The sequence below is a fragment of the Gopherus flavomarginatus genome, chromosome 7, assembly GCF_025201925.1.
Source record: "Gopherus flavomarginatus isolate rGopFla2 chromosome 7, rGopFla2.mat.asm, whole genome shotgun sequence".
NCBI lineage: Eukaryota > Metazoa > Chordata > Testudines > Testudinidae > Gopherus > Gopherus flavomarginatus.
In genome coordinates, this window is record NC_066623.1 from 24,743,567 (window position 1) to 24,887,341 (window position 143,775).

At 38.3% G+C, this 143,775-nt stretch overlaps 1 protein-coding gene across 1 annotated transcript; it reads left to right on the forward strand.

Moving 5' to 3' along the window:
• The first annotated feature begins 3,497 nt into the window (after positions 1–3,497).
• GABRA1 (gamma-aminobutyric acid type A receptor subunit alpha1) lies at positions 3,498–56,913 on the forward strand. Its single transcript, XM_050962739.1, has 10 exons — positions 3,498–3,953; positions 6,069–6,157; positions 10,150–10,262; positions 19,422–19,489; positions 25,043–25,263; positions 27,486–27,568; positions 33,861–34,004; positions 41,929–42,081; positions 47,356–47,558; positions 54,123–56,913. The coding sequence occupies exons 2-10, from the start codon at positions 6,084–6,086 to the stop codon at positions 54,429–54,431; spliced, it is 1,368 nt and encodes a 455-aa protein (XP_050818696.1). The 5' UTR covers positions 3,498–3,953; positions 6,069–6,083; the 3' UTR covers positions 54,432–56,913.
• Positions 56,914–143,775: the final 86,862 nt, after the last annotated feature.

A 143,775-nucleotide genomic window follows, 5' to 3' on the forward strand; every position in this document is an offset into this window, starting at 1 on the left:
TCAGTGCAAGGGATTCAGAGCCACATATCTTCTTCAGATTTTAATGGAATGTATGGGACTAAAGCGCCTGCACTGTTTCAAAGTTTCAACTAAGGGTCCTTGTAACAGGGACCAGATTCACCACCGCTGGCATCTCCTGCTGGTTGCTCCAGGAATTAGCTCTTGTCAGCTGTGGAGTGCCCTCTGCGCATAGTGTCTCGCCTGTTGTCTGCTCTGCTGATTTGGGAACAGCCTTGCTCCCCGTTCAGCGGTGTCCGCTTCAGGACACTGCCATCCAGTGGCACCCACTACTCCATTCTCATCCCCTTCGGGGGGGGGGGTGAGGGTTAATGGCAGTCCTTTGGCTTGCACCTGCCTCAGTGGCCAACCACAATCCCAAAGTCTAGTCCCTCACCTCAGGGCAAGTTGCAGTCTGTCTCGGCCATACTCTTCCATGGCCAGGTGCAGTACAAGCGGGAGAAGGGGAGGACCCAGACCCACCCACTACTCTGGGTCCCAACCAAGGGATCCTCTAGTGGCAGCTTCTCTATGCCCTCCTTTTCTCCTCTGTTGTCCATCTATCTTCCCTGGGCCACTTCCCTTTTGCCCTCATGCACCTTCTAGACCCTTTTTAGCAGGAGCCACAGCCTTTCAGGTAACTGGGGCTGGAGCTCTCCTCTGCTCCCCAAAGACTGCCCAGTACTGCTCTGTCTGAGGTGCTACCTCCTTACCTCAGGAGCCAGTCCTTCTCCTCCTTTGTTAGGCAGTCTTTATACAGAGCCCAGGCTGGTCCTGACTGGCTGCCTCTTTCTTTGCCCTAATTGGCTCTCCACAGGCCTTTGCTGTTTGGCTGCTGGTCTGCTCGGCCTCTCTGGCCTTTTCCAGCCCTTTTTCTCATGGAGTGAGGCAACTGCCCCACTACAGTCCTATTTTAAATACTACTCAGCCAAAACTCTCTAACTCTTCACTGCAAAATTAAGGATTGCAGAATTAGACATAAATGCACAGGTGATTATATCAATCAATACCAGGAAAGGTTTGAAATGCAATGCATTTGGAAACTATGTTTTGCCATGAAATAAGATGTGAGTGGTTCCATACCAGCCATTGATATAATATCTCTGTTTAGTGCTGACTGTGACCCAGTGTGTCTCTCCATTTAACAATTCCTTGAATTTCTTTAGATAGTTTATGCACTGTGGCCAACCTTAAACCAAAATGAGATGAATTTAAATGGAAACATGGAGAAAAAAAGCCAAGAATGCAACAATGAATGCTGATCTTTACAAATTTTCTGTATCTAGATATCTTTTGGCTACTTCATGCAGATAATAATAAATGTGAGAACCCCTGGGCTAAACTAAATAGACTTTCTCAAACAAAATGCCTAATTCTGTTGGGTTTAGCTCAAACATTGATGCACTTAAGCTATAATAACTTCTTCTCCAACATTTTTACAGCACCTTAACACCTTGAAAGTCATTGCCAGCATCAGCTATGAATAGCATTGTTCTGAAATCCTTCATATTCTGTTGCAGAAACAAACAAATAAGGCAATATATAGTGGGGGGATATGTATTGTGTGAAGAATGTTATACAATGTGAGGCTTGAAAAAGTAGCTTTACAGAAAGCTTGGCGTTTATCCAGGGACTACTGTCACCAATAGTGGGAGCAGGATCATGTTCCATGATGAAGTGCAAAAATACCCTTGTGATCACATGAGAAAAGAACATGAGCAAAATTTGTCTTACATAAAATGTGTGACTGTGCATAATATTGCATAATATTTCCCTTGCATCTCCCCCTCCTCCTCTAATTTAAATCTAAGGGGTCATTTAACCCTTACACTAAATATGGGTAACCCTAGAGAAAGCCCATGGTAATTAATTGTGGTGGGCACACACGTGTAATATTACAGGAGGCTGGAGCCACTGAGATATGTAAAAAGCATGGTAGACAACTTCTAAAGCAGATGTGATTGGGTCATACTCTCTGAAAGTGTATTGAAATCTCATCGACTCTACTGTGTTCAACTTCCCCTGTTGGCTTCTCCACACAAGCAGCGCACACCCGCTGGTCTGCCCCAGTCTACTGATGTAGGAGGGGAAAGTTAATTATTTTAGATTTAAAGTGATGCTAACCTTTGGGATTACCCACAAAACAGATGGGCCACCGTGGGTTGTGATAATTTTTTTTATCTCTAATAAACTTCAGGTCTGAGAAGTTTTCTTTGCCTTCAGATGTCAGTTCTGAGGAAAAGTACTCCAGGACTGCTGGTGGCCAGCAATGCATTCATGCCCTATCAAAGCCCCCGCAGTGTCCAGAAAACCTGCAGCCACTGCTATGAGACTGCCATGCTCCAAGACTGAAAACCTCATTGATTTTAAAAAGGACCAAAAAGGTAGCTTTTCAGGTGACCCCATTTCCCAGGCGTGCAGCAGGTTGACCTAAGAAGATGGTAATGCTAGTTATTGAGCAGGGCACTAATCAGCCTTAGGACTTCTCCACACAGTTCACTGTATCGATGCTAAACACAGTGTTCAGTGAGGTCCTGAGCAAGACCACGGAGAGCTCCTAGTGCTTTGGGACTGAATAGACAGCTCCTACCACCTATTGAGACAGGTACCCTGTAAGCCCTCTCCTGCATCACACAGAGCCTGTACCTTGTTCCTAAGCAAACCCATTCCATTCATAAAATCTAAAGATGAGCCCCACGCTCCGTTCTGGGAGCAGGGGGATGTATATATAGACTCACGCGCACAATCTTTCCTGGGGTATTATTGTGCCTTATTGGTCCCCTGATTTTGTTATTATTTTGCTGGGCTGTAAGAGATGCATCCTAAAACAATGACACTGAAGAGAGTGGGGTGAGGCTTGGTGAGCAGGAGATATTTGTTCTAATATTCTCATCTTAGCAGCGTTTATGGTAAATGGCACAGTCTGGAAACAGAACGGGATCCAGATTTCTCCCCCCCTCATCTATGCACACACACACGAGTTTCCATACACGGCTACTCCCCCACCCCCAGGAACAGCCCTTAAATATGTTTCCCTCCATGTCGTCAACAGCAAAGACCACTTTAGACAAACATGTCACCTACCATTAAATGTGCATAAAGGGCTGGAACACCCCCCCCCCCAAGGCTTTAAACTGATATCCTACGGGCTTCATCTACAATGCATATTACTTCGGTTTAACTGGCAACGCAATGCATTTCTTTGTACGTATCTGTGCCTACATCTACCTGTGCCTGTATACATATATATGGACACATGAACACATTATGCTGCCTCCTCGATATTTCCTAGTTCGCCTTCATTCATATTTATGCGGCTATTAAATATTTGATCAAAAGTGGAATGCTAACGCAGAGCGGTTGTATTTTTAATGCACGCGCCTTAAAACAGGGTGTTTTGTAAATTGCAAGTGTCAAAAGATTCCAAGTGTAATCTCCCAGCCCCCAACCGTACACCCTCCCCCTGAAAATAATAATAATACTGCAGATTGTAGAAGGATTTGAGTCTGCAGCCAGAGAGAAAGGGATTAGGGCGAGAGCACTGGAAGTTAAATTGTGCTGCATATAAAAAAAATGGGCGGATTGGTCTCTAGATGAGAGCTTGGTACCACCTTCCTTTCTAAAATAAAATCTCTCTGGCATGAAGTCACAGCCTATTTCACATCCGGTTTACCCTGGGACGTATTACTACTGTCTTGGTAAAGAGAAAGCTTTTGTTGTGTAGCTGCGGTCTGAATATTGGGAAAAGAAATTTGGGTGTTAAATCTTTAACACCGAAGCATCGGCAGAATCCATGATGGCTGAGACCGAATGACTGAGAAGCAGAGCCGGGGAAAGCAGCACAGCCTCAGCCGCTCTAAAGGCTCCTTACCTTCAAGCAGCCCCGATTTCTTGAGCGATTTTCTCTGGCAGACTTTTTCAGTCATTCTGCTAACCTGTGCCCAGAGGGGCTCTAGGTAAGAGCTGCTTATTTATCGCTAACAGACCTTTGATCGCTCGGGTTTTTCTAGAATCACATCTATGTATATAGATGACCAATTTTTTCCCCCAGCAGGTGCATTTCAATCCCTTTCCCCCCATCTCCGTCCCCTCACCCCAGGTTGAGAATCCGCAGCGATCGGTGGGCATTTTTACAAGAATAGATCTGAAAATAGTCCCTTAGAAAAAATATTTGTCGGGGGTTGGGAGAGGATGACTTTCTCAGGGAGAGGTGGGGAAAATACAAAAGTTGAAATGCAGGAAAGAAAACATGTCTAGTTCTGAGCCTCAGAACAAGGCAAATCGCTCAGCATGGATCAAGAACAGCATTAAAATGCATCTTTTTCCAATGGACGATACTGAAATGATCAGAGATGTGTGAGTCTTTCTCCCATTTTGAATAGGAAAACTGAAGAACATTTAAAATAATATCTGGAGTGGGAGTGGGCAGGTGAGGTTGGGGGAACTGGAATTGCCTAATGCTTCTTTAAACTGTATGTTTGCATTGCTTTTTTTTAGGCTGATAGAAACTTTACTTCTCCAGCAATTATAATGTCTCGATGGTTTTATTTAAGGGAGGGGGGTTGTTGGGAGAGCCCATCTGATCAAAGAAGGTAGTTGAGATTGAGTCATTTTTGTTACACGAGGAGCCTTTTGCAAAAACAAAAGTTAATAGTAATAGGAGATGGTGGTTTTGAGACTACAGATGTTATCTTTATATTATAAGCGACATGATAATAGTGCAAATTAAATGATAAGCTCTATGGTTGTTTTCCTGTTACATCCAAATCACCTGTATCACATCCACCTAGATTAGCTCAAACCCACTGAATGTTTACCTTCTGATCATTTCATTATAAACACATTAATTGTATTTCATTGCTCATCTGATGCTCTGTAATGGTATTTTATTGATTTAGATTGTCCCTGAGAGAGTGCAATGAATTGAGGTAGATTTCTTTAAAGGTACAACAACAGGAAAATGTAGAGTTCTTCATTTTGTCAGACGTTTTAAATATTCCAATTCATTCCTCATTTTGACTCTTAGGGGAAAATAGAGGTTTTAGATTTTTTCTTTTTGAAAATTCATGAACACTGGAAAGTTACTGGATTCCAGCACACAAAAATATAGAGAGAGACCTACAGCAGCATCTAGCCAGTCATTTGAATGTTGAACATTGATTCCACAAATACCAGCGAAATTTGTTTTTAGGCTTAGTGGGGAAAAAAATGTAGGGTCTGCTTACTTTTTACTTTAATTACAATCTGTTTGGATTAAATCCTGGGATAATAAATAAATAAATAAATCAGGAGCCATTTGGAGAGGCAGGAAAAAAAGACTGTTTACGCGGAAACATTTCCTAGCATCAGCCAGTGAGAATGGCTAGAGATTTAGAAGACGGTATGTAGGCAATCAGCACATGGTTTGATTAATAAAGTGTGTCCTTTAGCCTGACAGAAGTATTAGTGTGCATACTTAGCAGCATATCGCAGAATGAGACTCCAGACATTACACTAGTTACACAATGATGCTTCAATAAACAAGAGACTAGAAACAGGAATGTCTCTGAAGAAAGTTGTTTCCATAATACCCAGGTAAAGCACTTATAACCAGGGATGCTCTGCTCCATTCAGTCACTAGCAGAGATCCTAAATAGCACATCTGCACTCAAGCAGGTTAAAAAAAAAAAAAGGCAAGAAACAAGCAATTGTATTTGGTTATTCACAATATCATGAAAAACCTCAACATTGTTAACACAGGAGGATACTGAACAGTGGCCTTTTAAACTTATCCTGGGGCTAAGCACTTTAATGCAGTAATCTATATTCTTTTTAAAGCTGAAAAGTAATATAAACAAGATTAAAAACCGATTGCAGTGTGTGTGTAAATAAACACTAATATTTCCAAGTCCAAAAAAGGAAGGCAAAGAGATGAATGGGTGGGACACCATTTTTGTTTTTACTCTGAATGACGTGCCATAGCACTGCGAGGTCATTAACTGACATCAAATTATTTAGCTAAAGTTACTTGAGTCCTGTTGTGTTTTCCAAAATGACGTTTTAATGCAAGTGTTGTTTATTTTCCTTTCCAGCTTTCAGAGCCCATCATGAAGAGCATTCTAGCACTTTGTGACTGTCTTTGGGCCTGGACCTTGCTTTTGAATACACTGTCTGGAAGAAGGTGGGGGGAAATATTTTAAACATTTTTGTTTGTTTGTTTGTTTGTTTTATAAAAATAGACACTTGGAACCTTTACTTTGTTATAAGGGCATAAGAAACAACTATCACATGGTCTAGACTCTATTAAGTATATTGGGGGAAGTTAATCCTTGTTCAAATCCCAGCTAAACCTCAATAATGAAGAGTGAAAGTAAACTCTAATTTGTTTGCTTAACATCTTTATGCTAAAATTAAGAAAGTCTTCAGCAGAAGCTATTTGAGGCATATTAAAGCTAACATATCAATTAAATACATAGAAAATAATACGTTGTCCCTTCTACTCAAAGATAAAGAGTATGAGAGTTTATTCTATATTTCAGTTGTGACTGTGAACCAAATAGAAAGGAAAGTGTAATGAAGGCATTTTATTTCGGTGTTCTGGGCCGAATCCTGCATTCACTGGAATCAGTGTCAAAACTCCCATTGGATTCTGGACTGGGTCCTAATTAATTAAAAAAAAAGTGTTGGTTCCTGCAAATCCTTACTCATGAAACTAGCCCTTGCTAAGGGGCAAAGAAGGCTTATATGCCTAAAAATTTGCAGGATCAGGCCCCACCACAGAATCTTGGGTTTGAAAGTCCATGCTGTTTAATCTATATGTTAAAAAAAAACAACTTTGTGTAGAGTTAGCATTAGTATTAGTACCATTCATGATCATACAATTATCTTATTTGATTGTTAAACCTATGGGCTAAACCTGAGTACACTTGAAAAGGAAAGTACAATCCAAACTTCACTGGAGGGGGGAACTCAAAGATATATTTTATTGTATTTTAAAACATTAAAATCCAATCTATTATCCTACCTAATGAATAACCATCATTAAAGGTATATTTTTCCCACTGTCAACGATAAGCCTTAGAAAATATTTTGTACACAGATTTCTATAATGTCTTCATTAATGTCTTTTATTCAGCAGCTTTAGAGAAATTTATCTCATGACCAACAAGAAAAGCTTAGATAGATGCAAGAGGATAAAAAGGTCTATTTTGCATGAGTGTTTCTTCTAAAAAATAGAGATGTAAACAGTGTATGTATACAGTTTAATATATGTATTGAACAAACAAGAAATATTTTTAAAAAAACACCCTTATTTAAAAATCTGTCTGAAAGGTGAGAATTTAAAGTATTCTTTGGGTATTTCATTTGTTTTTTCATTTGCTGGAGTATTTTGTGAAATTATGTTTCACTGGAAATATATTAATTGTGTATATTCTAAAGTAAGAATTAAAATTCTTTTGACTGCCTTTGAAAAATTATATGAGGTGTCACTATTATAATGACCTGTAGATGGAGTTAGTGTACAGTGTTTTATTGTACAGTGGTTTAATATGAAACCACCAGTCACATACAGTAACTTTGATATTTTCTTCAAAATATACATACTCCACATTAAATATATCTGTTTATGAAGTCATTTTATCCAAAGCAACTTCACTTGCCTTTAATACTAGATTTTTGTTAATTCCTTGGCAAGTATAGTATTCTAATTAAATAATTTTTCTCTTATGTGGAAAGATTGCAGGTTTTCAATCAGATGGTTCTGTTCACAGAAAATAAAAATCAATGTTGGATCTATTTTACCAAGAATGGTTTCCTGAGTTTGGATAATCTACAGTGGAAAAAAATCACTGTTACTTGGAATTTGTAATGTAATATCTGTTACACTTGTGTAAACTGCTCATTTTATACTGATATGTCAGTTAATTAAAACCAAAACACCACTCAACCCATTTGCTATTGGAAAAATAATGTGAAGAATAGATATGTGTATTTAAAATTCCACACCCAGAAACACAATTAATGACATAATTATGTTTTATCACATCCTCTCAGATTACATTGCCACTTGTCCATCACTCATTCCCCTCCTTTACCCCAGAGTACACATTTATTTATTCTCATCAGCCTTACAAAAGCAAACTTTCTTCTACCTTAATCATGATAGCCTTCTGCTCTCCTTGAGATATGTATGCACAGCAGTTTGTTTATTGACAATGAATGTTTATATAGAATTTAATCCAGAGAAGAATCCTGTACCACAGCTCTATGTAATGCATTTGGGAATGGATCCTTTAACATATAATGCATATGGGAAAAGAGTGTAATACACCAGCTTAATTTGTTAATTAAAATATAAGTAACATCTGAAAAGATGTCTGAACATATTTACATCTATCACATATAATTTAAATTATTAATTTAAAAAGGAACCCCATCATACTAGAAATATTTTATGTTTATGGTAGCTGTTTTTGGTAGCTGAAAGGAAACGTGCTAGACTCTACTAATAATTATTCAATGGGAAAGGTATTTGTCATTTTATTCAATTAATTAAAAACAGAGCTATAGATATCTTTGTTTACACATTCCTAGTAATGAAAGGAATTATATGACCTTCCAAACTACACATGAAATAAAATGGTGGTTAAAACCCTGTGAATACAGGTTCTGTTAGTTGTTTGAATCTGTAGTTTCCTTTATTGGAAACCTCTTTGGAAATTAACCTAACAGTGATTTTTCTGTCCCATGGAACAAGTAATGCAAACAAAGTAATTTTTATGCATGTGGGATCTACAGACAAGACTAAATTGATGCGGTTAAAGGAAATAATAGTTTTTTTTAATAATTTGATCTTTTACATAACCATTACTTCCTTATAAAGCAATCCAGGCTGGTTAGAACAACTAGGGCTGGCAGATGCTGACCCCCTTTATTAATGCCCATTAATGCTGAACAAGAGTGTAATAGTTTTCAGCAAGATGATATCACCCTACAAAAGGTGTTCTGCAGCTTCATCATATTGGTTACTTGATTCAGTAATAATGTATGTGATAAAATTATGTACCGGAAAGCAATATGGGTTAAAGGGCCAAATCCCTCTGACTGGACACATGCCTAATGTAAGTTTCCCATGGTAATGGATGGAGTAAGGATTACAAGATTTGGCTTCAAGGCAACCATAATAGGTGATTCAGGAGAATTAGCCATGGCCTGTATTTGGCAAGGACTTCAGGTAGTTAAGAGACTGATTCTGACCTCATTTACACTTGTTTAAAACCACAGTAACTCCACTGACTACAATATACTTCATCCTGATGTACACCAGTTTAAGTGAGTATACAATAATCAAGTTCAAAGACTTTGATTCTACCATCCTTATTCAGACAAAAGTTTCCACTGAGTTCAGTGGGACTTCTGTCAGAATTAGGACAGCAGCTCTAGGAACCTGGGAGGGAAGGTTTACAGAAAAAGGTTTCCTTGTCGACACATAGCTTGATTACGCACTTGCATGGAATAATTGTAATTATTCTTCTCATATAAATCTGCTAATGGAAAAAGGAAAGCAAAAATGTGCAAGCATAAGAAAGTGACAAATATGTATGTCTGTTAACGATTTCATCTTATTAGTAAATGTTTTGTTCTGGCTCTGATCCAATAATAAGCTCCGCACAGATGTCAGTTGGGCTGCACGCATGTTTATGAAGGATGCATCTCTGTGTTTTTTATTTTCTCTTTATTTTAGCAAATATTATTAGTATTGAAATTCCATTCAGTCTTTATTATGTGTTTCTTTTAATCTGAGCCCTTGATAACCATTATAAATCTAACACATTATCATTTGCTGATAAATACATATGTCATTGTGGAATATAAACTGAAAAATTATAGCCATTAATGAATAATGAAGTAAGCAATAAAGGACCCAAGTTTCACATGCTTTCTATTTGTAGTAATGAACTGGTGTTGACATAAACTTGTATTGCAAAGGTGTTCTTTAAAAAGAAAATGTTTAAGAGAAAGGACTTTGTCATGCACTACAATCTGGTATTATGGAAGATATTTTGTCTCCATAAATCAGTATAAGCAAGATTAAGCAGATTTTGGAATTATTGTTTTGTAAGGTTACTGGTAAATTGATGATTTATAATGTTAACTGCTCTCTAATTTCAGCTATGGACAAACTTCATTACAAGATGAAATTAAAGACAATACTACAGTGTTTACCAGAATACTGGATCGTCTACTGGATGGTTATGATAACCGCCTGAGACCAGGACTGGGAGGTGTGTGATATTGTCATTTTGAAGGTTGCCGCTTAGAGCAAAATTAAGTTTAAAGTGATTGTTTTTACATTCATATTTGTTTTGCATGTTTATACAACAGTTTTGTTATACAAGACATTTTAGTAACACATTCCTCTGTAAACACTCACACATACACACCTTTTAAATTATGACAGACTATGTGGTTCTCAGTTCAACAAAACATTAACTGAATTTTGCATGAATGAGAAACAAAAAATTTGGCCCAGGACTTGACTAACTTCAATACACTATATATCAGGCCCATAAAAGCCTGATCTCTTAAAGCAAACAAACAAACTCCCATTCATTTCAGTCATAACAGAATATGACCCTAAGGGCTAGATTCTGCCACCCGTATTCATACAAATGTCTCAGTAAAGTTTATAGGGTTTTGGCTAGGTAAGGGTATCAAGATTTGCCCCACCAGTCTTTGTCTCTGTAGTTCCATGATGCCTATTACGTTTTCAGTTTAATGATCCAAATCTAAAGAAAGGGAGAAGAGTTAAACTGCCATCCTTTCTTGTATAATAGTGCTGTTAAGACTCTACATGTTTCTTTAGCAGGAAATACACTGTACTTAGAATTCACAAACAAAATAGGAAATCTGCATTCAAATTGATACTTGGTCCTGTTCTGCTATAACACACTGATCCATCATTTGGTTTTATATGATGGCTTTTCAAGGAAAAGGTTCTACATGTACAGATATAAACTTGTTCTTTGCAATGATTTTGAACTGATGACCTTTGAGATGCCACAATTTATTTTCCTTTCCACTCTCTGGGAAAAAAATAAAATTAAATATATATATTTTCCCTCATCTATTAGTTTTCAATAGAGTTCCAAACAGAAGTATTTATTGTAAAGAACATTTTTCTATAAAAATAATGAATATATTATCCCCTAACCATGCAAAAAGAATCAGATATAAACAAGTATGTGCGTTCAGTTTGTGTCTGTTAATTCTTCCATTTTACCACAGTCCTTGAACACTGGGTCAAATTCATGCGTGGCCTAATTGACTTCAGGGATGATTATCTTTAAACTTCAAGAACCACAGAACGCAATGGATTGTTCTATATTAAGGATTTCAAATGTAATTTTGAAGCTAATAGGCAACAAAACAAGTAATCACTTTGTTCACCTGATGTACTAATATTTTGCCTGCTTTCATGTAAATCCTTGGATTAGTCGGGAAATAAATATTTCTTTATCCTTGACTAATGCCACTTTAGATTTCAGTCAACTGCTACAGTAAGTGCATATACCATAGAAAGCAATGAGAAAGGCAATATATTATAAAACCTGACATCATATGACCTCCCCCCGCTCAGTACAAATATTTATGCAAATTCTTACTTGATTTTTGCACCTACCCTGAGTTACTTTAAAATTTTCTAGGAGTATGAACAGAAATTGATAAAGGGAAAGAAAAAGGAAATACATTCTTTTTCTTTGTTGAAATTGTTAATGGGATAAGATAATCTTATAATAATGCATTTAAAATGCAATTTGTCAGAAGGTGAAACAACCAGATATTGCTAGTGAGTGAACCCTAGTTTATTTGTATGCATAGGTCTATATCCTCCAGTCCTGTTTGGAAACAATGCCAGTGACTACTGGACCTAATGGCATGAACCGCTAGGGATGATCATTCCAGTGTAACTGGGGTTCTTTCACTGGTGTGGAATCAGTATAGTATCTCCTATACCAGCTGCCTACCAATTCCTGGTCCCCAGCTACTATATTAGCTCCTCTGAGTCATTGACAGCTGGGTTGAGTTTGGACAGCCTTGAGTTTGCTCCAGCTTACACTGAGACCAGCCTGGCACAGAGCTGGCCAGAGCTGGCCTAGGATTCGGGGAGCACAAAACTAGCATAAAGCCTTCTTTGTTCACACTTCCCTCCCATCTTCTGAGTGCTGTTGTGTGTTTCTTATCTATAGCCAAGGATTTGGGCTATAGTATTTATTTATTCTGATGACGTAATATTTTTTAGTTGTGGGAATATCTCAACTTCTCTACTCAAACGTATTTCTGAGAATGACTGAAGAATCCTGAAGACTATAACAAAGAAAAAAAAACCATAAGAACATAAGAATGGCCATACTGGGTCAGACCAAAGGTCCATCTAGCCCAGTATCCTGTCTTCCGACAGTGGCCAACACCAGTGCCCCAGAGGGAATGAATAGAAAAGGTAATGATCAAGTGATCCATCCCCTGTTGCCCAGTCCCAGCTTCTGCTAAACAGAGTCTAGGGGCACCATCCATGCCCATCTTGGCTAATAGCCATTGATGGACATATCCTCCATGAATGTATCTAGTTCTTTTCTGAAACTTGTTAAAGTCTTGGCCTTCACAACATCCTCTGGCAAGGAGCTCCACAGCTGACTGTGCATTGTTTGAAAACATCTTCAAATAAGTCCAAAATATGCTATAATTGTGGGCAATAAGTTGTATGTTTCAAGCAAAAAGTAATACAGTAATACCTTTCACTGCACTGCATATTCATTGGGGAGCTGGGATAAAGACTGGAGCACTGGCAGGACGTGAGCAGCAGAGCTGCTGGATTTTGTACCAGTTAGAGTTTTTTTTCAGTATGTATGGCTTCATTCCTAAGTCCCACCTTGTGTTGGGAACTTTCCTTTATTAGATCTTCTTCCGGGATCTCCCTTTAATGGAAAACCTAAACAGCATATATGTTGATTTACTGTAGGATATGGAGATTATAATGACAACCTTGGTAAGGCCACATGTAAGGTAGAGTGTACAGCTTTGAGCATTTTGACATTTAAAAAAGGTTGATAATTTAGAAAGAATTAAAAATATTGGAGCTGATGACCCATGAAGTTAAATCACAGTAGCTGAAAATGCACATAATAGAAAAAAAATGGCAGTGTGGATATGATTTCTAAAAAGCAGCTCTATATTTTGCACCTGTAATTTCCAGGTTGTAAATAATTGTGGTACAGAATGAAGAGAGAGAATGTGGGTGAGTTAATATCTTTTATTGGACCTATTTCTGTTGGTGAGAGAGACAAGCTTTCAAGCCACATAGTCATTTAGATGTCTGCCTCTCTGACATCTACAGTAAATAGCAGCAGTTGTGTCCATCCATAAATGTGGACATAAAACTACATTTGCAGTTATTTGTGCCTGGAAAAAAACTGCAAACACAAAAGAAAGATCAGGAGAGACTATGTTCAAGATCAGCCTAGTGAATGTCTATAAGTATATGAGGGATAATAATTTATTGGAAGCAATGGGGCAAGGAAGCAATGGGGCATGGAGGAGTAACAGACTGGAAAAGGGAAAATCAACTTAGACATTAGGAAAAAATGTAAGAGGGAAATCAATAAGGTAATAGAATCATTTACTAAGGGAACTAGCTGAGCCCCATCACTAAACATGTTCAGAAGCAGACTAAATACAACAAATTGGTTCCTATGATCCTTTCACCTGTATGGTGGAAAACAGATCAAAGATACAGAGATAGCAATGGAAAGGAGGCAACATATGGAGTGGAAGTGGAGCCTTAACTGCCCAGTAACCCATTTGCCTAACCAACAAATTTTTGAGGTTCTGTGGTAATTTGACAAGATAAATGTCTGTGGGGATAGAGACAGGGACTAACTGCTATAAATGCCATAGGGAAACCTCAGATTTTCCAGGAGGAATGAATGCTCCATTAATTTCTGATCTGGGGCTAGTGAACATGGAGGCTGAGGGTGTGGGCAGCTGACAGCTTTGAACTGGGTGGAAGGCCACAGACTGGGAAGGGGAGTCTAGGTTGGTATGCAGAGGGCCAGGCACTCTTCACAGATGCCCTGATATCTATAGGGTGACACCACATTTACCTATAGGGTTTTAGGCTATTCCTTCCACACATGAGTGCATTCCTCCCCTGCCACCTGAGGGATTCACTGGGATCTGTGACCTTTCAGCCTGACACAATTGTAAAAGTAATATGTCCCCTTCGTAAGGTCTTCCATGGAAGAAGTATGGAAGAAGAAGAGTGGGTTTGACTGAAAGATCTAGCCTGATATTCCTTATGGATTCTGATCTTTGTAGTTATTGCTCAAACATATATTAGAGATCCCATGTGGGTTACTGTTACTCACATTCTATTCTATCATTACTTTAGTCTACACTTCATTATGTAGCAAAAAAATTTTGTGTTTGTTTCATTCAACAGGTAAAACTTATTTTGTTGATTACTGTTTTGAGGCTCTTATAAGAGTTATTGGTTCTAGATGATATGCTTGAGCTTCCTGAACATTAGGTGGGTATAATTACTGTAAAACCATATATGCGGACATGGATACTGCAAAGCACTCTGTGACTCTGAGAGCTCCACTATCCCAGGACACATTATTTTCACAATGTACATGATGTCTAGAGTATAAGCAATGACAATAAACTTTCCAAATACAGTTTGATACTAATGATATCAGTAAATATTCATGTTAGAGATCAGAGCAACCTATAGTAATTGCCTTTGGAATCAGATCTGAACTCACCCACAGTTTTGGTTTAGGCCATATCTGTGTGTGAAACACTGAGGTCCTTACCGTGGTCTCAGTCTATAGATGTAAAGGCCAGAAGCGACCAGTGTGATCATCTAGTCCAGTGGTGGGCAATCTGCTGCACGTGGGCCGCACATAGCCCATCAGGGTAATCTGCTGGTGGGCTGCCAGACAGTTTTTTCACACTTGCACAATCACTCGCAGCTCCCAGTACCTGTGGTTCACCGATCCCAGCCAATGGGAGCTGTGGGAAGCGATGACCAGCATATCCCTATGGCCTGCTCCGCTTCCTGCAGCTGCCTTGGCCGGGAACAGTGAACCGCGGCCACTGGGAGCTGTGGGCGGCCATGCAAATGTCAACAAACTGTCTAGTGGTCCACCAGCAGATTACCCTGACTGGCTGCATTCAGCCCACAGGACAGATGTTGCCCACCACTGATCTTGTCTGACCTCCTGGCAACAAAACCTCACACATCCTTTCCTGTAACAGATTTATAACCTCTGGCTGAGTTACTGAAGTCTTCAAACAATTATTTAAAGACTTCAAGTTACACAGAATCTACCATTTAATTTAGTTTAATCCAGTAAGTGACCCATGCTGGAGAGGAAGGCAAAAAAAACCCAGAGCCTCTGTCAGTCTGACCTGAGGGAAAATTCCTTCATGACCCCAAATATGGAGATTAGTTAGAACCTGAGCATGTTGGCTAGACCCACCAGCCAGACACCTGGGAAAGAATTCACTATAGTAGCTCAGAACCTCCTCATTTACTGTGCAATCTCTGGCCATTGGAGATATTTGCTACTAGTTATTTACTATTCTGACACTCTTACTCAAATTGAGAAGTCCAATTAAAATTATTTGGTGCCACTAAATGTGAATAAGGGTGGAAGAATCCAGCCCTCTGATCCTATTCATTTCTTACTCAGATAAACTGCCATTATCTATATCTTTCAATAAAAAAGCATGCTGAGAATTATTCTGATCCTTGTCTGTCCCCATGTCCTAAAAATACATCAATGGGTTTGATGATCTATCAATGATTTATATTTTAGTCTAAGTCATAACCTTCATTTCTCAGGGCAGGCAATGTGCCAAGGATTTGTTTGGATGCTGCAGAATGCATGTTAATTAATCTTCCACTTCTTGAGAATAATCTTGCAATCATTCATTCTCTAGTGAATTGCGAAGTTATATTGCTGTTAAAAATATCAAAGTTACATAATTCTCCAAGGAAGTGGGACATTTTCCATGTGTGTGTAGCACAGTTGGCTTATTTCCTGTTGTTTGCACAATGTTAATTTTTCATTTATTTCTCAGTTTATGATCCTAACATAAGCCCATAAAGTAATGAAATTCCTGATAAGCTAAAACGAAGCATTTTACTTCCATATCTGTTTGTGTTTGAGCCAGAAACTTATTTTACTCATTATTTTTAGCATTTACATTGGTTTCATCTCAATATCATTAGTAAAACAACTGCTTCAGCTGCAGTTATGTTATACTGGATGATGTTTGTTTATATCTTGTGGGCCACATCCTCAACTAGAGTACACTGGTTTACACCTGGTGAGATTCTGGTCCAATCTCTATTTACACGTGTTCTGCCATCAGACAGAGGCCCTTTTGAGTGTCATGATATCTAAGACCAGCACTGAAGTGGACAGCAAATAATGAATTGCAGTTGGTTTTAATAGTTTGCTGAGCAATAATCATCTGAGCCCTAATTCTCTGGTGTGTTAAATTTCCTTTGGACTGTTCTGTTGGTGCAAATGTACAGTAATTTTAATCCAATGAGTCAAATCCTTGAAGATTCCCTTTTTGTAATGGCATCCTCATATGGATTAGAGCTAGCATAACAGTTCCTTCACTACCACATCCCAATTCCTGGAAGTAGAGGTTTTGGTCAGGAGACTAGGGTATGTCATAATATCTTTACAGACATTTGGTCTGTGACTGCTAGAACAGTTTGTGGCCAGCTACTAAAGGTATTTTAATGCTGGGGACCTTTTCAGTAATGTTTTAATGCACCATGTGGAACCTGAATCTTCTTTTGCTGCCAGCTGTTTTACCTTCAGCTCATGAGTTTTTTTGTAAGAGGTAGAGTCTGGAAGTGGGAACATTCTCAATCTAAGTTGAATACCTCTTGTAATAACCATATGCTTCTTCCAGTGGTTGAGATTAAATTCCTTCTGTGAACTTCTTTGACATTAAGCCAAGAACCAGTTAGATGTCAAGGGAGTCCTTAAATTTATTTAAGACAATTAAATGCTTGCAGACCATGTTGATAAGGACACAAATCCATTACAAATGTCCATTAATGAGGACATTTCATCATCTAAAGGCTTTTGTCAATGGAGTCACTGTAGTATTTACATGTTACTCAGTCCTGATTATAAAAGTCTTAGAATTCAAAAGACAGGAGGAAATTCAGCTACAGCTGTAATATTATGCTTTGTGTGACTAAGAATAGCTCAAGGAAATTTCAGTCTTTAGCTTCTTTAAAGAAATGTTTGAGGTTGCCTTTTCTGCTATTTAAATTCTCCGATGACTTCCTAAAAAGCTGCAATAACATTGTTTGTTACATTAGCTGTGATAATGGATTACATCACAACTAATATTACCTTTTGATAATTAACCACTAAAAATGTGTGGATATTTTAAAATAAGATTTTAAATATTTAGAAGTTTTAGATATTTTCAATTAATATAAATAAAATTAATACGCACAACTAATGCTTTCTTGTCATAACTTTTGGTTTCATGTATATAGATTTTGTGCTTTGTTAATGCTACTGTTTTTATTGCTGAACATGAGTTTATTTTTGCTATTGTCCTCTCCCAGGTGCAATAAATTATGTTTATTAAAGAGTTAGTCCACTAAAGTCCAATAAAATGAAATCAGTTTGAACTTGAAGAGGGGTCTCTCACATCAGTAATTTTGCTATTATATTGTTTTACAACTTTGAAGGAATGTGTGTACAATGTAAAATGTATGTGATATCTTTATAATATGTTTCAACATGTCAATGAACAGGATGTGGGTGGTCACACCCAGTAGTTAGAGCAAGAGTCAGTGGTCAGGAATTGGTGCCAAGGGTTAGGATCAGGTTTCCTGGGTCCTAAGCTGGGGCAGGAACTACTGCAACCATGGGCAAATGCTTTGAGCAGCTGCTCAGCTGTTGCTGTTGCTGGGCTTAAGGGTCAGTCTGCTGACTCCTTCAATCAATCAGACTGTGTAGCCAATCAGGCAGCCTACTACAGGCCAGTTGCACTTGTTTGGTTGCCCAGAGATTGCTTCAGCTGCAGGCCCTGATTCCTGACACAAAGCCCTGTGACAATACCCTTTATCATGGACCTTTGATCATCTCTCTTGCACCATGTCTAATTAATCTATTTTCTCTGGGACTACTTCTAATATTCCAGACCTCTCAACAACTGACATTTTACAACTGTCATTTTATTTGAAATTTGAGAAATGTATTCTTCCTTCTTCCACATTTGGAAATTCCCCCCAAAACTCACTGGCCTGAGGTCTAGGATAGGCAATACTTAGAACTGAATATAGATTCATAGTTTTCAAGGCAGGAAGGGACCATTGTGATAATCTAATCTGACCTCCTATACCTCACAGTCCATAGAATTTCCCCAAAATAATTCCTAGAGCATATTTTTTAGAAAAACATCCACTCTTAATTTAAACATTGCCAGAGATGGAGACTCCACTACAGATAGACAGACACACACACACACACATACACAGAGTTTTAAGTAAATTGTAGAGGTTTCTAAGTTATTATTAATCTTTTGTCTCCCTTAAAGGCCTATATAACTGTTCTCATGACCCAAAGGGAATCTGGCAGTAGGGATGATGAATGGATTCAAACAGCACTGTCAATAACAACTTAAACAAAAATCTAAAACATTTATAAAATAGCTGTTTGCAATATGAGGCATATATAGAACACATGAAGATGTGGTATAATGGTTTAATTGGCATTTGTTTGGAATGGCTTGCATGGCTCACTCTTGTCTATTGCACTCATGAGTAATGCAGCCACCTCAAACCCCTGCAGAGAAAAATACCTTTGTTTTACGTAATACTGTATTTACTCTGTCTTTCTCTCTCTCTCTCTGTCTCTGTTTATTATATAAATATGTAACATACATGCATATACATAACAGACAAATAGAGGGTTAATTAATGTAGAACTTAATATGGACACATGAGATGAGTTTTGAATCCAACATTAGCTATTGAGTACTCTTTATACTGTTGAAACAAGCAGGTGTATTAGTCAAAGGTTCATTTAAAGAGTTAATTAACAGCAGAACTATGACCTGTCTGCAAAGAGATTTCAACATCTGGCATAAAAACTCATGTCTCAAAAAGCTGTATTGTGACAGCGCATTGAAAAAAAATACTGGAAATACTGAAATTACATAGATGTGAAATTACATCTATAAGCAATAAATTATCAAGCCCACATTGCAGACCAATTTTAGAATAGCTAATCAAAGCCAATACATTTTCTATTCGGGTGAGAATTTGTGATGGTTAGATCTAATGAAGGCTGTTGATAGACACTCACTGTCCTAATTTCCTGCTTCATCAGAGCGTGTAACTGAAGTGAAGACTGACATCTTCGTCACAAGCTTTGGGCCTGTTTCTGACCATGATATGGTAAGTACCATTCTATATTATTACAGTAATAATTTTTAGGGGGGTTCTATAGTAACATGATACCTCACTCTTTCATTTTTATATATATGTTGGTTTCAAAATAATGTCAGCTTTTACACTTAACCATTATTGTTAGCTATGACTGTATTTAAGTGCCCTTAAATTAGAGGCCTCTGTGACTTTAATAAGGGGTTATAACAGGCATTATATGTACACTATAGTATAGAATTCCTCTCATACTTAATCATTTTGAATGGCTCAGTACCCTTGAGAGGATGATCACTCTGTCCAAATTGGCACACCGCTGATCCAATTTTAAAAAAAGATCATTATTTTAAAGCATGATAAACACGTAAGCCTACAGTCTGAGGGCCATGCTGTAGAACTCATGTTTTTAAATTAAACACTGCTGATCAATTGGAGGTGAATTTCCTAGGTATTGGCTGGTCAAAGAAGATTAATGACGAGAATCTGAATCACTCCTTTATGGTGTGCATATGAAAGCATAATTGCTGCATAATCACAAGGGAGTCACATGTTCAGAAACCCTAGCAAAGCTGCTGTAGGTACTGGCCTTAAACTTAAAAAAAGATGTAAAAACAGGGGCAAGTTCCTTTACTATTTTGCGGATGTGAAGGGACACTATCGACAAGCCTGGTCTGATGTATGGCTACTAAACCTTGCTAGATCCTCACCATCTGTATAAAAATGAGAACTTGAAATATTCTAAGAAAGTAGGCTTTCATTTTTTCCCTATTTAAATTAATCATCCAGCTAATTGAAACACGAACAGAACTGCAAGAGAAAAATATAAGTGGAGGAACTAGCATATTAAAGTAACTGATTCCTTTGGGTATGTAAATTGCTGTGTGTATAAATTGGACCAGTCTCCAAAGTTATAGCTGCACTTACACAGCAGCTAACTGAGGTTCTAGCTGAAAAACATAGCATTCCATGATGGGATTATAGATAAAGTGTTTCTCCAAAAATTATTTATTTTTCATGTGCCACTTTTTTGGTACTTTGCCCAATGCCACCATTTGAATGTTGTTCGAAGTGGATGATACCATTTACACATTACAACTGATTTGAAAACTGCGACTGATATTACTTTTAGGATCATATTAAAGCAGGCAGGTGTGTCGGTGTGTTGGGCTGCACAAACTAGTTGACTGCCCCTTTAGATGCTCAGTCCTTTCCAATGAAAGGTAATTCAGAAGAACGGGTGGATCAAGTGACCCATGTTCTCAGTGCACATGCACTAAGATGGGAAGCAGCTGCTTTCCAGTGGAGAATAGGGCATACCTGCACAGAGGCTGATTGTACTGAGTGGATCACTCTAACACTGAAATAATCATTCAAAGAAGGTAATGCATTTGGTGAGTTTTGCCTTTCTTCTGCTTGCATATAAACTGCAAACAGATTGTGAAATTCTTACATTTATTTGTTATTTGAAATTATAAATAAATTACTTCAATGGCAATTTCTTGGACTGCAGTTTGTTTATATCCTACTATTATTCACAGTTTGCACTCTGCTGATAAATTAGATAAGTCACTTCAAGTTGCTTCTCTTCCCTGATTGGCTAATTGATATAACCAACCAACACAATGCAACCCGAGTATTTTTTTTAAATAGAAATATGGAATTTGAAATTAATCTTCAGTAAATAGCCTTTTAAACTAAAAATGTAGCAGTTTAGATTTTCAAAAGTGATTTAGGGTCCCTCCATATTTGAGTGCTCAATATGAGAGACACCTTAAAGGGGCCTGACTTTCAGAAGGTGACTGCCCAGTACGTTCTGAAAATTGGGATCCTTTAAAATGTCTCAAGTTCAGCAGCCCAAATCACTAGCCACTTTTGAAAATCTTAGCTGCTTTTTGCAACTTGGTTCAGATGTTCACAGGAAGCAAACATTAAAGGAGAATGAACATGGTTGAATCAAAAATCATTTTAAAATTTGAATTAATATTTATGAACATTTCCCCCAACTATTTGCATTGATAGACTATTGTCTGAAAATGGGTATCCAGTTTCATTGTGGAATTCCAGCAGTGCATGCCACCCTGGTGAGCAATACATCTGGAGACCTTCTCATAGCATAAGCTTAAGATCAAGACAGCTTGTAGGATTACTGATGTATCTAGGACTATGCCAGGGCTGGACTTTCTGTCTTACTTAGATTTGGTTGATTCAGGTGATTTAATTATTGAATGTAAGTTGAAGCTAATTTGACACTTGATACGTGTCTATCTTTATGGGACACTTGGCATTTGGGTAGAAATATAATACTAGAACATGAGGTTATCTATTTTCAAAATTAAGCATAGGTGTATATTAAAACAAAGAACTAATATATCAACATCAATATATCTGAATTTATGTTGCATGAGGAACCACTAGGTATGAAAAAATAGGATGGTTCCTAAAAATAATTTTATAAACATGCACCACATTCTTAATTTTCACTACACTAATCTTGAGCAAAGATATGCATTGATTTGTTAATAAAATGAAATGTTACAGTAGAGGCTTAGAGTTTATGAACCAGCATCACATAAGCAGGTGTATTTTAATGTTTAAGGAATTGTTGTTAGTTATGTCACGTATTGCTCATCTCCCTTTCAGGAATCCAGTAATATCTGTGTAGCCTGTTGGCACCGATCCTACTACTCTCTCTTAAAAACACCTAAAACTAAATTTCTGTACTAAGTAAAATAAACATGGAGGAAAAAAGAGAGATGGAACACATGGCATGTGGTGGCCATCACCCTAGTCATTTTCCTTCTATGATCTGTATCTCTTTCCCCAAACCTTCCATGGTTTTTAAAATGCAAAGCTCCTCAGCGCAGAAATTCTGTCTTCCTATATATTTCTATAGCAACTAGCACAATGGGGCCTTTGGGCACTCCTACAAGATACGTAAAATAATAATACTACAAACAAACAAAGAAACAAACAAACAATAATCAATAATAGCCAGAAAGAGACAGCAGATAGGGTTAGGGAAACACAGAAAATATTAAATCATTTCTTTTCTGGGCCTTACAGGCCTCCCCCAAAGCAACAACCCTAAAATATTTGACAATTATGTGATTTATTGTGTGGATACAAAGGGTTAATTTATTTTTCTCTGTTTACATTCCCACTAATGCAAATGTGACCAATCCTAGCTGTGAATGGTGTAGTCTGATTCTTGTCTGGCTTGTTTAACTGCATATTTACTAGAACTACAGCAAGGAGTTTTGGGAACTTGTTTTCCTGCTCTAAGTCATGTCCCATGCCCCAGAAATCACACCCATTCTGGTGAGAAGATCTGACCATTTGATGTTAAAAGTGGCTTTCTAATAGGTTTCATATGAGCAGAATAGCTTACCCTAATGAGGGTGAGCATAGCCATAGCATGTTCATTTTTAAATTTCAATGAATGCTCTGGGAAAAGTTTTTTTTAGGGTAGAGGAGCCTATAGTCAGGAAGGGCAGAGTACCTGACTAGACCCATAAACACTTCCTCTCTGCTTTTGTTCCTCTTCCATGAAATTATTTGGTCACACACCTGATCTCTCAACTTCAGATCCCCCGCACCAATATCCAGTGATTGATTGAGCTCCTTAGTCTCCTCCTTCCAAACTTTCACGTCATCCCACTGTCTTCCCTTTCTGCAGTATCAAATGTGGGTGAACAATTGCTTCTATGCTGCCAGGCTGTCATTTCCTGTGTTTATCGTTCACTACACTTCTGTGTAGGAGGAAGTTTTGGGTAGAGCTTGGAGACATGATGAAAGCCCAACAATCTCCTGTCACCTGCTGCCCATAAGCCACCGAGCCCCTCTCACCTCTGCTTTGGTACAAACATTGATGTGAAATCCTGACCCTATTGAAGTCAGTGGCAAAAGTCCCGTTGACTTAAGTGATTCCTCATTTGGGCCTTTTTCCAGCAGAGCCGTTTAGCATGTACTTAACTAGAAGCATGTGAGTAGTCCCATTGTAGCCAAATAATCCCGTCCCCAGTTGCGAAATGGAGTAGGAGTCACTAGGTGATTGAAAACAATAAAATACTAATGTGATTAGAATTAAGCACATGCTAAAATGGCTTGCTGGATCAGGACTTAAAGAAACATTTAGCCACATGTGACTAAACCATTTGATTGTGTGCAAGGAATTTGATTATGAATATCATACCAAGATAGCAGATGAAGCACAAAGACATACTGTAACTTTTCTAGTCTAAATAGCCTGTAATGCAGCTGATAGTTTACTGATTAGAAAACATCTCACAATGGTTTCTGCTCCATGAAATACTAACATTTGTTAAAAATAAATGGAGGATTTAAAGGTGGTCTGTTGTACTGGAGTCCGGTGTGGTGTGGAACCTAATTTCTTCCATTATTCTTTCCAGCGTGCCTGTCTTTCCTGACTGCATTCTTGGATAGATGTGTTGTTCTGTTACTTGTGTGTGTAATATATATATATACACATTTTCAGTGATGGCAGGGCCATTTTCCTTCATGGTTTGCCATTGGTTCTTTGTCAAATAGTCTAAGGGGAGCCTCAGTCTTCAGCCAAAAACAATGGATGATTGCACAGTGTCATTTTAAATTGCAGTGTTTTTTCAATAGCTTCATATTCATCACAGCATCATAGCAGTTACAGATGGAAGAGACACAATGTCACATAGCTTAGCCCCATGTCAGTACACAATTATTTCCTACAAATTATTTTATCATACTTCATCCAGTCTAATATTAAATCTTTTCTATCACTCTCTTTGGGAAACTATTCCATGATTTTATATATCTTACTGCCTGATATATTATGTATATATTACAACTGTTTTGTAATTTCATCCTATTACTTCTGGTTATACTGCTTTGTGCCATGATAAAAAACATATTTCATTCCTTAATGAGCAATGGTTACTGTCAAGGATGAATTCTCCTCTCATTTACACTGATGTAAATCAGGAGTAATACCTTATTTTCAAACTATTGTAAATGAGGAGAGAATTAGGCATTGTGTCCCTTCCCCCATCTCCTCTATCATTGCCTAGGAAAGCGACAAGTTTGGTCCAAATCTTCCTTTGACTTCTCTTTGTACAGTACAGTGATTCTGAGCACTGAGCTCTGGTACTCTATCCTCATAAATCATCCCTACCATAATTTTCAGTGATCTCTTGAACTCCTCACAACTTGGCTACATAGGGCTAGAACTGAAGGCAATATTCTAGCTGCAGTCTCACAAAGGTTTATTTTATAGCAAGAGACAAATACTTTCCAACTCTATTAAATAATGCTTCAGCATATGCAGTCAAAATATCATATCTATGGTAAACTCATATCTTACTTGTTGTTCATAATCCTTTCTAAATTTCTTCCTAAGCTTTTTTTGGTTGAAATGAGTACCAAAGCCATAACCATCTTAATAACAATCTTTAGACATGTTATATTGTTCTCATAATCTTGATCTTACAAAAATGCTAAAAGTTTACCTGTCACAAACTTGTATTGCAAAATATGACAATCTTGAGAGTTTTCCCGTTGTATTAATTGCTCTAGGAATATACAATAGATGTATTTTTCCGTCAAAGTTGGAGAGATGAGAGACTAAAATTCAAAGGACCCATGACAGTCCTCCGGCTAAATAATTTAATGGCCAGCAAGATTTGGACACCTGATACTTTTTTCCACAATGGAAAGAAATCAGTGGCTCACAACATGACGATGCCTAACAAACTACTACGAATTACAGAGGATGGGACACTGCTGTATACAATGAGGTAAGAATAAGAATACAGTATTTTTTCATTTCATTTTAAATTACTACTTTTTTATAGTACAATTTCCTCAAACAGAATGGAGAAATATTTCTTTAGGAAGATAACTGCATATTTGAATTTTAGGCTCATTAATTATTCTCACAATAGGCCATACAATAATTAACTTAAATTCAGGAGTTTACTATGTAATCTTTTTTTTCATGCCAAACCATGGTCATTTTTACACTCCCTACCTGTGCTTTAATGCTGTGATTTTGAAAGGCACCTAAGGGAATTAGACCTACAGCATCAACTGGCATTTAATGGACCTGAAATTGGAGTTTCTTTTGAGAATCCCAGCCTAAAACCACAATGAACCTGAAAGTTTGCTACTCACACTCTAGTGAGGTAGGCCTAAAATGTAAAGAAGTTTTTTTTTTTTTTGAGTGCTGTTGAAAACAGACGCTGAGGACTAGAAAAATGACGGCGTAGAGGTTTTTGCACACTCTCCTTGTTCCATGGGGAATATAGGACATTATAGTCTAAAAATGGACATTCATTGTTTTAGACATAACAGGAAAACCAAGTGGTCTGAAGAATTTGTGAAAATGTCAGGGAACACGTTGTTTCATTGATAGACATTACTCTTTTTATTAGAAATGTATCATTCTACTCGTGGAGAATTTGGATAATTATGAACTTGTTCTAAATGCTAGTCAGCAACGTAAATAACCAGTTCATTCCACACATTGTTATAGAACACAAAGATTAACAATTTTGGATTGAAAAGCCTTATAACAAACAATCAGAAAGGAATGTTTTTTTGTTTGCTTGTATTCCTATTTTTGGCATCTAGACAGTTGCCGGTCTACAGGTTTTGTCTTATTGGGATTCAAAGTATAAAATAATTCTTTAGACTAATCAAGCTGGTCCCCAGTGTTCTGAGAAATCCAAATCTCCATGCTCCTGGGAGCATGTCAAATATGTTTAATTTATTCTGAAACATATTTCAATACTTTCTAAGCTGGAGTCAGACCTTTTCATCTGGCAGTGATACAAGTTTAGGTCAATTTTTCTTGTCTCCCCAAAATCTTGGATGTTAGGGACCTAATACACAAGAACACCACTTTGCAGTGCATTGTCCAAATATGTCCTTTTAGCCATTATTATTTCTGTCTTCCTCACCTTTCACTTGTAAAAGTGAAGGCAAACAATCTCTATATGGTATTCTGTTATTACTGTCCTTTCCTTGCTGATATGTGGTGCTTGACTATTTCAGGAACAATATAAATCCTGTTGTCATAAGCCTTCTCTATTTTACCTGTCTTACTAAGCAATATTTTTCCATCCAAGCTAATCATCTTTATTTTTATCTATCAGGAGCTTAGCTTGAATTTATCCCAAGCTAATACAGCAACAAGGTTTTTGTTTTAAGTAAATTTCAATCCCCAAACCACATTAGAACCACCTCAATAAGGCCAGGATTTTACCCCAAGTGTTTATGTTGTTGAGAGATTACAGAAGTATATAATATGAAAGCAGCGGAAGTTTTGTCTAAGTAAGGAGTATGCAGTTTCATATAATTTCTTAATGTCTGAGTCCTATATATAAAATGAACGTCTGATTCTGTTGGGTTGTCATTATCACCAATACATCTCTTTAACAAATTGGCATTGGACATTCTAAAGAATTGTGACTAAAATGGGCAAAGTGCATCTACAAACCTACATTTCTATTTCATGTTCAGTGTAGCAGTCAACTGGGATTTAAGAAGTGAGTGTTCAAACTTTCTGTGTGGCCTCATAAATCATTTACTGTGGACTACCAAAGAAAATAATTTTGAAAACTTTATTTGGAAGTTTTCAAACCTACACTGCCAGTTCATTTTTCCTAGATTGTCAACTTTTCTGCAATGTTTGTACCAACCTATTGATTTAGATTAATTTCCAAACTGAGGCAGATGTCTAGAAAAAGAGGGCCAAATCTAATGCCCAAAGCAACGTCTAGAGCTGAGCAAAGATTTACTGGAAAAAAAAGTCACATTTTTAAAAAGTTGTTCCAAATCATCTTTTAGAACTTTGTGAAATATGACCATAATTCTTTGGATTTCTCTTGTTACTCACTTAGCTAATGTATTTTATAATTGTATTTATTAAATATTCCTTTATATAATTGTATATGTGATTTTGTTTGTTAATTGCATGAAGCTATAATCTTTTCTTTTGTTTATGAATCCATTGTAGACTGACTGTGAGAGCAGAATGTCCAATGCATTTAGAAGACTTTCCAATGGATGCACATGCTTGCCCACTGAAATTTGGAAGCTGTAAGTTTATTTTTAACTCAGGTTCCTCCTTTTAAGGCCAGCTTACAAATATTTCACATCAGATCAGACCAGAAGATTATTTAAAAACATAAATGCTTGTATTTTTTCAATCTTTCCAGTTTTTTTAAAAAATGAACATTTTCTACATGACTAAATATAATCCTACATCTTGTCTAGGGATTAGCCAAAGAGATAAATGGCTACACTCCAAAGATGTAGTTGCAGCATGGCATATAGAAACCCACTTTAAACTGGAATGCAACTTAATTTTAGTTTGAGAATAAGTAAGATCAGTGATATAGATCCATGGATGAATGAACTGATTCAAATAAAAGTGAACCTCTTTCCCCTCAATTTGCATATTTTTGAAATCAAATACAAATCAATTCTTTTCTAAAGTGTGCAAATATTCTTATCACTTTTTAAAAAACTGGAACTAAAGCAGATGTATAATGAAAAAAGGTGATCTTTCTTGCACTTCTGGAGATAAAAACCTTACAAATCTCATGGGAGAGTCCCATTTTTTCATGATTTCTAGCTCAGATTAGCAGACTTATGGGTTGAAAATTGAAACCCATTGATGACAATCGGATTTTTAAAAACAGCAAAGAATCCTGTGGCACCTTATAGACTAACAGACGTTTTGGAGCATGTATTCACCCACGAAAGCTCATGCTCCAAAACATCTGTTAGTCTATAAGGTGCCACAGGATTCTTTGCTGCTTTTACAGATCCAGACTAACATGGCTACCCCTCTGATAATCGGATTTTTGCTGCTGCCTTCAGTGAGACAAGGATTTCTCTGAAGAGGTTCAGTTTAGGTAAGCATCCTGCCTGAGACCAAATTCTTGACTCTTTTGAGAGTCATCCATCGCAAATATTCCCATTTTGCCGATATATTATTTTAAAATTATTTATTAAAGTACACGTATCAAAAAGCTGAATTGTGAGAAAGTGCTTGGATCAGAAGAAAATAACAGGAGGAGTTTATTTCATCCAGTTCAACATGAAAAAAGAAGACAAAATGAGTGAACATTTAATAGGATACAAATTGTTTCCTCAACGGCTATTTCTCTTTCCAGTAGAAATGGGTCATTTCACTGATAATGGATAATTATTCATTCAATTCATTCCTCACTGGATACCAGATAATGTGATAATTTACTTTGAAATGAATGGCCCTATAGTGATGGATTGATGTATTGCCTTTAGACAGCTACCAATCTTCTACACACAATTTTGTATAGTGCTGGGATTCAGAGAATAAAAGGCTTGAAAACTTTGAGTGCAGCTAGCCAGAATTTGGTACCTTTTGAATGTTGAACTTTCTTTCAGCTCTTCCAGGAAACATTTCTCACTATCTCTTGTGAAACAGAAGAAAATAAATAAAACCTCCAGCTATAATAGGGCACATGGCTACCAGTGTTCTGAGAAAACTGAAGTATCAGAGAACCTACCAAATATGTTACATTTGTTTTAAATGTTCTTTACAGACTGTCTATTCTAGTCTAGGCTCTCTCTGGCTGGCTGTTACACAAGTCCAGGTTAGGCTAGTCTTATATTACTAAGTGTCTGGATTTTCAGATGTACAAGGCAAGTTCTCACAAGCAAATGGGAAAGGAATTCTCTGTAGATACAAACAAAATAAGGATGGAAGCAGGATAGATAAAATGAATGCATGTACAAATATAAAATCCTTAATATAAAATTAAAACAAAACAAATAAAAATATCTTTAGATGTATTATTTATGGCTTTGATCATGTTTCGTCTGCCCTATACTCTTAAAATGTATTATTTTTATTATCATCAGTGTGTATGATTGCTCCTCAAATGAACTAAATAGGGAGTAGGGGTCGGATTCTGCAGTGATGTCAATGGGAATTTTACCAATGACTTCAATTAGAAGAGTGTCAAATCTTAGTACTGCTGTTCAGAGCTAGATATGATGTGAGTTGGTATGTTCCAAGCTTCCTTCACAAAACTCCATGACCAAAACACACATTAAACTTTAACAGCCCTGCTACTGCAGTCTTGGACTCTTGTGCAATATATCAAATATATTGACTATTTTGTAAAACGTACAACAAATGGCATCCCTTTTGAGGGAACAAAATGAATTTCCTCTGAGAAAGGGAGTAGTGCCTTCCTGGCATCATTCCGCTTCTGCTACTCTGAGGTTTCCTGGAGACTGGGCTTTTGTAGTTTTGGAGGCATGAATAAAGGTTATAGTTAATCTATGCAATATCATCTCAACATCAACCTTGCAGAGACTTTGTGAATAAGTTAACGGTGATCCAGTCTTCATTAAGATGCTTGGTGCAATAGAACCCCTGCTTTAAGGTGGTTTCCAGGTGTGGTGGCTAGAAAAAGCTATGTTACCAAGTTGCTGGCTTATGTAGTAGCTTGGAGTCATTGTGGGGGTACAGGTCCTCTACCCACAATTCCTTTATCTTCAGGGATCTGAAATCACTACCTGTTTCTTGAATCACCTGGGGGTGAGAGGGCAAATATTTTCTTCCTAAATGGCATGATAAGGAGAAAACATTGACAGTTTCCAGTATGCTACACAGTTAATTTCCCCAAAGAGGGTGATTTGGCCCTAAGATTGGAGCTGAGGTCTCAGAATTAGAACTGGTTAAGAATTTTTTGATGGAATGTTTTTCCCTAGGAAAATGCTGTTTTATGAACCTCCCCCGCCCCCGCAAATTAGCAAAAATGTATCAGTTTCTAAGGTTTAGGACAGATTTTTTGGGCAAAATGAGGGAAACCAAGATCTCAAAATAGCCAATCGCCTGGTAGTTAGGGCACCCACTTTGCGTATGAGTAACTCAGGTTCAAGTCCCTGCTTTGTTTGATACTACCCTAAATATTGGCTGTTCTGGGGTATAACATTCAGAAAAAAAAATGTAAAAGGTCTTTGGTTCATTCCACTATGGAACAAAAACAAACATCAAAACCTTTAAATTTTTCATGAAACAAAGTTCTGGTTTTCTGGCCAGCCATACTTTGAAGTTAAAGCCTAGTTTATTAGCCCATTGTCTCCTGAGTCTCAAATTTTCTTCTTTTATTTACCTTGCTGATACCCAAGCCTGGGTGGTTTAAACACATATACATAGAGCAGAATGCATTTGTGATGGAGTCTCATTTCCATTATTAGTATATTAGTTTCAGCAGTTTCTGAATTATCTAAGAGTATTGGAAATCTTTTGCCATGTTATCAGCTGAGCGATACAGTTTCCAGGTCATTTTTAATTGGAAAAGAAATGGGTTTTCATATTCACATGAAGTGGAAGATAGCTAAACATGGTCATAGTTTTCTGTGGTGAGGTGTACACTCAGGAAAAGTGAGGCCAGGCCTTACACTTACCCATAAGGTCGGAGGCATATTTCAGTACTCATGGACCACCAACACTGCATATTTTGACTAAATCACATAAAGTGTCTGAATGGGCCCAAGAGAATATTAGCCTGAATAAAGGCTTCTCATGGTCACAAAAGCCACTCCATAAACTAAAATCTTATTTTTATAGTTAATGGCTTGATACAGCAGTGGTTGCCCGGCAATGTCTGTATTGAATTGTGCTGGACAAAAGCTTTTTCATTTCTTCCATCATTATATACTTCTTTCTGGAACTGATTTCAGAAAGGTTTCACAGCATCGAGGGTGTCACATCTATTCCATGGATTCTGCCCATGTTGTCAAGGCCAGTAAATGCTCCAAAGCTAAAATAACTTACCAAAATATCATCCTAAGTGGGAGGAGGTTCTAGTTGACTAGGGCACTTTATTACAAATGCTTAAGAGGCTTCTGGAACAACAGAAAGACATATGTTGGCAAGAACAATATCAGAAAGGCAGATGTTCTCCTTACCTCTATGCATAAAATCCATTGTCAGTTCAGTTAAAATCTTCCATTCATACAAAACCAATGTCACTCAGGAAAGCAGAAGTGGTAATAAGGGCATAGGGCATATGTTGTCATTTGTCTAATACCTGCATCTCTACCTTGGGGGGAAAACGTCACAAGATGAATTTGACACCAAAGCTGACAATTCTCTTCTCCACACTGGTTAGGCCTCAGCTGAAGTACTGTGTCCAATTTTGGTCACAAATGTATAGAAAGGATGTAGAGAAACTGGAAAGGATCCAGAGGCGAGCGACAAAGATGATCAAAGGGATGGAATGCAAGCCATATGAGCAAAGGCTGAAGGAAGTGGGTATGTTTAGTTTAGAAAAGAGGAGATTAATGGGGGAAATGATAGCGGTCTTCAAATACTTGAAAGGCTGCCATAAAAAAAGATGTAGAAAAATTGTTCTCTTTTGCCACAGAGGGCAGAACAAGAGGCAATGGGTACAGACTAAAACACAGCAGATTTTGATTAAATCTTAGGAAAAACTTCTTAACTATAAGAACAGTACGACAATGAATCAGACTGCTTAGGGCATTTGGGGATATTTTAAAAAGGAGGCTGGATAGCCATCTGTCTTGGGTGGTTTAGATACAACAAATCCTGTCTCTTGGTGGGGGTTAGACTAGATGACCCTTATGGTCCTGTCTAACCCCATGGTTCTATGATTCTATGAATCTGTAATACTGTAGTTATATGAAAATATAAACTGATTTTCAGAACAGAGCACCCACAACTCTCAATGACTTCTAATGAAGTTTTGGGTTCGCAGCACTTTTGAAATTCAGGCCCTTGTCTTCTAACCTGTCTTCATACTCCAGAATCAGTAGAGTGATTGCAACTGAGGAATAATATTTCCACCCTTCCATTATGCTGATATAGATTAATGGAAAAATGTTTGCATGTATGAATTATTGCACAGTTACTAGGGTATGATTTTGCATTTTCCATTGTTTCCAATAAAGTTACCCCTTATTTACATTGTTACTTTGAAATAATGTACACTATTAAGGGCTGATCCAATTCCTGTGGAAGTCAGAGCACTGACAAATGGCAACGGACCCTTTTACTTTAATGGTGCAAGAGCAAACCCCATATAATTCCTTTTATCACCACTCTTTATCAACTCCATCTTCTCAGCTTCCAAGTACATTTTATGTACTGATACAGTAAACTATAAGCCCACAATTGAGGTCAGGTAAATAAGATGCCCAGGGTCTCCTAGCCATTTGCCACTCCCAAACTTGCACAGACATGCTCCCACACTAAGTGCTCTGAGTGAGGTCCATTAGATTGCAGAAAACTATACCAAGAAAAATGATGGATGAATCATTTACAACATGAAGAGAAAAAATAGTCACATATAGTTTGATTCTTGGTTAATGACCTCGTCATTACAGGACACAAATACTTGATTGGAACATGCAGTACCACTGATTTATTTATGTAACATACTATACTTAAACTGGATTGCAGTGAATGGGAAGAGAGTCTATAGTGAAATGCAAAGCTTGTTTTCTTTCTTTTTGTCAAGTATATAAATGTAAGTAAGTGTGAACAAGGATAAGCGCTTTCAGCACTCTTCAGTGATAGCAGGTATAGAAAAATATATTCAGCATAGTTTAGGGTCATCCAAGCCCAGACAGTCTCAGGGCTTGTCTATATGAGCAGTTAGTGCATGCCAAGCTGGAGTGTAAATCTATCCCACACTAGCCTGTCATCACTGCCTATGCTGACCTTACTGCCAAGCACTTAAAGTTCCTTAATGTGCTTTGATCTACTCTAATTTCAAAGTGGGGTAGATCAAAGCACTCTAGTGTTCTGAAGGGTTCACACAGACAGTTAGTGCATGTCATGCTAGTGCAAGATAGATTTACATCCCCAACGTGCTGCATACAAATTGATAATATAGTCTGGGCTTGGATGAATTTGTGGCCTCTGTGACACTTTAGTCTCATAAAACAGGGTAAGTGGGGAGTGGTGGTCTACAGATGGGGTGTCCATGCAGAGGGTAGAGTTCTAATCATGCTGATGAAGAGGAGACCATTGAGGCTTAGCTGGGGGAGGTTTATTTGGACCCAGTGACCCAACCCACAATGCATATAGGTATAGAGGGGCCTGACTGCTGTCTCTCATCATGGTCTGGAAGCTAGAAAAATGGAAGTGGTTCATGACATGCCCATGAATGGAGGAATGTAGATTTCATGCTCCATCCCCCCCCTTGATGTTTCCTGCACAAAGTCTGATTTACTCAGACTTTTCAATATCAGGAATGGGATGGGGAAGAGATGGATTTCTTCCTCTCTGATTTAAAAGACAGTACTCTGCCTTTGCAATATAATGTAAAAGGCTGGGAAATGAAATATTTTTCTTTCAAATTAGATGCCTATACCAGAGCGGAGGTTGTGTATGAATGGACAAGGGAACCAGCGAGGTCTGTGGTTGTGGCTGAAGATGGCTCTCGATTGAACCAATATGATCTTCTGGGGCAAACTGTTGACTCTGGAATTGTTCAGTCCAGTACAGGTGTGTAATAAAGCATTGTCCTGTTGGGGATGAGAAAAGTTTATACTGATAAGATGCTTTAACCTGCCAGAACAGAACTTAGAAAGTAAAAGATACAAATTGTAATGCAAAGTGATTGTAAATAGGAGGGCATTGACATCTAAAATGGCAGTGTGTTCTGGTACAATAAATATCTTCAGACTTGAACTGATGGTTAACATGTTTTATCAATAGGAAGTCTACAATAGTGACAAATAGCATCTAACCAGAAGACATATAGTAATGTACATCAAAAAGGAAGTACTCATCTCATTCTTATCATCTCTCTATCATCTCACTGTGATAATTTCCTGCTATGATTGAGGGGGAAATTACAAGTTGTTATAAGAAAGGACAATATCTTGCGAATACATATTTTTTTCAGTATAAATCACTCTATATGGAGCGTATATGCCAGATAAAGTGCACTATGCTATAGTGCCATATAAGGACAGAAAACAAACCTGTTTGTTGTTTTAAAAACATCATGAGAACTGAAGCACAGTTGTGGTTAGCATTAACAAGAGTTCAATAATTACAATAAAGTAGGCTTAAAATGAACTCCTAATATAAATAACAGAAAGACTAAATTTGAAATATAAGCACTCTACTAGGGTGTTGACATTTCATAATTCATCTCCCAAACAGATATTTTGGTGCAAAAATTTTGTTTTACAAGCCTAAATGCAGATGGAAAGTCCAAATGTGGGATGTAGAAGTCTTATTAAAAGGCACCAACTTTTATTTGTTCACCCATGAAATCTATGATAGAAGAAGAAAAGTTTTTTACTTAAGGAGTCTGATTCTGAGTCAGAAAATCTGGGTTCAAGTCCCAGCTCTGCCACAGATGTTATTGTATGGCTTTAGGGAAGTCATTCAATATTTTTCTGTGCTTCAGTTCTAAATTTATTATTGTATCTTCAAAGCTCTCAGATCCCCTAATTGAAGTTACTACGGATAAGTGCAAAGTATTTTTATTTTTGGTGCTATTCACAGACGATTACTTCTGATGTGTTAATTTCCAATGCAAAACTATTTGCTGTCAGGTATAAACAAACAGCACTGACTCACCATCACAGTATCATATGGCTATGATTTCTGGGCAGGATGAAAAATGTTGCTCTTCCACTGCTCAGCATTCATTTCAAATAGATTTAATTAATTTATTTTGGCTAGTTCTTAAAAGCAGTATTAAGCTGAAAGTTGGGTATCAAAAAGCTATATCACTGTTGACCGGATTGAATGGTCAATGGACCATAAAGAATTACTCCGTTAGGAGAAGTAACCACATTACATTGAAAGTGACAGACCATTGGCTCAATTACAGTAGTACATTTACACCTGAATAAATAGAAAGCTTTTTTTAGTGTTATTCACAAAAAGAGTCCACTGAGAGTGAGCCCTCTAATACAGCCTTCCCGAGATTACTCAGCTTAGTGAATTTACAAACAGACCTAGCGAGTCAACTACATTTCAGAACAAAAAAGGATCTGCTAGGGTACCTGCAGGTCCACTCTAGAAAACTAAAGAGAGAATTTAAAATTCTTGAGATCACTGCTCAAGAATGACTTTGTCAGTTCCATCAGGAATGATAACATAAGAACATAAGAACGGCCTTACCAGGTCAGACCAAAGGTCCATCCAGCCCAGTATCTGTCTACCAACAGTGGCCAATACCAGATGCCCCAGAGGGAGTGAAGCTAACAGGCAATGATCAAGTGATCTCTTTCCTGCCATCCGTCTCCATCCTCTGATGAACAGAGGCTAGGGACATCATTTTTTACCCTTCCTGGCTAATAGCCATTTATGGACTTAGTCACCATGAATTTATCCAGTTCCCTTTTAAACATTGTTATAGTCCCAGCCTTCACAACCTCCTCAGTTAAGGAGTTCCACAAGTTGACTGTGCGCTGTGTGAAGAAGAACTTCCTTTTATTTGTTTTAAACCTGCTACCTATTAATTTCATTTGGTGACCCCTAGTTCGTGTATTATGGGAATAAGTAAATAACTTTTCCTTATCCACTTTCTCAACATCGCTCATGATTTTATATACCTCTATCATATCCCCCCTTAGTCTCCTCTTTTCCAAGCTAAAGAGGCCTAGCCTCTTTAATCTTTCCTCATATGGGACCCTCTCCAAACCCATTTTAGTTGCCCTTTTCTGAACCTTTTCTAGTGCTAGAATATCTTTTTTGAGGTGAGGAGACCACATCTGTACACAGTATTCGAGATGTGGGCGTACCATGGATTTATATAAGGGCAATAATATATTTTCAGTCTTATTCTCAATCCCTTTTTTAATGATTCCTAACATCTTGTTTGCTTTTTTGACCGCCTCTGCACACTGTGTGGACATCTTCAGAGAACTATCCACAATGACACCAAGATCTTTTTCCTGACTAAATTAGCCCCCATCATATTGTATGTATAGTTGGGGTTATTTTTTCCAATGTGCATTACTTTACATTTATCCACATTAAATTTCATTTGCCATTTTGTTACCTAGTCACTTAGCTTTGTGAGATCTTTTTGAAGTTCTTCACAATGTGCTTTGGTCTTAACTATCTTGAGTTGTTTAGTATCATCTGCAAACTTTGCCACCTCACTGTTTACCCCATTCTCCAGATCATTTACGAATAAATTGAATAGGATTGGTCCTAGGACTGACCCTTGGGGAACACCACTAGTTACCCCTCTCCATTCTGAAAATTTACCATTAATTCCTACTCTTTGTTCCCTGTCTTTTAGCCAGTTCTCAGTCCATGAAAGGACCTTCCCTTTTATCCCATGACAGCTTAATTTACATAAGAGCCTTTGGTGAGGGACCTTGTCAAAGGCTTTCTGGAAATCGAAGTACACTATGTCCACTGGATCCCCCTTGTCCACATGTTTGTTGACCCCTTCAAAGAACTCTAATAGATTAGTAAGATACACTCTCGTTGAAGGGAATAGGATTTTATCTGAGTAGAAAATTATTAAAGATCTCTGGCTTTGAGCCTGTAGGCTCTGAGTGGGATTACTGTGTCATTCTGACAATATCAGAAAAGAACAAAGCCCCTTTGCAAGAGACCAGAGTTGTGACATAAGGAAGGTTAAAAAAAAATTCAAGAAGTACTGAGACAGAGATACTAAGGCTTCTTCTACAGGGAGAATTGCTCAAGTTACACCATCAAGGGCCAGAACTGGTGGAGCTGCATCTGTGCAAATCCTTAGTATAGAAGGGCAACACCAATTTAAACCATGATTTGTTCCAGTACAGCTTAATAGGCTTTTTCTGCCTATGCTAAGTGTTTGTTGCAGTGCCTCTCCACTGGCTGAAATCTCTGGTGCAGAAAAGCCTAACTGACTCAGTTTTATCCTTTACAAACTATTTTGAACAAAATCACTTTTTCCTCTGACCAGTGGAAGGTAAGAAGGTACATAAAGAGTCAGAAACTTGGAAAGAGACTTAAACCATGTAGTTAATACTAGATATAGTACATGATAATTCAATATGAAGGAAATACGTAACTTATAAATACTTAAGAAAGATAATAAATCTTTAAACAACTGAAGACAGATCTAAGAAATGTAATCCCACCACCATCATCATTCTTGGAGCATTCTCACAGGTAAACTGAATTATATTTTAGAGATATTCCGTATGTTTTTTTCCTACTTCCTCCTACACAAGCATAGGTGGCTAAACATATACCTGAACTTTGTACAATGGATACCTTCTGAAACAAAGACTTGTTACTGTACGGGCGCAGGAACACTACAAAAGACTAAAAACAGCTATTAAATCCTAAAAATAAGCTAGTTAAATAATCTTCTTTGCACCAAACTTGTACATACGACAGAATCCTCTATTGTTAATACCTGCTAAAGGAATACAGTTGTGGAAGAAACAGATCTATCATTCACAAAGATCTGTAAGTGGAAACGTTTCTCTATGGCACTTGCCCTAAGCAAAATACTACTGCAGCTCAAACATGGTTAATAATCAAATATTGTTTTTGCTTTCTACTCCACTTGGTTATGGGAACACCACCATCTCCCTGAAATATAAACTTGGGAGTTACTTTAGTAATTGTTCTTCTCAGTTATGGAAAGCCCAGTAAAATCCCTCTGCGTATTCCTGACTTTCAAAAGGTCCCAGTATCAAGGTGTAAAATAAGTTTAATAAGAAGTATACAAATCCTTCCCCACTTTTAAAGTTGTCTCAGATGAATGCTCTGTTAACACAGGCAAAAGGCTGAAGTCTCTTGGTGATACCTCCTGTATATAATCTCCATTTGCAGTTTCCAGAACCACTATTAGACAAAAGAAGAGCTTGGTTGCCTACGAGTTTCTGAGATCTTTTGAAGAAGCCACCAAAGTCTTGCAGAGTTTTTTGATGTGTACTCATGAGGTTTGGGTTTGCCAAAAATTCCATGTATAAACAGATGGCTGCCTTCTACATGTATCTCTCCTAGTTTCCGAGGTTTATTGGGAGTTGGGGCACTACAAACATTCTCCAAGGTATAGGATTTTTAATTGGACCAATCCACCTGATTCTCTCTCTTCTTTTCTGCCACTCTCATAGCCACTACTTTGTGCCCTCATTTTCAAATCGAGAGCAGGTGGTAGTTACTTCCATATTGTTTATAGAAAGGGGTTTGCATATGCCACCCCTAGTATGACTAAAATATCCTTTCAGTGTTCTGACTGTTGTCTGGTGGCAAGGGAAGAATCTGATCTAAGCATATACTATTACATTGATTAGCAAATGTTATGTATAAATAAAACCATTATTGCTGCTATTAGTATGTTTAATGAAAGGAGTCACTGAAACCTTTTCCATTTTTGATATGCATGTGAAACTATTGTCACTCCCCAATAATCATTGCATTTCTTTTTGATGTAGCAAGTCTTTAAAATGTCCTTTATTTTCTGTAAGATTTGGTGAAAAAAACCCCAAAACAGATGCTTAAAGGACACATACAAATCTCCATGTACATGGAAATTATTTTGGCACCTTGAAAATATTGTTTTGCAGTGAAAATCAGCAGTATATGTGCTCAATAACAGTTATATTCTTATTTCTTTGTGCTCCATGCATTTGCTGAGAGGACTCTTTTCTAAATGAGATTTTTATTTCTAATTAGTTATACTGTATAAATATTACAGAAGGCCAGAAACTGGAAGATTTCTACCTACAACTATAAAAAAATAAAAAAGTATGACTAATAATTTGTCACTAACTCAAACCACCTGTTCCTTGGTATTACAGCACACACCTAGCTTTATATTCTATTTTGGAATCCAGGGATCATTAAAAAAAGTAAACACAGAAAACAGGGTAATAACTCTGAAATAGCTGTTATTGACTGGCTGTCATGTTCCCCAGTAGAGCTATGTTGATTTATCCCAGCTAAATACCTAAACTTTGATTGCTAGAGATAAACCTCATAAATAAAGTTTGGGCTTGGATCTGGATCAAACCTTTCCTTGCACTTGGATTTAGGGTTTTGTCTTGGCCCATTTTTGAAAAAGGAGCCAGCAGCAAAATTCTGAACAAGACATGAATTCTCAGAGTCTGGAGGTATTCAGATGTGGTGGTCTGGTTGAAGCACAACTCTACTTAAGACTGTTTTAACCCTCATGTAATAAGTAAAATGAAAAACAAAAGGCCTGTTTATAAAATAGATATTATTTATCAAAAGGACTGCCAAGGTTCCACAGCAGAGTTTTAAAAATACATTAAAAATTAAATAAAACAATATGAATAGGTCATAGTGCACCATATGAACTGATAGTCTATCGGACGTCTTTTAAATCAATGGGATTTAAGCGCATGCTTGGACTAAAGCATGTGTTTAAATGCTTTTTCAGCATCGGGGGCTAAAACTGGTCAAATATATTTTTGATAACTTATAAATAGTCTTTTTCCTATAAAAATTTTGTCCTAAAGAGAAGCATATGGTTGAGTTATAAACTTCTGAAAACATAAAGTTATTGGGGAATGGCTGACAATGTCAGTGGACAGTAGTTGTAGTGGAGACCCTATACATTTCAGTGAAAGAAAGCCTGCAACATTCAAGAAGCTAGATGTACAGAGAATAGCAAATGAACAGCACACTTCCCACCGTTAAATCAACCTCTCTCAACGGGCTGCTGTCTTTTAATAATTAACTACAATCCATTGATAGTTTAGATGCATTCAGAGTTAATGAAAAGGATTTTATCTTGTAACTTAATAGCAGGCATTACTGTCAGTCTGTGTGGTCATCTGCAATATGTCACTTACAGTGTTGCCTTTGGCTAGCTCAAAGCAGCTACAGTATTTACCAAGCCGGCATTAATCCCAGTCTTTTTAATTTCCTTTATGCTTGAAATCTTGTTCTCATTTTTCACAGGTCAAAAAATACTTTGATAATTTAAGCAGCCAAATAAAGCTTCAGAGTACTATGATGTGTTAACTCTCTGTCCTTCTTAGCTTGTACTCCACAAGTAATTAATTAATGCTTACATACCATTTTAACTATTCTGTATCTGATTACATTGAAATAGCTTCCCCCTGTCATATTTTAGATTAATTCTTCTTTACTGACTTTACTAGCTATACTGGACACCCTTCAAAAAAAGGACACAGACAAAGAAGAAGATAAGTGGATGATTAAAAAGGAGGGTGAGGTCACACCAGTCATCTTACTTAGGTTTTACTTGAGTATAATGCTCCTGCCAGTCCTATTTTGGAGATGACTTTCTCTTCGTATATCCTTTCCTCTACCACTCATCTCATAATTTATTCTCTTTTTTTCCTCTCTGCCATTGTCTTTTAATGTATATTCAAATATCTTAGGAGTATTGTCACATCTTATTTATAAGCTTCCCTCAAGGTTATGTGTTGGGCAAGAATGTTCGCATGAATGTTCTCCTAGAATCTGAATTAGACAAAAAGGGCATTTGACATGCTTGGTGCATAAGCAGTCAATGTCTAGACACAGTTTTTCAATCCAATTTAGGATTTTCCTTTTCCAGTGCTGTTGCCAGTTGTTTATATTTTAAAGAGAATCACAGTAATTTCATGCGTCATCTCGTATTTAGGCAGAGGGTTTCATTCAGTTTCAAAGCCACATGTATCTTTTCTAAGCTAATATCTATTGTATTGGGAGTCAGTCTATACTGAACATAAAGTCACATAGGTTTTCAAATGTTTTGGGACTATTGCTTTTCAAAATATTGCATTTTCAATAATGTCTGTAAATAACAGAGTGAAATTGAGGTATTTTTGGTTGTATTCTGGCAACTGAGATTTATAAAACCCATTGTATGGTGACAAATTCCACAGGAATGCTGTTTCTCTATGTTTCTGCAACATCCAAAAAAGCTAGTTATGGACAGAATTCTGTCATAATTCATCCATCAGCCATTTACTTTAAGTGAGAGTGTTACTGTTGAAAGGTACTAAATTAATAGAATTAGAATGTTAGCCTTCTATCTTCAGAACAGATAGAGCATAGGTAATGGCAATGCAAACATAAATAAATTAGACTAATCCTTGTGTCCTAGGCCAGATCTGGATGAACCATGTCTAACCATCAGTCGCCAAGGTTAATTTTATCTTTGGACATTGTGTACAAGGATACTGGTTATGATAGTTTTCCGATTTATGATGACTAAGGTCCCCATTTCACAAAGGACAATGAAACAATTAACATTAAGTTTTATTCACTACCCAGCTGGGCTGAATTTGAGATGAAAGGCCCCTGCACCATCAATTCTTTATTAAAAAATTTCTTCAGACCTAAACCAAACTTTTTAATAACAGTGGACAGAAATGATGAAGAAATTGTTACTCATGCAAAAACTTGGGACACAGATTCTGATCTGTGCATACGGGAAAGGGTCTGACTGTCTTTTATTTTCATTGGTTTCTAGGGGAGTATGTTGTTATGACTACCCACTTCCATTTGAAGAGAAAGATCGGTTACTTTGTCATTCAGACATATCTACCATGCATCATGACAGTGATTCTGTCCCAGGTGTCCTTCTGGCTTAACAGAGAATCCGTTCCAGCAAGAACTGTATTTGGTAAGTGAAACGTAAAAAATCAAACCAAAACAACAACAAAAAAACTTGCCAGGGTCATATGCTACTTATAGAAAAGCACCAAATGACATTGGAGAACTGGATAAGAAATATGCTTTGCTTTGAAGATATTGCAACAGATGATTTTTTAAAGGTCCAAACTATTTAATTTATTAAAAAGAATGAATAGTAAAATGCTATATATCAAAAACAAAAATGAAAAATAATAACATCATGCTAATCTGGATTCAGATCTGAACACCTTGGCCTATCTTGATTTATACAAAAAATGAAAAGGAATATTCAAAGGGTTTAGCTTATGTGCATCTTAATATTACTAAATTAAATGTATATATCTAGGAACAAAGACTGTAGGCCATACTTAAAAGATGGGGGACCTCTATCCTGGAAAGCTGTAATTCTGAATAAGATTTGGAGGTCATGGTAGATAATCAGCTGAAAATGGATGTGATGTTGCTGCTCAAAGAGCTAATGTGATCCTGGAATGCATAAACAGGGGAATCTTGAGGAGGAGTAAAGAGGTTATTCTACTTCAGTATTTAACAGAGTTCCAACCACTGCTTTAATACTGTGTTCAGTTCTGGTGCTCACAATTCAAGAAGAATGTTGATAAACTGGAGAAAGTTCAAAGAAGAGCAATGAAAATGATAAAGGGATTAGAAAACATGCCTTATAGATGTAATTAAGTCACCCCTTCACCTTCTGTTTGTTAAACTGTATAGACTGAGCTTCTTGAGTCTATCAGTATAAGTAGCTACATGAGGAACATATTTTCAGTAAAGGGCTCTCCAGTGAATCAGAGAAAAAACACAATCCAATGGCTGGAAGTTGAAGCTAGACAAATACAGACTGGAGATAAGGTACAAATATTTAACATGTAGGGTAATTAACTATTGAAACAATTTGCCAAGGGCAATGGTGGATTCTCCATCACTGACAATTTTTAAACTGTTTTTCTAGCAGAAGTGCTCTAGGAATTATTTTGGGGGAAGTTCTATGGCCTATGTTATGCAGAAGTTCATACTAGATTATCATAATGGTCCCTTCTAGCCCTATCATCTATGAATTGTGTAATATGCAGACAAAGTTTAGATGCTAGCTGTCACACTAGGAGAAAGTGTGCATTGACTGTTTCTCAAAAAGCAAAATGGCTAACACAGCTTTCGGCTTGTATTTTCAAAGGGAGGTTAATCAAAGGGAGATGTTCACCAGACGTTCTTGCCCCAGTTGAAACTTCTAGCTTTAATAACTCTGTGGGTTGATCTCATCTGCAAGATCATCAAATACTGTTGTGGTCCAATGCTGCTATGGAAATCAGTGACAAAATTCCTATTGTCGTCTCTCTGAGTAGGATTCAGGCAGGGATGAATGCAAGGGACTCTAAGATAATATATCAGAGGGGTAGCCGTGTTAGTCTGGATCTGTAAAAGCAGCAAAGAATCCTGTGGCACCTTGTAGACTAACAGACATTTTGGAGCATGAGCTTTCGTGGGTGAATCTGAGGAAGTGGGTATTCACCCACGAAAGCTCATGCTCCAAAACCTCTGTTAGTCTATAAGGTGCCACAGGATTCTTTGCTGTTTTTAAGATAATATAGTTCACACCTGCTTTTGACTCCCTGGGGTTTTTGCTATTACATTCTAATACACATTTTTTTAATTAGAAAGAAACTGCTATAATATTCTCTAGAGCTTTTGTTTAACCTATTTCACATCCAAAATCAAGATAGACAGACAGACAAGATGGGTGAGGTAATATCTTTTATTGGACCAACTTTTGTTCATGCAAGAAATAAGCATTTGAGCTCCACAGAGCTCTTCTTCAGGTCTTCTCCAATATTGCAAACAAATAGATAGCTAGATCTAACAACAAGCATTTGATTAAAGAAAACAGAGTGAGAGTTCTCCAATATGCTCCAGTTCCTTTTGTGCTGCTCAAGCTATAACTGGCCAGTTGACAATGCCTCTGGCAGGAGTGAAAGGGCATAAATACAGCAGACCTTGTTTCTGCCCCAACAGCTCACCCTCAGCACAGTGCAAGAGCATGACAAAGAAGGAGCTCCAAAGGACAGGTATAGGTTAGTCGCAGGAGGAACTCTGCCTTTTAATGTTGGCAAAGGAAAACTGGAGATCTATAACCAAATTCAGAGGTCAGTCTAAGGGCCTGATCCTGAGAAGCACCTGCAATTCCTGCTGGATTATACCTATTTTCATCTACCTCTCAAAATATCCCCCTGTGAGTTGCTTTTCCTGCTTCAGCCCACTTTCACAATGTCTCTTCAGGTGAATCACACCAGCTTAGACATCCTTAGATTCAGAGAGAGAAATGCTCACATGGGGTATAAGCTCCATGTTGGTAAGTAGATATGAATGTAGAGAAGTCCCTAAACAAAGTATAGGAGCGTCTAATTGAATCTAATTTATATAAAAGGGGACCTACAAACTGCTGTGAAGTGCAACAGGTTCAAATCCTATACACTCACTACTGAAATTGGTATCAAAAGTCTAATCTTGAAAATTTTGTCACAGAGTAGATTGGGCCTCTTAAAAAGAGATACATTCAAAGATAGTTATGTATATATTTAAAAAAAGAAATGGAACTTCATTTCTTCCGTTTTGCTTTCTTTTTTTTACTGTTGGCAATACCAGATTGTTAGTTCATGATGCTGTAGTTATGGTTGGCCATAAATGGGGTACCAAATTACCCCATGTATCAAGCAAATAACTTACAATACCCTGTGTTATTCAGGCTGCTGTTTTTAAAGTCTTCCGACAGCCCTTCAAGAATGTAAACATTTTTAAAGTTTTCCGTTCAGAATACAATTATTTTGCTGACTACTTGTGTGTTTTTTACATATGTTTGAACCAAGTCTAGAATTCTGTTACTATTTTTTTTAATCTCCTAACTTCGCTGAAGAAAAAAGTTGTCTCTGAATACTTCACCTGGGCATATTCATACATGCTTCCAAACAGACAAGCACAGCATATATCGATTTATAGCCCTCTTTTAGCACTATAAATAAAAACACAAACTATAGCATAGCAGGATTTACTGTACAAGAGCAACAAAAAGTCATTAGTTATAAGTGGATAAAGACCTTATATATTCCCCTAAGGAACAAAAACCACATCATCATTAAGTACCCATAATTCAGGATATTGTCATTGATTTTTTTATTATCAGGCCCTTTTAGATCTCTGCATATTTTCATTAATGCTCAGTACAGTGGTTATAAACTGTAACAGTGATTTAATACATGAAATTGTCTGCAGTTGTCAAAGTAACTTGAGAACATGTGATTTGATGTAAATGTGTAGCTTGCACTTGCAAAAATCTGTAGGCAATGTGATAGCAATGTAATCCTCCTACTGTCAGTAAAAACTCCATGGATAGTTAAAGAAAAATTGTTCTTCCAGCAGGTATGAAGCTCTGCTACTAGAAATGCAAATTACATTGCCATGGGTCTTACTTAACCTCTTTACTGTTGCCAGAGCATCACTGTTTAATGGCAGAGAAACATGTACAAAATATCAGTTCAAATAAATGCAATATCATAACATGCAGCTCAGTCTATTTTGGGCTACATTGAAGAGGCATATTTTCCAAATATGTTTGCTAGTTCATTCAGCCCTGAACAGGTTAATCAGCAATAAGAATAATTAACATCCTTTGTTTTTATGGGAAACATCTTATAGCACTGTAGCAATCTTACACAAATAAGGTGGAAAGTATCCAACATGCGTGTGTATGCCTTGCTGAACTTTGCATAATTTTGAGTTGTTTTATCTGCAATTATGATATGTAATGAAAGAATTGACAAGATGGAAAAAGAGTTGCAACCATCCACATGTTTACTAAAATGCTAGGTGAGAACAGGAACTGGGTCAGAAATTAACTCTTCCTCTAATTCTTTTGCTGGAAGAGGAAATTATGTTGGTCTATTATGTTGGACAACAATAGGGCTGTGGTGACTTTCTTCTTCCTGTTTCATTCATGTTGGAGGGATGGTCATTAAGTCTGCTTTAAAAATAATAATTCTGCGATTTTATTCAATCACTGAATTTATTTACAATCTAAGAAAATAGTAAATCTAATCTCATGCTGTGGGACATAATGCACCCAGCTAAATTCCTTCCTGACCCTCAAAGTTAAACAGATTATGTTTCATTTTGTCTTCATCGGAGGCATTGCTGCATTGGCTACCATCACAGGCAGGATGCATGACTACATGGACCAATTACTTTTTGTATATAGTGTATATATTCTGAGATATAGTGTCCAAACTCTTGCCTAGATGAAAAACAGATATATCATGTAGTTTGTTAGATATTTAATATTACAGATGGTTCAGCAAAAGGAATGTGATATCAGTAACCCTGATAAACACATTTATCCCTCTTTCACTAAACTCACATTATTTTCCTATCCACTGTTGTCTGCTTGATTTCTAAGTGGTCCAACACTGAATAACTGACAACTACTTTATTGTGGTCAATGCCAACAATACTCCTTGGTCATCCACTCAGGGCTGTTTCTTTTGGAGCAGCAATATCTCCTAAAGCACAAACCTCCTTGTCTGGCTATGCTGAAAGAATGACGGGAGACATTAGATATGGGTTTAATCAGGCCTCAACCTTATCATCAGATGTCTGGGACTAACCTGGTGGATAAAATGTGCAGTGCAGGTGAAAACCCCCACAATTCACTCTGTGTGTGTGTGTGTGTGTGTGTGTGTGTGTGTGTGTGTGTGTGAGAGAGAGAGAGAGAGAGAGAGAGCTTTTTTCAGCCTCCCTTCCCCCCGCCCCACCTTTCCATTCATGTTCCTCCATCAGATCCACTGCCAGGATCCTCCAATTCCAGCCAATTCAGGCCCAGGCTGACCTTTTTAAACCCCTCATTCCTAGATTGTGAGTGATCCACCATTCTGACTGCTTTTCCAGCAGTTTTACGTCTCCCCTCCTCCCCAAAGCCATAAATCATGGCCCTTTCTCCGGGCCAGCCCTCCCGCTTAAAGTGCAGGGTGGTGACTTTCATATGTGAAAAGATCAAGATAAAGCACAATCCAGAAGGGTACTTCAAAGATTATTATTTCCACAGCAGAACCTGAAATTTGATATTTTCTGGTTAGGAAATATATTTCTAATAACAGAAGCTTGTGAAACTATTTTTCCTATTTTATTTGTGAATCCACATTGACAAGTAAAAGACAAAATACAGTAACTGATCTTAAGTGACGCTGACGTTTTTGCTTTACAGGAGTGACAACTGTTCTCACAATGACCACCTTGAGCATCAGTGCAAGAAATTCCCTTCCAAAGGTGGCCTATGCCACAGCTATGGATTGGTTTATAGCAGTTTGCTATGCATTTGTGTTTTCAGCACTCATCGAATTTGCAACAGTGAACTACTTCACAAAGAGAGGTTACGCATGGGATGGCAAAAGTGTTGTTCCTGAAAAGGTAACACCTTTACTAATAGATTTATGATATGTACATTAATATCTATTCATGGCTTTTGTGCTGGATTCAGTCTGTATGTTTTCCAATGGGACTTAGATAATCTACTGAAAAAGGCTCTTTACATGGATATTGGGTGTTTTCTCTTCAGGATCTGCTGGTCACACTGTGTGTTGATATCCCTTGTTGTATGCAAATTATTAGTATGGAGAGTGGTTACATTTTCATTTTTAAAGCACCACCAGGCTGTGCAGCATTGTGTGGCAAAGAGAGGAAGACATAATCCCTGTCCCATGTCTTAAATCTGAAAGATACAAGTTGGCTGAGGCTAAAGCTATGGCACGAAGGGAAAGCTCATAACTCAACACTCCCACCCCCTCCTTTCATGTCTTTATATGGCTCTCACCACTGTAGCACCTTCCAGTTATTTAACAGTCTCTCTTTATTTTTCCTTTCCTTTCCAGCCGGTAGTAGCAATAGATTGACTAGTTTATATGTTGTTGTTTGAGTGAGAGACTCAGTGGATGCGTGCAGTGTCTGTGAGCCTGATGCAAAGCTCACTGAAGGCAGTGGATTTCCTTGATTTCCTTTCCTTGATTTCCAAAGGCTATGAATCAGGACCAATTTGTAAATTTGTGTGCAGGAAGAAATAGATTATGAAACTTACTCCACAAGAAATAAAAATGACCATGGACTTCAGAAATTAATGCAAAATGCTTTTTTAAACTTAGTTTTCCCTCAGCAAAGTCCAGCCCCTTTGAAAGCTCTGTCTGACACATGGAAAAGCCTTCCCTTATTTAATGATTATTTAATTGCTTCATTAGAATGTAGCTTTCATGGCAGAGCATGTTTTTGAAGAATAAGGGAGGTGATGTCTGAAGTATCTAGGTCTAATAACATGGAGAACTTTAACTATACACTCTATTCAATGGGAAGCCAGTGCAAAGAGTTGGGTACTATGGTTGCTAAGTAGATAGACTACTGGGTTTTGTAGCAGTTGAAGCTCATTCAGGGTGTTTCTTCATTTCTTAATATAAGTTGCACCGAGCAAGCCTAGAAGTCATGATTCTGTGGATCACCTCATCTCTTTCTGAAAGTATGGGGTGCAATCTCTGCCAGTTATGGCTGAAGCAGACATTTTTGCTGCCATGACTCTTTGGGCTTCCCGTAGCTGTGGGGAGTCTAACAGCAACCCAAGGTTGCAGACAGACTTGAACTGGAGGCAGATGCCCTCAGTAATGGGGATGTAATAGAAGAGAAAAGTTCTTTGAAGCATTTGTCTCCTCTATTACATCCCCAATTTTGAGTCCATCTGAGTTATACCAGCTGAGGATATGGCGTAGTATGTATAAGTTTTCTATAAAAGATACACAGCATGGGTATTTTCTGCAGGCACTTGAATACTGTAGATGCTTAGTATGTAAGTTCAATAATACGATGGAGAAGACTGAGCATTGTGGGACCCAGCAGGTGAGGTCTTGCAGGGGGTGCATCTCAGACTTAAAGGTCAGATTGTCTGCCATCAGCAATAGCTGAACTACAGAAGGAATCTCAGACCAGAGTCCACAAGAGTGAAAGTTACCTATTAGCAAATACATCTCATCCTTTTCTGTGGAAATCGTAATCCATTCATGTGGCTTTATGAACCAATAAATAACAACAAGAACAAAGTGAAACCTTTCATTATTATTTCTTCAGGATTCTTCACTCCAAGTACCCCATATTAACAAAAGTGGGGAAAAAATATGTGTAGATGATGCAAGGTATGCATGGACCGTGTTTAGTAAATAATCCATTTCATGCAATGTACAATTATACAAAAACAAGGGCGATAGAAGTGATAGTGACAACTATAGAAGTACCTTCCTATTAAACGTTGTCAGAAAAGTTGTCATTTGTATTGTGCTCCCAAGCTGCAATCTCTAGGTGAAAGAATCTATCCTGAAAGTTGATGTGGTTTTCACTCAGAACACTCCACCATTGATCTGACATTTTTGGTTAAGCAACTGGAAGAGAAGTGTAGAGAAAAATGAATGCCACTCTACATAGCCTTCATCAGTCTGATAGGGCCTTTTTATGGTTCTAAAGAAAATGGATTGTCCCCCCATATTTTTGAAAGTTCATTCCATACATCAAGGTATGCTGGCAACTGCTGTGTATGAAAACAAAGGATAAAATGCTTTGACATTAACAACAGCATGAAATAGGTGTGTATCTTGGCTCCCATGCTCTTTAACATCTACTTTTCATTACTGCTTCTTCATCCATTTAAGGACAGCAATGATGGCATTTATCAACATTGCAAGATTTGGAGTGAAAACCAAGGTTCTAAAGTCTATGAATCTATGAATCTATGAATTCCTGTTTGCGGATAATGCGACCTTGGTTGCCCATAGTGAATCTTCCCTGCAAAATCTTTTGGGTAAATTTCATGAATCATGCAAGAGCTTCAGGTTGACAATTAGTTTCAAGAAGACTGTGATCATGTACCAAAGAGTTACCCTTTCTGGAGGGTAAATCTGTTGATGTTGTTGACAGCTTTTTGCTACTTGGGTTCTACCATCATCAGAAATGTTGACCTTCAGACTGAATTAATAGAATTGGAAAAGCAGCTAAGTATTTCAGGCTTACAGAACTGTACATGGAATCACAGCAAACTATCAACTAAGATTGAAGATGCAAATCTATAAAACTTGTGTGCTATCATCCCTGCTTTATGGTTCCGAAACCTGGACTACATATGCCAGGTATATCAGGAGACTTAATAGCTTCCACATGAGATGTCTGCATAAGATCCTGAAAATAAAGTGGGGAAACACATTACCAAACACAGAGATGCCGGAGTGCACAGGACTGACACACTTAGAAACCCCTGCCAAGAAGAGGAGGTTGCAATGGCTCATTCATGGCAGGTGAATGGTAGGAGACCATATCTCCAAGAATATTTTCAACATTGAGATTTGGGACAGAAAGCAGGGTCGCCCTTTATGGAAGTACTACGATGTGTGTAAACATATATGAAGTCGTTCAATATCAATGTGGAAAGATGGGAGGAGTGTGCAGGATCCCTTCCAATTTGGAGGGAGTATCTGAGTAGGTGCAGCTCAACATGATGTGGTTTTGATCCAGAGGATGGAAGCAAAGTGAGAAAGAAGAAAGTAGCATGCTGTAATCATGGATTCTAACTCAGACAGCACATGAATCTCTAGAATTTGTAACAAGCTATGTCACGCTTGAATTGGACTTGTCAGCCCTATGTGGATTCATCAGGCACCTAATTAGATCTCTTACATGTACACCATGATCCAGTTTGGATTGATGGTTGCCAATATATTTCATGCCTGGTTCTTGCCTATTCTACACATGATCTTTTCTCATGATACAAAGGAATATTAAATGAAATTGTAAGACAACAGATTTAATAGTGGTATTAGGAAATACTAATACTTTTTTTAATATCATGAGTAATTAACCTGGGTAATTCATTGCCACAACGTGATACTGAATTCAAAACAAGTATTAAGCAGATACGTGTATGTTGGGCCTGATTCAAAGGCTATTGAAATCAATGGAAAGGCTCCCACTAATTTAGATGGATTTGGGATGGGGCCCAATGTGAACATTCAGAATTATATTAGTTAGTATTTTAAAGACATATATAAACACTTATACTTCAGAGCAGAAGTCATGCACTAATGGAAAGGTTCTTGAAGACAGTTTAATCCATAATTGTCCACTGTGGGTTTGGGAGTTTTTTTGCAGCTCCCTCTGAAGCACTTGGTACTCTTTCCTCTCAGAGATAGGATAGTGGACCACTTATCTTTTTTGATATGGCAGTTCTTACATTCCTTAGGACCATGCAGTAGCTTCCATAAATTTGTTATCAAATATTGAAAAAGTTTTTTGAGAACAATAAAATCTCTTTAATTTACATACACATAATAGTAATTTCCCGATTCATCTTGTACATAACACTGATCCTATTTTAATCCAATTCATGCTTTCATACACATTGACTATTATCCCTTTTGTTTATTCAAACATATTTCTGATACATTTCCAGTGCTTACCACCAAGGCATCTACTGGAAAATATGTAACATGTCATTACATATGTTATTTAAGAAATCTGTTTTTAAATGGCTCTTACTACAAAATTTCCTTAAGTCCTCTCCTCTGCACTGAAGAGACACTTACTTCAAGTCTTGAGACGAGACAATGAGCACCAGAAGAAATATAGCTATTTTATATGAAATTTAAACATTAACTAAAGGATTTAGAATGAATTGTGCAAAATGTTCACATATGAGAACTGAAGATAGTGTTGCAAAACCAAAATCTTTGCAGCATTATTAGTAGAGCTGAATGAATATTGGGGGAGGGAGGAAGGGAGGGTGAGAATCCATGAACATTCATTCAAATTTGTAAAAGAATTTTGACTTGAGTGGTTGTGGTCATATTTGCTGTTTGTTTAGTACTGAAACTTCAGTAGAGTGAGTTTTTGGGAAAAACTAATATTAAGCTTCAGTTCTTGAAAATGCACAAAAAAAATTGAAATGTGTAGTTGAAGGCAATATTAATAGTTCATGCTATTTTGGTTAGTTGCGTAAGTTATACAAGCAGAGAATAGAAATAAAGCCATGTTACTTTTGTAACTAATAACTAACACAAGTAAACATTTACAAAGAACTGTATGCAAATGATTTGCGTAATTATTCGCTGAAGAATATTTCTAAATTAAGTCAAATAATGACTACGTTTCTCTTTGCAAAATATTTGCTCAGCTTTCCTTATTAATTATACTCGCAAGCTCATTATAGTAATTTAAGAGTAATTTAAAAATACACTTTAGTGGAGATCCAGTTGCACTGAAATTTTGAAATCTCTGTTCTGACTTTTTCATATGGCAATGATACTGGTATCCTAAGTAGTCAAGATTTATGAAATGATAACCCTAAATCATACATTCCATTTGATTTGGGACTAAATTAAACATTAAAAATCCCATAAAAAACAATATTCAAGAATTGTTTTAAAATATTAAAAATTGTATAGCTCTTGTATTCCCTAGAAGTTAAGGATCCTCTTATATTCTTTCATATTAACATACCAAAGATATCCTCTGTACACCGTGTACTGAATTAGCTGTCACGAATACTACGGAAAAGGCAAAGTCAAATCAGTCAAACTCGTGATGGACAGAAGTTCATAATCTAATATCACCCTGGGCTCTGATTAGATGTGATATGAGTGCTTCATAAACAGGATCAGGTTGACAATTAGTTTCAAGAAGTCTGTGATCATGTACCAAAGAGTTACCTTTTCTGGAGGGTAAATCTCTTGGTGTTGTCGACAGCTTTTGGCTACTTGGGTTCTACCATCATCAGAAATCATCAACAGGATCAGATTTTTGGCATCTGCCCCATTATCAGTTTCAGACACAGTTTAGAGCCCTTCTGAGCCATAGGAGTTGTTTCCATATAGTCAGGGATAGCTGAAACACAGTACAATAGTATTTCTCTCATGCTTCCTTTCCCTTCCATTCAACCTATGCTCTGACTTGTTCCTATATAGAAGCTATGGTGGGGAGTAGGACTGCCCACAACTTTATGCCAGCTGAGATTACCATATGCCAGATGAGTTCAAGCCAGTTAAAAGGCTTTAAGACAAATTTAAATGATCAGAGTGGCACATTGCCTGATCAAGGACCAGGATCACATCCAGCATGCTTAATATAACTCAGTCATTTCTATTGAGTTATTAGCACTTTTTTAAATATCAGCATTCTAGGATGTTCCATAAATTTCAGTGCAATATATGGATATTTTTAAAAAGATAGGGGATATACAATTTTATAGCTCCCACACATTCTGAATGAAACTCCAACCACTGCAACTCAGCTAGTCCAGTGGTAACCTGCAAAAGGCATCATTAAGGCTCCAGTATGTCCAAGCCCTTATACACATGCCTAAATTCCAAGTATTTTGCTGAATAGGGATCAATAAGCTGTTTGTTGTGTTCCTTTTAAATAAGCATTCTCTCTCAGCGTGAGGAAGATGAAAATGATATGTATGATAATTTGTGTTAGAACTCATAATATATTATTTATCATGGTATCTGAATGACAAATTTGGAAATAATTTTATAATGGTGGCATCCTTGGTATCTCTCAAACTGAATATATTTGTTCTAGTCACAAAGCTCATTTGATTCAGAAGACAATGGACTATGTTTAATTTGCTACTGTTTGATTAATATTGCCAATATTACAATACGCTGCTTTGCTTACTATTAAAAATAGCATATCCTAAAATGTATCCGTTATTCTAAATGCTTTTGGGAATTAATTGATTGATTTATTTCTAGGAAAAGTAATTAAACTGAGAGATTGTATCTTGTTCTTGAGTACAATGTTTTACGTAAATCACACATGCACACCTAACATCTGCTTAGTCCAGTTTGAAGTATAATTTCAATATGTAGCAATAACATTGTGTTATGGTACATTGTCACAATATTAAGTATTGAAAATGTGGACAAGAATAAAATTCATTTTTTCTTTCCCCAGCCAAAGAAATTGAAGGATCCCCTCATTAAGAAAAATAACACATACACAGCAACAGCAACAAGCTACACCCCTAATATTGCCAGAGACCCTGGGCTGGCTACCATTGCTAAAAGTGCAACAATAGAGCCCAAAGAAGTTAAACCAGAAACAAAACCACCAGAACCCAAGAAAACTTTTAACAGTGTCAGCAAAATTGATCGACTATCAAGAATAGCTTTCCCACTGCTTTTTGGAATCTTTAATTTAGTCTACTGGGCAACTTATTTAAACAGAGAACCCCAGCTGAAAGCCCCAACTCCACATCAATAACCCTGTTAACTCATGTAGTTTTGTTCAGTCTTTTGCACTGGGGATTGCTTTCAGTTTGACACATAGTAATTCCCATTTGCTTCATTGCCTCTGTCTTAAAGAAAATGAAGGTTTCCTTATTTTTTAAAAAAAGTATATATCTATATTTAAAAACAAGTAACCCTGTATACTAGGGCCATAACAATGTGATGTGTACACCTGGGAACCATGATTCTGAAGAAGGGAGAGGAAAAGTTCAGTAATGAAAATGAATTCAAAACCATTTGTAGATAGCTTATTACTGAATGTCCCAACAAAGATCCTGTACATGTATGTGAAATATTTTTATGCAAAATAATTGTGGGGGAAAATACTCTATGATGTTCATGTAGCACATACTGTAGTGTACTTACCATTTACAGAGCACTGTTTATGTTATATTTTTTTCAAGGCTGTAAGGCTTTCAATTTTGTCAAATTACATTATGATACATTATGTTTCCAGCTCTTCTCTCCCCTCCCTCCCCAATCCCTCGCGCCCCAATCCCCAATCACTGGTCTTATAATATGTAATGTTCTTTAAAGAAAAGGAAGTCCGAATACTCTAGGAACAGTTTATCACTGTATAGCACATATGATTCAATGGTAATGAATGCTTTAATCTGCTGTCTTGAGGCAGTCTTGTTCTAAGCATTAATTTGTCACTAGACTAGACAAGAAATCAGTTGCACAATTAAGTGCAGAATTCAAATGCCCTTTACCCCATGTGTAATCAAACCAGTACCTGGATGCTTTTACAGGTAGCTTTTATTTATCAATATGTTTCAGAAAGAAAAAAGGGTTTTGCAAGCTCTAGATATGTTGAATGTATTCTTTTATAAAATAGTACATTAAAAAGCTTTAGATTAAAATTTATGGATAGCAGAAAGACAAAATATAGTATTTAAATAATATATGTAAATATGCAGCATGAGATTGTACTTTTTTTACTTTTTTAAAGTTGTGTTCTTAAAATATTGTGTAGGGTTCATCTATCTTAGCTCTTAATATGTTGTTAAATGCTAAAGGAAACATATTTAGAGCCTGCATTAAAAAAGTCAGTGATACTGGAAAGACTACAAAAGGAAAGAAAGAGCTTGGAGTTAATTTCATTTGTAAAGTGGTTAAGTGTACAGTCGTTTGCAATTTGACAATGCCATCCAATGTATACTATTAGATAAATGACTGGTCTGCTCAGGTCATGCATAAATACTAACAAATGGAATATATTTAGTAGGTAAAACTGGTAAAATACTTGTTAAGACAGAAAAATCATCTGTATATTACTGCTATATTTGCTGATACATAACTGTTACAATAAGTGATGTAATATATGTAGCATTCAATACAAAATCATACACAAAAGAATGTACAGGAAAATAGATTTTATTGAATAAACTTACTACATTTCATTTTTACTGTAGCAATATATTTGTAGGAACAATATGTAAGGGCTTTAAATACAAGATGTCCATTTTGCAGGTATGGTATTCCCTTTAAAACAATTCTAGTTAGTTTCATTACTGCTGAGAACTTCTTAGAAATATCAATTTCAGGTAAGGAATTTTCAAAGAGATTGAGAGATTGATGGATTTTTGCAAGCGTTAATTCAGAATCCACAAAACATAGTATTGAGTGAATTTAAAAACAATGCCACATGAACAGTCAGCAAATTAGTTAATGAGACAGTCAAGTTTCATAGTTATGTTTCTGGCAATGTTTTATAAACTCTTCTCAATAAATCAAGAGGTTACCTCGCAATCTACAAACAAAAAAAATTGATGTTTTATTTAGAAAAGATTTTTTTTAAACAATGCTTCATTGTCTAACATTTAGTCCTGTCTAAACTTGATGAGCTAATCTGATTGGAGTTTATTAAAGGGGATGTTTCATCTTCTGGTTCATGTGTAGATATATGTATAGAAAAAATAAAATATGGCTCTTTAACTTCTGTGTTCTTGTTTATCTTGTTATTTTTGGCGTTAATCTAGTGTGTTCATTTAGGGTATTTTATCTTCCTAGCTATTCATAGCTACCTTTTGGTCTGCATTTTGCACATTAGATGTGAATATTACTTAATTAGTCTGCTTTTTGCTATGCAACGACTGCATTATATCACCTCTTAGTTTGTTAGTCTATGTGAATAGTATTATACTGTATAAATTTGATTGCACAGTTTATCAGATATAAAGTATTCTCTATGTAGCTTTTTTACAGTGCTTTGCTAAACCATGTAATAATAGTAAGTCTTCCTTGAAAATAATGATACACTCTTATAGAGGACAGTTCCTGTTTACTCCTGGGATAATTTTAAAAAGTTGAAATTGAATGTTTATTGCACCTCAGTGCAGTAATGTGGCAATAAAACTTAAATCTAGTAGAGGTTGTTTATGGCAGAAGCATGTATTTGCTTTACAGAGTTTAGCAAAAGCTCTTTATTTTATGTCAGACTGTAATTCTATTATAATAATAAAGATAAAAATGTTCAATAATGAAAGTGAATGTTTTACTTTCTTTTGGTTTTTTAGTTATTGCTTTTTACTTTATGTTGCATGAGAAACTGCTGTTCATCTCAGTTTCTGTGTATTTGGAAACAAATGACACTCTCATGTTTGTAAGTGTCTGCACAATGTTTTTCAAGGGACACAAGCAATATCAGAATAGTTTCTGAAATATGATTTGGTATATTTTTTAAATAGTGAAGTCTGCACAATGTTCATCCAACAAAGCAATAAAATGTCCTAGATGAACAAGTGATTTAGGTTTGCTAATATGGTGAAGGGTATGATACAGAGTCAAAATAGAATAGGACAGTGTCACAGTTAAATTTTTTAATAATTACTGTGGCAGAATATGGATAAACTAACCAGATAAATGATGGGGGAAACAAAACAAAACAAATGCAGGCGGTTTTAATACAGACCTCATGTTCTGGTAAAATAAAACAAAAACAAACAAAAAACAAACAAAAAATGCAGATCCAATGGAGACTTTGGGCCAGATCCTTAGGTGGTGTAAATTGATGTTCTTAATTTATTTTAACAGATTCTGTATAGGACATTCTCATTAATAGTTATATAGGCCAAGTCCTGAAAACTTTGCTGAAGTCCTCATTATTACATACATGAGAAAAACCCAGGTATAGGAAAAGAAATTGCATGGAGTTTGAAACCTCAGAGGTTTTCCTGAATTCCTCTTGCAGGGGAAGCAAAGTCTTCATGATTTGCTCATCTGTGGGCAAAGGGAGATAAATCCATGGATTCCCTGCTATCTATGTGGATCTCAAGGTATCTGCAGGAGGAAAAAGACATTGGCATGTTGTTCTGCCCCACATAGTGACTGCCTGCCCCTGGAAGGACTATTCTAACTGTGCTAGCCCCTGGATCCCCCCGTAAGGGGAGTCCTTAATATGGAGCAGAAAGCAGAGCAAGTTAATGTGGCCTCTGATCATATTCATTTACTCTTTCTCCAGTGTATTTACAGTTAGGGAAATCCAATTCAGCGCCCCATCCGAAGCGTATCTTCCCCAACTCCATGGAATTGGAATCCCAAGGAACCCGCACATAGGACTTCCTGCAGGATTGAAGCCATAATATTGGAATACCCCACACCCATGGGCACAGGCTGTCTTCCATGTGCAGATGAGGAGGGCAGCATGGGCCATCATTTTTTACTTTGTCTTTACTCAGACAATCTTAAGCAGGAGTCTGCCTGAGTTAGAATAGTGTGAAAATGCAGAACATCAGGGTTTTACTCCTAGAAAATCAAGGTGTGGTGCTCAATATTGAAGGGCTAAAGAACACCACCAGCAGCAAATAGATTCACAGAGTATCATAAAACATTCCTGGTACAACACCATGACATTCTTTGCTATGTTTGCTTTGTAACATTGCATCAGTGGGCCAAATTTTCTCAGCTATACCCCCGCAACCTCCTTCAAAGCTGCTGTAAGCATGTAATCTAGTAAAAAATGGCCCAACCTGAAAGTTGTTTGTGTCTCGTCTCCTACAGCTCTTTTCTTGGCAGGTTGGAAAGAGGACAAAAAGGTGTTCCTCCTCTTTGTCCCTTCTCCACCCCTCTTGGCTGGAGAGTGGGAGGATGACTGCTCCTGATGGCTCTGGTCCATTGACTCAGCCTTATTCCTTGTGCGTCAGATAGCATCAGGGCTATTCTGCTTGTTCCAACCATATTTGTGGATCACTTCAAGAAACAATGTGGAACCTCAAAAAGTTGCATGAAGCTACAGAACCACAGGATGAGAGCTACTGGAAAAAAATCTTCCTATGAACATCCCTTCCCTGAGGCTGGTTCCTTCTCTATCTCCTTCCACTCACTAACAATATGGTAAATAATATGAGCTTATGAAACACATTAGCAGCTAGAAAATCGGACACACATACTTCAGGGAGCAGAAGAATAAATAGAAAACTTCTTTCAGCTTGTCCTGTGGATCTGAATGGCTGTCCAAGTAAATTAGCATGACTGGGGAAAGTTAAACTTTCTCAGTAGATGAAAAAATATCTAAGTAGTGCACTAAAACAATAAAAACTTCAATATTTCTTCAGTCTTTCTATGGCAGATTAGAAGCAAAATCCTCCTGTTAGACATAAATATGACATGGCTAAAATAAAAATGTGTCTGCAGTCATGAATTCTGCAAGTGTAGAGTATTATCAGCCTGTCAAGCTGTTGCTGTCATGTTACATCTGATTACAACACTGTTGTATACTACAAGAGAGCTAAAAGCCTCCAAATGACAAGATTCTACAGATTCATTTTTGTCTAGCTACAGGCCCATCTAAACAGACAGAATTACTTCACTGATGTTGATAAACTCATTTGATTAAACTGCTTTAGGGCTTCTGAAAATGTTCTGAGTGGATTTTGCACTCACAGCACAGCTGCCTCTTGCACACATTTCACCAAAGAAGTAGAGTCATTTTACCTTAAAAATCTTCTGAAGACAGACAAAGGGCACAGGTTTTTAATGTGCTATCGAGATAAGAAAGACATGTTCAGTGAACTCTGGCTTTCTGAAGTCAAACAGATTTTGAACCTCATCCATACAAATAGAAATGGTGCATTTCCTGTTAGGTCCCCTCATATGTTAAGTATGCTTCAGAATTAACCAGAGGCTGTGCAGGTCCATCTGTGAAAGATCAAAATATCTGAGTTTGTCTACTCTAAAGGCAATTTTTGTTGATATTTGCCTAGAATATGCCTCTCTTGCATGCCTCATAGAGACTTAGATTTGATTGTATTGGTCATTCAGATCTAATGCAATCACTTACTTCTATCTCACTGAAAAAAAATGCAGCAGATGTATATTAGTGTAAAATTGCTAAAAAACAAAATGAAAAAAAACACCTCATCAAAACTTCTACTCTACTATTTCTCTGCTGTTAATTATCAGAGTACAGTACCTCCACACAAATGGGATGTTAGCTATCAGATGTTCTCTCAAGTGTAATAATACCTGTTAATGTAAGAAATTTACCACAGGGCTATGGTAAATTCCACCCCACAATGAAATAAATGAGAAACTGATATGGTGAAATAAAACCATGAAATAAAGCTCAGTGAACTATAATAGAGAGATCTTTATCTTCAGTCATAATATTTTTTTTAATTAAAATGTCCTATAAAAAGAGAGAACTGGATTTCAGCTGAGGTAAAAGACACATTTTAAAAAACTGCATATCTCTTCAGTCAGAAAAAAAAATAAGACCATAGTAAAATCTTTGCCTGTAGTTGGCTTATTTCTATTCTCTTACAGTAGTAACTAACAAAGCAAGATTGGTTAATGAAACTCTCTCAGAAAAAAATTATAGGCAAGCTCCTCAGCTGGTATAAATTCCATAAGTTAATTGATTTCAATGGCACTATGCTAATTTATACCAATTGAGGATCTGGCCGAGAGTATCAAAGCTTAATATTAAATGTCTCTTCCTGTAAAGAAACTTGCCTGGCCAGAAAACTGACAGGAAGGGACTATTGCCCAGAAACTCAACTAGAGCAAGCTCAGAGGGATTATGGCAGGAGAAGAAGAGATTGTGGTCTCAGCCTCCCAATGGTGCGTATCCTTGGAATTCAGAGAAAGGAGTCCTGGTCCCATGGACATAGAGATGACCACATGAAGGACAGACCCCACATTCTGCTACTCCATCGATTACCATGGATATCTCAAAATCACATGAAGATAGATGTGAAATTTGGTGGAATTGACTGAATTTTGCTTCTGAATTTGCTTGAAAAGGAAAGTCAAAGCAAAACAGCACAGAGCCATACAGAACTGAACTAAGCCAGACTAAGTCCTGTTAAGCCACAGTATCAGAAATACAGTAGATGCCATAAGTAAACACTGCAGTATGCTAAAGGTCAAGATTTCAATAGCATCCACTGTGCAGTATTTCTAAATACAATACTTCAAACAAAATGAAAGTCAGAATTTTCAGAAGTGAGTGCACGGAGTTTGGCACCTAGATCCATGCTTACGCACTTACTGCAAATGGGCTGCCTATTTTCAGAGTTATTGACCCCCACCTGTCTTCCCCAGTTCCAGCTGATATTGCCAGGGAATTCCATGAGTTCGTCCACTATGGATCTCCTATTAGTGTAAACTGGATGTTCTCTGTACATCAGAGCATTGCAATTCTGCAGGCAACACATCTTATGAGAGAAGACTACTTATCCTATGCCCTTTTGACTGAGAAAGCTGGGTTAGGCTGCAAATACTCTTCCTTCACTATATGTTTTAGAGTTTTAGAGGATGTTTTAGAGTTTCTTTTTCTTCTTCATGAAGTTCCCAAACAACAGTCTAAGAGTTGGTCTACACGGAGCAGTAATAAGCACTATGGGTGTGTGATTTTTAAAGTGCATTGTGTTGCACTTTAATTGTTTCATGTAGACCTTGCTAGTGTTAACTAAAAATTCCCCAGTGCATTTCAACTTAGTGCTGTTTGAAGCAGTACTACATTAAAGTGCAACAGGGACCTTTTAATTCCCCAAATCTGCAGTGTCTATACATACCAATTTATGTGCAACACTTTAGTGCACCTTTGAAATCACACCTCCACAGTGTGAATTACTGCTCTGTGTAGACAAGCCTTAAGACTTAAGATGTCTAATTAAAAACAAGATTTATTCAGAGAGAAAAATCAGATAAAAACAAGAGAAGCATTGTAGATAACATCTAATTTGATACTCTGAAAACTGACCTACATGTGATTCTTAGCTCTAGTCCCAAAGGATAAAAAAAAAAAACAACTTACAGCTACGATTTTCAGAACTTCCCCACATTGGCCTACTCTCTTCAAAGTCAATGGTAAAACCAGGGATTGGTAACCTTTGGTATGCAGCCTGCCAGGGTAAGCACCCTGGCAGGCCAGGGAGGTTTGTCTACCTGTTGTGTCTGCAGGTTCAGCCAATCGTGGCTCCCACTGGCTACAGTTTGCTGTTCCAGGCCAATGGGAGCTGCGGGAAGAGGAGGCCAGCACATCCATCAGCCCGTGCCACTTCCTGCAGCCCCCATTGGCCTTGAGTGGTGAACCACGGCCAGTGCAAGCTGCAATAGGCAAAACTTGTGGTCACGGCAGGTAAACAAACTACCCTGGCCTGCCAGGATGCTTACCCTGGTGAACTGCGTGCCAAAGGTTGCTGATCCCTGGGTAAAACTCACGTTGATTTTGATGGGAGCAAAGTTAGTCCAATCTTGAGTGCTCTTGAAAATCTCACCAATATTTCTAGAAAGTCCTTACTCTCCAATGACTTCCTGGCGATCCAGCCTGCCAGTTGCATATGAGGTTGTTTCAACAGCACTACAGGCTGTAAAAAGCAGAATAGGTCATATAGATCCAGAACATCCTGCTCTGGTGATTTTAGGAGCAATGGTAGATGCACAAGGCAGGGATTCCCATCCATGAACCCAGACAACACTGTTGATGGTAGGAAGCCTTGGCATAGGACAGTTGTCAGTGTGGTCCAGATATCAGTGGCAACATGCTCGTGGCACAGATATGACAAAAGTTTTAATGAATTCATACAATTTCAGAAATAGGAAGGTCATTCGGCAATGTGGCCCATTACAGAGGAACAGGTGCTGCGGTACATGCTATCACTGGCAACCTGTCAACTGGTGTCTTTCACAATCTTGAATCATCGTTAATCAGTTGTGTTCTCATTTCAGATACAGGACCGCTGGCTATACACATGAGGGTTTGGATCTGTGGGCACAGTATTGTGGTTTGAGTGCATAGACAGGTATCCAGATTGTGCCAGGGCTCCCAGCTGGGATTCGCTGGCGAAGCATTATTCAGTTGGCATGCACAGAGGGGCATGTTATGGGATCAACTGTTGCCGCCGTTGTATGCTGTGCGGGTGCATCAGCAGGCACTGCATATATTAGTGATACATCTGGGAGAAAATGATCTGGGAACACTTAAAGGTGTGGAGTTAATGATTTGAACTAGGATGGACCTGAAGCAGAACCTGGCAATTTTTCCGGGTGTTAACATTGTCTGGTCGAATATGCTTCAGTGCAGTGTCTAGTGGGGAGCCTTGAACCCTGCCAGGGTGGACAAAACCAGGAAGTATGATAACAGGGAAGTGGCCGAATTCTTGTTGCCCTTGAAGGGGACAGTAATTTCACATCCTGGCATATTCTTTGGGGCACCGTAGTTATTCTATGGGCCACCGTAAGAAGGATGGGGTGCACCTGTCAGACTTAGGTGCTGCCATATTTTTGGCAGATAGAAAAGAGAGTATTAGGAGATATCTGGGAACCTAGCTGGCTGTGGGGAAGAGGCAGGCAATCTAATGGCTGGTGCCTCCTTGTGGAGGTACTCCATAAATTAAGGCACAAAAGAACAGATAAATGGCTTAGAAAATGAATTATGGAGAGATGCTTGGTAATTGAGCAAGCTGAGGGCAGTTGGGGATTCCTCTGACTGGTAAAGCAGGGAGCCAACCCCCCATCATTATAGTCCACCTTAACCCTTCCTATGGAGGAGGGGATCAGTAAAGTCCCAGCAAGGAAATTGAAAAGAGGGGGGGGGGAGCTGGTGGAATCCTCCCGGAATTGGCTGCAATTGGATGTTCCCAGCAGTGGATCTGCTGGAGGGACATGAATGGAAAGGGATGTGTGTGGGGAAGGGGCTGAAAAAAGCACTTCCCCCCTTCCCTCCACAGTTGGTTGTGTGGGTTTCACCTGCACTGCACATTTTAGCTGCCGAGTTAGTCCCAGACATCTAATAATAAAACTGCGGCCTGATTAAACCCATATCTTATGTCTCCTGTCATTCTTTCGGCATAGCCAGACAATCACCTCCCTGCACTTTGATCAAGGGGGGGAGGGCACTTGTCTGGCTGGTCGGGAGAAGAGGGCAATGCTTTCTGGCTTGGGGAGAGATGGGGAGATGTAAAATTGCTGGAAAAGCAGTCAGTGTGGTGGATGACTCTCCAACTAGGAATGAGGGGTTTAAAAAGGTCCGCCTGGGCCTGAACCCTTCCCTCATCACTCGGAGCAGGCTATGCAGCTCCCATCCTCCCTCCCTATTTGGGTCAGAAATATGCCAGGTGATTAGCTATATCTGCTGTGGGCATTGCGCTAGCTGCCCCATTGAGGGGGGCTGGGAAGTTATTTTTCCCTTACCGCCATATTGGCCAGGTGCATTTGGGTTTTTTTTGCCTTCCTCACAGCCAGTTCAGATGGGCTTTGTTCATGCATAACATGACGGGGGGGTGGGGTGGGCAAGCCATATGTTGCAACTCCTTATTTAAGTGTATGGCGGATGTTCAGTGCAGGTACTCCATAAATTAAGGAGCAAAAGAACAGATAAATGGCTTGGAAAAGGAATTAAGGGGAGGTGCTTGGTAATTGAGCAAGCTGGGGGCAGTTGGGGACTCCTCTGGTTGGTACAGCAGGGAGCCAATCCCCCATCATTATAGTCCATCTTAACCCCTCCTATTGGGGGGTAGGGGTCGGTAAGGTCCCGGCAAGAGAATTGCTGGAGGGACCTGGATGAAAAGGGGGAGCTGGTGGAATCCCCCCGGAATTGGCTGCAATTGGAGGTTCCCAGCAGTGGATCTGCTGGAGGGACATGAATGCAAAGGTGTCGGGGGGAGAGGGCCTGAAAAAGCACACCCCTCCCCCCCCCGGTTAATTGTGGAGGTTCACCTGCAGTGCACATTTTATTTGCTGGGTTAGTCCCAGATATTGAATAATAAAGTTGCAGCCTGATTAAACTCATTTCTAATATCTCCTGTCATTCTTTTGGCATAGCCAGACAATGCAAAGTATAACAAGAAGTTGAAGGTGGAGCTGCCTTTTGCCAGCTTTAGGGGAGGCAGGTGTTTTCTGTGTATTAAGACTTATTAGGTTGTTTTGACAATGTGGTCTCACCTCTTTACTTCAGGCACCTCTGATGCATCAAGATTATTAACATTGAAGGGTTTACTGAATTCGCTATCTGACTGAGGTTACCATAGCATATCAACAATGCAGAGTGTAACCTCTTGGATGACAATCAAGTTTTTAAGGGGTGAATTTTTAATCCATTTTTTTCTTCAAATTAAACAAAGTTCAAACTCAGGGTTTCCACACTTAAAGGTTAGGGAATCACTAGGGCTGTTGATTAATCACAGTTAACTCACGTGATTAACTCAAAAAAAAACCTTGATTAAAAAAATAAATATTTTTAATGTTTTTCTACATTTTCAAATATATTGGTTTCAGTTACAACACAGAATACGAAGTTTACACTGCTCACTTTATATTATTATTTTTTATTACAAATATTTGCATTGTAAAAATGATAAACAAAATAAAGTATTTTTCAATTCACCTCAGACAAGTACTATAATGCACTCTCTTTATAGTGAAAGTGCAACTTACAAATGTAGATTTTTTTTGTTATATAAGTGCATTCAAAAACAAAACAAACTATGTAAAACTTTAGAGCCTACAAGTCCACTCAGTCCTATTACTTGTTCAGCCAATCGCCAAGACAAACAAGTTTATTTACATTTATGGGAAAGTATGCTGCCTACTTCTTATTTACAATGTCACCAGAAAGCGAGAAAATTCACATGGGTCTTTTGTAGCTGACATTGCAATGTATTTATGTGCCAGATATGCTAAACATTTGTATGCCTCTTCATACTTCGGCCACCATTCCAGGGGACATGCTTCCATGCTGATGATGCTGGTTAAAAAAAAAAAAAAGTGTGTTAATTAAATTTGTGACTGAACTCCTTGGGGAAGAATTTTATGTCCCCTCCCCTCATTTACCTGCATTCTGCCGTATGTTTCATTTTATAGCAGTCTTGGATGGTGACCCAGCACATGTTGTCTGCTTTAAGAACACTTTTGCTGCAGATTTGATAAAACGCAAAGAAGGTACCAATGTGAGATTTCTAAAGATAGCTATAGTACTCAACCCAAGGTTTAAGAATCTGAACTGCTTTCCAAAATCTGAGAGGGACGAGGTGTGGAGCATGCTTTCAGAAGTCTTAAAACAGTGTTTCTCAAACTGGAGCCGCTGCTTGTGTAGGGAAAGCCCCTGGCAGGGTAGGAGGGTTTGTTTACCTGCCCCCTCCACAGGTCCGGCCGATTGCGGCTCCTACTAGCCACCATTTGCCGCTCCGGGCCAATGGGAGCTGTTGGAAGTTGCAGCCAGTATGTCCCTTGGACTACACTGCTTCCAGCAGCTCCCATTAGCCTGGAGCAGTGAACCATGGCCAGTGGGAGCTGCAATCAGCCAGACCTGTGGATAGGGCAGGTAAACAAATTGGCCTGGCCTGCCAGGGGCTTTCCCTACACACGTGGAGCCCCAGTTTGAGAAACACTGTCTTAAAAGAGCAACACTTCAATGCAGAAACTACAGAATCCAAACCACCAAAAAAAAAAAGTCAACCTTCTGCTCGTGGCATCTGACTCAGATGATGATAATGAACATGCATTAGACTGCACTGCTGTGGATCATTATCAAGCAGAACCCATCATGAGCATGGATGCATGTCCTCTGGAATGATGGTTGAAGCATGAAGAGACATATGAATCTTTAGCACATCTGGCATGTAAATGTCTTGCAACGCTGGCTACTACAGAGCCATGTGAATGCTTGTTCTCACTTTGAAGTGACATAGGTCATCTAGTCCAGTTCCTTGAACCGAGGCAGAACTAAGTAGTATCTAGGCCATCACTGACAGGTGTTTGTTCCACAACCTCCCTAGGCAATTTTTTCTAGTGTTTAATTAGCATTACAATTCAAATGTCTCTTGTCCTTTTTTCAGCATAACCAGACAATGTCTCTTGCTACAGTTTAAACTCTTAATGTCTTGTCCTGTCATCAGTAGATAATAAGAATAATTTATCACCCTCCTCCTTTTAACAATCTTTTACATACTTGAGGACTTATCATGTCCAACCTTGGTCTCCTTTTCTCCAGACTAAATAAACACCATTTTTTCAATCTTTGCACATAGATCATGTTTTCCAGATCTTTAATAATTTTTGTTGCTCTCCTTTGGACTTTCTCCAATTTCCTGAAGAGTGGTGGCCAGAACTCACCACCATATTCCAGCTGAGGCCTTATCAGGGCTGAGTAGAGTAGAAGAATTACTTCTCGTGTCTTGCTTAAAACACATCTGCTAATACATCCCATAATGATGTTTGCTTTTTTTGCAACAGTGTTACATTGTTGACTCATACTTAGCCTCCTCTCCATCTGTATTTGTTTAGAGAAACTTTTTAAAAAAAATAGGAAATATCACTTAAAATGGGTCAGAGGGAGGGAAAGGGGACAAGGAGCGATAATGGATAAGTTTTGAAGTTGTGTTATGAAGGACACCAACAGGATCCATAAAATGTCACTGAGTAACACTTTTCCCAGTGGCTAATATCATATATATGCAAGCACTCATTAGATCCTTTCTACAATGAAATTCACACATGCTTCAGGAAAATGATCTAAGAAGAAATATTCTGTTTCATGCATCCAGTTTTAGGATCAGTGGGTGCACATTTATATCAGGGTGCATCCAGAGTAATGCTATACAGTTCCAGGTTTGCACAGATGTAAGCAAGAAAAGAATTTGGTCCATTTGTAGGAATAAGTATATGTGTTCTCTCTGGCTTGAACTGGAGGAGGAAGCATTAGAAATCTCAGAAAGAAACCTTGTTTTCATAAGACTATCAGCCCAATTTTGCAGAGCTAAAAGAAGATGTATATCACAGTTACCTTGACATAACAGATTATGCAGCCCCCTTGGATAGCACACTGGACGGAGACTCAGGAAACCTATGTTCTAGTCGTAGGTCTGCTGTGGGCCTGCTGTGAAATGAGAAAAATGATACTAACCTCCTTTGTAACCTGCTTTGAGATCTACCGATGAAAAGTATTTCACAAATACCTGATATTATCTTTATTTCTTGCTTAATATCTACAGTCCCCCATCAGGGATTCAGGCCACATTCTGTTAGGCACTAAGCAACTGAGAAAAAGAAAGACATAATACGTCTATAAACAGAAAAAATCATATCTGATGGCTGAAAAGCAATAATAAAGTTCTGTGTGACTGCATAAATTAGTAGTCTCAATGGTCAGGTGTGTCATATATCTGGCCACCAGCCAAACCAATGCAGACTGTAGTAAGTTGCAGGCACTATGACACAGATAGATTTTAAAGAGGAATTTAAAAGAAGATAACACAGTAGCTTAAAATTTTTTTAAGGGGAGTTCTTTATAGGCATAGTAAGGAGGCGTGGGAGAAAGCATGACAGTATTTGAGACTGGGGTCTCATGTAAGAAGTTTAGGTACTTTGAAATTAATAAGTGCATAGGCAATTCAAACTAATGGCAACTTCCTTTTTGTTCAGGAAGTTTCCATTAGTTCAGAAACCACAGCAGTTTTAGAATTTATCTGCACTTTAAGTAAACATCCCAATGTTGAAATGCATAATTAAAATGTTTTCAAACTGTAGTTTACTACACATGAACTGTCTCAGTTTGCTGCACTCATGCGGATATTCCTGAATCTGCCACTTCTGATGACCAAAAAGCTGCTGTCTACATTACGCATCCTCTGCTGCTCACGCCACTGGCCACTGTAATGCAATAGGTCAAGGAGCACACTTATAAAGACATGCTAAGATGCAGAAAATCAATTTTGGAGTCCAAAAGGCAAAACTACTGATGCAGGAAATTACTAAATACAACCAGTTGCCCTGTGGCACTGGAGTCTTCAGAAAAGGATACCATGAGGGAACTGCACAGCAAGTGTGAAGTAAAATCCTATCGCAATTCACAGAGAACAAGATTTCCCTTTCATTGGCTGTAATTATTGTCAGGAAATGATGGAGCATGGATATGTATAAACTACTTTTAAAAACAGAACTCTTTTTATGACTAGTACAATACAGAGAATGTGCTAAAGCTATTTAGTCTCAGATAGACATGCATTAGTCTTGGGATGCATTAGCCAAAGGCAAATTTGCTCCAATCCCTCAGCCAGAGACAAACACCTACAAGATCTTTGTCAAGCATTCTTAAAACTACAATACTCACTGGGGGGAGTGAGGAAACAGACTGAAAGAGGGTGACGATTACTCAGAAATCACCTACTATAGGATAGGTGAACAAGGAAAATAACAAAACATCACTGGCCATCATGTACAGCCCCCAGCTAAAACCTCTCCAGCACATTATCAATGCTCTACAACCTATCCTGCAAAACAATCCCTCACTCTCACAGACCTTAGGAGGCAGGCCAGTCCTCACTTACAGATAGTGAATATTTGCTTCCAACTGGGAGGCTATCAACTACACAGCACATCACAGAAACACTAACCCAGGAACTAATCCCTGTAGCAAACCTCATTGCCTACTCTTTCCCAACATTTATTCTAGCAACGCCATCAGAGGAGCCAACCACATCAGCCACACCATCAAGGATTCATTCACCTGCATGTCTACTAATGTTATATATGCCATCATGTGCCAGCAATGCCTCTCTGCCATGTACATTGGCCAAACCGGACAGTCCCTACATAAAAGAATAAATGGACACAAATCGGATATCAGGAATGGTAACATACAAAAGCTAGTAGGAGAACACTTCAGTCTTCCTGGACACTCTATAACAGTTTTAAAAGTAGCTATCCTTGAACAAAAAACCTTCAGAAACAGACTTCAAAGAGAAACAGGAGAACTAAAATTCATTTGCAAATTTAACACCATTAATTTGGGCTTGAATAGGGACTGGGAGTGGCTGGCTCATTACAAAAGCAGCTTTACCTCTCCTGGAATTGACACCTCCTCATCTATTATTGGGAGTGGACTACATCCACCTTCACCAAATTGGCCCTGTCAGCACTGGTTCTCCACTTGTGAGGTAACTCCCTTCTCTTCATGTGTCACTACATAATGCCTGCTTCTGTAATTTTCACTCCATGCATCTGAAGAAGTCAGGTTTTTTACCCATGAAAGCTTATGCCAAATAAATCTATTAGTCTTCAAGGTGTCACTGGATTCCATATCCTTTGGGTAATATCCTTAATTATGTGCTGCATATTTAAATAAAAGTGCAGGGGGTGGAGAGGAGGTATTTTGAAGTACAAGTCTAAATATAGCAAGATCATGCTAAGCCTTGTATTCAAATAATGAATATGCCTTGTAGATGTGGGATATATAGTTCACTTTTCTCCCCAATTAACAAATTGCTCTCCTCCTGATTTGCATTTACTTAAACATTGCCTTAGTGGTTGAAAACTGAAACAAAACCAAATCCTTACAGAGGAACAGCAGCTTTGAATAAGTCGGAGGGAGAGTCTAGCTGGGCCACAGTCCCTTGTAAATAACAGAGAAATCAGGGGAAAGTTTTGGGTTTGCAGCCAAACTAAAGAAGTAGAACTTAAAAGTACTGTGGCCTCCAGGGATCTTTTCCTAAATTCACCAGTGCAGTGCATCAGCTTCACCATCCCTGAGATGGTGAGACTACTTTTCTGTGGCCTGATCCACAGCTCATTGATGTCAATAGAAAGAATCGAATTGATCTCAGTAGGCTCCGGGCGCACTAGACTAGCTCAGCAACATAGGCCAGCACTGGCTTCCTTCCTATTCCCTTTGAACGCTCCTCCTGCTACTGTGTAAAGAACAGAGACACACTGGTCAGTGCTCAATAGTCACATTGTAATTGTCAATCTACTAGAGATGGTAGAGTACAAGTTTCTCTGAGGCTAAATCTTCTAAACTCAAATACTGAAAAAGTTGCTGTCTATTTTGACCCAGGAGGAGTTTGTGTGTTGAACTATCCCCAGTACTATCTGTGAAACAACATACCTAAACATAACTTATTATACAGCTATGTATAACAAAAGCATCGCAGACTCTGGGTACTGATACACCTTTCAATCACATTTCATCTACCCAGCTACCGTAAATCTATGACTTGCTGGGAATACATATGGTTGTGTAGACTGCAAACCCTTGCACCTGCAGGAGTGACTCAATAGTCTCTGCTGCGTCCATGTTCTTAAATGAACTGATGTAATGGAACATTCATTGAAAATACCTACATCTGAGTAAGGCTAAAATCTGTTCATTCTCTCCCCCACAGTTAAAAGGTGAAATTTTCAAAGGTACCTAAGGGAGTTAGGTGTTCAAGGTCGAAATCTTTAATGGGATTTGAACAAATATTTCAATTAAGTAACATAGGTTTGACTCTGTAATCTGCCTCACTACCTCCCGGTTACCTTTGTATTATTTTGCCTGATCTCTCCCTAAAACTTAATGACCCTGTCCTTTCCTTCTCCACACACAGACTTTCCTTTCCACATTATGTGGTGGCCTAATTGCAGCCTCTCAGTGCCTAATGCAAACTAGTGCAGTACGTTGTTCTACAGCTGCAATTCCATGCGTGTTCTTTCTGTGCATCAGCTGGTTCACAGAGTAGCAGCAGAGCTTGCAGTTACCTGTTTCTGTTTTGCTTTTACCGTGGCCAAGATTTATTAGGGACAAAGGCAAGACAGAGGCTTGAAACAAAGCTGAAATGACAGATTGCTTTGTGCCATAAGGGACTATTGGATTAAAAACGGCGAAGGGTTTGAGCATAAAGTTTGTGGCCCAAGGGAGGATGCATCAGATTTAGGGAGCAGCAGTCCAGGGACAGCTGTGCCCCAGAGCTCTGACTTGTAATGCCTCTGTATGGCCTAAATGACAGAACATGTTTAGCCATCCTGGATATATTAAAATAAGCAGGTAAAGCATAGAAAGGAATAGATAAGTGGCTATAGCTCCTCATCCTCTGTTGGCTACTTATCTCTATTCAACACTGCCTTTTGTTTTCACAGAAAGTGATTGTGAAAAGCAAAAGTGTTTCATTGTTTCCAACATTGCTCCATTGTGTAGGCTAGGCTGTGCATAGCTTTTGGTATGTAAACATACCCTAGAGGTGGTGAGTAACTGGCATGTCAGAGAGGGAAGCACAGCCATGACAGCAAAGAGGAGATACAGTATCAGCATTTGGTGCACTTGGAGGGGTGGGAAAGTGGCCGGTACTAGGGAGGTGGAAAAGTCTTGTTTGGGGAGAAGAGTGAGATACTGGCAGGGCTCCTGCTGCAGAGACTGGAAGGATGAATTGCCTCCAGTCCTTCAATAAAGAAACCTAAGGAGGCGTATGTTTATCTCAAAGCTTTAAGGCTTAGTCATCTATATTTTCATATGATATGGCCTTCATTTTCATTTAATGTTGAGGAGGGAGAATCTCCATGGTTGTGCAGTGATCGAAGATGCTGCCCCTTTTCTGGCAGATCACACCCCTTTTGGCATCTCTGTAATTGGGGCTAATACAGCTATATTACAAGCAGCATTTGGAAGCCTCCAGTCTGAAGGGAAAAAAAGCATGTGGAGAAGTCACATTTCTGCATTGTACCCATTGTGTCTGTTGCTTTAGCTAATATCTGCCCAGAGTAGATCTGATGGGAAGATGCAGCCCTTATTTAGGATAATCAGCTTTAGCCCTCTGGAGTTATGCCTCAGCAGTCAAAGCTAAAATTGACGTACCATTCCTAGGAAATTAGTTAAGAATAGAAGAGCAAAGATGTTAAACAAAGTAAAATTTTCAACCAGAAAAAAAATTGAGGGCTGCAGGGATAGCAGCTGACTCTATTCACATGACGTGGGTGATAATTTTTAGCAAAATATCATTGTGCGCAGTAGTCTGATGCTATTAAAGTGATAGTCACAGTTAATGAGGATTTATATAATGGGATTCAAAGTGGATTATAGTATCGTTTTACTACCTAGGCTTATAGGATGACAACAGCAGTTCAATGCAGAAAAAATGTAGGATCCTTTTAGCAAGACAACCAAAACCACTAACCCTCCCACCCCCAAAGAAAAAAACAGATATACTGGGGAGGATGGTGCTGCAGCATACTGACCAGACTAGGGATTTGGGAGTTACTGCTGGAAACCACAAACTTCACTCCAGGGTACTGCTGTCATGCAGAAAGAAAATGAAAATCAGAATCAGAGCTATGGAAAGACAGAACTGGAATATAAATTACAGAAAGGAGTGGCACTGTCTCCAATTTTATTCTCACCTGTTGCATTGGATCTGTATACAATAATCATATTCATGTCTTAAAAAAGATATAAAAGAGACAAAGGGAAGGCAAACATGATAAATATCTTCAAAACTGCAATTGACGAGGAATGAATGGGAGAGCTTTTTCCTGCAATAGGATGATGAAAAACCCTAATTGTACTGTATTCAGAATGAATTTTTCAAACTGAAAGTCACAGACCCAGAAAAACTTGCCTCATTAAAGAGAAACAGATATATATATTAAAAAAAAACAACAAGAAGGAGCAGGACATAGCTAGTCCATATGACAGCTTTAAGCAAATAAAAAAACTACTAAACACATCACCCAACAAGTAATCAAGTGTCATAAACAGATGGTTAAGGGTTAATGTCTTTTTTACCTGTAAAGGGTTAAGAAGCTCAGTGAACCTGGCTGACACCTGAACAAAGGACCAATGGGGGGACAAGATACTTTCAAATCTTGGTGGAGGGAAGTCTTTGTTTGAGCTGTTTGTTTTGTTCATTGTTCACTCTTGGGGGTAAGAGGGGCCAGAGTACACCAAGACTTTCCCAATCTTTCTGAATCAGTCTCTCAGGTTTCAAAATAGTAAGTAATAGCCAGGAAATGCAGATTAGTCTTATGTTTGTTTTCTTAACTTGTAAATGTGTCTTTTGCTGGAAGGATTTTTACCTCTGTTTGCTGTAACTTTGAATCTCAGGCTGCGGGAGCGGGGAGTCCCTCTAGTCTATATGAATCTGAGTACCCTGTAAAGCATTTTCCATCCTGATTTTACAGAGATAAATTTTACCTTTTCTTTCTTTAATTAAAAGTTTTCTTTTTAAGAACCTGATTGATTTTTCCTTGTTTTAGAATCCAAGGAATTGAGTCTAAACTCACCAGGGATTGGTGGGGGCAAAGGAGGGGGGAATGATTAATTCCTCCTTGTTTTAAGATCCAAGGAGTTTGGATCTGTGTGAAGTTTCCCAAGGCAACCCAGGGAGGGGAAAGTCTGGGGGGATAAGGAGGGGATGGTTAATTTCTCCTTGTTTTAAGACCCAAGGGGTTTGTGTCTTGGGTTCCTCAGGGAAGGTTTTGGAGGAACAGAAGTGTGCCAGACATAGACTTCTGGCTGGTGGCAGCGTTACCAGATCTAAGCTAGGAATTAAGCTTAGAAGGGTCCATGCAGGTCCCCCACATTTTTACTCTAAAGTTCAAAGTGGGGGAAAAAACCTTGACATCAAGGAAGGTAATTAAAGCAATTAATATTGTTTGTTGAATGCTTCTTAATCACCATGGAGTAATTCAGGTTAATAGTTAATAGTAACATGATTGGAAGTTAAGTTATTGCTTTTGAGATATTTTCTATTAAAGAGAATTGGTGTCTATTGAAGAAACCATATTGATAGCACTGGTAGCTGGAAACCATGGCTCAGGAAACAAATCTACAAGTTTCATCACCACATCTTTCTAATGCGCTTTAGTCTTGATGGAAATCTGGTCCTTTACCACTTCCACCCTGCTATAAGGATATATCTAGACTAGATTTGTGACTCTGTTTTAACTGGAGTTTATTGATTGCCAATACACTCATGATTAGCTAAAACCTTTGTAAATGTAAATCTAGACATTCCTCCATAAACACTTGTTCCAAACTAGACTAAACCATAAATGTTTGTGTCATGAAATAATATATTATTAATATTATAGTGCCTAAAGGATGCTGTCAAGAGTGGAGCCTTACTGTCCTAGAAACAATACAAATGTATAATGACACAGTTCCTGACTCAGAGGTCACAGTGTAAAAGACAAGACAGATGAAGAGTGAGAGGAGAAACTGAGGCACAGAGCTGAGGAATGATCTGCTTACGATGTCATAGCAGATCAATCAGAAATAGTCAGAAATGGAACCCACATCTCCTGAGTACAGCTGGGTGCAACTATTTGGATGAAACTTTTCTCACAAAAAACATATACATTTGGGTCAATCAAAACATTGAGTGAATTCATGTAAAATTCACCAAATTATTTTGGCTGAAAATATATTTCCTAAAAAGTCAAAGGTTTGTTTTGATATTTTTTAAATGTAACCTTTTGGTTTTTAATTCAAAATTATTTTTTCCTTTGAATTTTGCTGCTTTTTAAAAATTTAAAATAAGTAAAATCTTGAAAACAAAACATTTTGTTCAACTGAAAACATTTTTTCAACTTGTTCATTTCAACAAAAATTTTTAAAACAAATAATTTCAAGTTGACCTGAAACACTGTTTTTTTAAACTGTTTTTTGGTTCAGGCACTGAACTAAAAAAAAAAATCAGTTATTTGCACATCTCTACTTTGGACTCCTGTTCTAGTGCCTGCCCAATAGCCCAACTGGTCCATGAACTGGCGATGGTCCCGGACATCTCCCTGACACAGTTTAAGAAAGGCAGCAATCTGGTCTCTGGTATCAAGAAGTTTGAGGAACACTGCACTAGACTATGTTTCATCTCCATCATATTAAGAAATAATAGTTTATCACTTTTCCCCATGCTTTGCTTCTCTTCCTGTCCTCTTTGACACCAGAAGAGGGCTAGGTAATTGCCTGGTGCCTCACCCATTGGCTTTGGAGAGAGCAGTCTTGCAAATCTAGTTGTGCTGAAAGGGACTGCATATTACCTCTCTATAAAATTAATCTTCCCCTTCTTTATCCATACTATGAAATCTGAAATAAGTCCATAATAATGGAAGTGCTATGGCTCTTACTATAAATAGATTTAAGTGATCCCAGCTCATGTTTTGCTTTACTCGCAGATAAACCCTTCATGATGTCAGGATTATCAGAAAGGGCCTGCAAAGCCATGCTGACTTGCCATTATTCAAGCATTTGCCAGTGAACAAAATACCTTTAAACACTAAACCATATTCATAACACTTAGCTGATAAAAAATGGAAGTCATATCCAGAGGGGATTTTTCCTCTTCTTTTTTTGAACCTATTTATTTCAGTACATGGACTTTGCTAAAGAGGTAGATAAATAGTCCAGAAACTCATTCCCTTTTTTCCAATTTTTACTTTAAGGCCAAACTTCAGAAGCCAAGATTATTCGTGAGATAGTTTCTCCAACACGGTAAAGGCATTGGGTGAATTTCTTTTTTATTATTATTCTATTAATTTGAGTGACAGCTGTCAGTCAGTCAGTCCTTTCATAAGTAAAGCAGGGTTCTTATTAAAGAAGACTCTGCAGGACTTTATAGAAATGTGCATTTCAATCCATTGGTAGGCTAAAGTGACTGTATTCTTCCAGTGAAGGCTGCCCCACCAGGTGGCTTATGTTCTTCTGTTATTACTGAGATGCGTACATTAGGAACCTTAGCTACAGCTGTATGTTGACGCTACAGACAGGTTAGCTATTTTGGTTTATTGAATTGCATTCAAATAAATTGTCCTGTTGTCACTGACATCTTGGATATAATTCCCCAAAGAGTTTTTCCTAAAAGTGGCATTTCTGCTAACACCACATGTTCAGAGGGCTTGTCTATATGGGGAGTTAAGACTAACTCAAGCTGTAAAGTTAATGCACATAAGTTAAAGTGCATTAAATCCTCATGTGGACTCTATGACTCAAAAATAAAATGTCATTAGTTTGCTGAAGCTTAATCCTTGGGAAGATTAAGTTAAAGTGCACTAATGCCACTATTCTCCACATGAGAATGTCCACGTGGGTGGTGTGTGTGTGTGTGTGTGTGTGTGTGTGTGTGTGTGTGTGTGTGTGTGTGTGTGTGTGTGTGTGTGTGTGTGTGAATATGGTGATAATGTAGAACTGATAAATGAAATTGTTTTCAATTGTTAATGTAACTTCTGTTCACCATTCACTACACTTGCCTATACTGTAACTTCTGTTCCATATTGTAATTCAAACCCCATTTTAAAACACTCACTTCATTTTGTAAAAGCTTCCTCCAACCTTCATTTTTGCAAACCCTGCTGTAATCTTATTAGTTTAGTTTAGATGTGTGAATGAGGTACGTATGAATGATGGAATCAACCTCCAGCCCCAGCCTGTCCTGATGAGATAAAGTTCAAATACCAATGGCTGAAGACCTAGACAACAGCCCTAAACAAAGTAAGAAGCATCCACCCTAAAAAGAAAAGGACAACAGAACAACAGAAGGAAGATCAAAGCCAGGTCCAAGGCTGAAAGTCACGCCTGCAATTGATGGGTGATCAATCTAAACCCAGAGGCAGCGTGACACAGCAAGACCTATAGACTTTGAATCCAAAACTAAAAGCCTATAAAAAAGAAGGGTGAGATGAGAAACTCTGGGTAACATTCTGCTGCCAACATGGAAGAACATCGGTGCCTGCCCAACAGAGATCCAGCTCAGCCTTGTGCCCAGCTTTCCTGGCCAGTTAGCTGCCACAAGCTACGAACCCAAGTTGCAAAATCAAGCCATGAACTTAAGCTATCTTCAGGACTGGTAACTATGCAGCAGCTGCAGAACACCTGATGAATGTGGGTGTGTGTGTGTGAATGTATGTGTGTGTGTATAGGTATTAGGTATTATAATGTGAATGTGTGTGTGTGTGTATAGGTAATAGGTATAATGTGTGTGTATAAGAATTAAGATATTAGATATTAGTCATAAATTGTTATCATAATAAATGTGGCATCTTTGCCTTGTCCCCTTTAATAAGATCCTGCTCGTTTTTACTGGTCTAATATAATTGGTACAACAATAATACCTTATGAGTATTAACTTCACAGCTTGAGTTAATTCAGCTTTCCTGTTCCCTCCTCAGGCAGATCTCCTTCTGCCCATAAACCGGATACATGGCTATCTCTATGGCTGTTTCCCACCTGGGAAACCTGAGGATTCAAGTTCTGAAGTTCCTTCTGGAAGGGACTTGGCTAGACTTTTCAGAGGTGGAGCCAGAGTTATAGGAATGAATAGATCAGGGGACTGGCTGTTGGCATGATCTCTTTGTAAAGGTGTAGGCTGTATATGCATGTCTCTTTGAATCCCAGTGTGACACTATGTGCGTACACCAGCTTAATTCCCCCTGCTTGGCAGCAATACGTTAATTTCAACAGTCCAGGGCAAGAAGAAGCCAACGTACATAAACAGAATATCGTGTCCTCTTTTAATAAGGCTTCAGGATGGGAGCAATTCAAATAAACAGTTCATAAGGGCCTCAGAATGCTGGTTCAGCTCTCAAAGATAAAGTCCCCAAAAAAAGACTCTAGTTAGGCTGGTTTTCTAGGGCTTCAGTAAACAATAACCATATCCCAACTTTCTCTTTATATAGCCCAACCCCGGCATGGGTCAGGGCCTCCTGGACTACACCCCAGGTTGTCCCAGCTGTAGGCTACAGCCTATCCCTTAAAGGGGTGGTACATTCCTTCACAGCCCTACTAATCCAGATTTAAGGTCCATAATTAAGGTCTAGCATATAGCACTAAGTAAAATGATTTGCATTATGAGAGACTGTTGGCTACATTCTTCTCTACATTCATATGTTCAAGTTTATAGTTTTCTGGTCCAAAACATAGATAATTTAAAGGAAAAGAAGAAAAAACTTCTGTACTGTTATAGCATATGTGGCGAGTAAATGCTATAGGTTTTCATTATTACAATTGTGTAAGTTTGAAGAGCTATTTCTTTTTTAAATCTCTATTTTCAGTTGTTTACACTGAAACTTTCAGAAATATTTTCGGGGAGGGCAGAGGGATGAACATTTCCATTATACACATCAGACCAATAGTGAATATTTCTGAAGTTTTTCAAATGAATTAACTCAAATATTTCCTGAGTTATGGGAGGGTAGAAAGATACACTTTCTTAGATGTTAGTTATTTCATATGCTAATTTTTCAGGGCATTTTTCACTTTGTGGCTATTATTTATGGTAAATTATTTGGGTTAGAGAGGCAAAATTGTCTGGATTAAACTGTAGTGGTCATGTGTAAACTAAACGTTTCTGTAAGTACTACTTCCTTGTGCTAGATATATCTGTATAATCCTGTAGAGGCAATTACTGTGTTTCAGAGTCTATTGCTCTGGGGGCACATTTCTGTATTCCTCGTAGAGTATATCACAGTGATGACAGAAGCCACAGTCACAATTTCTGTGATTTTTTTTCTTGAGTTCAAGCAAGAAAATGAAACTTCAGTCAGCAAACATTTACAATTCCACCTTTAGCCAGGTAACTCTCATTTTTAGCCATTTTCTGCACAGCTCCTGCCTACGAGCATGAATTGACAGATAGCAAGATCAGAGACACTCTAGGCTGTATCTCTATGGTTAGAGGATTCTAAAACTGGAGTGAAAGGATATGATCTAACTGCGTTTAATGACAATCTTTCCATTGGCTTTAATGTGAGTTGGATCAGGCCTAAAGCCTGGAGCATAGTCCCCCAACTCACTTATGACTATTGACTGGGAGCAATCGGGCAATACTCCAGCCATGTCTCCCTGGCTTCCGGGGCTGGGCAGTAACTGGGGATCAACGTCCAGAGCAAAGGTCAGATTCCCTTCAGCCAGAGACAAGGAAGGAATCTTCACATAGGAATTGCTACACTACTGATTGACTAGCTATGTTCCTAAAGCTATTTCAATGCTGCAGCCTTATCAGTCTTGTATTCTGTTAATCAAGATATTTGCTGTCATTTATAAAACAATGAAATGAATATTCAAAATGCAAATTAAGACACTGCATAATTTGCATAGATACACAAGATTTAACTCTTCAGCCTTCTTCTTTAATAGGAATAAATCAGTCATCTCATCATGAGATAATGATTATGAAATTCATTCTGGTATTATTCCCCCATTATAGTTGCCGATCCCACCACTACATCTCATCTTTACCTTACCATATTACATATATCAAAGGGAGCAGAGGGTGCTCAGCAGTTTTCCTGATTGGGACCTAATGGTCTTTTTTGCTATATATTTGCCCTTCAAATAATAAGGAAACTTTTTGCTGATATGTCTCCACCATGGTGTGTACACAGCATGGTAAACACCTAGATACAGAATGTTGGTATTTCCATTTCTGGTTTTGGCCAGAACTAAGAAGTACTTAAGGTTGCGAAACCATTTTTATCCATTCACCGGGGTGGGGTGAATGGTTAAAAAACAAACAAAAAATTAACCAGTATTTAACCCTCTAGAGTGTTCAACAAACTCTTGATTTTATCCACATTGCATTGCTCTTCCCCAATGTGTGTTTTAATTCATTTGTGTGGTGAATCAGCAAGAATGGAGAGTGGATTAGAAAAATCTGAGAAATCTGAGAATGAATCCAAGTCAGTGTGGGGTTTGCTGCACATAAGAAATGGCAGAATAGTGGTCAAAGAAAGTCTCAGAAATAGAAAAAATGCTAGCTTTTACCTCTTCTATTTAAAAAGTCACAGCTGACAGCATGACTGCACGGTTTGGATGCTCTTCCCTTCTGACATCTTATTGCTCTTCAACATATCCTTGCTACTACCTGGCCCCTATATCTATTTAATGAAAAAAAGGCATCAGTGCATTGAGAAAATCTGTTTGTGTACTCAACAGTGCTTTAAAAACAGTAGCTTTATCAGATATCTTAAAGAAAGGAAATGTGACCCAGTGGAAGTGTGACCAGAATTTGAAATAGAAGGTCTGGCATCTATTCCCAGCTCTGCCACGTGCTCACTGTGTGACCTTGGGTAAGTCACTTCCCCATGCTATATCAAAGGTTTTAAGATTTGTAAAATTGAGATCACAATTCGTGCACAATTATTGTACCCATTATTGCTATGTAAACTAATAATTATTTTTTAAATTAAATTCTCCCAGAACTGAATGTAATTGGCTACAACTACTTTACTTCTGCACTCTGTATAATTCCTAGCAAATGTATTTCCTTCTTGACATCATAGGATCATTAAACCTTTGATCGGGATGCAGAAGCTTCTTTTAACGAAAAACCCATCCAACTATTTCTATTAAGAACTCCCAAAATAGTTATAAAGGAACTTATTAGTCTTCTTTTCTACCTGGTATCAATTTGAATCCTCTTCTACAATGCCTTGATGGCAGCTTTTCCATAGCTATTTAGTAAGTTGAGCATTATCACAGATACCACTCTAAGAAATATCCTTTTCAAAAAGAAGAAAAACTCCACACTGCCAATTGCACAATCCTGAAATGTTCATCAGCATATTGATTGTAAAATGTCTTGCCCTCTAAAGATAGGAACTCAAAGGTCAGAATGTGAAGTGAACCAGTGTAGAGTAATTTGTGATACAGCTACTTAGATTGCACATGGCCTGAGGAGAAATACAGACCTCATTGTTTGCATACTTTATCCCTCATTAGTACAAAATTCCATCTCAGAAATGTAAATAAAAACCAAACAAATATCAAAGGCATATAGACAATGATTGTAACTGATTAACTGGAAACCATAATAATAAAATAAAATACCCTAACTCAATAGTGGGCAGAGTTACATAACCAAGAGAGGCATCACTATGCAGTCAGAGACCTAAAATAGATTAATCCAACATCTCTGACATTTTCATACGTACATGAGAGGAAATCTATTGGCTTAAAGTGTAAAATTCATAATTTAACAATTATTCCCTAAGATGACTATGCATTAAAAATTTGTCATGACTTATGACCAAGGTTACTGCAGTATGTTAAAGAACTGAATAGTTAAGATGCTTCAGTGTATATACATAATAGCTTATATTTTAATAGACTACTTTGTGTCTCATTGGAGCTATGAAAAGAAGCTGTATGTCAACACCTGGCTCTTATTTCATAACACAATTACCCATAAGTCTACCTTCAGATATGAATCACAGTAATTCAATCCAGATAGATTAAGAGACTCCGAGACAGAAAGGATCATTGTAATCACCTAATCTGACCTCTTGCGTAAAACATAAAAATCCACAAAACAATTGCTAAAGCATCTAATCTCTGTTTATAAATGGCCAGTGATGGAGAATCCACCACGACCCTTGGTAAATTGTTCCAATGGTTAATTACCATCATGGTTAAAAATGTACTCCTTTTTTCTAGTTTGAATTTGTCTAGCTTCTACTTCCAGCCATTACATTGTGCTACACCTTTCTCCGGTAGAGCCCATTATCACGTATTTCTTCCCTCTAAGTATTTATACACTGTAATCAAGTCACCCCTTAGCCTTCTCTTTGTTAAGCTAAATGATAGAATTCCTTCAGTCTATCGCTGTAAGGTAGGTTTTCTAATCCTTTAATCATTCTTGCCACTCTTCTCTGAGCCCTCTATAATTTATTAACATATTTCTTGAACTGTAGACACTAGAACTGAACACAGTATTCCAGGAGAAGTTGCACCAGTGCCAGATACAAAGACAAAATAACCTCTCAACTCTGGCTCAAGACCCTGTTTATGCACCTAAGGATTGCACTATCCCTTTTGGCCAGAGCATTGCAATGGGAACTCATGTTTAGCTGATTATTCACCACAATCCCCAAAATTTTCAGAGTTACTGCACCCCAGACAGATTCCTCTTTCATGAAGTATGGCCTACATTCTTTGTTCCTAGATATATATATTTAAATTTAACCATATTAAAAAGCATATTATTTGCTTGTGCTCAGTGCGACTAGTGAACCAATTCACTCTGTATCAGTGACCTGTTCTCTTCATTATTTAATTATCTGCACACATCAGTGATGATTTTATTTTTTATTCCAGGTCATTAATAAAATTAGTAAGTAGCATAGGGTCAAGAAACTGCAGGACTCCATTAGAAACACTTGTGTTTAAACAGCACTGGAAAAAAACAAACACTAATGTGATAGAATGTGAGACATTTTTTACGAAGTTAGAAATGCATAAGAGTGGAAAATGAGTAACGCATTAAAGTGAAAGTTTTCTTTTTTTTTTTTTTTTTTTTTTTTTTTTTGCAGAGAATGTGTCTGATTCCCAGTTAACCGGCACTTTGGGTAACAATGAATGAAAAATTAGTATAAAATGCTACCATGTCAGAACTGATCATATTTTATGCTCACTTCCAACTTGTATAAATGCTTACACAAGATGCAGGGCAACAGCAAATAAGGACCAATGTGGACACAGCTAATTTCAACTCTGCAGCATCCTAAACTCTGCAGTTCAGTCACATTTTTAAAATGTAATTTTCCCATAGAAAACAAGCTCTGAGCTGCAGTAAGCAATATAAATATGAGATAATATGGCAGTGCTCTGATACTGTGGTCAAAGGGACCAAAACTATTTAGATAAGATGCTACAGTGTTTGTCAATTCAGAACAAAGTAAACAATATGAGTCTATATTTGCTAGCTGTGAGAGATAAATTATAGCTTGTGTTGGAGGGAGGGATAGCTCAGTGGTTTGAACATTAGCTTCTTAAACCCAGGGTTGTGAGTTCAGTCCTTCAGGGGGCCATTTAGGGAACTGGGGTAAAAATCTGTCTGGGGAGTAGTCCTGCTTTGAGCAGGGGGTTGGACTAGATAGCTTCCTGAGGGTCCCTTCCAACCTTGATATTCTATGATAAACATACATCATTAGTGAAAACACTGGAAAAAAAAAAGTCCAGCTGATTTAACATGCGTTTTGCATTTCGACATAAAATGTCCAACCCCACCCCAACTGAACAGATTCTCCCTTATTGAATTGTGATTATGCCTAATTTGACATTGTGGCAAATCTGCAAAGCAGCTATTTCATTGCTTTTCTCTCTCTACCATCAAAGGGTCTTAAGTCAGCAGAAGGATGAAGAAAAAGACAGAGTGATCTGTCTTGTGCAATGACATGAGGTGGGTAAAAACCTTTTAAAAATGATCTGTTCCAGGATGAGAGTTAGCTCTAGGGTGACCAGATGTCCATTTTAAAAGGAACAGTCCCATTTTGGGAGACTTTTTCTTATATAGGCACCTATTACCTCCCACCTCCTGTCCCATTTTTTCACAGTTGCTATCTGATAAACCTAGTTAGCTCTCATGGGATCCAGCAGCAATAGCAAGAAGCAGCCTGCCAGTTGGGTAATAAATAGACAGTCAAACAGGGGAGGAATCTCTTGCTGGCAAGAACTACAGCAGTAGCATCTGGATACAGGCCTGCAGAGAGCTTGTGAGGAAGCAGCAGAGATTGAGCAGCCAGAGTGGTTAAGTTTTAACAAAAGAAAACAACTCTATGACCTAGAGACCACAACCTCCCTTTTCCAGTGCACCAAGTATCCTCAGTCTCCTCTTTCAAATCAGGCCTTTCTTTCACTTTCCTTTCTAGCTCTTCTATTCCATCCACTTCTGAGCTCACTGCTTATCCTTTAGTGCTCCACCACTTTTTCATTTTAAAAAAGAACAGCATGAAATTAGCTTAAGGTGGGTCAAAGCAGCAACAAGTCAGAGGGAAAACAAATAATCTATCCAGGGATCAGTGAGAAAGATTAACTAATTCACTGAGATATGGATGACTGGATGGAGAGGGGGTAGTTGGAGGAAAAATTGTGTTTGGTGGGCAAACATTTTTCAGATAGGTTGTGGAGTTTTGGTGGATTTGGTCCCCATTTTGTTTTGGTATCTTAGTTTCTCTGACTTACTAACCTATCTATCTTCTCACACTTAAATGTGACACTTTTTTGCTGGCTGGGATTCAGATTTTATGAGGAATAGGCATAATGGAGATTATTTAATCTATTATTAGCAAATCCTAACTAAGATCCATCAAAGACTACAAATGAACCTGGATGTGATTATGGCATATTTATTGTTCTTTAAGGGAATCTTATTGCATGAGCTAAAATGGCCAACAGTTTCATTAGAAAATCAAAGTTGACATAAATGAGGGTAATATATGAGAAAGAACAGTAGTAATATTGTCAGTGGAATGACAAAGTCTCTTTTAAATTGTTCTGTGTCCCTCAACTAGATAAAGCCAAGAAGAAAGACTTGTAAATTGAGGAAGCATAAAGAAATGCTGATGTTTCCCCTGCTTAATACATAGTTAATTTGTCTCAAATTTTCTGGTTTCCAAAGGTTGACAATTATCAATAAAATGTCACTGCATCAGTAAAAGCCTATCATGTATCTTCTCTTTATATTTCACCTTTTAAATTGTTGCAAAACAGATTTCAGCATAGTAGCAATCATGAGAGCTACTGATCAGAACTGCCCTTTTCTGTAGGGGAAGAAGATTGGAGCAAAATTCTTTCCCCCCAATGCCATTGGTCAATAGTCTGTCACAATTTATTTTGTTTAAGCCTAATTATGCCCACCATGCCCATCTCTTTATTTTGAAGTTGTCACTCATGGCAGCCAAATATAGATACTGTATTGATCTTTCATTCAAGCACCTCATCAGTCTCAGCTTTGATAATTGTCTTTGTTTCCTTCTGGGAGTCAGGTTAATGCTGAACTGCAGTGAAGAATGAGAGCATCCAAAAAGAGGCTGCTCCAGCATTCATAAGTGTGCTATTTGAATGCTTGTGCAGATTTCTCTAAGGATTTGAACATTTTCTTTCAATGCCCTTCTGTGCTATTTTGTTTTAAACTTGTTACATATTGTTTAATCTACCTACATAGCTATTGTACTTCTAAAGCATCAATTACAATGGTGTCTAAGTGTCAAAAATTAAGAACTATTGAGCAGTCTCACATGGGTCTTTAAGAAAGGGCTGTAAGCAACAACTGAAGTAGAACTTCTAAATACTTCATTACTTGAAGAGTTAATAGTAGAACTGATGGAAAAGTTTTTGCAAAAACAAGATTTAGCTGAAAAACAGAAAATATTTTTTGGATTTATTATTCCAGTTTCTGTCAGCACTAGTTGATACGCACAGGAATCATCCCCACAGGACCCCGTCATTTTCATTCTTTATGTCTCTTAAGACACAATTCACAGAAACAAGACTTAGACCCCACTGTCTACAAACCAGCTAAAAAATGTTTTTTTATGAATTAACTTACCAAGGCTAAGGGATTCCAGTGGTGGAGCAGGAAACTGGGCAAACAAAGCAGCTATAAGATGGAGTTCTCTCTGTGAAAGGATGAGGGTATATAGCCACTGTGGCAGGAATTTTCTCCACATTCACTTGCATTTTCCACCATGTTGTCTCAGACATGTATGTTTTATGTTGAGGACACAATCAAATAGTCCCTCTGTCCTGATAAGGGTCTTGTTCTCCTCCTGCCTGACTTTCCTAGATTTCAGGTTTGCTTCTCCTCAACCTTTCATTCCCATGTGGAAAAAATCCCCAACTTTTCCTTTGCTCAAAAGATCTCTGAGGACCTTTCCCAATCTCACTTGGCTATTTTTAGAGAAGGGTGGCTTGCATTGCTGTGACCATGGGAATTAAAATCAGTACTCCAGGTTTGGGGGCCATTTGTACCTTAAAATAATGTTGTCTATGGAACTGTAAGTTACATGAATTCTGTGGCCCTACAGGGAAACTCTGTCAGATTTCACAAGTCAATAGTACAATCTGGGGGGTGTCACAAATATATAAGATGGATTGTTACTTTACATTACAAAAAAACCATTGGAAACTAGTATAGATTTTGCATATTTACTCAGGAGCTGAGTTGAAAGAAAATAGAAGGCTTTAAAAATAAATCCATGAACTTGGCTGTGGTTTCACTTAGATTGAACTGTATTTTCAGTTTAAATATCTTTGATTGCACAAACTGGTCAGTTCTGAGTGAAGAAAGTTCGGAGTGAAGAAAGTTCTTAGACTGCTTACTCATTATTTTTACTTTAAATGATTTGGATCCCAAATAAATGTTATCCGTGACTTCAGCTCTTGTGTGTTTGTTATAAAAGAAAACACAACAAATCAACAAAAATCAGATTTCAGCTAAAATTAATTCTGATTAAGTAAGAACAGGCTGGGTTTCACTCAAGAATGTCTACCGTGATCTTTCCCTGTCCAACAAAAATCCCCAGTTATGTAATTGATGATCCTGATTCAATCAGTTCAAACTGTAATTGTTCTATTTATAATCTGAAGTAGAATACATTAGGCAAAGCTGAGCACTCAGTGACCCCTTTCCAACTGCTGTTATTTCCTGCTGATGCAGGGTCTGCTTCTGCAGTTCTCATGCAAGCAGAACTCTGCTGAGTTCATGACCCTTTTCCAGCCTTATCTGTTGAAATAATATAGCTTAACTCTGATTTTTCAGTGAGAGGAATTTTCTGGAACCTTGACTTAGTTTCAGCACTAATAGGATAGGTTAACTTATTGTGCCTAATTTCAAACCCACTCAAGTATCCTTGTTTCCAAAGTTCATCTCAAGCTCTACAATTACCAGATCCACATTCTGCGATACAAATAGAAAGGGGGAAAGGGATGGGATAAACAAAGGTACACCCAATGATTTTAGTTTATTGTTAATTTATTATGTGATGTTATGAGTAAATAATATGCTATGTCATGTATAATAATTGAATGCTAAATAGATTAAAATTGTAGGATTATAGAAGTATAAGATTGATCAAAGGTTAGAAGGAATAATTATGTATTAGGTATCTAAGTAAGGAGGACTGAAACACAAGGCCTGCAGGCTAAGGCCTGTAAAACTTTAGCTTAGTCATACTAGGCCTTAGGCTTAAGAAATGCTTGACATAAATGAGTGATCAAAGAATGACCCTATGCCACAAAATTATGGGAAAAGATGTACCAATGGGTGATATTGCACAAAATTAACAGTAAGAGTAATTTTTTGTTTACAAGATACCGGGTAGTCACATTTTGCTAACACATTCCCTAACTAGAGGGTGCACTATGTGCATAAATGCTAATGAGGTATAATCAGAATCACATTATAAAAACAGGGTGTCCAGATTAGGAAAATTGAGCTCCCTATGGGAAACTTCAGCAGGAACCACCCCTCTAAGGATGATCAATTGGCAAGGCAGCCATCAGAGCTTAAGAATATCGTTAAGGACATGAGTATAGGATGTGAGTTACTATATGTGTAACTTGTGCATAGATCTTTATAGAATTTCTGTATGCTTAGGTAATCATGACGATAATTGTAACTTCAATAAAATTGATAAAACAGACTAGACCTTGTACTTGTAAATATATGTGTGGTCACTATCCTTGGTCTTTAAGTATACTTAGAGACTCGGTCTGAAGCAAGTAGCAGAGCTGACTTTCACTCTGTTAAGCTTGAAACTATAGCCACCAAAGCCAACCCCCTGGTGTTGTCATACAACATTACTAAATCCACTTTAAATAAAATAAAAGTCTACAAAGGAAAAAAGGGAACCTAGGTGAAAAAACAAATTGGAGAAGGGGAGATTGTAAGGACATCAGTGAGGGAACTGTAATGGAAAGAAAGAAAGATACAGTATACATCTTGCATACTGTGAGCTCACTTGTGCAAGTGTAGGTTCTTGAGGGACCCTAACATATAGCAAGTTACCCCTTTAGCTATGATACATATTTTAAAATTATCATTGATTTCTATTACAGAGAAAATGGTTCACAAACAAAGACTAAGCTCCAAATCTTTCTTCCACTGAAGTCAACTGCCAACGTCTCAATGTCTACCTTTGTTTAAACACAAGAGGGTAGGAAAATACAGTTGCTCCTCCAGTGCAGTGTTAAGTAACCCACAGGGGTTCCCTAGGAGCTCCGAGACCTGTATACCTTTCCCACTACTTTCTCTCCTGGTAGAGAGAATTATCCAAATTATCTGGACTGCTTAGGGATGCAAAACAGGGCTAGAGAAGGGGGTCAAAGGACTGAGCTTTTCTCAGAAAATATCCAGTTCTTTCAGTCAGGCTAGAAATACCATGAAAATGGTGTCTCTGGTGATATTTTGAGAATTCTCTCTCCAGCAGTGGCAACTTGTGATTTTTTTGACATTTGAGGCACAAATCAGAAAGTAGTTATTTTCACCCCTGCCCAGTATATCATTTAATAGCTACTAAAATCTTACCTTGTTTGTAACAAATAAGCAACAGATGTACCTGGAAGCTGAAGCCACTGCCACCAATGCTGTTGCAAGTTGGGCCAAGTGGTGGGTGGAGTATGAAGCGTGTCCAGAGTTTGGCAGTGGATCCTTGCATACAACCATGGGATCCACTCCACAGGGAAGGGGGTCAGAGAGGCGCAGAACGCAAGCCCCATTCCCACCCCTTGCAGCTCACACTTAAATGCTACAATCCTGCTATGATCTCGCCAAGCTGTTACCACAGCAATGCCCTTATTAAGTGGGGTAAATTGCCCTAGTAACATGGCAGCTTCTTGAGGCACTATTACTTATAACAAGAATTGACCCTCACACAGTACTACATTCTTTTAACTTTCTGGAATTGCTTTTAATTATGGGAGAGAGCTATGGCCACACAGGGGAAAAAAAAAAGACATATTCTTACTCCCAGAAGGTTTCATTCAGTTTTAGTTTAGGTTTTGGTGAAAAGTTTGACTCAGATCTTATTGACTCGGATCTTATTCAATACAATATAGGTTTTTCCATCACCATATTTTTTAAAAGGTGCACTTATTTGCTCTAAGAAGGTTTTTTTTTAAAGTCATTTAAGTGATCTGGAAATGGTCTATAGTATTTGTAGGATGAATTATGTTTGTTTGTTCTTCTGTTGGACTACTGTACCAGGAGATAGCCATGAATAATATATTCTTCATATGGCCAAATTAAATACTGTTTGTGAATTACATGTAGGGTGACCAGCTGTCCCAATTTTATAGGGACAGTCCCGATTTTTGGGTCTTTTTCTTATATAGACTTCTATTACCACCCCCGTCCCAATTTTTCACACTTTCTGTCTGGTCACCCTAATTACATCAAAGTTTGCCCATTCTCACGTTTAAAAAAATCATGAAGAAAAATAGTGGTAAACCTGCATAGATTGGATGAATGGTACCAGTAATGAGGAAAACTGAACATCCAGAAGTGTGTATCTAAAGGGTCAGTATACTCTTTATGCTGCTGTCAGGTTTATAGAGTATCAAACATGATATATATTTTGTAATAGAGATTTTGACTAACATAATCTATAAAAAAGATTCCCTGTCTACAGTATAAAGCCCTGATCAATTCAGTGCAAACAGCAGCAAGATGGTGTATCTGGTTAGAATTACTGACTCATTGTAGCCTGAATCATAGCGATCAATTTCCATGTAAGCTTATCTGATTGCATACAAATCTTAACACATTTCATTTACAATCAGTTAAAGAGTAACAGCGATTGTTCTGAAGCACTGGTTTTAGGCAATTAAACGTGTTGACATTATATTTTATGTAACTCCAGGTCAAACTATTTAATGTGAACCTGTAAGACAATTTGATAAAGGGATCCCAGAATGTTGACATATTATTCAAGTGTCATAATACACTTTTAAGTGAGGTTTGTACTTTCAATAAAATGCCTTTACTGTATTGAATCAGTTACAGTATTTCTTCTTTTATTGCATACTATTCCATTTCACACCAGCAAACATTTGTAATATTCCCCCAAATGATACCTGATCTTGCCCGACTCATAAGGCACTGTCTACCTTATAATCTTATGCAAGTTTAACTTCAACGTGGGCAGGATTTCCCCCCTTGTAAATGATTTCATGCATTGTTGTGTGTGTGCACTCACTTTTAAGATCCTTGCAGCAATGGAATAGGGAGAAGATTTAATAGATAAAATGATTTCCACATTGCTCAGATAATCTCTCTTCAAAGATTTTTACATCTTTGAATTTTAACTTTGAAGCTTTCAGATTCAGAGCAACAAACAATTTTTCTCTGAGATATTTCGACCATTTTGTTGGAGAACTTTTTGTCGGTCTTCTAATTGCAACGGTAAACTAATTATAAGCAATTAGAACACAGCTCACGATTCAGGGAGAAAGAGATTAAACATCCCGTAGAAAACATCAAACCATGCTAGAAGAAAGGGGTAAATATGTCTACATAGAAGTTCCATTCTTTCCATCTAGATTTATTAAACCCTACATTGTATAAAACATTTAGAATTAGTGAATACAACATTTTCCCATGAATATACATTCATACTGTAAATGAAATAACTTTCATCCTATTTTGTGTTTGCTTTTCATTGAAATTTTCACAAATGAGCTTAAGGGCATGAAAATTTACAGAAACAACAAAGTTTCAATGAATATTAACAAAAGTGGAAATTAAACTCATAAACATGAATATTTTTGCTAGAAACCTGGTTCTAAGAGAGCGTTCCTTATTAAACTAGAAACATATCACGTGAGCTGTGTGTGCAATCTTTTTGGCCAGATCCTTGGACGGAATAAGTCACTACATGTCCACTGACTTCAAAATTTCTATGCTGCTTTACACCAGCTGAATATATGGCCTATTATTATTAATTAGTTTTGCAGCAATAATATCTAAATGTCCCAGTCACTATAAACACGTAAATAGCCCCAGCCCCAAATAGCTTATAATGAATGAATAAATAAATAATAAAATAATGTGAAGAGAGAGGGAACATCTTTTAACATACACCCAATGGGCCAAATACACAGCTGGCAAAAAAAGGTGTAACTCTGCTTAGTTCAATGGAGCTATATCAATTTACACCAGCTAAGATTCAAAATCATTGTTTTTCTTTCTGTATGCTGAGTACTAGTGTCAGCTTCACACAAAGAAGAACAATAGAGTATAGTCATTGACTTTGGTTTGGCTGGGTTCTGTGTGTCCTTACATTTCATTTACAAGAAATATTGCTCTTTTAAATCCCTAAAACATTTTATTTAAAAAACAAACTTTTTCCAGGAGCTTTTAAAGAAAGAACATTGGAAAATAAATCAGAAGCCCTGCTGCAGGCACAAAGATCCCCTTTGTTCCTCATACCTTGATTGTGAGGCTGGTATCAAAAAATGAAAACAGTAGCGATGGGGCTGAGAACATCATCTGTCTTCATTAACCACCATCTCCAATGTCATGGACTCAGAGACAGCCTGAAGGAAAACAAAGTGCCCCCCACAACAAAACAAACAGTTGATCATGTTTTGAAAGAAACAAATCAAGCACTCAACAAATGGCAGCCAGCAACTAGTGGGAAAAGTCCAATCCTCACTTCATACAGCTGTTGTTTTAAGGACTATTCAGTCTGTAATGGGAAATTTTAACAATTCGGACTGAAAAAGCGAGCAGCCGTAGGCAATAACAGCCCTATTTTCTATCATCATACATTGTACTATGTTACTAGTCATTGTTAATGTGGAAAGGCATGACCCTATTATTCTATCACAGAGAAAGAAAGTTTTGCCATAGTGTGAGCAAATCAGGTAGCTCGGTCCCTATCTGTTTAATAAGAAATTCAAGGTCATGACTGACCACTCTCCAATAGTTTGGTTGCACAGAACCAAAGGCTCCAACTCCAAGCTGTTATGCTGGAGCAAGACGCTTCACGAATATGGCATGGAAGTTGTATGTAGGAAGGGGAAAGAAAACATAGTGGCAGATTCCCTGTATAAGGAAGAGGGTTCTGACCTGCTGCCTTTGGGTCAGCCAGTGGCTAGCCATCCTGCATCTTCACTAGAGGAGAGGAGTGAACCTAAGAGCACCCCATTGTTGGAGAGGAAGAGGGTCCCTGGTATTTAGCAGTGAGCCTTAGCTGGTCTGACGAGCTCAGTGTACCCCAATTCACTGTTGTCACAATGGGTATCTAAAAGGTGTTATGCAATGTATCAGATGAAAACTAGTAACTTACTGGTCATTAACATTATTGTGTTGTGTACATATGGGTGATATATGCAAAATTATAAATATGTACTAGAAATATGTTCTCTGAATGTGTTTGGCAGGGAAGGATTGAGGCACCACACCCTATGCAAAGGAATGTGGTCCCGTTTGCTGGAATGTCAATTGAGCAAGGAGTGACAATAGAAGTTTCTTTCACATGCAGGCACCTGTAGAACATAATCAATTTAGTTCTTAATATTGTCTTGAAAAGAACAAATAGATGGAATGTCTTAAGTTTCTCATTATAAAAGGCATTTTTTCCAGACCTCAGTGTTCAGATCAATCACTTAAGATAAATAAAGTTAAGGGATGAAGGATAGCTTAGTGGTTTGAGCATTGGCCTACTAAACCCAGTGTTGTGAGTTTCAATTCTTGAGAGGGCCACTTAGGGATCTGGGGCAAAAATCAGTACTTGGTCCTGCTAGTGAAGGCAGGGGGCTGGACTCAATGACCTTTTGAGGACCCTTCCAGTTCTAGGAGATAGGTATATCTCCAATTATTATTATAAAAAATAAACAAACTAAAGACTGACCATTGTTCAAATGCCTTACAATGCATTTTTGTTGTGGAGTTGGTTCTAAATAATGAATATGATTACTATTTCACTTTGCTTTATTTTGTGTTTTTTTTCATCTATGCCTGGCAAGAAAAGTACACCCTTTTCTCTCCCATGTGAACCTTGCCACAATTATCTATACCTTTTCCACCTCAAGATTAGATTGTTTACACCTTGAGACCTTCCGGAAGCTGAAACTAGTGTATAATAGTAAAATAGTACTGCAATCCACTTGTTAATTGGAGTCAAATATTGGGGACCCATTGGATCAGAGCTCTGTGCTGACTTTGAATAAGCTTCTGGGTAGAATTGAAGTTATTGATTTTAACCTATAAATCTCTAAATGGTCTGAGATATGGTTACCTGAGAGATCCCAATTGAGATTAGCAGAGGCAGTTGGAGCTCCCTTAATATTAATAAGAGTGAGTGGCTGGATAAGTGTTCCCAGAGAGGTGCCTTTGAATTTGAACTCTCTCTTTCCTAGGTTCACTAGAGCTCAGATTTGTTAATTTTCCAGGCACACTGCAAAGCTCATCTTTTTACCCTCCTCTCCAAAGCTGTGGAAAAGGGACTGGGCTCAGATGTATGTAATTATGGACAATCCTTTGATTTCTGCTTTTTAATTGATGAGCTAGGCACCCAGAGCACTGGATGGGCATGTAGGAATCCATTTTATAAATCTGAAGAATAAGTAAATAACTATCTAAATAATCTTAAAAAGGTGGGGGAATCAACTGCATTATACGACGCTTGTTTTTCCATAGATAATGCATTGAATAAATTTCACATGACTGTGTGTTGGTTTTGAAAAACAATCACTTTTGTAGTCTTAGCTGTTTGCAGAATCAACCCAACCACTTTCTGGACTTCCAAAAAAATTTAACAGCCTCTACAGCACTGCTTAGTAACTGATCAATATGACAGTTTGTACTGGCATTAGGTGCTTTAAGATACACCATTCTCCAGCAACGTCCACATTTCTGAAGTGACTCAAAACACTGAAAAAGTACCAGTTTGATTTTTTTGTGTGTGATACCTTGTGTTTAGTACACACAATAGGGGCAGGATAACCCCAATTAAGCTAATGAAATAGAAGAAGGTATCTGATCAAAACACAAGAAGCTTTAGGGTTTTTCTTTTACATTGCAGTAGATTATATTGTCTAATGCTATGACAAACTGAACAGATGATATTCTAAAATAAAAATCATTTTTTGGATCGCATGCCCACAATCCATCAGATTAAAACTGCAAACTGTCAGTGATAAGAAAAAGGATAAATGGACACAAATCAGATATTAGGAATGGCAATATACAGAAACCTGTAGGAGAACACTTCAGCCTCCCTGGCCACACTATAGCAGACCTTAAGGTGGCCATCCTGCAGCAAAAAAGCTTCAGGACCAGACTTCAAAGAGAAACTGCTGAGCTTCAGTTCATCTGCAAATTTGACAGCATCAGCTCAGGATTAAACAAAGACTGTGAATGGCTTGCCAACTACAAAACCAGTTTCTCCTCCCTTGGTTTTCACACCTCAACTGCTAGAACAGGGCCTCATCCTCCGTGATTGAACTACCTCATTATCTCTAGCTTGCCTGCATATATATACACCTGCCCCTGGAAATTTCCACTACATGTATCTGATGAAGTAGGTATTCACCCACGAAAGCTCATGCTCCAAAACCTCTGTTAGTCTATAAGGTGCCACAGGATTCTTTGCTGCTGCAACTGTCAGCGTGTTGTTCCTTAAGTAGTTGTCGGTGCAGCTTGCCAAGGATTCCAAAAATATATTTTATATGTGCAGTTTTTGTCCGCTTTCTGAGTATTGTGTTTCAAGTGCTAATGCTGATGGCCTAGGGGAAGAGTGAATGGCTAGAATTTGACCATTGCAGCTCATCCTCTTAGAGGGAGGCACTTTGTCCAAATCACAAATAATTTACAAAACAGAAGCATCTGCTGTAGTCATGAATGAGTTGTTAGCTGGCTTCAATATTGGGAACAGATCAACTTTTCTGCCTTTAGCAAAGAAGCATAAAGTTGAGTACTGCACACACAAAAAATGGGGTCAGGGAAAGTAATTAAGATGAATAATGTCAGAATCATGACATTTAGAATTTAAATAAACCCTAATGTTCAGCCAAGTTTCATGTATAACCTTGACTTGAATATTTTCAACTTAACATTGTCCCAGTTATTGATTACCGTTTTTTTTCTCTTTTCTTTCAAATACTTGTGTAAATTACAAGACACTAATTATTGCAGAACTAATGGACAGATGGGGAGGGTTCTTAGCCACGATTCTGAGGTGCTCACATCTTGAGATTAGTTTGACTCGCCTCGTATTTTCCAGCCTCAAATACTTTTTGTTCTTTCTCCAGACCTGTTAAAAACTGGCAGCACCAGACCTAAGATTCTTTGTTTCAACCAAGCTGTTCTCAGTATAAGACAGGAGACAGGGCAGGTTTTGAACAATCTTTGCAACTACCTGATCCTAACACTGTAGATAGATAGATAGTAAAAAAAAAAAAAAAAAAAGAAGAGTGACTGTTAGAACTAGGATTAGAATGTGGAAGTTCCTAGTCCTATGCTCAAACCTCTGAACCAAACCTTTATCTGAGTATAAGAATGCACTGAGGGTAGATAAAGTATTTTGCTAATCAATGTTCCATGAGTCTTTGGGCTATATTCCAAACCATGCTACCTATAAACAAAACTTCTAGTACGAATGGAGATGAGGAACTTTCACATGTGAAGGAATAATATTTATGTAGATTGCCAACCCCTGTTTTTCTTTTTTTTTTCATATTTGTTCACAGTAACCACACCCAATCTCGCTGATACCAATTTCCCGTTCATGGCATGCATCTTCTTTAAAGCTATTTGTTAAAACAAACAAAACAAACATAAACCCTACCTAAATAAATGCACAATGGTCTTGGGGGTCTCATTTTACCTGCTTATTTAGTGCATGAAGAATGGGAGCAGCCCAGATTTAAATGGATCATTGAAACTTCATTCCTTTCTGGATTATTGTAGTGTATAGGAATTGGGTAATAATCCTTTAAATAGTTTGGGAACTCTCTAGCAGGCCTCCCTGTCTTCTATTGCAGAAGTTATCAGAACCCTATCTCAGAAGTACTCCAGCAGGGTACATGGTATATTTATTAAGTACGTTTGTACATACTTAGTATGTTGTTTTTATATGGAATCCAACTGTAGCAGTGTGGGTTTCTCCAGATTATTAACGTTGTGTACACAGCAAAAACACCATAATTCTATAGAAGTAATTTTATAATATCAGTTGTGTAAGAAAAAAATAAGCACACATATTTCTGGAACTCAGGGCCACAGTCCTGATGCATTTTCGTTGCTTCTAGCTTTATTTCTATCACCTTCCAGTTAAAAAAAAACCCAGCCTAAATAAAGGTAATATTTATAAAATAATTATGTGGTGACATTTTGACCTTAAATACTGTTTATTAACATGCAAGGAGATGATTATACAGCAAGTACCTTGTGTTGACACTGCTAATGGGAATTAGAGATGCTTGCTCATCTCAGTTCATTTCCTGATGGATTGAATCCTGCATGGAAATGGAAAACTAAAACCAAGCACTGAAGCCAATATATTAGTAGAACCTGTGACGTTATCTAATTAAAATATGACAATATAAATCAGTGGTGGGCAACCTGTGGCCCATCAGGGTAATCCACTGGTGGACCACGAGACAATTTGTTTACACTGACTGTCACAGGCACGGCTTCCCACAGCTCCCAGTGGCTGCGGTTCGCTGGTCCAGGTCAATGGGAGCTGTGGGAAGCAGCATGGGCCGCAGGAACATGCTGGCCAGCACTTCTCGCAGCTCCCATTGGCCGGGAATGGCGAACTGTGGCCACTGGTAGCTACGGGTGGCCGTGCCTGCGGACAGTCAGTGCAAACAAACTATCTCGTGGCCTGCCAGTGGATTACCCTGACAGGCTGTGTGCGACGCGCAGGCAGCAGGTTGCCCACCACTGATATCGATCATTGTTACAACCACTATTATATATTTGCAACAAATCTTGTACAAAATGTGGCATGTAAATATCTATGAAAAGGTTATGATTTGCTGATTGTGATTATGCTATCTGTATGCATGTATCATTTTTGTTTTTGATGTTATGAGTACTGGCTCTATATCTGGATTTCAAATGTTTGCCTCTGGGGTAACTAATAAGGTACTTAGCCAAAAAATCTTGGAGGGGCGATTCAAATTGAGTGGCCCATCAAAAGGGCACTGAACTCACAGTGGGGCATGGGAGATGCCCATCTACACTGAGTGATCTGTCCTGCAAATGTGCTGTCTGGAATATAGATAATGGCTTCCTGCAATGACTGTTCGAAATTGGGCATGAATATGTGACATGCCCACGTGACTCCAAACACTATCTGGTCACCTGTAACTCTCCACTACCTGTGCTGAGGTTTTTGTTTGAAACAACAGGTTTCCCTCCATACAGCAGAGGATATAAATGGCCCTGGAAACACCTCCATTTTGTCTCTATCCTGCTCCAAACACTATCCAGCCCAAGACTCTGGACTATGACCCATACTAATAGGAACATTCTAACCAAGGAACTGAGGACCTTCCAATGATTTGGAAGCAACCAGAGACTTATTAAGCCAGCAGTTTATTCCATCACTGCTAGAAGCCTGAACCAAGAACTTTGCAATTACTGTATGTACTTGATTCCTTTAATCAATTTTAACTTTCAGCTTTCTTTCTTTTGTGAATAAACCTTTAGATTTTAGATACTAAAGGATTGGCATCAGCGTGATTTTTGGGTAAGATCTAAGTTAAAAATTGACCTGAGCGTGAGGCTGGTTCTTTGGGATGAGGAGAACCTTTCATTTGATGAGACTGGTTGCAAAAAACCACTCATCTCTGGATCCAGTGTTTTTGGTAGTGATATAAGAACTGAAATGCCCAAGGAAACTGCTTTTATGACTTCTTTTTAGCCTATGCAGTGAAACAGGAGTTTACTTTTGTGGCTGGTTTGGTATATCATATGAAAGAATAAGCACCAGTTTTGGGTTGTGTTTTCCCTATTTCTCAGCAGTTCGTCCTGAATTTGGCATCCTCAGTTGTGACCCACCAAGGCATGGTTACAGAACCTGTCATAAACATACAGCTAAGGGTAGCATAAAATCCCTCTTAATCCTGCAAAAGGTTAATTCCTCTTTTACCTGTAAAGGGTTAAGAAGTTCAGCTAACCTGGGTGGCACCAGACCAAAAGGACCAATAAGGGGAGAAGATACTTTCAAATCTGTGGAGGAAATTTTTTTTTCTGTGTCTCCTGGAGCCAACAAGGAAACAGGTCAAGGAAAATACATCTCCCTAAGCTTATCTGAACTAAGCATCAAGTCTTGCAAAAATAGTAATAGCAAAGAAATGAGTTAGATTATCTTTTGTTTTAGCTTGTGAAGAGGGAGGTTTATCCCTGTTTTTGTAACTTTAAAGATTTGCCTAGAGGGGAAATCCTCAATTTTTGAATCTTTTGTTATTCTGTAAAGTACTTACCATCCTGATTTTACAGAGTGATTCTTTTACCTTTTCTTTAATTAAAATTCTTCTTTTAAGAACCCGATTGATTTTTCATTGTTCTGAAGATCCAAGGGTTTGGGTCTGTGTTCACCTGTACTAATTGGTGAGGATATTATTCTCAAGTCTTCCCCAGGAAAGGGAGTGCAGGGCTTGGGGGAATATTTTATGGGAATAGGACTCCAAGTGGTCCTTTCCCTGATTCTTTGTCTAAATCACTTGGTGGTGGCAGCACACTGTTCAAGGCAAGGTAGAATTTGTGCCTTGGGAAAGTTTTTAACCTAAGCTCATAAAAATAAGCTTAGGGGGTTTTTCATGTGGGTCCCTACATCTGTACCCCAGAGTTCAGAGTGGGCAAGGAAACCTTACAGAACCTAAGAAAGAAATTATCTCCTACATGGGTAAGGCCTTCTAAGTTACACAATGGTATATTCAATTGTTACTTTTAAAATTAACTTTGTTTTTGCTTCAATAGGTTCAGTCTGAAAAACATTCATCACCATGGCATCTGTCCTTAACGAGCATATTCTACTTTCGTAGGGGAGTGTGCAACTCCCTTTGATTTCAAAGCATGGAGCTGTGTTTGTGCAACTGAAAGCAGGACTTGACCCAAAGCATGTTCAGAAAGACCAAAGTCACAAAAGTATTTATATGTCTAAATATATAGTGCATGAGCATGCACACACACACACTCACAACTATTTGATTGTCAATTCCTTGTCATAACAAAGATATTATACAACTTTGTGTGATACATCAACAGTCATGAGATCAGGACTATTGTGGATAGGAAAAGACATGAAAAAAGTGGGACCATAAGGATTCTTGCAATTATAGTGAATACTGCAAATGGAGAGGAAATTGTTGATCTAAACTGCATCATTTATAGAGTAGGAAAGGCATGTGTTCTGCCATATTACATATATACTGCATTCTTTTTTGCTGGAATGATACAAAGAAAACTGTCAATTGTAAAATATAAAAATCATAATGGGCTTTTCACCCAAGTCTGAATGGGAGACTTTCAGGTAGCACAAATAACAGTTAGGTGCCCAACTCCCATTTACTCTCTGAATTATAAAGGGGAAAATTATAATTGGTCGGCTTTATTCTTAATAGAATTAAGTCTGAAAAAAAATTCACCTTACATCACCCCTGAAGGACTGTCACTTTGAGTGCTCTAAACCACAGTTTCTCGATAAGTGGAAAATATTTACAAACAGGAGGAAGACTTGAGTAAGTGACCCATGCTGTGGACATTTACAGAAATATATATTAGCAGGCATAGGTCTGCTTAAAGCACTGTTCCGCAATGTACCTTTGTGAAATGCCAATTATACTTAATGCCTCTCACCTTATGCATCTGTGACCAGGACCGGAGCTAGTATTTTTAGCACCCTCGGCGCATGGCCATTTCGCTGCCCCGCGTGCTAGTCCCGCGGCTTCGGTGGAGCTGCTGCAGTCGTGCCTGCAGGAGGTCCACTGGAGCATGGAAGCAGCGGACCATCCGTAGGCACGACTGCGGCAGGTCAACCGGAGCCACCTGCCACCCCCCCCCCGGCAAAATGCCACCTCCCAATAATCCTGGTGCCCTAGGCGATTGCCTAGGCCACCTAAATGGAAGTGCCGGCCCTGTCTGTGACTCAGGATCTGAATCATGTGTTATTGTCAGTTCTTGAAATTAAATCCAGTGATTTATTGCTGAAAAGCTTTGTGCTACTGGAATGGAGTAATATGGTTTCTTTGGAACTGTAGATTTGCCCTTCTCTTTATCTTGTCCCATGGCCTGGACCAAATTCAGGTCTCAAATACACTGTTTCTCTGGAGTAAATCCACTGATTCCTGCAGTAACTGAAAATAGAATTTTGGACCAATATATCTTAGCTGAAAATCACCAGCTGTCTTTAAGCTCTAATGATAGTAACATATGCTGTGTTTATTTATGATAATTACCCTACTGGTTCATTTTAAAAAGAAAAAAGAAGTGTGGTTCTGGCTGGGGAATTTACAGAACTGGTAGGAAAGAGTTATTGGTATATCCCCTGTGCCATTCTAAATTTGCTCTGTGCTGCTCTAGCAGTGCAAATCAGACACAAAAGAGGCCTAAACAGTTCTAAGCGTAAGAACAATCCTCAAATGGTATAGAATCATCACCATCAGCCCTGCATACTTCCCTTCACAGCCTTCATTGTACAGGGTTTTCGCAGAAGGGAGTGTGGCTTTCTGGCATCACCCATTCACCAAAATAGCCTCTTAGCGGCCATTGCAGCTCTGTGTAGAAGAGCAGCACTGAGGCTACTCTCATTTATGTTAGGGGATGAATTGGCCCAGCAGCAGCAGCAGGGTCCAATGGAAACTATAAATGCAATGGAAGCCACTTTTGCCATAATAAACCCAGGTCTGTGTCAAGCACAGTTTAGCTGGACCCAGACTGAGTCCTAATAGCTACCTGACCATCATGCTTTTTTTTAATAAACAAAGTACTGAATTCTTCAGTCACAAACTGTAGATGTCACTTCATGATATTTCATTAGATTGTAATACCTCTTTGTTTTAGCAAGCATGGATTATTTGAAACTATCTCAAGGTGACTTCCCTTTAGTATTGAAAAAGAGGAAAACAATGCATTAGAATAAAAGCATAAAAGTTTTGCCTATCAACCTGCTACAGGCGTTTCCATTCACACTGTCCATTCTTTTACTGGTGACAACTTGAATTAAAAACATGTTTATCTATTTGTTGAGAACATTTTGTCAACTTAGATTAAGATTCCATTTTGTCATCCTTAGCAGGGCCAGTGAGTAGAGGACTGTGTGCAGCTGAAGACATGAAATAGGATTGGAATCTTTAAGTCTTTATTATGAGCCAAAAATTGAATTCAGTTCAGCTGTCCTTTCATTGCATAAATGGAATTTGAATGCTTGCTGCATACAGATTTTTGACTTTGCAAAAGAATAGCTGTGCAGTTAATTTACTGCATGTTGATATAGTCAGAAGTGGGACGTATTCATGATCTGCTTAAAATGACAGTCATTCCTATAAAAGCATTACTACCTAAAGTAAACAAAATTGCAGACAGACACACATGCACAGAGAGTCAGAAGAGTAACAGAGCAATTTTTTTTTTGTAGCAAGCTATGCACTTCACATTATAAAGCTATTTGAAAAAGGATTCTATACCTTACTGTGAAACATCCTATGTCTTCATTTAGATATAGGTATATCTAAAATGATCCTTTTTTAACTTAAGATTAGGAACCACATGCTAACAAATCCAGGGGATCTTTTTGTTGGTTTATTTTAAATACGTTAGCTCCATTAGGAGGAGCTCTTGCAATATTTGGCCTAGACTGAATTCTGGTTTAGCTAGTTATGCTCATAATCTAACCATTTACCCACTGAAAAGGAACATAGTTTTAAATATCTGAGTTAATACATTTAAAAGATGTAACTTCTCCCATGATGCCTAAAGTAAATTAGGAACTGATCATGGCCAGACCAGTGGCCAGCTACATACCGTAATATTGCTGTTAGTATTTTTACATATATATATACACCAACACATTGTAACAACATGCCAACCCCACAGTAGCCATCCTATATACATGATGAAATGATCACATGCCAAAAACACACACTAGGAAACACAAATACTAGAATGTACGATATTGGTGGAGTCACAGACCTGCTTGTGACCATGATCAGAAAGTGTTGGCTGCATGAAAAGATAGTAAAACATGTCATCAGGTGCTAGTGTGTTTTGAAAACACATTGTCTGGTGTCCTAAAGTGCCTACTTAACTCTGGGGTATGCCATGGCAGTGTAAGAGCACCAATGTTCCGCAGAGAACAATTGTGCTAGAGCAAACAAGTCAAACTATTAGCAATATGTGGTAAAAATAGAGCATTTTGCTGGCAAGCAGGTAGCTGGTACCACATGTTGAAAGAGGCCATTATTGACGCAGGTCTCAGCAGACAAACATAGGGAAGCATGATACATCATTCCCTAATCACTACTCTCATGATCCACAGCCATAGAACAATATCATCAACTACTGTTCAATCATGTCAACACATGAGCAACAGATATCTTTGAAGAAAACAGGCATGCAAATGACTCCCACTGCCCAGGCACATTCTCCGCTGCTTACATGACAGTTTATGCTTCGACCTTCATGTCCTCTTTAGGTTATTCTAGCAGTGGGAAGTTTTGTTGTAAGCTCATATTATGAAGCATGCTGGCTCAAGTGAAGACAATATCAAGATCAAGACTAAGTTAGTAACAGACCCAAATCTTCCATAAAGGTCTGCCTTTTGGAAGCCTTAGAAAGCAGCGATGGAGTATAGCTGGTGAACAGCTCTGTCAGGAGTCACTTCACAAGAGTAGGACTGCAAACACCAAAGCGGTCATGAGCTGGCCTGATGCTTCACTGTTTCTAGAATGCTGAATCTTTGTTGTGGTCATTAGTAATTTGTGAATTCTGTAGTAGTCCTATTCAACTGTTCTGGGAGACACTCCAAGAACTGTGCTGCTATTGTTAGTATGGATATCTCTGCACTAGCTTGTTATAGCCTTCAGTAAATCACTGCAGTGTTCTGATTCATCCAACTGGTGGGAGGCAATACAACATCTGTTATTGACGAATCAGAAGCTGTGATCCTTGATAATGGTAGCCTGTAAACTTTCACGTGTACACTTTTTGCAACATGAGGATGGCAGAAGCATCTTTTGCAGATGCCCCCAAAGTAATGTTCTCTGTCCACAGGCAGGTAACAAGTATGTAGTGCTTGACAGGTATGTAAAATAGACCACTCTTAGAGGGTCTAGGAAGGGACAACGAATTTAACTTTTCAAAAACTCATAGTATTGAGGTGACCTTATAAAACCTGGCTCCACTCTTTGTGGTTGTTGACAAACCATCATCTCCTGCAAATGCCTCACATCGGAATGAAGTAATGAGGAAGGGGACTCAGTCTAACTAAACATTCCAGTGAGCTATATATATTTTTAAGGCAAGGACTAAATTTGCCTAGCAACAGTGTAACTTGAAAAAAGGTGAACCACCAACATCTGTCCCATTTAGGTTCAGTTCAGTTAGCAAAGCGGAATACAATTTCACAGCAGCATCCACTAAATTAGCTTGATTGTTGAGGGATGTTAATCTTAAAGTTTATGGTAAATCAACCATACTAAACCTCAGCTTGTTGTCAGGATATGCTTTTTCTGTTAAAATGGTGCTAAACCATTAAGAATTCATCTTGGAACAAGCACAAACAGTGGATAAGTTAGTATTAAACAAACTATTTTCTGCTACTATAAATTTTGGTTGGATTTTTGCTTTGTAAGAATTATTTATTTTATAACTTCATATTTTCTACAGCAGCAGTCAGAAAAAGCAAGCAAAGTGTTAGGATATATAAAGAATGGAATAGAAAATAGTACTGAATATATCATAATTCCATCACAAACTTATTTGTTTGGTTTTTTAATAGCTAAGAGTACCTACCAAATACTTTGGGCTTTCTGGATAATCTTGTAGAAATTACTAAACAAACAGATCCATTGACACCCCCAGATCAAATCAAATAACCTAATGACAAAATAAAAAAGGTAACCCGTTTATTTAGAATCCTATGTTCCCTTCTGGATATCTATATCTATTTAAAACTGGGTAATATATCTACAGTGTTCCAGAAACTATAAAAGAAAATGATTATATGTCTGATGTTGCACCCCATAATTTTTTATGGACATATGCTTATGAATGGATATATGACATTACTGGAATATGTTTTATGCTACATATGCCATGTAACATATCTCCTATTTCCTATTTGTATGCATGTGTCATTTTTGTATTCAAAGTTATGAATATTGGCTGTGTACTTGTTTGAGTTTAAGTAGCCTTAGTAAAGCATTTGGTCAGCTTCCTGAGAAAGGAATTTGCAAATTAAGTGCCCAGTCAAGAAACGCTTAACTAACAATGGATCTTGGAAGACTCCAATACACATAAGAAGTCTTTCTGGAGACATTCAAGATAGTATGTGGGCAATGGCTGCTGTCTGTAAAAACGGAGTCATACATGGACATGTGACTTGCCCATGTGACTCCAAAACTCCATCTTGGAGCTGGATTTTGCATAGAAGAGAGGAGGGGGGGTCTCCACCCACACGACAAAGTCTATTTAAACCCCTGGAAGACCCCTCCATTTTGTCTTCAGCTGCCTCAAGAGATAGCCTCTCCACCCCTAAAGGATACCTAAAAGAAACTGGAACAAAGGACAGTAACCGGGGGTGTGAGTGATTGCTGGACCCAGACTGGAAGAAGGTTAGTCTGTAAAAGAAGCTTACTGGAACATCTCTGAGGGTAAGATTTCATCTGTATTCAGTTTCTTACTGTATTAGGCATAGCCTTGTGTGTTTTATTTTATTTTGTTTGGTAATTTACTTCATTCTGTCTATTATCACTTCAAACCACTTAAATCCTACTTTTTATATTTAATAACACCACTTTTTACTTATTAATTAACCCAGAGTATATTTTAATACCTGGGGGAGCAAACAGCTGTGCACAGCTCTCTATCAGTGTTATAGAGGGTGAACAATTTGAGTTTACCCTGTATAAGCTTTATACAAGGTAAAATGGATTTATTTGGGGTTTGGATCCCATTGGGAGCTGGGTACCTGAGTGTTGGAGACAGGAACACTTCTTAAGCTGTTTTCAGTTAAGCCTGCAGCTTTTAGGGGATGTGGTTCAGACCTGGGTCTGGGATTGCAGCAGGCTAGCATGTCTGGCTCAAACCAGGTAGGGCACTGAAGTCCCAAGCTGCCAGGGGAAACAGGCTCAGGGGTAGTCTCAGCACATCAGTTGGCAGTTCCCAAGGGGTTTTCTGTAATCCAACCTGTCACAAAATTTTCACTGGAGGAGAGATTTAAAAGGTTGGGTCTATTTAATTTAGCAAAGATATGAATATGAGGGTATAACTTAGAGGTATACAAATTATGGAATAGTTTTGAGCAGGTAAATAAAGCAATCCTTTTTACTTCCAAATATGGGGATATTAAATGAAATTGAAAGGCCAACGACAAAGCTCCCATTGACTTCAGTGGAGTCAGGATTTCACCCCATGAGTATAGATAATGAAAATGTTGATTGCTCAAAACTGCACAAGTCATTAAAATTTGGATTTTGTACAAAATTTGTAAAATATAGGAAATTCTTTTTGTATTTCTTTCCAAAATATTAATCCCCTTTTATCATCCAGTTCAAATTTTGCTATTGACCTTGTTTAGTGACAAATTCTCTCTTTATGGTACTTTCAATTTAAATTAAACTGATCATTATGTCATTTCAATTTGAAGCAAAATGGTACCTTACTCTACTGTTCATTTGGAAATATATCTAAATGTGGTGCAGCATACAGTAAAGCTGTCCAATCCCATCTAAATGTTTGATGGGATGCCATAGTGCAAAGGTTTCCAAAGTTATTCAGTTACAATTGTGCGGCAGAATTAGCATCAACAATAAAGAAAACTATTTGACAAATATGGTCTCCAGTGTCTGAAATTTTTACTACCCATTAAATTTTTTTTTTTTTTTTTAAGTTATGTGATGACTGTTTACAAGTCTGCTGAAAACTTTCTGGGCACTGAAAAATTGTAATTGCTGTCTCAATCTTGATTTTGTTCCAAAAGTTGTATAGCTCAAAATCTAACTCTTGAAACATTTATCCCATGTTAATATACTGAAATAGGAAAATGATGAATAAATGCATAGAATTGTAGATGCAACTTAATGTTAGAGTTTGAGACCTTAGTATTTGTGCTTTCTAATTAGTGATATTTGATGCACAGGCTAAATTACACTTATAGTCAGCCACCATCCCCAAACATTGTGTCTTCCTGTAGTTATAAGGGCATATTTTGAGCAGAAGAATATTGTCAATTAATAAGGAATGTGAGGATAAAAAGTAGCTTCAATACACTGCCTGTGAATATCTCTGCCTTTACCTTTTCATTTTCTGAAAGTCTCACCTTGACTACGTGTCTTCCCTATGCTATGAGTCACCACAATTTACAGTTCTCCTCACTCTCCGGTTTGGATTCAGCCCAATATTCCAAACCAGTTGATTTTGGAGTCAATGGGTGAATTCCTGGCCAGTTGAAGTTAATGGCAAAACTCCCATTAATGAGAATGGCACTAAGATTTCACCACCCAGTGGTTGAATCCAAATACACCTGACCCAACAATTCATGCGCTGGGGTTGTAATTGATGGTTTTGGTTTTGGTCAGCCTCTGACTGTGTCTGAAGTACCTTTGGACGCAAGACATTTTTTTATAGTTTTTTTTTCTTGTTACATATGGTTTCTCCTTTCAACAATCTAGTTAAAGAGGAGATTACATTGAAAAAAAAAAACCAAAACAACATAAAAAGAAATATACAGAACCTTCTGATCCTGAAGGGCTTATTTAAATACTCAAAAATAAGGATATTTATATTTAAAATGTTATCTTCAACCTTATCTACAGATATGGTAATGCTGTGGACAGAGAAACTCAGAAAGGACCTCAAAAAAACTGATGCACTAACCAGGCTTAGCAAATAATGAGTTAAGTTACAACCCTAATGCTGAATTTATTTGCATTAGTTGGTTTATAGCAAATCTTTAATGGTACTTTAATGTCAGTTTTTGTGGCTTAATGTCCATAAATAACAATATTGTTAATGACATGCTGATAGTCCACTGGTTTTAAAGACTCCAAATATAGTGGGTAGACATGATAAATTATGAATGTAATCCAACTTAAAGTGATCATCATTCCTTGCATGACATGTTGTGAAGAATGTGGATTGCCTACATGATATTTTTCTGTCTGCTACTATTCCTTTGAAAATCCAGGGTAATTTTATGCCTGATAATATTTTTCAATGTCACTCTTTTCATTAATTAAATTAATGTTTCACAAAGGCTAATCTAATGAGAGATCATATCTTGTGAGACAAGTTAAAAAAATAGCCAAGTGATTTCTGTAATCAGGACTATTTCTCTGAAAAGCCTTACTGTGCAATATAGTGTAATGTCATTGTAAAACACTAAGTGCCATGGAAGTAAGAATGCCCAGTAACTGGGGCATTCAAACAATTGTATTTACTTCTTTGATGTATCGAAGTATAATAGATGTCTAATAAATACTCTCAGCCCAAAGTGGACAGGAGACTGGTGTGCTTGTTCTTAGGGATAAACAAGCAGTTGGGCTACAGGATGATGAAAGACATATTCAGTAGAAGAAACCAAGTGCTATGAAAAAAAACCAGTTTAGTAGACAATTAGGAGCGGTTAGGCCACTTAGCAGATAGCATGAAACAAACAATCATTAACAATACTGCAGGTCATGGTGATACAAGTAGAAGTGAAGCTATACAAGCCTTTCAGAGTTTCATTCAAACCAGATTTGTATATTTCTATATCAGAACTAGGCTTCAGAAGTTCATAGGTCCCAAGGTTTGAAAAGCTTTGGAGTGTGCCTCTGAAGAGACTTCCATGGCCCTTGCCAGGAAGTTAAAGAGAATTGGTGACTGTGCAAGTTGTTTTCTGTCATAAGCCTATTGAGGCAGTATTAGCTATAAATCACAGTAAGACTTAGGGATGCCACTAGTGCCATAGTGCCTTTGCTGCCACATAACACTAAAATAAGGAACAACTCCATCTAGAAAATACAGAACTCCCAGAAACTTAGCAACTCATGAAGGGCACTTGTCTATCATGGCCTTCAAAATGAGCATTCTTGTATTTAAATTTGGTTTCACTGAAGGCCCTGGGTAACATTTTTAAAAACACCTAAATGACATAGAAGTCTAAGTAATGAGACTTAGAATCCTAAATGTCTGTCACTTGATTACAGACCTAAAAGTTGCAATATTACAACATAAAAAACTTCAAAAACAGACTCCAACAAGAGACTGCTGAATTGGAATTAATTTGCAAAATGGACACCATTAAATTACACTTGAATAAAGACTGGGAGTGGATGGGTCATTACACAAAGTAAAACTATTTCCCCATGTTTATTCCCCCCCCACACACTGTTCCTCACACCTTCTTGTCAGTTACTGCAAAATGGACCATTTTAATTACCACTAAAAAAAGTTCTCTTTCTCCTGCTGGTAATAGCTCACCTTAACTGATCACTCTCAGACCGTGTATGGTAACACCCATTGTTTCATGTTCTCTCTCTGTGTGTGTGTGTGTGTGTGTGTGTGTGTGTGTGTGTGTGTGTGTGTGTGTGTGTGTGTGTGTGTGTGTGTGTGTGTGTGTGTGTGTATATATATATATTCCTACTATATTTTCCACTGCATACATCCAATGAAGTGGGCTGTAGCCCACGAAAGCTTATGCTCAAATAAATTTGTTAGTCTCTAAGGTGCCATAAGTACTCCTATTCTTTTTGCGGATACAGACTAACACAGCTGCTACTCTGAAACCTTTCTAGCCTGTGGAACTATGCAGAGTTTTGAATAAATGGCTCTCCCCTAATTGCTCTGTAACATACTGGCTACTTCGCATGTATGCCAGTACTAGATGGAACGTTGGGTCTGCTCAGTGCATGTTGTCATGTCATTAGTGGTCGGAGGGCTGCCCTAATATAACTACAATTACCAGAGGTTCTCTTTTAACTCACATAGGAATGGATGCATTTTTGCAGCAGAAGGACCTGAGTTCTGTCTTTGCTGTTCCCCATGAGGCTGTGCAGCCACAGAATCATTACAGCTGGATAAGGCAATTGGGAGAAGAGCTGCTTTTGCAACCACTTGGCTGAATTTTCAGTGGTAGCATCAACAACCTAGTAACTGCTAGGAAACTTCATCCTATTAAAATACGGGCTCCCTTCTCTTCCTTACCGTGTGGGGGAAATACAATTCTTCTGTGTGACTGACAACTTCAAATATACAATGGATCCATCAAGCCATTTTAAAAAAGAAACTCTCCAGGCTATCAGGGAAATATCTACTCTCCACTTTAAAGATGCGAGTCCAGTGTATTCTCAAAAGTCAGTCCTCTATCATGACTACCACATGTGGCAAGTTGGCAGAAAGGAGGAGGCAGATTTAGAGTGACTACATATGGCCCAAACCAGAATTTCAAAGTCACAAAGGGGAATATTCCCTTGGAATAGCAAATGGTGCCTGTGTCTGCAGACTTTGAGAGACTCATGAGGCCTTTACAGCTAGGTTGCCGTAGAGGTACTTTTCAGTTAAATAGAGCTCTTTTAGGGTACTATGTGTGTGATGAGAGAAAGGCACAGTTATATGATTAACATTGGTACATCATAGTAAATGACCAAAACTCAAAATATATTTAACAATCCATGCACAAAAAGGTAAGCAAGCATGTTTTACAGACAAAGCATTTAGGAATCTAGATTTCAATATTTCAGCCCTTGTAGGATCTTATAAAATATTGCTGCTTCTGTATTTCAAAAAGAGAGTACGTGCATCACACTGTAGTGAGGGTAAATTCTCCTTTTTCTACACTGACACTCTACAGCATTGCACATTCCTTCTAACAAGCTGTTGAATTTATTTCTGCACTGCAAGTTTATTTCCTCATCTTTTAAGACTATTAAAGTTACGACAAAGAGGCTATTATAGATTTTTCAAAAATTAGCTAAGTACAGTTTAGTCAGGGGGTTGAATCTAAAATTATTATTAAAAATAGGCCACTTTGATTACATGAATACATAAAAGCTTAAAATTTAGTTAATCAGATCTTCCTAAAGCTGTTTATAATTGGAATACTCTCATTCTAACTCTTTACAAATACCACTCCAATAGATATAGTAATAAAATTAGTTGAGTCTGTTTATTCAAATATGCATTGCAAAGAGCACTTCAAAACCATTTCAGGCAAGTATTTCCTTTACTTTGATTCTACCTTATCATTAATGGCCTCCATCTAGACCTTAATTTTCTAACCTGTTTTAGCGTGAAGTTGTACCATGTTTTAACCCTTCTGTTGATGCTAGCCTTCCCACTGTAATAACTGTAATAATGACACTGAGCACTTACATAGCAGTTTTCATGGGAGGCTCTTCATGTGCTTTCTAATTTACTCTGCCTCACATCGCCCCTGTGATAGAGATCTATAAAGTGGCCAGAACAACAACTAAATTGAAGCACAGAATAGTTAAATGACTATGCCAGAATGACCATGTGTCAGTGCCAGAACTGGAATAGAACCCACGAGTCCTGTCTCCAGCCCCTGCACTACAACTGACAGTTACAACTCCAGGAAACATGCTGCTCTAATGAAGCTTAATATATCTTGTACGGATATTAGACAAATTTGAAATAGTTACATAGATTTACTTTAAAAGTGCTACTGTAAAAAGCTGGTTGCAGTGAAAGAGTTAAACAATTCAACACATCTTGGTGAGATACATGCTCTCAATTAAGTTACACTGGAAAGTGCACACACAAATGGAAAGAGGAGTAGAAAAGGTATTGATTTCAAAGGAAGAATTTTTAGTTTCATCCACATGGCTTTACATTTAGAGTGACAGCCAAATTATTGAGTGACTTTGATGTTCATACTTTTAGATAGCTTCAAGTTAGCCAGTTATAACAGCAATATCTCTAGTGTATGACAGTTTGTATTAAGATGCTGTATGACAAAACTTCCTAAATCAATGGCTGATCTAGATTTGTAATTAACTTTTTATTGATTTTTCCAAACTAACTAAATTAGAGGGTTTACTAAATGCCTAAAAAAGTGGAGAAAGAATGATAAAACCATAAATAAAGGGGTCTATGCTCAGAAGATGAAAATATTTCACAAAACTAAGGTATTCAAAGCTGCCTAAGGGACTTAGGTGAAGCTTTCCTAGCCATTTCAATAGAAACAGTGCTTCTAAATCTTCTATGCCCTTTTGAAAGTCTCAGCTAACATGTTTTGCATATTTTCACATTTTTCATCAGCATTTCCTTCAGAGGAAAATGGTCTGATCAGCTCTATTCTCACAATGATTTGATTCATTATCTTTCCAATTCTGAGGTTAGTTCTGTTTGATAATGCTGAGATTTGGAGATTGTCTTCTTTTACTGACCCTGCAGACCTCAAAGTAGGGAGATAATTATTTAAAAGGAATTAAAGAGGCTCTGATTCAGAAAAACACAAACATTTGCTTCAATGCTTTGTTGAATAAAGATGGACTGAAACAGGCTTATATATTTTTGCTGAATCAAGGCCTTTGTTTATGAAAACAAAAAGGCAGGCAAAATTTGGAGAGTGCAAAGTGCTGCATCTTCTTATTAATCATAAATCCATATTTAAAAAAATCTTTTCTGCAGTTTGTTGGTTCTTCCCTAAACAAATGTTCTAGTCCACTGACACTTTTATACAAAAAAAGCATCTTTGTATGGGTGGATTTGAGTGGCCCCACTTTCCCTTTTGTTTCTCTTTATTATAATTGTATATATTTCTCATATGGCCTACTTTATTTATCTGAAACATCTGTGGTGCTTCATCCCCAAGAGAGGGCTGGATTATCTGCTTCTCCTCCATCATGACCGTATTATTTTAGTAAAAACTTCCAATCCTGTTCACATCTGCACAGGTCATACTCATTAATGCCTTGGCTTTACAACATAGACTGTGGGTAGATATAACAGCAGGGGAGCAGGCTAGGAAATATGTAACTCAGCCACTGCATTGCTTTAATACTCCACTTTTATTTGTTCTTTTTAATCTTATGGCTGTGTGCAAAGTGATTATCTATGATTACACATTACAACAGTGGGCAGTGATCCTGGTGTGACTGAGATAGGCAGTATATGTAACTCTGCCCCTGTTTGCCTTGTCCTGAAAGTATACCCTCACAATATTGTTCATCATCTCTGAGAGAAGTAGGGGGGTTAGGCATCAGGATCAGGGCCAACACTTCTGTGTGATTGCTATTAAAGATCCAGATTCCCATATTGTATGTACATACTGGATAGTCCAGTGCCAAGGCTAATCTCCAGCACTTTCCTCTCCCCCATTATCAAAAGAATGTGACTCTATACACTCTGTGAAATATGTCTCTCCAAGATGGTCTATTTCTGCCCAAGTGCAGTGGGAAGAAACTTTTTTGTGCTTTCTCATGGTGCAATGTAAAACAAAAAGTACTAATTGTCTCAAATTGAAGTCTAGGGAGTATGAAATCCCAAGACGTAGACTGGAGATACTTTCCTTGAGGAATTGCCGGGGCAGATGGGAAGGAGTTTCCAAGTTTCACACAGCTCTAATAGTCATGTCAAAACTATTATAGATTTCATATTGTTAGGCTTCACCATACAAATCCATAAATGGTTTCCGCATATAATAATGGGAAGTATCAGAGTGGAATTTTCTAAGTGTATCTAATCAAATAAACTGATTTACTTCTCAGTTTTAGAAAGCACTTGTGATTTCCATTTAATCAACTTTTTTTGCTCATACTTGCTCCTAGGAATTAATTTTGCCATAATTTAATATTGTGAATGTGTTTCCCAATTAAAAAATCAAACTTCTGTATTCACTTATTTCTGGGATTCAGGGCTAAAGTTTTTTCTAATACATCCTGCCACAAGGGTTAAATTTTAGTCTCAGAGCAAATGCACTTGAGATTGTTTTGCACATCTGCATTCAAATGTTTTATATCATTTAAAAGAGGCTGGCAGCAGACATGTTCATGCCATATTTAAATAGTAATACTTAGGCCTGTTGCCTATAGAAGTCTTCTAAAAGTTTATATGTGAAAAGCCTTCATGAGCAAAAAGGTTACTCAGATCTGTAAGATTAATATGGCATGATGAATTCTTGTGTTTGAAGGGTTGTGCTCTGCTGATAGAACCTGTTTTAGACAAGTATGGAAGGGCATCTAGGGGTAATAGGTAGATCCCAGCTATATGCATTAGTGTTCCTGATTCTCAATTTTCTGTATTTTAAAAATAAACTAACACTGAACTTCAAAAACAGGCACCCTAAACTTAAGTTTCTCTTAACTAAAGGTATCCTATGAAGAACTGCCAAGTAAGAGCTTATAGTATACTGCTTCTTTACAGGAACAAAAAGGAAGAAATACATGAATTGCACAGAACAGAAAAACACAAGACTTAAAGATGGAGGAAAAAACACCTTTTTAGGGAAGTCAGCTTATGCCAGTGAGAGTGGCAGCCAGGCTATGATCTGAAGGTCAAACAAAAGACCTGCTGACAGCAGAACAGTTAAAGCGTCCATATAATTTTAAAATTAAGTCCCTTTACTCTAAACTCTCACAGCTTCTTTTTTAAGGCTGGCTTTTCTATGACTACTACTGAAGGCTGGATAGTGAGGTAAATTAAAAGCTGAAATTTTTCCTTCCTCTTTAACACTTCTAAGCAACCCCCAAGAAACTACTGACTACCTTAACCCCAAAAAACCAAAAGCAGAGGTCTGCTGCTAAGCAACCACTGGCTAACCATTTGCCTCTGCCGCCAGACCTTTATAGCCCTTGGAGATTTGCTACCATTCCTGCACCTGAACACACTCTACCCCACCACTGGGGGATACAGTCAATCAGTTGCAAATGGTATCCTGCTCAGAGTCTTGATTACTTTCTTTTGCCCTTTCCTGCAAATGTTTCTACAAATTATAACTCTTCAGACATTAGTTTCCTTGAAAGGGACCCCAGACCCAATTTTCAAAGGTACTATGGTACCTAAAAATGCAGATAAGCACCTATTGGGATTTTCAAAAGTGCCTCAATGGATTAGGTGCTTAACTCCCATTAAAATCTCTGCACCACTACTTCTTTATCAAAGTTATCAGACAGATTAGGCACGATTGGTGAGCAGTCTGACTCCAGATGAGTGGTGCTGATTACAGATGAGCCCTGCTCAGGTGTATCTCTAACTGTGATCAAAGAAGCAAAAAGAGCACATCTTGATTCCAGGCTGAGCTTGTGTTGTAGGCAGGAGGAAAAGCCATTTTCTGAGCTGAGCAAATGATAGAATGTTGAGAGAACACTAGGGGCTAAAGTAAGGCAAAGTGGAAGCACACTCAAGAGAGCTAGGAAATGCTCCTATGCATGTAAGTAACCATCAGCACAGATGCATTTGTCACTGTATCCACACAAACAGCCTCTTTGCCCCCAAACTTCAAATCAGCAACACAAAACAACATAAGTAATGCTGGAGTGAGTTATCAATTGATTTCATGAGTAATAGGCTGAAGGCCAGCCCTGATGCAAATTAGAGCAACTAATGACCTATACTAAATTGCACCTCTGTTCTAGAGCCTTAAATGAACCTTGAGAGTGTATAGTTTTGATTTGTCAATCCTACATCACACCCTTCCTACTCCTGACGCTCTCTCCTCACTTAAAAATGACACAGCAGGCTTCAGACACAGGTCCCAGCTCCAGCATGCTTATATCCAGGAGGAGTCCCCACAAACAAGGTAATTCCCTTGTAGGCATTTGTGGCCAGATCATGGCTCATTTGTGCCACTCAATTGGCTCAACAGCGTGTAGAGAATCTCTCCCATAATGCTCACGGCCAGAAATGAACATGCATGGAAACCACTGGTACCAAGTTAATCCTCAACACAAAGTGTTCTACTCCTGTTCTTCTGCCACAATTTTAACTGACTCATAGTATTTCAAGTTGGCTTTTTTAAAAAACCTACATATATCTGCTTAGGTGCTGGAACTAGGGGTGCTGGTGGTGCTGCTGCACCGCCTGGCTTGAAATGGATTCCATCATATACAGGGTTTGCAGTTTAGTTCAATGGCTCTCAGCACCCCCACTATAAAAATTGTTCCAGCATCTCTGTATATCTCTACATTTCTCCAAGGACTTAACCCTCCTGAACTTTTGTCTCACGTTTTATTTAAAACACTTGGGCCATATTGAGTTAGCAACTTTACTATATACTATATATAGAAAGCTCAGGTTCTAGAATTATCTATTACACCCCAAAATTTAAGGAATTTTCAATTATTGAGGTGAGAACATCTTTACCCATATTTATATTCATCATGGCAGGCTGAAGATATTTTGTTTTCCCAAGTCTTTTAATTGAGCTCAGTGAACTGTTTTCTCTAATGTCTTAGAATAATTCTCATGTAGGTTACTCTATAAATCTGTATAGTTTTGTTGTTAATAATAACAACTCTTCATATAATTTTTCTATGTAACTGAAACAAAAATAGAAAGGAGAGAAAAAAATCCAGTATACATACTGTGTGTAGATGAAAATCAGATGTCTTTTTGGACTCCAAAGTGATAAGCTCCAAAGGAAACCAAACCCTAATTTAAAAGTTTAAGTAAAGTGGATTAAAATTCAAAGAATTTCTCAGTGCCCAGATGTCTTTCATAGAATCTCAGGGTTGGAAGGGACGGCAGGAGGTCATCTAGTCCAACCCCCTGCTCACAGCAGGACCAATCCCCAACTAAATCAAATCCTTTCATCCATTCAACCAAGTTTTGCAATTGGAACGAACAAATCAGCAGAGGTAGAAATCAAAATAATCTTCTGGATGTCTGTTAGTTAATATTGTTGAATGTTCTGTCATCAAGGTCACCTACGTGATATATATGGTTGCTGAAGGGGAACCTTGATTAAAACCACTGATGATGATTATTGCATCTGTAGACATTAATAAATCAACCACATGCTTGTTTGAGTGTCCAGAAGTCAATCACAGTTATAAATTAAATATCATACTAAACACCAGAATTTGGTAGTAAGTACTTTATTGAGACCAGTCGCAGAAAACAAATATGGCAGTAGGGTAAATAATACACGATTTGGACTAGGCATTTCCAGGTTCTCTTCTCCCGCGCCCCCCATTTCCTTCCAAAAGGGCTTTAATACCTTTTTCCTCTTCGGCACTAATTCCACCAGCCAGTCAGAAGTTTCTCATTAATCATATGCCTAATGAATGTTACCTCCCTGTTATCCTTAGGCACAGTATTGGAACATATGTTATCATATTGCTATCAAATATTGTACAGTTTTCCATTATGTCCTGTGCCCTTTAATTAATTTTGAAACTACCCATTTTTCTCCTACGCCCACTCTATTTTCATTGGAGTCTGGAGCACTGCAAGTTTTTTACATTATTTTCTTTTTTTGCGAAGATATGACACACATTAGTTCATTATAATTCATTATAATTCCTCCACTTCTTTCCCTTCCGTTCTGTAATCTATTAGGTAGAGAACAGGGCTCAATTTACCACAGTATGTACAAATACAACCAAAATACAAGTTCCAAAGAAGGATTACCATTGCAGCCAAAGCTACGTAGGCATGCCCTCAAGTAGGAGGTGATAGTGCTGCTGCTGTTGGTTAGAAGAGACCACCCCTCCATCTTCTCTCCCTCCTCAAAAAAACCCAAGCAGATCTGGACAAGGCTAAGATTAAAACATTGCAGCTGTATCCATCAGTAAGCAGCAGGCAGCAATTTTCTTTCATGTTAGCGTAATACCTCCCTCTATGGTGACAATGATATTGCTAAGACTTTAAGGGGAAAGAATTGTGGTCCAATGGTTAGGGCACTAGCTCAGAACTTGAGACACCTGGGTTCTACTTCCTGCTCTGCCACTGACTTCTTGTGTGACTTTAGGCAAGTCATTTAGAATCTTTATACCTCAGTTTCCCATCTGTAAAATGTGGGTAATAGTTGTTCACAGCAGGGCTTTGGAGCAGAGCCCGGAGCTGGAGCGTGGAGCAGCTCCGGAGCAGTGGAACAGCAGGTTTTTGCCCGAAGCTGGAGTGGAGTCAGAGCACAGCTCCAAAGCCCTGGTTCACAGGGATATTATGGAGTGTTGTGTACATTAAAAACTGATTACGAATTGCTCAGATACTACTGTAATGGGGGCCATATAAGTACCATGGACTCCCTTACTTATTAAAGTGCTACATCATAAAAGTAGAATGGAGGATCTTACATGTTCATCTTTCTAATGGCCTGAAGTTAGTAGAAACAAAGATTCCTCAATGTTTTGGAAGTTTGGATCTGGATCCAAATTTTCAACTTAAGTTTATTTCTGTAACTCCACTAATGTGCTTATAGCTCCTGGTATGGACAGTGCTACTCCCAGCTCTTTAGAGGGTTATCATTGCAGAAGTGAGAGGAAATGAGTTCCTAGCTCTTAAAGAGGCAGAGCTTGAGGGAAAGAAAAGAATGAAAAATATCTGAATGCTGCACGGGAAGAGAAATGGAGAGACAGAGAGTCAGATTTTAGGAGGCACCTACTTTGGTATGACAAAGGACTCAGAAATACAAACAGAGGGCCAGGTTGATTCCAGACAAAACATGCCTTTCTGTGTGTAACAATCCCCTTTATTGCACAGTCAATAAAGATCTCTGTATTACAACTCTGCCTCTCTTATTGCTAATGACTTAAGGAGAATATTTGTTATTTTTCTGGGAGGGACCATCTAATGTCTGTTTAAAAGATCCTCCCTTCTTCCCCCCCCTTCCCACCACTTCCGTCTATCTCATTACTACAATCTTCCTTTCAATCAAAAAAAAAAAAGCCAGTCATCTGGTTCTCGCTACAGAGTCAACTGACACTGCTTCTACATTGATTGGCAAGGACTTGAGATAGTAATGCAAGAGATTATGCCACTTCTTGCCCAGCCTCAGCCAACTCAGGAAGAACCTGAAAACAAAACATTAGTCCTGAGTACTTAGCACATCACACGGATCAGTAACCACATGGCAGTTCCAGGAATAATTATTTGCTACTGGAGAATTGTCTGAAAGGAAGATTTTTTTTCCCCCACTGTGAGAGTGAGAATAAACTTACACAGAGGCTACAACTCTATCTTTCAAAGAAAAAAGGAATAGTGATGCACACTTGGTCAAAAGAACATAAAGGCAGACATTTTTAATTACATATGGGCAGGGCCGGCTTTAGGCCTATTCCACCAATTCCTCCGAATTGGGCCCGGCGCCTAAGAGGGCCCTGCGCCCAGTGAGAATCCCTTCCCTGGCTAGAGGCGCCTTTTTAATTTTTACTCACCTGGCGCTCCGGGTCTTTGGCAGCACTTCAGCGGTGGGTCCTTTTGTGCCGCTGAAGACCTGGAGCGAGCAAAGGACTCGCCAGCGAAGTGTGGCCGAGGACTCGGAGCACCGCCCGGTGAGTACAAGCCCCACGTGTTTTTTTACATTTGTTTTTTTTTAGTCATCCTGGCTGGGGCCCCGTCGAAACTGTTTGAATTGGGCCCCACACTTCCTAAAGCCAGCCCTGCATATGGGTGTACAATTCCCAGTTGCATATACAAGTCAGCTTTGCATATGTCTATAACTTGCTCACACACAAATCCAGAAACTTATTTGTTGGGGTACACTGTGCTCTATCTATTCTTGGGGCCAAACTGGGGCAGGTGTAATTTACAGAAGCCTTCAGACTGCTCTTATGTAGTCTGGGGGCTGTATCAACCCACAGATGGCCCCATGATCAGGGGCCACAAAGGTGGCTTAAGCTTTGTTTGCTCTACTTCCTGTCCTGTGATTTGCACAGCTTGATTGGACCAGAGATGCTTACCCAATGATATTTCTTGCATTTGTGCATATGTTCCATCTTGACTCAAGCAATTCCTCTAACCATTTCACTATTCTGATTTTCTGCTGAATTTCACATCGGAGAGCCACAGCTAAATTCCTGTCACTTATATGCACACAGATCTTCTAGTGAGTTACTCAAAAGGTTATTGTGCAAGTAAGATGCTTCTTGCCATGAACTAGGAGTTCCAGCTAATCACACAAGGACATGACATCGGCATCTGCTCGTTCATTCAATCATTGCTGAGAAAAAAAAAGACATAGAAGGATTCCTAAGTTGGAATATGATAGAAATAACGTAATTTGCAATAAATGATCTAATCCCTCAGTTAAGTCACTGGCTCTCTGGCACTTGGCAATATAACAACTCATTCAAATATTATGGAGAAGCTGTGGACTGAAAAGTATCAATTCTTTTATCTTTTTTTCTCCTCTACCTGACTCAGAAGTCTGCATAGCTTATACATTCTACAACAACACATGTAATGACTCGTTTCCCTTTCCTCACCTGCTTTAGATCAGAATAATCTTAAAAAATGGTGGTTTTTTTTCTTTTTACCAATCCACACTGACATACTGTAGGTGGGATAATATCTTAGAATAAATTTTACACACCTTTGGTATTCATGCAGCTTTTGAAATAGAAGGCTGTAGGAGGGAATGCCCTTTTGTAGATCACAGATACTTTATTTACGGGCCATGCTGCATATCTCTCTGTTTAACTGCAAGATGACAACAATAACAGTGCTAAAATTAAGAATAACATTTTTTGGGACAAATCCACATAAGAGGTTTGACAGTTTTCAGCTTTTCAGCATGACAAGTATTTGACAGCTTGTCCCAAAAATACACCAGATTGTTATAAACATAATCTAAAAATTGAATTTCAGCTACAAAAAGAACAATGAAGGACAATATCTCTGTGGAAATTTGAACAAAAATATTATGTTCCCAGTTAATGTAGCAGAATTGTTTAAAATTGTATTACTACTGTTTTAGGACTGGTGAAATAAGAAATTATGGGGTGTATTCTACAGTCATAAATTGGGCAGAACATCCATTGGAGTTAATGGTAGTTTTGTTTGAATTGTACCACAAAATCTGGCTATGATGAAAAAACTTTGCTATGAGTTTTTCAACAATTTTTATTCTGAAATATTATTGTTAAATATTCCAGTAAGGGAAATAATAGTCCTGAGACAAGAAAACAAAACAAGAAATTAGTAAACAATAGAAAGACAAAAAAAATCAAAGAAAATGAAGTATTTACAGATGAAATTTTGAGTTTGGTTCTCTGCCCTCAAACTTTCTTCCTCTGGTTACCTAACACCTCTGATTAGGCTCCGTTGTTATACAAATAAATATCTACCAGGGTAGCAACTAAAGTTCTTTGTTCAGCGTACACACACAAATAGGTGGTCACACCACTCATTGGTCAAAAATTAAACAAAATACACCCACCCCTGAAGGTTCTAGCTGTGCTACATTGTAGCCAGGTCATTTTCATTTGGATCCTTATATAGTTATGAGAATAATGATAATTAATAAATTATAAATAATCTGAGTTTGATAAAATAGAGTCATATAGTTGATATCAGGAGTATATTGATGAAGCTGAAACACTAAGAGCCTCTTATTCTTCCCTTGTAGCTTCCAATACATATTGAACAGAATGTGTCATGGGATGGAACTTCTTCTCCTTGAAGATGATGGGTAGTTATCCAGCATTATCCACCGAGGCCCATCTGAGGCATGAACACATGTTCTTGCAGGCAAGTCTAAGAATCTTTGGTATCAAATGTATAGTCAACATTATTAAAATATACTGAGAAGCCTAATAGAATCTGCATGGACACTTTTCCCTTTCCCATTTCTATTAGGGATCACTAGCTGCCAATATCAGGATTTTCTCAGCTTCCAGGGATTAGAATAGGAAAGACACCTAAGAGTTAGATACACAGGCAAAGGAAAAGAGAGTACAAAGGAAGGAGGCATTTAAGAAAAGACTGAAAAGGAGAAAGACCTCTTTCCTGATCATTGATTTTCTGACACCTGGTCCCAGATGTGCTAAGTACCAAACTTCTGCTACTTTAGCTTGATTTTTGTACTCTGGGGAAGACAGGAAATAATGTACTTGAGAAGTACAGCTAATTTAATCATCAAGATTGCTTGTAAGTGTCAGTTAATGCTATCAATTTGGTAGAGGAAATGATGATTTGATTATAAGTAGCATATCTGCTTACAACAACTCTTATCATGATGTCATAAACTTATTAAGTGAATCCAACTTGATTTTGATCTAAATATAACTATACCTGCTGTAATTCTATACACTGTGTGCTGAAGAAAGGATTGATTGATAGGTTCAAATTTCTTCAACATCCAAAATCATCTTTTGGTCTGAATTATGAATGTTAATTATTTAGTTTATTGGCATTACATAGTGGCTAGAAGCCCCAGTTGAGATCAGAGCCCTGTAGTTACTGTAAAAACAAGCAGTAAGAGATGATCCCTTCCTTGAAGAATTTACAATATAAATAGATAACAAAGACAAATAAATACTTATTATCCCCATTTTACAAATGGGAAATTGAGACACATAAAATTAAGTGACATGCCAAGGTCACACAATAAGCCTGTGGCATAAGACTTAAAGCCAAACTTTTGAATCCCAGTCAGGGGCCTTAAACGCAAGACTAACCTTTTCTAATTGCATTCAGAATACACTTGCTTAGCCTATGTTCATGCTATTTGTAGCCTCTAACTCAGTGGTGGGCAACCTGTGCCCCGTCAAAGTAATCTGCTGGCAGGCCACCAGACAGTTTACATTTTCACAGGCCGCCGCTTCCCTCAGCTCCCATTGGCAGGGAACGGCAAACCGCAGCCACTGGGAGCTGCAGGCAGCCATGCAAATGTAAACAAATGGTCTGGTGGCCTGCCAGCAGATTACCTTGACAGGCCGCGTGCAGCCCACGGGTTGCAGGTTGACCACCACTGCTCTAACTGATGTGATATCTTCTGGACCAAGCAGTGAAAGCCCTTCCTTTCATTTGATTTTCTTCTTGCAGAAAAATGTGGTTAAGTACAATGAATAATTATTTTCAAAAGAATAATATGCCCTCAACAATATCTTACATTTATACTGTCTTCCATCCAGACACACCTCAAAGTGCTTTACAAACTTAAATCAATACACTAATTATACACAAAAGATCACTTTATTCATCACAGAAATCAAGTTTGCTCTGGAGTGAAACCCAAAAACAGTTTAAAAGGCAGTGCTATGCTATTAGACAGGAAATGGAGAAAGTTCAAGCTGCTTAATAAGTTATAACTGAAAGGAAAAGGTTGCTGGTCAGAGGAGCTGAAGAACTATTTGCAATGAACCACTAATTTGAGCGATTTAGCTGTCTCTGTTCACATATTATTTATGAACAGATTTTGATTTACAACTATATTCATTGTTCAGTGAATGTTTTATGCAACCATGGATCTATCAAGGTGATTAGCTGGCTATACTGAAAGAAGGACAGGAGACACTTGATATGATTTTAATCAGGCCACAACTATATTATTAGATGTCTTGGATTACCTGGCATATAAATGTACAGTGCAGAAAACTCCATGTTTATTCAATTTCTCCCTGGGGGGCTTCCCCCATCCCCCCTCTTCTTCTATCCAGGTTCCCAGGCCAGCCCATTGCTGGGACCTTACCATCGTCCCCCCCGAGTGAAGGTTAAAGTGGGCTATAAAAGAAGGGGGGATTGGCTCTCTGCCGTAGTCATAGGAGCTCCAAACACACACTAAGTTCTGCTTCTTTACTCCTTTTAAAGTAATTTATCAAGCCATTTATCTGGTTATTGTAATCCTTCCCTACAGAGTACCTGCCCTGGACATCTGCCCCTCACGTATTTAATGATGTTGTGATACCACAGCCTAACTCCCTTCCCTACTCACTATAATAGAGCTCTCCCTGAACCTGCTTGGAGAAGGCAACCACACACCACCTAGGCCAATCTGGTGTTAAGGAAAAAATTCCTTCCCAGCCCCCTTAGAAAGAAGCGATGTCTATAGCAGGTCCTCACCAAACCTGGTATTTTGCCATCCCAAGGGAAGGGAGGGTGGATGGGTGCTACTCAGCTTGATTCAAGGAAAATGGCTTCTCCCACCAGGCTTGCCCCTCTTCAGTTCCCCAGCCGTTCTGTTCCCTGGGGATGAGTCAGCAATGTCACATTGACCTACTCCCCATTTTGCAGCATCTTCTGAGCTTCTCTCCTACTTCCCACCTGGAAAGTGCTATTCCCCCTCCCTTGGCAAACCAGACAACCCCCCCACCAACCCACTTAAAGTGCAGTGCAGTCATTCACAAAGAATTTAATATGACTATCGATTCAAGTAACTACTATTCATAATTTTCTTTTTGTGCTGAATAATTGGCCACTTAAGCTACATTACACTATTTCTGCTCCTGGGCTGGATGACTTCCAAACCCACACAGATCCTTTAAGATGGCCACCATATACTTCAGGAATGAATAAAGATTCACAGCTCTCTCTCTCTTTCTGGTCTTCTGTAAACAAAAATCTTTGTACAGATGTTCACAGAATAAAATGAGTCACAATGCCATCACAGCAAATTTGTGGATGCTATTAAAATGGACTTTGTGAATGACTTTTTGCACTGCCACCTGGTAACAGTTCCAGGAATGTAATTGGCCAACTTGGAATTTGGACAGCACATAATGGGCAACACAACTGCCCTTGTGTAAGATACCATGGGATCTTTAGTGGAGATACATGCTTTGTACGTTGGGTATTATCCCAGCCCAACCTCCTAATGTTATGAGAGGGGACATAATGGGTTTAGTACTGATCCAGTAGGCAATGTACGGGGTCAGTAGGTTTGGAGGATGCAGTTTCTAACCCTTGAGAACATGCACATTAGATGATTTAAAAAGTGCATGCAAGTGCTAGAATTTTAGCAGATATCAGCACCTTCAAATTTCACACCCTAGCCTATGAACATGCAGTTATGTGCACTGTAACAGGGTGCTGGCCTAAGAGGCACTGAAACAGCCCCTGTCAGCTCAGAACCTGCTAGTGCAGCTCCCATCAAGGGGAACTGATTGGAGCTGGCAGGCAGGGCCAGCGCTACAATTTAGGCAGCCTAGGCAATCGCCTAGGGCGCCAGGATTATTCAGGGGGTGGCATTTTGCCGGGGGGGGCGGCTGGCGGTTCCGGTGGAGCTGCCGCAGTCATGCCTGCGGACGGTCGGCTGCTCGCGCAGCTCTGGTGGACCGCCCACAGGCATGCCTGCGGCAGCTCCACGAGAGCCATGGACCCACGGACGCTCCGCAGGAATGACTGCGGCAGCTCCACCGGAGCCGCGAGATCAGCACAGGGGGCGGCGAAATGGCCGTGTGCCTAGGGCGCGAGAAACCCTAGCGCTGGTCCTGCTGGCAGGGTGTGGCTCATTAAAAGAGCCTAAGGGTAATCACCTGTGAGCCTGCTGGGGAGAAGGCCTCTAAAGCTGGCAGGAAGGAACAGCTGCTCCTAGCTAACAATAGGAACTACTGTCCCACGAGTAGCTACCTAACTCCTATTGAATTGTACAGAGTTGTATATATATGGTGGTGGGAATGAACACAGGGAAATAAAAGGACACTGGGTTTTGGAAAGTAATAGGTCTCTGGCTGATTTGTACTGCGAGTGATGAAGGGCTCGTCTACATGCACACAGAATACAGGTAGAGTCTTGCTTGGATTGATCCACTTGGGGTTTAAATAATTTTAGTGTTATAAAGCAGTTATAAAAAATTACTTTCCCTTCATATTTATGACAAAAAAGGACAAGATAGTAACACAACATAAACCAAATATTAACCTCCTTCTGCTGTGTAACAGATACAGGTATCTGAAAAAGAAAAGAGGAAAACATTTATTTAATGTGCCTCCAGAAAGTCACAGAGTCTGATTCTCAGGTCTGCTCCAGCTGCTTTGCATCCTTCTCTGGAGCCAAAGCTTGCTTCTCAGCTCCTGTTCAACCCAAACTTGGCTCCTCGGGCCTCTGACCAAAGCTGTGTGAATAACTGATTGTACAGTTCACTGGCAATTCTCAACATATGAGAAAAAATTGTTTGGGTTGGCCTGAAAATGAAATATTAGAAAATGTTCAGCAAACTGAAAAGTTAAAAAAGCCAAAACCAATACAAAACAAAAAAACAACCTTCATTCAACTCATAACAATCTGTTTAATTTAGATTGACCCTTTTCCAATTTAAAATAAAATTGAGTAAATTTTGAAATAAAAAGTCATTTCCAATCAAAAACTCAAACCACTTTCTTTTAAATATGTTAAAATGAAACATTTAGATTTGTTAAGAATTCCCCACACACACACACCAAAATTCATCACAAATTTGTTAAATGTTTCAGTCAACCTGACGCTGTAATGTTCACCCAAAAAAAGCATTGGCAGAAAATGTTTACAAACTCTACTCCTGACAAAATAGGCTAGTCAGCCTCCAAACCTGGTTAGGGACAAACCAGCTGCTAAGGCTCAGATGGGCTTAAGTGAGGTCCCAAAGGAGCTGCCTCAGAACTGGGAGGAATAAAGGGGACCCCTGAAGATCCTCAGAAGAGTGGTGGAGGGAGCTTTGCTGGATCTCCTCCCCCAAACACTCTGCTTTCAGGGGTATTTCACCACTAAGGCATGTAGCCTCTGGCAGCCCTGACACAGAGGAAGCACAAACTTGGCATAAAGCCACCTTTGTCTCACTCCCTTACTCTCTGTGCTGAGGTCAGCATTGGCACAGTGATGAATTCTGCTCTGTAGTATGCTTCAGAAGAGCCAGTGCATGAACTTTCTGTTCACATCCTCTTCCCTGGCCTCTGAACAAAAGAATGGACTCCGACCCATCCCATAATCACACAACCACTTACCAGATGGCAATTTTTGGCAGGGACATTACTAAGAGGAAACTATTTACTGAATTCCCTTAAACAGGGTATTTTTACCAGCTACAAAGTCACTCAGCTTTCACAGCAATAGAGTCTGATCAAGGACAAGATCTGACTTCAAACTTTAGACCATTTTATGACCTGACACCATTAGATAGCAATATAATCCCATTAAGAAGTGATTTTTTGAGCTAGGGAATATACTCTCTACATTCAGGCAAATTCTAACTTAATCCACAAGGATTATAAAATCTAGAAATCCTTTCCTGCTTTTGAAGCCCTTCAGTCAGGTTTGCTTACATGTGCATGCAGTCTTGCACATCCTAGATTTAGAAAGGATTTTGTGTTCCAGTTTCATGATTTGTGCATTTTCCCTCCACTATATACCACAGGCTATGTTCAATTGTTACCAATAGATCCGTGCTTTGAATTGTAAATACCAGAAGTAAGCAATAAAACCATTTGATGAGTTTTGCCTCCCTCCCTCTGTTCCTGAATAGATTATAAAATTCTCAGATGTATCTGAAATTCAGAACTATTTATGAATCTCTGTAGGAAACAGGTCTTCTTTTGCAGATAATGGTTGAACTGTTAAATTTAAAATATTCACTGTCTGAAAATTCTGTATTGGTCAGTTACCTATAAGTGATTTGAAATTTGGTGATTCGTGTAAGTAAGGAATACAGCAAAAAAATGCCAGTGGGGAACTGTGTTCCCTGGTTGAATTCAAATGTATTCGGTATGAGAATGTTAATGGAATTCTGTATTCTGAGAATCTAACCAGTGGGATTCCTACATGTGTCCATCTTAGTGGTGGGGAAGAGCAGGAAGGGGTCAGGACAAGGGCACAAGAATATCCAGCTTGTGGGCAGTCCCTTGGGGACCACTGCCACATGATGTAGATTAAATCAGCTGTTAGGCTGTTCTACACTGTGCTGAGATAAGAGCCAGAGCCAGGGACAGTACAGATTAGCCAAAAGGATCAGGGATTCATAAAAGGCTATCTGGTGGCCTCCATCCTTCTTCTGCATCGGAGAAAAAATCTAATTCTTTATTAACTTTGTCTTTATATATATATGCTTATTTTTTTAAAATAGCCACATATTTTTGATTCAGTATGGATATCACTGAATTACACTACCTGCTAAAATATATATATTGTTCCTACCTAACGTATCATTTTGTTTTTGTCAAACCCAGATAACCTGCTTTTAAAAGTGGTGCTTTCACAATGGTATCAGATCATCAGGTATTGGCTGACAATGTGTTGAAATTCCCAGATTCTTGCCATTTCTACAGCATCATTGTAATGTTTGTGATATTTCACCCCAGAGATGGCTGCATTTTGTTGGTTGGCAGGGACTCCTTTCTCTAATGTTAATAGCTTGAAAATGCTTTGAGGTTTGCAAAAGGAGGCTACATACTGAGAAAATGAATTAGTAACAAAAAAAAACCCAAAAACTCTCACAAGGTGGTAGTCACAAGCCAGCCTGAGGAATAACAAATGTTAAAATAGGTACAAAAGGCATGTGGGTAGCCAATATTTTAATTCTATCACCTATTCTGTCCATAGCAGAGATTCTGGCAGTCAAAAATGAACCTAAAGAAGCTAAATGTGATGTGATGGAGATTCTCACACTTGAGCCATCCTTTTAGGTAACAACTCAGAGGAACTGTCCCAGACTAACATGGCAATAGATGACATTTTGGAACAACAGACAAATTGAACAGTAAAAGGTCAACTGGACCAGATGGTATTCACCCAAGAGTTCTGAAGGAACTCAAATACAAGATTGCAGAACTACTAACTGAGGTATGTAATCTACTACTTAAATCAGCCTCTGTATATGATGACTGTCAGATAGCAAATGTAACACTGATTTTTTTCAAAGGCTCCAGAGGTGATCCTGGCAATTACAGACCGATTAACCTAACTTCAGTGCTACGCAAATTAGTTGAAACTATGGTAAATAACAGAATTATCAGACACATAGATTATTGCAATAAATTGGGTAAGAGTCAACACGGCTTTTTAAAAAGGGAAATCATGCCTAACCAATCTATTAGAGTTCTTTGAGAGTGTCAACAAACATGTGTACAAGGGAGATCCAGTGGATATAGTGTACTTTCTGAAAGTCTTAGTCCCTCACCAAAGGCTCTTAAGCAAATTAGGCAGTTTTGAGATAAGAAGGAAGGTGCTCTCATGGATTAGTAACTGGTTAAAAGATAGGAGCCAAAGGGTAGGAATAAATGGTCAGTTTTCACAGGGGAGAGGGGAAATTAGAGGATCTGTACTGAAACCAGTGCTGTTCAACATATTAATTAATTATCTGGAAAAAGGGGCATATTGAAGCAAAGTTTGTAGATGATAAAAAGATTACTCAAGATAGTTTTAAGTCCAAAGCTGACTGTGAAGAGTTACAGAGGGATTTCATAAAATTGGGTGACTAGACAACAAAATGGCAGATGAAATTCAGTGTTGATAAATGCAAAGTAATGCATATTGGAAAACAATCCCAACTTTGCATAAAAAATGATGGGGTCCAAATTAGCTGTTACCACTTAAGAAAGATCTTGGTGTCATCATGGATAGTTCTCTGAAAACATCTGCTCAGTGTGCAGCCACAGTCAAAAAAGCTAATAGAATGTTAGGAACCATTAGGAAAGGGAAAGATAAGACAGAAAATTTAATATCACTGTATAAACCCATAATACACCCACACCTTGAATACTGTGTGCACTTCTGGTCACCCCATCTCAAAAAAAAGATGTATTGGAAAAAATATAGGGAAAAGCAACAAAAATGATTAGTGTTATGGAATAGCTTCCATAAGAGGAGATTTGAAAGATTGGGACTGTTCAGTTTAAAAAAAGAGATGACTAAAGGTAGAGGTCAATAAAATCATTAGTGGCATGGAAAAAGTGAGTAAGGAAGTGTTATTTACCCCTTCACATAACACGAGACACAGGAGTAACCCAATGAAAATGAATAGCAGGTTTAAAACAAACATAAGGAAGTATTTCTTCACACACCACACAGTCATTGCAAGGAATGTGGAACTCATTGCAAGACCCTAACTGCTAGAACCTGGGACTGGAAAACAGGACATGTATCACTTGATAAATTGCACTGTTCTGTTCATTCCCTCTGGCACCAGCCACGGTCGGAAGACAGGATCCTGGGCTACATGGAAAAATTTGTCTGACTCAGTGTGGCCATTCTTATCTTCTTAAAATACTATGCAAAAAATTCTGATTATTTGATAGCATATTGATATCATGATATAAAAATAATATCACACTGCAGCATTCTTTCCTTCACCAACAGAGTACAAAAATAATCTCAATAATTTAGATAGCTATATGAAAGGTGTATCTAACATTACCAATTAAAAGCCCCTTTTCCTCCCTTTTCCCAGTCTAATCAGTATGATCTGTACCTTACCATCAGTTGACTTTACTCAAAAGAGAATAATGTGTTCCTATGTTGAAATTTATTTTATGTAAAAATTGAAGCCAGTCTAGAACTATTGAGTTATGTTACTATGTCTTCCAGTAGATGGTGACAAATACATAAAATAATAATTAATTATTGTATAGATTAGTTCCTTTGTCTTAAATTTGTTAGCTTTGCCCTTGTAGTGATATAAAGAATGAAATAATAATGATATAAATATTAATGTCAGGTCAAACCTTTTAACAAGAATAACTAAGTCACACCTGAGTCAAACAAGGATGGTTCCCTGATAGACTGAAGCAGAATTTGAAGACAATTGCCAATTTGTGGTATATTCCTTGGCCTTAGAATTAGTCCTGGCCTTTTGGGACTAAAATGATATAAATAAGTACACCATATGGAAGAATTACTGCACCACCTCCTGAAGAATTAATCTGCCACATGACATCACTGCTGAAGGCCAGATGTTGTAGTGCGAAGGCATACGGTATAATCCAGGAGACAGCTTTACAAAGGCCAAATATAGAAGCTTCTCCACAAAAGAAGAGGAGTGGAATAAGCCTTTGATTATATTTAGAAAGTCAGGTTTGTGCTTTGTCTCTACACACTGCAGTCTTTCTTACTATTACTCCCTTGATGCGGCATAAGTCCAAACAAAACAAATGGTCTGTTTGACTACATGAAGGCTCCTATTTTTTACAAACACATTTTAAATTCTCATTTGACTTCAAAGCAATAAAATCTCCATAGCAAGATTTAGGATGAATCTTAGAATTTATTTCAGGAATAGAATCTCATGGAGGAAAGATAAGTCTTTAAATAGTTATGAATTTGAATGCATGGTTCTTACATTCAAAGTGCCAGCAGATCTGTCAGTGCTCAGTCAACTAGCCCAATGAAAAGTCTAATGTGGAATCTGTGAAAAATGTCATAAAACATCCTTATATTCCCCAGATGCCCAGTATTACTGTCTCTTAAGGCCTGTGAACAATGTAACTGCAACTGAGTTAGGGGATCTGGTTCCAATCTAGTTATCCTCTGAACTGGGTACAATATGGTTCCATGTTGTACTATACTGTGTTAACTGTGTATCCTAATGCATTTATTAAATGAGTCAGACAAGGAGCTAACTACCCTTTATTCAGCCCCTAAATCCTATACTTGTAGGATATCTCAAAATCATGCTTCTATCAATATTTGTTTATCTTAGGAATCAGATGGTGCTAGTACTAAAGGAACTGACTCAGTGTAAGTAGCAAGGGGAAATGTTGTTTGCAAAATATTCCTAGTGTAGACAAAAGTTACCAGTAAGGGCAAATTTCTTAATGTAGACAAAAAATTTAATTCTAAACTTCATTTCACTTTAGCCTCTTTAAAATGATCTGAGTTGATGAAAAGGAGAAGAATAATAATTTAATAGTTCAGTTGCTAGAAAGATGGTGATAAATTGGAAAGGGCTAAGAGAAGAGTCATGAGAATGATTAAAGGATTACAAAACCTGCCTTGTAGTGATAGACTCGGAGAGCTCAATCTATTTAGTTTAACAAAGAAAAGATTAAGGGGCGACTTGATTACAGTCTATAAGTATCTACATAGGGGAAAAAATATTTAATAATGGGCTCTTTAATCTAGCAGAGAAAGGTGTAATGTGATCTAATGGCTGGAAATTGAAACTAGACAAATTCAGACTGGAAATAAGGCCTAAATTTTTAATGCTGAGTAATTAACCACTGGAACAATATACCAAGGGTCATGGTGGATTCGCCATCACTGACAATTTTTAAATCAAGATTGGATTTTTTTTCTAAAATACATGCTCTAAGAATTATTTGGGTGAAGTTCTATGGACTGTGATATACAGGAGGTTAGACTAGATGATCACAGTAGTTCCTTCTGGCCTTGGAATCTACAAATCTCATATTTCAAAAACAAACAAACAAACAACACATGAAATGACAAAGGATAAAAAAATACTCTCAGAATCATCTGAGCTGCCCAATTGCACCTGATACTTCATAGTTGCCTGCAGGAGAATTTTCCTTCACATATAGCCACTTTCCTAAAGGTTCTTTAGACTTTAATACAAAAATATCACTTCTTTGTTAGAATTTTTAAATTATGCATTTGAAGATATGGAAAGGAAATGAGGAATAAGTGTACATAACAAAGAGGCTCTACCAGTTATGATACTTTCAGTTAAGGTAATAAAGCCACTTGATTTTCCATCAGAGATAGGCTGTCCATAAAAAGGCTGATGGATATCTTATGAACAAGTGCATAGAAGATCTTCTCATCTAATTGGAAAGATGCACTACAACTAACCTGCTTATATTTAACACACATGTGAAAGAGTTGCTTCTGATAGAGATAAAATGATAGAAACTTTAGATTTGACAATGCAGAGCAAGATCCTCAGCTAACATAAATTACCATAGCTGAACTGAAGTCAGAGCTATGCTGATTTACAGCAGCTGAGATCTAGCTCATATAGTGTTCTCAGATGTCATTGGATTCATGATAATGTTACAGACTTTGATGGATGGACATAACTTTTCTAAATCATTTCCTCTTTCCCCTTTCTCACCCTTTTCTCTTACTTCATCTTATTTCTTATAGCCTTGATCCAGCAAAACACTTAAACCCATACTTGACTTTAATTCCATGAGTAGTCCCATTGATTTCAGTTGCCTTCAAAGGATCTACTCACATGTTTAAGTGTTTTGCTGGATAGGGGACCACTATAATTAGTTTGTTTCATAAAAACATTATTATATTATGCTGTTGCATTAATACTTTATCTGGCTACTACAGTAAATATATAGGATTGGCTATAGCAACTGGAGCTTTTGACGGACTTTGGTTCCCCCCGAAAAATAGGGGCTCCATTTAGGCATTGCATTAATAAATAATGTGATTTCATTTTAGCACCTTGAAAATATATGCCTTGATTTTGTGCTCCACTCAGTCGCTACTCACTTAGGCAGAGAAGCATAGGATTGCAGATTTAAAAACCACAAAATACTCTCTGGCAAATTGAAATATATAGCTGACCTCTTGGCTTTATACCGTCACTGTATTCTTTATCAAACACTCTAAATGTGGTAGAAGGAGGAAAAGGAACATCCTACAGTTGAACTGTTGATTACACTGGAAAACAATTTATATTTTTCTTACATAACCACCTGGGTTCCTCTCTCAGTGAAAGACTCTGGCAAAGAGAAGACTATAAATAAAGTGTCAGTTGGAGGCTTCTTGATCCCTCAGCATGATGGGACGGGGGTCAGAGGCTGCAAATGGACAGCCAAAGTATCACGGGCCGCATGATGTCTGACCACTCCCCTCCTTTTATGAAAAGAACACCTGGAGTGTGGGCAAGGTGGAGGGAAGAAAAGAGGAGGAAAGCCAATCAGGAGGTTCTGGGAGTCAACCCCAGAAGAAATCTTTGTGAGAGAATGAGGGAAAGCCATCCTAGTTGCAGAAATAGTGAGAGAGATGAGCCTCATCCTGGTACACACAGTTCCCCTTCACAAGAAGAGAGACCCTATTTGCTGAGCCATTTCTCAGTCAGGAAATAAAGGAGCCAGAACCTGCTGTAGGAGAGACCTTCAACCCAGCCCTAGAAATTAAGATTGAACTGATAGACCTATCAGGAAAAGCCCATCTTACTAGATGTTTGTTCAGTATTGTTATAGATAGTTTCCTATCTGAGGGAACATGTCAGAGGAGGAAGGAAAGTCAAAGAGAGATAGGAAGGGGGTCCAGGACATTTTGGGGAACAGGAGTTACAAAAAATTGAGTCTAGAAAAATCTAGACACCATACTTATTTTAATCCCTTTACTGGCTCCTCTTCTTTATTGCATCAAACACAAGCTGCCTGTATTATTTTTCAAGGGCCTTCATAGTCAATCCCCATCCTTCTTATTGTCTCTTGTTTGCTATTGAGCTGACTGTGCTCACCTCCATGAACCCATGATGCCAGCACTTCCTCTTATAAAATTTTCAGATAAGCACCTTTGTACTTTCTCCCAAGCTGCCCCATATGCTTTGGAAGCATTAACTGTGGTCATCTATAAAGCTACCTCATTATCCATCTTCAAATCCCTCCTCAAATCTGTCCTATGCTGTAATGCTACATAAAACTTGGCAACAGCAAGGCTGCTAGTGTGCAGAGACCAGTATCTATCATGCTGACCAATATTGTTTCATTGTCTGACTATCCATCTGTTGTCTCTTCTCTTACAAGTGAATTGCGAGCCACTTTGGGCAGGTGCACACTTTTTGTTCTGTATTTGTACAGTGCCTAGCACTGGTCATGATTAGGGCTTGTAATAATAAATAGTAATAATAACCTATTGCCAGGTTTTAGCAATAATGTAAGTCATGCCCAAAGTCACTCTAGTTTGGGTAAATGGATTATGTTGAAATTACTTGCACACATGTTCATTTTGAACTGAGTTGACTGTAATTGCAGAATAAATCAGCAAATATCATAGAAGGGGGAAGAAACATTGAAATAGTTAGTTCCAGCTGTAGTCCAGTTACACACAATAATTTGTATGTGTCCAAAAGAGAATACTGATAATTACCTATCACTCTATCAATGCCCCTCTGCTATGTACATCGGCCAAACCAGACAGTGCTTACAGAAAAGGATAAATGGACACAAATCAGATATTAGGAATGGCAATATACAAAGACTTGTTGGAGAACACTTCAACCTCCCTGGACACACAATAGAAGATTTAAAGTAGCCATTCTGCAGCAAAAAACTTCAGGACCAGACTTCAAAGAGAAACTGTTGAGCTTCAGTTCATCTGCAAATTTGACAGCATCAGCTCAGGATTAAACAAAGACTGTGAATGGCTAGCCAACTACAAGAGCAGTTTCTCCTCCCTTGGTTTTCACACCTCAACTGCTAGAAGAGGGCCTCATCCGCCCTGATTGAACTAATCTCGTTATCTCTAGCCTGCTTCTTGCTTGCATATATATACCTGCCCCTGGATATTTCCAGTACATGCATCCGATGAAGTGGGTATTCACCCACGAAAGCTCATGCTCCAATACGTCTGTTAGTCTATAAGGTGCCACAGGACTCTTTGCTGCTTTTACAGTTCCAGACTAACATGGTTACCCCTCTGATACTATCACGCTAAACTCACTCACAATTTATTGGTACAACTCTGCTTCCTCTAGGGTTTGAACATCAAATTTCACAAATCTGGTTAGGAATTCAGGTCTGCTGCTCAAAAACAGGGAAGATTTGGTAGGGGAAGCAAAAGTGGATGGGAACCTGGGAGGCAGTGACCATGAGATGGTCGAGTTCAGGATCCTGACACAAGGAAAAAAGGAGAGCAGCAGAATATGGACCCTGGACTTCAGAAAAGCAGACTTTGACTCCCTCAGGGAACTGATGGGCAGGATCCCCTGGGAGAATAACATGAAGGGGAAAGGAGTCCAGGACAGCTGGCTGTATTTTAAAGAATCCTTATTGAGATTGCAGGAACAAACCATCCCAATGTGTAGAAAGAATAGTAAATATGGCAGGCGACCAGATTGGCTGAACAATGAAATCCTTGCTGATCTTAAATACAAAAAAGAAGCTTACAAGAAGTGGAAGATTGGACAAATGACCAGGGAGGAATATTAAAATATTGCTCAGGCATGCAGGAGTGAAAGCAGGAATGCCAAATCACACTTGGAGTTGCAGCTAGCAAGGGATGTTAAGAGCAACAAGAAGGTTTTCTTCAGATATGTTAGCAACAAGAAGAAGGTCAAGGAAAGTGTGGGCCCCTTACTGAACGAGGAAGGCAACCTAGTGACAGAGGATGTGGAAAAAGCTAATGTACTCAATGCTTTTTTTGCCTCTGTCTTCATGAACAAAGTCAGCTCCCAGGCTACTGCACTAGGCACCACAGTATGGGGAGGAGGTGACCAGCCCTCTGTGGAGAAAGAAGTGGTTCAGGGCTGTTTAGAAAAGCTGGGTGAGCACATGTCCATGGGGCCGGATGTGCTGCATCTGAGGGTGCTAAAGGATTTGACAGATGTGATTTCAGAGCCATTGGCCATTACCTTTGGAAACTCATGGCGATTGGGGGAGGTCCCAGACAACTGGAAAAAGGCTAATGTAGTGAAGAAGGAGGATCTGGGGAACTACAGGCCAGTCAGCCTCACCTCAGTCCCTGAAGAAATCATGAAGCAGGTCCTCATGGAATCAATTCTGAAGCACTTAGAGGAGAGGAAAGTGATCAGGAACAATCAGCATAGATTCACCAAGGGTAAGTCATGTTTGACTAATCTAATTGTCTTCTATGATGAGATAACTAGCTCATGGATGAGGGGAAAGCAGTGGATATGTTATTCCTTGACTTTAGCAAAGTTAAAGAAGTATGGCCTGAATGAGCTATAAGGTGGATAGAAAGCTGGCTAGATCATCAGGCTCAGTGGGTAGTAATCAATGACTCCATGTCTAGCTGGAGCGCGTGACTTACGAGGAGAAGCTGAGGGAACTCCTGTCCCCCAAAATGTCCTGAACCCCCTTCCTGTCTCTTTTTGGCTTACCTTCCTCCTCAATATAGTAAGAATTGTTACCTGTATCCAACATATAGATTTGTGACCGTACTGCAGAAGTCAGTGCTCCTAAATCAGAGCAAGAGCAAATCATGGTAGGTGCTTTTTGTCTGGAAAGACCCCTCGGTGATGATGGATGTTATTGTGACTGTATCAGACTCATAATTCGCATATTAAGAGCAATGTGCCCTATGTGAAATAATTAGGCAGTCATTAAATTCTCTCTCAAATGAATTCAAACAAAAGGTGAAATGGTCTAAAGACCCACAATGAATAGAAATGCATAATTACTTCTAGTGTCCCTGTGAATTAGATCTTAAGCTTAAATACCTGTTTAATATTGAAAGCACTTTATTTAGTAGTAAGACTTTCAGTTTTTATGTGTCAGGACAGAGAATAACTACTGCATATTAAGGCTACAGAGCATACCTATTTGCTTCCACACTATAACTGAGCTTTGGTTATCAGAGCATCTGCTGAATATTTCTATTACTTAAGATGTAAATAGCAACTTTGTTTAAAAAAATTGCCTCCTCCCAGCTTATGTAATATAATCTCTAAAGATGCTAACTTGTGCCATCTGCTCTTATTCCTATTTCGAGCCTGCATTTTTTTTCTAAGAATAATGTTGCATTTCCTCAGTTTTCACTCAGAGACTAAGGAAATCTAAAACAATGTTTGTTATCAGCCATTTTAACGACCAATCAAGCAGTGAGTGAGGAAGCTCTGGAAATGTTGAGACTTACTTAAAAGCTATCCTGAGCAGTGACACTCAGCTCATGCGCAGTAACCAGATACTACACGCTATGGACACATTTCTATTTTTTTGTAATCTTTTAATGTTAACAATAGGATATAATATTACTAGAAAACAAAAGAGTCCAGGACGCTCATGGGTAAGGAAATACACTTGAGAAACAAGGGAGAATATTCATAGGTGCAGGGCTGGTGCAAGGATGTTTTGCACCCTAGGCGAAACTTCCACCTTGCGCCCTCCTCCATCCCCGAGCCCCCCACCCTGAGGCAACTCCCCCCCAGAGCAGCCCCCCCACTGCCCTGAGGTGCCCCCCCGCAGCAGTTCCCCAACCCCCCGCCCTCCACCCTGAGGCACCCCCACCACCCCAGCTCACTCCTGCTCTGCCTCCTCCCCGAGCACGCCATCACTGCTTCACTTCTCCCGCCTCCCAGGCTTGCAGCGCCTAAGCTGATTGGCGTCACGAGCCTGGGAGGAGGGAGAAGTGAAGCAGCTCACCCCTGCCCAGCCTTCTCCCCAAGCACACCATTGCTGCTTCACTTCTTCCACCTCCCAGGCCTGCGGCGCCAATCAGCTTAGGTGCCGCAAGCCTGGGAAGCAGGAGAAGTGAAGCAGCCATGGCATGCTCGGGGAGGAGGCGGGGCAGGGGTGAGCTGGGGCAGGGAGTTCCCCTGCATGCTGCCCCCCCTTACTTGCTGCAGGAGGCCTTCCCTGCACTTCCCTGCCCCAGCTCCCTCCACCTAAATGCTGGCGGCAAACAGGGCGGCCGAAGATCCAGCTACTGCGGTCGCTGCCAAAGAAAATGCCGCCCCCCAAATCCTAGCACCCTAGGCGACCGCCTAGGTAGCCTAAATGGTTGCACTGACCCTGTATAGGTGGTTTCCTGTCTATTTTCTATTTCCCCAATCATAGATACCAACTGGGTCTGGTCAGACCCTGGAACAGAATAAAGCAGCCATAGCACTTGTGTCAGCTTTGTAACAGCCTCCTAGCATTTAGTGGATGCCAGTCTAATATTTTTATTCTGCTGCCCTGTTTACAACCATCCCATCAGCAGAGGGAATGTAAGTTACTATAAACCATAGCCAAGTTTTTCACATTTGGCTGCCTGAACTTAAGCATCACACAATTCTATGAGTGCTTAATACCTCTGAAAACCTGGCTACTTTTTAGCAGTTTGAATAGGGAATTACCTTTATTCCTAGCTGAATCCTGACATCATTGTTTAACACAGGTGGCTGGGAAACCAAATTTTAGTTCTGCCCAAATTTATAAGTTTTCAGAAATATTTTTCATCCTGAATCAGGATCAAAAGTCCTAACTTGAAAACTTATGGCAATGTTTTGTTTTGGAAACACTGAAAAATGATGTTTCTGAAAAGAAATATGCTGCCATAGATCTCCAGCTGTACACATAGTAAACTGCTGTGGGGCTGGGAACCCTGGATGCCCTGGCAGCTGCTGACTGAAACTGACAGGATTCTTGTTGTTTCCTTGATGTAGTCGTGTAAGTGACCAGGTGCTTGTTGTTAACAAGTCATATTACTCATATTATGCACTACTACTACTACTACTACAGACACATCATAAAATAATGTAAAATAAACAATGGAGAAATATAAATATAAAATATAAATATAAAAATTAAAATGAAATTTCAATACTATGAAACAAAATTTCTAAATTTTCAAACAATGAAAAGTTTCCAAAATGATTTTTTTTATTTCAAAATATTTTTTTCTGCAGGAATGCTATTTGAAATCTAAGTGATTTCATGAAATCAATCTGTATAATCAAAAAAAAATGATTCAACAAAAATTCTGACCAGCTCCCATAATGACACTTCTGACAAAAATGAAAATGCACAATATATTAGTGTCTTGGCTTGTTTTTCTTAATAACCATTGAGAAAATAAAACCAATATCTGCCAAATGAAAAAGGTAAAAAAATGTGAGGAAAAGTGGCATTTTTAAGAGAAAAAAAGGATAGGAAAAATAATAATTAAAAAGTACTCTATCATCTTTTTTGAAGATGTCTTCTAGTATCAGTTTATTAGCTGATATATATTCATTGGGGGACAACATTCTTCTCTGTCAAGTTGGTGGATTTAATGAATTAATAGGTCTTTGCCATTTTTCACTCTTATGATCTTCTGTCAAAGAGAGTAAAATCATTTTCATTGGAGTTATAGCCCTTTTGGTCCCAGGATACAAGGGGGGTGAGAGATAAGGAAGGCATTATCTTTTATTGGACAAATTTCTGTTGGTGTAAAGAGATAAGCTTTCAAGCTCCACAGAGCTCTTCTTCAGCTTGGGAAAGTAATCCGAATGTCACAGCTACTACAAGGTGGAACAGATTGTTAAGCGTAAGGAATTGACTACATGTAACAAACCATTCAAAATGAAGTGGGTAACAGACAACTCTGCAGTCATAGGACAAAGGAGAATTAGTGGGCTACTGATTGTTGTAATGAGACATTAAACCAGTTTCTCTATTGACTCCATGATTTTTCATGTCTAAAGCAGTTATGAGTTTAAGCTCCCAGGCTCATCTTTTGAAGGTGTTATATAGGTTTACTTTGAGAATGAGGATTGAAAGGTCAGATATGGAATGGGTGTTGTGTGAAAAGTATTTATTCATGGGTGATAGGATATTTTTGTCATTTATCATTTGTCTGTGTTGAGAGTGTAGTGATTGTCTAGTTTCACCCACATAGTTATTGGTGGGGCATCTGATATTTTGAATGAGGCACACCACAAATTGGGATAGGCATGCATCCTGAAAGTTGTGTGGTGTGAGGTAGTGGTCATCATAGCAGTAGACGTATGGCTTCAGGTTTTGCATCTGTTGTTATAGCAAGGGCTGGTTCTACTTAGAGTTCACGTGTCCTGGTCTGTGGGGAGCTTCCTTCTCGTGATGAGCTGTGCAAGGTGAGGGGTTGTTTGAAGCCCGGAAGAAGGGATTCTTTCAGGATGTGGTTCCCCAGTAAATATTGGTTTTAGTTGTTTGATGGACTCCAGTGTAAGGTGGTAGGTGACAACTAGGAGTGTGGAATCAGTGGTATTTTCCTCTGTATTGCAGTAGGTTCCTTGGGGAATTAGGATGGTCTATTCCATCATGTGATCTACTTCTCTAATGGAATGTTCTTTTTTTATGAATGCAGCTTTAAGTATGTTAAGGAATGTATCCTGGACTTATTATGGATGAGAAATACCTGACATAATTTGAACAAATCATGTTGTTTGGAAGATCTGCTTTGTATTTCATTATTTTATGGTCCACATGAACTTGTTATACTCATTCAGAGACAGCAAGTTGGATTGGAATTGAGGAAGATGCTTCTGTTGTTTAAAATAGAAAATAAAAGAAAAAGAAATAGGAATAGAAACATAAAAAGCATTACAGGACTGGGACTCCTTCAATGTTGTCTATTTGAAGAGATTCCAAAAAACACCCACAGGTCTGAAGCATATTTCATGTGGTACAAGACCAAAAATTATGAAATATAACAAGATGTAGGATTATGTTTGGAACATTTTGCTAAAAATACTTTGTTAGCTATGGACTTTAAAGCTAGAAAACTGAAAGAGACCTTCAGAGATACAGCTGAAAAGAAGTCATAGACTTTTCATAAGGTCCTTGGTAATCGCTTCTTTCTGTCCATTTTCTTTTGGTCTGTTAAGCAATACTCCTAATTTCCCTTTGCCTCTAATATTTGCTTCTCATCTCATTATTTTTCCCCTAAGATGGTCTAAAAAATTTAATCAGGTCTCTGAGTGTTTTTTAAGCAAATGTCTAAATTATCATCAATTGTTTTCACTACCCTTTGATTTACTAAATGAGTGGGTATAAATTTTTGTCAGTCTTTTGAGATAACTAAAAGGGGAATTGGAAGGTTTTTCTTAATGTTATTCCAAAAATTGTTTGATCATTATTTCATGTTATCCCAATATTGAAAGCAAGGTCTTAACTACTGCATACTAGAACACTTCATAATGACCAGGATTTCAGACACTTTATCACTGATCTCAGCTCTGTTTACATGCCTTACAGAGAATATGATCCTGTAAAATGCTGGAGGTTCTTTTTTAAGTTGTTGAACATCACAACTGTCATTGAAGAGGAAGTGTGGTTCAGTAGTTGGGACTGGGATTTTGGACTATATCTCTGGCTTTATCACTTATCTGCTTTTTGTTTAGAAATGTAAGCAAATTTTACTAAATAAATTAAAAATGTAAAAAAAATTTTTTTAAATTATCAAACTGAAATATTTTCATTAACCTGAATCTATTAGAATTTTTTATCTTTTGTCCCAATATGAGACAGAATTTTTTTTTTAAATCCTGAACATTTTCCTGGAAAAAACAATTCAGCTCTATGAATTACCAACAAATAACTCAATTCTGCAATTTCTTGCCTATCCCACTACTAGAGGCAGAAATGCCTGACAAACTCTGCTTGCAGCCTACGCATCCCATTACACACTATTTTAATTAGAACAGGTTGAGGGTTTTTTTGCATTTCAGTGAAAATTTTTGTCAACATTTCAAATTTCACTGAAAATTGCAATACATTTTTACAAAATTATAATGAAATTCTATTCATCCTCTTCAACTGCTCTAATTTGGAATTAGCTTAATATTTGAAGATTTGCAAAAGATATTAAGCATTATAAATGATTGATTTCAATTAACAATAATGAACTTCAATTTATTTTTAATTTGATAGAATTACAAGTAATTGCTCATTTAATTTTAATTGTATTTTATGCAGAAATTCATGATCTTTGTAAATTTTTATTTAAGTTGAGTTAAAATGAACATATCTGGAGGCAACTGATTCTCAGACAAACAAGAAGTGTGAATCTGAGTGGTTATCCCTACAGCATTATGCTCTTAGGTACTAGAGGACAGATTCTCCGACAAAGTAAATTGTCAGAGCTCCATTAATGGCCCCAGGCCCTAAGCCTGCAAACACACGTGCTTCATTTTACTACTATTCATAGTCCTACTGATAGCAAAAGTAAAGCACATGTTTTCAGGATCAGGGTGCAATTTGTTTAGCTCTGGAATATAACATTATATGGGAAAGAGCTGGAAAAAGAGGAGTTGTCAATACAGGAAATAATTCTTGTATTAGAAAATGTCCAGCTAAATAGGAAAGATTTTTCACAGTGAACCTCTTTTAATTCATTTCTGTTGTAAACATTTTTATTCATACAACAGAGACAGGGAGACAACTAAAATGTGCACATATCATGTAGAGGATAGAAGTGTACAAATGTGTTGAATAAAAATTAATACAATTCAAATATCTTATTAAAATATTTCATAAAAAAGAAAAATAAACAGAAATAAATAAGCCTACAGTTTCATGAGCGAATATGAGTGTAGCCAAAAGGCTCTGGATGATCATCCTTCAAATAACAGAACAAGTAAGATTTATCAAATTAATTCATAAAGGCCTTCCTTTCAAAAGTATTGAATTTTGCTGACTGAGTCCTGGGAATACAGATGAAAAGGACCCTGGAATTTATCTCCTTGGGGTTGAAAATATATGCAGACCTGATAATTGTCATCCTTTTTGTTTGTTTCAAGACAGTATTCAAACAAAGTGACTAAAGTATGCTACTGCCTGTAAATCCATTGGGTTTTCAGAGCAACTTCCTAAAAAGCTAATGAGAAACAAGCAATGGATGTATACTGTATGAATGTTCTATGTAGCAAGATGGACCAGTGTTACAGAGTAATTATCTGTACAAACTTCAGTTAGGATTAGTATGGGCAGACTGTAATCTGTTATGTTTTGTATGTTGTTACTGGGCTCGGTTGAAAGGTGGTAGATGCTCATAGCTGCAAATATTCACCACACATTTGTCCCACCCTGGCTCTATCCTGCCCCAATCCTGCAAGTCTACCCCAAATGAGGCACCCACAAAGCAGAGTTCCATGGTGCATAGTAGGCATAGATCCTTGGCATCATAATCCTTCCCTCTGACTCAAAAAGTTAAATCATATTTAGTTTTCCTGGTGCAAGTGCTGGAGGAACCAACTAGGGACCATATTCCTCTTGACCAGCTGCTCACAAGCAAGAAAGTATTGGTAGGGAAAGTAGAAGTGGGTGGCAACCTGGGAAGCAGTGACCATGAGATGGTAGAATTCAGGATCCTGACAAAAGGAAGAAAGGAAAGCAGCAGAATACAGATCGTCGGGCTCAATGGCTAGTGATCAACGGCTCCATGTCTAGTTGGCAGCCGGTATCAAGTAGAGTGCCCCAGGGGTCGGTCCTGGAGCTGGTTTAGTTCAACATCTTCATTAGTGATCTGGATGATGGGATGGATTGCACCTTTAGCAAGTTCGTGGATGACACTAAGCAGGGGCAGGGCGGGTGGAAGATAGATACATTGGAGGGTAGGGAAAGGGTCCAGAGTGACCGAGGCAAATTGGAGGATTGGGCCAAAAGAAATCTGATGAGATTCAACAAAGACAAGTGAAGAGTCCTGCACTTAGGATGGAAGAATTCCAGGCACTGCTATAGGCTGGGAACTGACTGGAGAAAAGGATCTGGGGATTACAGTGGATGA

Bases quoted from the DNA above. Each gene is read 5' to 3' on its own strand.
- GABRA1 (XM_050962739.1), top strand. From the start codon at position 6,084: ATGAAGAGCATTCTAGCACTTTGTGACTGTCTTTGGGCCTGGACCTTG. The intron at 6,158-10,149 runs GTGGGGGGAAAT...CTCTAATTTCAG, and splicing joins AATACACTGTCTGGAAGAAG to CTATGGACAAACTTCATTAC. The intron at 34,005-41,928 runs GTGTGTAATAAA...ATTGGTTTCTAG, and splicing joins AATTGTTCAGTCCAGTACAG to GGGAGTATGTTGTTATGACT.